Source organism: Schistocerca piceifrons, chromosome 7 (assembly GCF_021461385.2).
Source record: "Schistocerca piceifrons isolate TAMUIC-IGC-003096 chromosome 7, iqSchPice1.1, whole genome shotgun sequence".
Taxonomy (NCBI): Eukaryota; Metazoa; Arthropoda; class Insecta; order Orthoptera; family Acrididae; genus Schistocerca; species Schistocerca piceifrons.
The window spans coordinates 230,625,522-230,769,700 of NC_060144.1; the positions used below are offsets into that span (position 1 = coordinate 230,625,522).

General features: G+C 41.2%; 1 protein-coding gene across 1 annotated transcript; it reads left to right on the top strand.

Moving 5' to 3' along the window:
- Positions 1-26,124: 26,124 nt before the first annotated feature.
- On the top strand, positions 26,125-111,476 carry LOC124805576 (myrosinase 1-like). The gene is made up of 11 exons (XM_047266143.1): positions 26,125-26,260; positions 26,855-26,985; positions 29,523-29,657; positions 35,327-35,449; positions 35,534-35,714; positions 47,968-48,062; positions 48,219-48,366; positions 72,699-72,814; positions 90,490-90,624; positions 90,713-90,819; positions 111,350-111,476. The coding sequence occupies exons 1-11, from the start codon at positions 26,125-26,127 to the stop codon at positions 111,474-111,476; spliced, it is 1,434 nt and encodes a 477-aa protein (XP_047122099.1).
- The last annotated feature ends 32,703 nt before the right edge of the window (positions 111,477-144,179 follow it).

Sequence of the window (144,179 nt, forward strand, 5' to 3'; positions counted from 1 at the left end):
AGCAATTCAGAGATTTATACCTAACAAATTGACAAATGACGGAGCTGATCATCCTTGGTACATGAAACGGGTCAGCACACTGTTGCAGAAACAACGAAAAGAAGATGCCAGATTTAAGCGGACACAAAATCTCCAAGATTGTGCGATGTTTTACAGAAGCTCGAAATTCAGCCCAGACTTCAATACGAAATGCTTATAATACATTCCACAACGAAACTTTGTCTCGAAACCTGGTAGAAAATCCAAAGGGATTCTGGTCGTATGTGAAGTATGCTAGCGGCAAGACACAATCAGTGCCTTCTCCGCGCGATAGCAATAGAAATACCACAGATGACAGTGCCGCCAAAGCAGAGTTAGGCTTCCGAAATTCCTTCACCAATGAAGACGAACTAAATATTCCAGAATTCGAACGAAGAACAGTTGCCAGAATGAGTAACGTCGAAGTAGATATCCCGGGCCAGTGAAGCAACTTAAATGACTTAATAAAAGCAAGTCTTCCGGTCTACACTGTATACCAGTTAAGCTCGTTTCAGAGTATGCTGATACAATAGCTCCATACTTAACAAAAATAAACAACCGTTCGCTCGACGAATAATCTGTATACAAAGACTGGAAAGTTGCCCAGGTGACACCAATATTCAAGAAAGGTAGTAGGAATAATCGACTAAATTAGAGGCCCGTATCATTAACGTCGATATGCAGCAGGATTCTGAAACATGTATTGTTTTCGAACATTATGAATTACCTCGAACAAAACGGTCAAGACGGACTGAGAAAACATCGTTCTGGCGAACTCAGCTAGCTCTTTACTCACACGGAGTGTTGAGTGCTATTGACAAGGGATTTCCAATTGATGCCGTATTTCTGGACTTACAAAAGGCTTTTGACACTGTACCACACAAGGGAGTGAAATTACGTCGTTATAGAATATCGTCTCAGTTATGAGACTGGACTCGTGATTTCCTGTCAGAGAGAGCACAGTTTGTAGTAATTGACAGTAAGTCATGGTGTAAAGCAAATGTGATTTCTGGCGTTCCCCAATATAGTGTTCAGGCCCTTTGCTGTTCCTTATCTATATAAGCGATTTAGGAGACAATCTGAGCAGTCATCTTAGGTTGTAAGTAGATGATGCTGCCGTTTATCGATTGGTAAAGTCATCAGAAGATAAAAAAAAATTGCAAAACGATTTAGAAAAAATGTTTGTATGATGCAAAAATTGGCAATTGACCCTAAATGACGAAAAGTGTGAGATCATCCACAGGAGGCCTAAAAAATTCCGTTAAACTTACATTACACGGTAAATCAGTAAAATATAAAGGCCGTAAATTCAACTAAATATCTATGAATTACAAATGCGAACAATTTAAATTGGAAGGAACACATAGAAAATGTTGTGGGGAAGGCCAACCAAAGACTACGTTTTATTGGCAGGACACCTAGAAAATCTAACAGATCTAATATGAGACTGCCTACTCTACACTTGTCAGTCCTCTTTTAGAATACTGCTGCGCGATGTGGGAGCCTTACCAGATACGATTGACGGACTACATCGAGAAAGTTCAAAGAAAGGCAGCACATTTTGTACCATCGCGAAATAGGGGAGAGAGTGTAACTGAAATGATACAGGATTTAGGGTGGCCATAATTAAAAAAAAAAAAAAGAAAAAAGAAAAAAAAAAGCTTTCCTCGTTGCGCCAGCACCTTCTCACGAAGTTTCAATCACCAATTTTCTCCTCTGAATTCGAAACTATTTCAATGTTTGCGACCTACATAGGGAGAAACAATCATCAAAATAAAATAACAAAAATCAAAGCTCGCCGGAAGAGTTTGCTTTTTCCGCGCGTTGTACGAGATCGAAATAATAGAGAATTATTGTGAACGTGGTTCGATGAAGACTCTACCAGGCACTTATATGTGATTTGCAGAGTATCCATGCAGATGCAGAAATACCTCAATATGACACATTTCCAAACGAACCCGTTGCGACGCCTGGTATACTCCAAGCACTAAAAGCTAGACTACCATTCTATATCAAAGAGAAACTACTGCACATTCCCAAATATTGTTTGACAGTGCTGGTTTCCGTTGATGTGGTATATGAAGGTCAACGGTGATGGCGGTAAAACAGCAACCGCAATGTTTACATGAGTGATATGCAGGGCACACAAGTATGCTGGCTCGCCAGCAGCGTTCGGTCACGTAGTGCAACGGAATCCACAGACTGCTTCTGCAAACCAGTTTACTTACCAAAACGAGCAGACACATTGTAACATGAACGATAATCACAATATCACATACACGATATGCGGTAAACCAAACAACAGGCGCTGAAACAGTAATGGTAACAATAGGAACGGAGACAATTGGAAGTAAAATGTGAACAAAAACAACTATCAGCCTAGGCACAGCGAATAGAAAAACTCGGATACTAATTATGAAAATGTGTACCAAAACACCGGTCCACCATCACAATACAACAACAACAACAACAACTTCTACAACGCCGCGCGGAGTAGCCGCGCGGTCTCAGGCGTCTTGTCACGGTCTGCGCGGCTCCCCCCGTCTGAGGTTCGACTCCTCCCTCGGGCATGGGCGTGTGAGTGTGTCATCTTTAGCGTAAGTTAGTTTAGGTTGAAACACCACCTTCACCTGCACAGAGTACAACGTCGGTAAATTAATGACAGTCACCACTGAGCTCTAGTGAGCCCTGGGTCATGGCTGATGAAAGTATGGGGGAGAATCGGTATTGAATCATTGTTTAATACGCCCGCAAAGGAAGAACACAGAAACGATATTGTAAATAATTTTAAGCAACAACCACTATTTTTCATACGCTACAATCACGATGATAATTTATTCAGTGTCGTTCATTGGCCAATGAAATAGTTTCAGCTACAGCTGCTGGCATAGTGGGTGGTTTTCCAACCAGTATTGTCTTATTTACAGGAGCTGCTGTGAGTGTTATATCGCTCAACATTTATAAGAAAAGACAGAATTTGAATCAGAGCCTGAATTTCCTGTACTGAAATATCAAATTTCGACTGCCATAAGAAATGAGTCAATTAACGTTACGAAACAAGTTTTCGTAACCATTAAGTTAGGTAACGGAATAGTACAACGACCATTCCTCGTGGTCCAAAATCTAGTTGCTAATAGTTTTGTAGATTTAGATATGTTATGTGAGAAAGACAGTATTGCGGTGGATACAAAATCCAACAAATACAATAAGGTGACGAAACAAATACAGAGACACTAGTATGAGGTGAAGGGTGTAAATATTTAAGAACATTGATTAGTCATAAGTTAGAAGAAACAATGGCACTTACCGATAGTGAACGTAATGAGCTCTTTGAACTACTATCTAAGTATGTGCAGATTTTCAGAAAACGGCCGGGTGTCATTAAGACGTGTATTTACAAAACTGAAGTCAATCATTTGATGGTTTTCTTTAATAAATCTTACAATGTACCTTTCTCTCAGTGACCGACGATTTGGCGTGATATCAAACACATGTTCCAGCAGAAGATTACATCTCAAAGAAACTGATACAGGCACGCACTGTCCTGCTGGAATTGACGAAGTATGTCGGAATGCACAGTGGAAATGAATGGATGCTGGTAATCAGACAGGATGCTTACGTACGTGTCACCTGTCAAGAGTCGTATCTAGACGTATCAGGAGCCCCATATCACTCCCACTGTACACGCCCCACACCATTACAGACACGCATATTCAAATACAGAGATATGTAAACAGACAGAATACGGTGTAGCCATCGGCAGCCGCAGGATAGACGGCAATTGTCTGGCGCAACTGTTAGATCGGTTATTGTGGTGTCACCGCCAGACACCACAATTGCTAGGTGGTAGTTTAAATCGGCCGCGGTCCATGTAGTACATGTCGGACCCGCGTGTCGCCACTGTGATCGCAGACCTAGCGCCACCACCAAGGCAGGTCTCGTGATACGAGAGTGGACTCGACCCCAGTTGTACGAGAGCCTAGCTACCGACCAGTTGTACGCGAACCTAGCTATCGCCCAGTGGTACGAAGCCTTTCTCTCTCATTAGCCGAGAGACAGAATAGCCATCAGCTAAGTTAATGGCTACGAACTAGAAAGGAGCCATTTGTATCAGTGCCTATAGCTTACGAGTATTCAAGAGAAATAAAAGATAAGTACAAAGCATCTACATACTTTTCTTCTTATTCATTAATAAGTTCTCATGTTCCAGACTTCACGCCCGTATGCTTAATGCGTGCACTATCGGCTACAGCGTTAGTCAAGCTTTCTTTTGCAGCAATCCACTTCACAGTGTCGGTCCAGCTACCGATACTACATATTCCGGACAGAAAATTCCTGTGTTAGGACAGTGCAGCCTTCTTGCAACATTCAAGGGACAAACAAAACTTGTGTCATTTTACGTTCTTCGTTCTTCTTCTGCAGTGAACTTGTTTGGTCTAGATTTATTTAAGTTGTTTAACATGTCTATTGTAAATCAGGTCCTCTCAGTGAATCAGACTGTGCCTACAGACAGTGTTTCCCGGCTGTGTGACGAATTTGCAGTCATTTTTGCACCGGGCTTAGGTTGCGCTACAAACTATGAAGCACATTTAGAACTGAAGGTAAACGCGCAACCGAAATTTTTCACAGCGCGCAATGTTACTCACGCATTGCGTGATGCGGTCGCACGACCGTTAAAGGATCTAGCATCACAAGGTGTAAGTGAATGTGCGCAATGCCTCTTCCCTTTCAGCTCCGCTCAATCGCTTGCGCCGTACAGGTGTTCCGTTTCTCTGGACGACGGCATGCGAACGCGCCTTTCGCCAGTTGAAATCGGCGTTGCTTTCTAATACTTGCCTTACGCCATTCGATCCCCAGAAACCCCTTTTGTTGATGGTAGATGCATCGGATTTCGGGATCGGTGCTGTGCTTGCGCACAAAGTTGGCTCCCATGATCGCCCTATTGCCTTTGCGTCCAAATTGCTCTCGTCTGCGCAAAGAAATTATTCACAGATAGAGAAAGAAGCTTTGGCTCTCGTGTTTGGTGTTACTAAGTTCCATGATTTCTTGTATGGTCGTCACTTTACCATCATCACAGACCACAAACCTTTGACATCGCTTTTTCATCCGTCCAAGCCTGTACCTCCACGTACAGCGCAGAAATTCATTCGCTGGTCTATTTTCCTCTCGCAGTACCGCTACGATATCTTGTATCGGTCCACTGCTAAGCACGGAAACGCCGATGCGTTGTCCCGTTTGCCTGTTGCTGAGGATAAAGCATTCGATTCTTCCGAACTTGCTTGCATGTTCATTGATTCGGAAACCGATGAAGTGGTCGAATCGTTTCCGATTGATTTTCGTCGTGTCGCTACAGCCACAGCTGCTGACCCTGTCCTTGCTACTGTTTTACGTTTTGTTGCTACGCAATGGCCTTTTTCAAAGTCTCGGATCGAGGATCCGTTGGTTCGCCGATTTTTTGCTCACAAGGAGAGACTTTTTGTTCGACGTGGTGTTTTGTTGTTGCGTTCTGATAATGATCAGTCCAGAGTCGTGGTCCCACGTTCGTTACAGTCCTCTGTTTTACGGCTTCTTCACCAAGGACATTGGGGTATAGTGCGAACGAAACAACTTGCTCGTCAGCACTGTACTTGGTTCGGAATCGATGCTGCGATTACGAATATGTGTTCTTCGTGCCCGGCGTGTGCCGAACAACAATCCGCACCGCCGCGGAAAGTCTTTGCATGGCCCAAAGCCACTTCCCCTTGGCAACGCTTGCACATTGATTTTGCTGGTCCATTCTGGAATGCTCGATGGTTGGTTCTGGTCGACGCCTTCAGTAATTTTCCTTTTGTTGTCCGGATGTCTTCCACGACGTCCTCCGCCACCATCCAAGCGTTGTCTGCTATCTTTTGCATTGAAGGTCTTCCGCAGACTATTGTTTCCGACAATGGCCCACAATTCATGTCCGCAGAATTTCAGTCATTCTGCCAGGCCAATGGTATTCAACATCTGACATCCGCGCCGTTTTCGCCTCAGTCCAACGGTGCCGCTGAACGATTGGTCCGGACTTTCAAGTCACAGATGTTGAAATTGAAAGAGTCGCATTCTCGGGAGGACGCATTGTTGCTCTTTTTGTCTTCGTATCGCTCTCAGCCCCGAGATGGGCGTTTGCCGGCTGAGTTGCTCCACGGTCGTCCTCATCGCACCTTGATGTCTATGCTGCATCCGCCGCATCAGGTTCCTGTGCAGCGGCAGACTCCTGCTTTTGCTCCAGGCGACGTTGTATTTTATCGCAACTATCGAGGTTCACGGCGTTGGCTCGCAGGGCGCATTCTTCGCTGCCTCGGCCGCGCGATGTATTTGGTTTTGGGGGCCTCTGGTGAGGTGCGTCGGCATCTCAATCAGCTGCGCCTCTGTCGTCGCTCGGGTTCTGCCGCTCCCCGTCTGCTTTCAGCGACGGTGCCGTCCGGTCAGCGCCCTGGGGACCCATCTACTGGCTCGCCTCATCCCCAGGTGTTACCGACGATGCCTTCCATTTTGCCCATGGCGACGCGCCGCCGCCGCCGCAGCAGCAGCAGCAGCAGCAGCCGCCGCCGCCGCCGACCGCATTCGACGCTTCGTTGCAGCCGCCAAGCGCCTCCCAGGGTCACGCGCCGCCGATCGCTTCCCGTGACCAGCTGTCCTCCGCCATGGAACTCCCGACCGCTCCGGACCACATGACGTCATCGCGCGTCGGCTACCCCGACGCAATGGACGTCGACACTTCGGCCCCTCATGTTTCTTTCCGGGCGCATACACCACATGTTGACGTGCACCCTGGACTAGTTTTGCAGGCGTTTCCTAGCTCCCCTCGGACCGGATGGCCGGGTGCGGGTGGCACAGCCTCGCCTGTTGTTAGGCTCCCCACCTCATCGCATACGTCAACATGTGGTCCTCCCCACGGCGGGCGGAAGCCTTATTCCACGACCGTTCGCCGATTTGCGGGGGAGGAATGTGGTGTCACCGCCAGACACCACAATTGCTAGGTGGTAGTTTAAATCGGCCGCGGTCCATGTAGTACATGTCGGACCCGCGTGTCGCCACTGTGATCGCAGACCTAGCGCCACCACCAAGGCAGGTCTCGTGATACGAGAGTGGACTCGACCCCAGTTGTACGAGAGCCTAGCTACCGACCAGTTGTACGCGAACCTAGCTATCGCCCAGTGGTACGAAGCCTTTCTCTCTCATTAGCCGAGAGACAGAATAGCCATCAGCTAAGTTAATGGCTACGAACTAGAAAGGAGCCATTTGTATCAGTGCCTATAGCTTACGAGTATTCAAGAGAAATAAAAGATAAGTACAAAGCATCTACATACTTTTCTTCTTATTCATTAATAAGTTCTCATGTTCCAGACTTCACGCCCGTATGCTTAATGCGTGCACTATCGGCTACAGCGTTAGTCAAGCTTTCTTTTGCAGCAATCCACTTCACAGTGTCGGTCCAGCTACCGATACTACAGTTATTGCTGCTGCAGTGGCAGGTTATCACGTTTTAAGTGAGTTTGAACGTGGTGTTATAGTTGGCGCACGAGCGATGGAACAGCATCTCCGATGAAGTGCGGATTTTCCCGTATCATCATTTCACGAGTGTATCGTGAATATCAGGAATCTGGAGAAACATCAAATTTCCGACATCTCTGCGGCCGGAAAAAGATCCTGCAAGAACGGGAGCAACGATGACTTAAGAGAATCGTTCAACGTGACAGAAATGCAAACCTTCAGCAAATTTCAGCAGATTCCAATGCTGGGCTAACAACAACTGTCAGCATGCGAATCATTCAACAAAACATCATCGAAGTCCTACACGTGTACCCTTGAAGACTGCATGACACAAAGCTTTACTTACACCTCGCCTGGGCCTGTCGAAAGCGTCATTGGACTGTCGATGACAGGAAGCATGTTACTTGCTCGGACGAGTCTCGCTTCACGTTCTATCCAGCAGATGGATGTGTACGGCTATGGAGACAACCTCATTAATTTCTGGACGCTGCACGTCAGCAGGGACTGTTCAAGCTATTGGGAGCTCTGTAATGGTGTGGGGCGTGTACAGTTGGAGCGATATGGGGCTCCTGATACGTCTATATACGACTCTTGACAGGTGACACGTATGTAAGCATCCTGTCTTATTACCTGCATCCATTCATTTCCATTGTGCATTCCGACATACTTTGTCAATTCCAGCAGGACAGTGCGGCACCCAACACGTCCAGGATTGCTACAGAACTCCCTTCTGAGTTTAAACACTTCCACTGGCCACCAAACTTCCCAGACATGAACATTATTGAGCATTTGGGATGTCATACAACGAGTTGTCCATAATAGATCTCCACCCCCTCATACTCCTAAGGATTTATGGACTGCCTTGCAAGATTCATGATGTTCATTCCCTCCAACACTACTTCAGACGTTAGTCTAGTTCAGACCACGTCGTGTTGCGGCACTTCCGTCTGCTCGCGGGGTCCTACACGATATTGGGTAGATGTACCAGTTTCTTTGGCTCTTCAGTGTAGAATGTTCTAGATCTCGTTCCTGTACTACGTTTCTTGTTGCATCGAAGTCTGACGGAAACATTACGCTGGTGTCAAAGGCCGGAGCTATAAATGAGATTGTATTACAAGCGCACAAACTTTAAGGAAAAATTGCAAAAGCTTTTAGATGCTAAGTACTATACCAGCGTTTTGGTAAGTGGCAATCATTCCCGATTCCAAGAAATATAGAGCTTCTATATTAGGGTGGGGAAGGGGGGGGGGGCAAATATATCAATCTTGCGTTCTACCTTTCGGAAAGAACGTCAGTTCTGGTGTATTCATAAATGTTTCGGATCAGTGCTTGGAGATGAATTAGTAGAAAGTGTGAATCATTAGGTAGATGACATTCTGATCGCCACAAAGAGCTGGTAAGAACATCACTAAATACTTGAAATCCTTCTGTACAAATCTGCACAACCTGTTGTAACAGCAAACCTTAAAATATCTAAATTTTCGTGTAGTGAGATACGGTATCCAGGGCACATAATTAATTCTCAAGCCATACGTCATGATTCACGTAAGTTAGATGCTATTAAAAATTGTCATAGTCCAAGTATTAAAAAACAACCGGCGTTGTTTGTAGGACTCTGTTTTTTCTTCCAACTTTGCCTTCCACAACAAATACTAAACACTTAGTATCTACTAGCCTTACTTAAGAAAAATCATGTATGGATCTGGACGCAGGAGTGCCAGCAGGATCTTCAAAACATAAAACATCATTAGTAATTTTAAACATTTTGAACCATCCAGAATTAAGTCTAGATTTTTATATGACATGCGATGCGTCATGCAGTGGCATAGGATCTTGCCTATTTCAGGTGCTTAAGGACGGGGATCTGGAAAAGGTAAGGATCATTACAATCGCAAGCCGAGCCTTATGCGAATCTGAATGAACATATTTAAGATCTGATTTAGAAACCATTTCAATTGTCTCGGCTTTTAAAAACTTAAATCAATATGTATACGGTAAATACGTAAAAATCTATACTGATCACCAAGCACTGACATTTTTATTAACCTGTAAGTTAGTTCATCCCAGATTATAATGGTGGGCTTTGTCGTTGTAGAATTACTCGTTTGAGTTTGTTCATATTAAGGGAAAGGACGACATCATGGCTGACTCTTTGTCTCGACTTCCACAAGGTTTGAATAACAGCAACACTGACCTATGAAATTAGAACTAATATAGAATACTAGGCAGGATAAACAATATTACCAATACTACACTGATTTGTGTAAAACCACGGCAAATTTACAAAAGTCATGGACCTTGCTGAATAATCAACATAATCATCCACTGTCTAGCCGTTATAGACACATCAAGATATTTTATTGTATCGTACACGTCCAAATGGCTCTAACTGATGTGTGCGTATACCCAAGGACTCTGAACACAACTTAATGAGACACACACGGCATGTCTTGAGGCGGCGCCCATTAGCACAAAAGGGAAATTTACGGACATAATTCCAGCCATCCGAAGAACTGTCCAGATGGTTCATAGCACTCGGCTTCCCACCATCTGGCCGCTGCCTTCAGGCGACACACATACGCCATAGCGTGTATAGTCAGCTAAACAATAGGAGACAAAGGGACGGCCGCCTGAAGTCCAACTGGTTCGTCTAAAGTATAGTGACACAGATGCCCCTAACGGTTAGGTAACGCACCTGTGACGGCGAACTGTCACAGACTAAGCAGGCCCCCGACGCCACCAATAAGCCTCTCATTCTGCTAAGGAAAAAACTTTCATTCGGCGTCAACGTATGCATAATCAAGCGCGTATTAAAAAAAGGTAAACACATTTATTATGATAATAAATGTACAGTTTCCATGAAAGTCCATTTTCTTGTAGTTTTATGAGCAAAATTGGTATAGTTTTTACGTTCGACTGAAGGATACTATTTGCATTCCTTATTTTTTGACGTCCAACGAAGTGCACCACTACCGATCACAAGTGATCAGCAGAGACATTTCCAACAAGTGTAAAATCAGGAGAAAAACTGACTATTTTGCTGCGAAAATTACCGATCACCGCAGAATGTTTTCTTCATCTCGAAACCGTCACTGGAGTAAAGAAAAGCGAGAATATAAACCCCAAAGAAATGAATCTATATTAAGCAATTTCTTTCAGCTTGTTGAGCATATTACATGACCTGAGAGCGTCTCTCACTTTCAGAGGTTCAACTTATTTAAATTCTTATCATTCTAATTTTTTTGTTTTTATGGTTTTAATTTTAATAATTATGCTCCATTGTTCATTTGCTAGATTAAGTCTTCTTTCTTTTGTTATTCTTTTTTTAGGCTAGATTAGTTCCTACTTTGCTTGTCTGTAAATGAACTATCATGCACGTGTGTATTACAAACATTTCAGACAATCTTTCGCGCCATTGGCTCACATCTCGGAGAAAAATATTCTTTTTACGTTTGACAACAACGAGCTATTATTCCAAGGAATGAAGCTGTTTTGTACACTGTGAAAGGTCTCCTTTTACCAATGCGATTCTGTATCATACTGGAATTTATGAAACAAATCGTGAGACCCTGTCTCGCCCTTTGTAGATGACAGATTCAAATTTCGCTAATATCGCTGCAACGGAAAAAAAAGAAACGCCTATCAAGAATCAACCTGTGGCCCCCTAGCCATCTACTCCACACACCAGGCAGCACCTCATATGATTGCCTAAGTACTTAAATTGATAATGAGAGTCAATTTGGATGGGCAGTAATTTTTTTCTTTTATTTTTGCGGTAGTCGGGTTACACTCACCAGGCAGGTCAAATGGGAATCCATGAAAGGAAGACGATGTCCCTTTTGAGGAACACTATTGAGAACCAACATTTGCTGCTGACCACAGAGGGATTCTGCATCCCACACCATACATTTCGCATAAGAACTGAACTATTAAAAACTCGATCGCAGTGACTACGTTACAGTCTCCCTGCATAAAAAGCAGTCTTGACTCTACAGGCACACACAAGAGTCGCTGATAGTGCTACGCTTTTGGGTAGAAATGCTGTCTGTAATTTGAAATCAAGCCTATCCATCCTTCCATGCATTTGCATTGTATCTGGCAGAGACGTCTTTTAATGATTACAGCCACTGGTGAATCATATTCGTGCCAGTCTCATATCTCGCAACGATTCTCTTTTTCGAACCTGTCTGCTAAGGATCGCATTCAGCAAAAACTCCAGCGCTATTTTTAGACAGTCCTTCTGCATCTTGGTCGTGATAAAACTCGTTTCCACAGACCAGTATAAAGTGTCATCACCTGTACTGTAGCATGACCTATCATGACTTAGAGATCCGTGACAGCTGCTCCAAAATCGACATTAACACTTTTGAATCCTCTGGCTCTCACAGAAAGCTGAACATCGCATATCATAAATTGTGCATCTACCACAACACAGGCTGGCAGAAGTAAAGCACATGGGCGATGATTCTCATTGCTAAAAATGTGGAAGACATGGCAACACATAGAAACTGGAAGAGTCTGCGGTATTCAAATGGTTCAAATGGATCTGAGCACTATGGGACTCAACACCTGAGGTCATCAGTCGCCTAGAACTTAGAACTACTTAAACGTAACTAACCTAAGGACATCACACACATCCATGTCCGACGCAGGATTCGAACCTGCGACCGCAGCGGTCACGCTGTTCCAGACTGTAGCGCCTTTAACCGCTCGGCCACCCTGGCCGCCTCTGCGGTGCTCAAGAGCGCTTCCAACAGCTATTTGAAGATGATGACGTGCACAGATAATGTCATCTTCACCATCGACAGGTTAGCGGATATCTAGGAGGTCCATTTCGAAAAGCATTGTTCCTTCATTTGGCAGTCATAGACACGATTACAGAAGGTGCTGTTCACAACACGCATGGGGTACTACAAGCAAAGAGGTACTATCACATTAGTGGAGGAAAAATAAAAGCATACGGGGTGCATCGCAGCATATGAAAATAGGACCAGTCTGTAGCATTGAGGAACGCTACCAAACAACAGTTTGCAGGTGCTGACCTCTACATTTGATCCCATGCACCACAGTGACGAGTATCATATATCCGGCGTTCCACCAAGGCTCCCTCCATCTCAGCCGAATGGTGTCAGTCGGTCATCATGCGGTAATCATCTGCTAGTAGAGATGAGAAAGCCACCTCTGATATGGAACGATGTATTGTAATACACACCGCAGTTGATAGCGAGATCAATTTTACTAAGAAGACGTAGAGAGCTATATTTACCACACTCTGCAACCTGTGTAGAAACAAAATGAGCTGAGTTAACGCTGTAGGACTGTGTTCTGATCACTCGGTGGAAATGGGAACATCTTGCCGTAGCCCAGCTCGTGCGTGTCACTATTACATCAATAGACTTACAGTAGAATGTTGCCTCGACAAAAAAATATGTGATTGTTTCCCTTGTTCACATTGTTCCCATCTCAACGTTTTACAGTAATCCTCTCGTTGTCGTATACTCGTTCCAATGTACAAGAATTGTTCTGCACCAATCAGAAGACTTTGAGGTACTCCCTGAATTTCCCCACATTTCGGAGTAGTTTCCCGCAATTTCTACGTATTTTCCGTCATTTTATAGATTTTATGTCACTTCTATCCACGCGATCATGACATCATTTCTCGTTCTCTGTTCCAAAATTTCTTGTAAATATAGTACAGCTGCGAACACCTAGCGCAAATGTACTATTTCTTTGGCCGTGGGCGTAGTATAGCACTGTACTCAAACGCAACCAGTCATCTGCAACAGCATATTCTACAATTACAGTACATTTGCTCTGCTTTTTGTGTGTCTTTATCTTGCAAGCGACGTCGATCTCTGGCCACCTGCCCCAATGGACAAATACCTGTATATTTAATAGGATCGCCACATATACTCGATGCTGGCACATAGATGGTATTCGTTTTTGGTGTATCGGAAGAGAGAGATGCGGTAAAAATCTATCAGATGGAGTTGGCGGAGCCCTTAAATTTCGTAAGTTTTCTCTGTTGGATGATGTAGAACAACGATGATAGAATGTCTGGGTGATAGACGTGAATGGGCCCTGAGGGACACGGTTCTGCTACAGACTGCGGTAACTGTATGTAATTTTCCCGATAAGAAACACCAACGCAACTGCACATACTGTCTTTTATACTATGTCGTGTTGCAGGAGCTGGTTTCGTTTGGCGCTGAGCTTGCACATCGTACAATGGTGGCGGACCTATCGTAACATGTTCCCATTTCCACCGAGTGGTCAAAAGACAGTTTTATAGCTTTTCGAAATGGACCACCTAGACATCCGCTACCTTGTCGATGGGGCAGATGAGATTAACTGTACAGATCATCATCCTCAAGCGCTCTACAGTACCACAAACTATTCCAGTATTCAAATGTAGCTATGTCTTCTACATTTTTTTCAATGACAACCATCGTCTGTGTGTTTTATTTCTAGCAGCCTGTATCATGGTAGCTACACAGTTTAAGCCATGCAATGTTAAGCTTTGTGTGAGAGCCAGATGATCGAAACCTGTTAATGTCAGTGTATCAGCAGCTGACACGGATCATGGTAGGTCATCCTACAGTACAGGTGAGGAAACAACACTGGTCTGTGGAAGTGAGTTCGATCACAACCAAGATGCAGCAGAGGGACTTTCCAGAAAAATAACTCTGGAGTTTTTGCTATATGGGAACGCTAGCATATAGGTTCGTAATCGGGACTCGTTGAGACTGGCACGAATGTGATTCACCAATGGCTGTAATTATTAAAAGGTGTCTCTACATTATTAACCGCAAGCATGTGGTAGAATGGATAGATTGGATTCCAAATCGCAGACAGCATTTCTACCCAAAAGCGTAAAACTATCAGCGACTCTTGTGTGTGCCTGTAGACTCAAGACCGCTTTTTATGCAGGGTGACGGTAAAAAAGTCGCTACGATCGTGTTTTTAATAGCGCAGTTCTTACGCGAAATGGATCATGTGGGCTGTAGAATCCCTCTGCGGTCAGCAATGTCGGTTTTCAATAGTGTTCCTCAAAAGTAACATCGTCTTCCCTCCACGGACTCCCATTTGACCTACCAAGTGATTGTAATCCGACTACAGCAGAAAAAAGAAAAATATAATTCGGCATGCAAACTGCCTTTCATGATCAATTTACTTTGCGCATCAAATTGATATCAATGACTTACCGCCTGACGTGTGGAGAAAAAAAATGTTCAGATGTGTGTGAAATCTTATGGAACTTAACTGCTAAGGTCATCAGTCCCTAAGCTTACATACTACTTAACCTAAATTATATTAAGGACAAACACACACAACCATGCCCGAGGGAGGACTCGAACCTCCGCCGGAACCAGCCGCACACTCCATGACTGCTCAGGTGTGGAGAAGATGGCGATGGCTGTTGCTCGAAGGAATGATTCTCGAAAGGCGTTTCTTTTTTTTTTAGTTGTGACGATATCTTACAACGAAATTTCAATCTGCAATCTACACAGGGTGAGACAGGCTCTAACGATTTGTTTCATAAATGCTAGTATGATACAGCATCTCACAGGTAAAAGGGAACCTGTCATAGTGTATAAATCTGCTATGTTGCCTTGAATTACTGCTTGATGTTATCAAACTTAATAAAATTAATGTGTATTTTTGACGTCAATGTGACCGAGCGGTTCTAGGCGCTTCAGTCTGGAACCGAGCGACCGCTACGGTCTCGGGCATGTGTGACGTTCTAAGGTTAGCTAGGTTTAAGAAGTTCTAAATTCAAGGCGACTATTGACCTCAGATGCTAAGTCCCATAGTGCTCAGAGCCATTTGAACCACTTTTTTCCCGACATGTGAGCCAATGGTGCGAAAGTTTATCTGAAATGTTTGTAATACACACATGCATGGCAGGTTATTTACAGACACTGAAAGAGAGAGACGCTCTCAGGTCATGTAATTTGTTCAAGCTGAAAGATGTTGCTTAACAAAGATTTTTTTTTTTTTTTGGAGATTATATTCTCGCTTTTCCTTTACTCCAATGATGATTTTGAGAGAACGAAAACATCCTGCGGTGATCGGTAATTTTCGCAGCAAAATAGTCGAAGTTTTTTATCCTGATTATACACATGTTGGAAATGTCTCTGCTGATCGTTTGTGATCGGTGGTGGTGCACTTCGTTGGACGTCAAAAAATAAAGAGATGCAAATAGTATCCTGCAGTCGAGCGTAAAAACTATATCAACTTTGCTCATAAAGCTAAAAGAAATGGACTTTCATGGAAACTGTACGTTTATTATCGTCGTAAATGTATTTACCTTTTTTCAATACATGCTTGATTATAGATACATCGACGTGAAATAAAACTGTTTTCAAAAAATGGTTCAAATGGCTCTGAGCACTATGGAACTTAACTTCTGAGGTCATCATTCAGCTAGACATAGAACTATTTAAACCTGACTACCCTAAGGACATCACACACATCCATGCCCAAGGCAGGATTCGAACCTGCGACCCTAGTGGTCCCGCGGTTCCAGCTGTACCGCCTAGAACCGCTCGGGTCAGTGTTTTCCATCGCAGAACAAGAATCCTATTGGAGGCATTTGGGGCCTTCGTAGTCGCTACCACAGCTGCGCTCCCTAACCATTAGGGGCGGCCGTGTCACCACATTTTAGAGAGAGAAGTTGCACTTTAGGTGGCCATCCCTTTATCTCCTATTGTTTAGTTGACTATACATGCTGTACCGTTGGCGTAGGTGTGACGCCTTTAGGCGATGGCCAGATAGTGGAAAGCCGATTGCTGCTCTACCATTCTCCATATGGGCAGGCTCATGCCGGTCAATTTACCTTTTGTGCTAAGGAGTGCCATCTCAAGGCATGTCACATGTCGAGAGTGACCGCGGATGGACTGGTGAGGTCTGCAACCGTAAAGGAGTTGGCAGAAAAACAGCAAGGGGCGGACAGTGGCCTGCCTGTGCCGCGAGGCGTTCGGCGGAGTAGCTGGCCGTTTAAAGACGAATGTGTCTTCCCTGTAGATGGATGGATGGAGGGTGGCAGTGGGGGGGGGGGGGAGGCGTGAAGGGAAGTGAGAGGGCCCTGGTATTCGGAAGTTTGTGATTGTAGATTGAGGAGAACATACGTCCAATCTCCGCTCCCTCTGCAGTCTTTTAGGACATAGATTTTCCCCTGTACATATGCTGCATTATGGCCCGTTCATTACGAGTGCTGGGTTTTCCATGACAATTCCGAAGTGTTATTAGAACTGTTATCCTTTTTGTCCATCAGTTGTGCTAGTGTGTTTTGGCTTCCATTGCGTGGGCTACAGTGTGGCTTTTGAGCCGACATGTATAGGGAACTCTGATGTTCAACAGCAGTAGGTACTGTATGCTTACAGGTAATAGTTCTTCTCTGTGCAACGCCAGCATCTCATCAGTTGAACGTATTTCCCACCATTAATAATAAAGGTAGTATCTTACATCACTACCTTTATCCTGACAGCTTGTGGGTGTAGGGTAAAGTGTGAGCGTGTTTGTCACTAGTTTCGAGTGGTGTGGTAAGATTTTTTCCCTTCATTATAACACCAGTTGTATGGCATCGTCAGTTTTTGAGTTTTATTGCGATTTTCTGCCGTTATTGTGTAGCCCTATGCACATAGTTGTGTAATTAGGCCCGATATTTACGATTAATTACGTAATTAGTGTCGATCTTTGCTTCAATAAAGTACACTAACCTAACCTTCCTCTCCTGGATCTGGACAGTTTCCATATGTTGGGGTGTGCACTTGGGCTTTCCGTTCAGGAGGACAAGAGTTCGAGTCCCAGAAATGGCACTGCCATATTTAATTTCCCATTAATTCCAAGCACCTCTAATGGTTTAATTGTGTTAAGGGGGTGCACTTGGACTTTCCATTTAGTAAGACTGGGGTTCCAGTCCCAGAAAGGGCACCACCAGTTTAATTTCTCGCCAATTCCCGATTCAAAATTTCCCCCTATAGCATAGGTTAGCAAGTGGCGAGGGTGGAGAGGGGAAGGAGGTGTCTGGAGTCCAAGTCCAGGCTGAGAAATACACATGACGTCATTGGGGAGTAGGCAAGGTCTTGGTTTGGTGCGGGGGCAGGCGGTCGCGGGTGGGAGTGGGTAAAGGTTACTGACTGATCAATTTAATTAATTTGTATATCAGTCTGATTTCAAAATTGAGCTGATACCCCCATCTCCATACTACTAACATGTACTGTGAGTATTTAGAATAGATTTTTAATTTCATCATCTCATACTGAGATACTCTAACACTGAGTTCTGATCATGGTTTCTTCATTGACAGTAAAATTTTGTTATAGGTGTTGTATCTGAAGTGAAGACTTTAGGATTTATTACGCTTGAAGTATGTGAAGCGGTTATTTATGGATTCTTATAATGAGGTTATCTTGAGACGATAAAAACAGAGGGCAGCTAACTTTTTATGATTGTCACCCAGACATTAATTATTTATAATATGGAGTATGGAATATTAAAGTCAGGTATTGTTAGGGATTATGTATTGATTTTACCTTCAGGTAATGCCTTTATTGATTGTGGTTTGGTGTGTTTCTCTGATGGGTAGTATTTCTAATGGTTTGCAACAAGGTTTCATAAAACGATAATACAAGTCTATGAATTTACAGGAATATAAATACTTTGTTTCAAAATTATGCATTTTTTCTCTGTACATAGCTACATGAAGGACTGTACACGCTTAGTGTCATGTACTAGCGACGTTTTATACAAAAAAAAAATTCGGTAGAAATTGCTATTTAGTAAGAAGACTTGTGACATTGTTTGCCTATTAATATTTTCACAATGCATTGTACATGTACTGGTTACTATATTTTAATGTTTCTGTCCTCTCACACGTTAAAAGAGATTTCGATTGTGACTATTTTCTTTTAGATGTCACTACCGACACATCTGTATAAAATGTAATGTCGATGTTCTTAAGAAATGTTTTTTATTCTATGTCACGTGATTTGAGAGTTTCCCGTACGTAGTTTTAGATAACTCTCTCAGCTTCATTTTCTTTTACTGTACTGTAACAGAACATGTGTGCTCTGCAAGAGCAACACATTCATGGATTCACTTAGAGTTACTCTCTGCACTGTGAGAAAGTCCGACGTGTTATGAATGTTTTAATTACCATGACATGCCTCATCTGTTATCATTATTTTAGATTACTTGACAGATATTTGGTGGTAATGACAATGCATTGTCTTTTGTGGGTGGTCTGGATCTGAGTTTATTATGGACAACCACTGCATCCACTGAGTCTGCTCTTGGTCGCCTCACAAACTGTCATGATTCAAGGCTTTCACTTGATAACCTATGATAAAGTGCTAAAAGACACTTCAACACGTGCTAGGTACAGCTTCGTGTACGAGATCCACGAAAAGATAATGTTTCCACACACATTTGCTACGACTAAAAGACAATGTAATCACAGTCAGTGTCACAAGCTTTTGTGCGTATAACTACAGAAATAACAACCCTAAAATATCATTTTTCCGCAACTGATCACTTCGAATGCGCCTGGTTACCAATGTAAACAACATTTGCAACTTTCCTTGGAGTGCAGCTGGACACGAAATGTACAAAGCTTTTTGCAAAATAATTGATGTGCGACTGAGCACCACTACTTACAAAACAAAAGCAATTTTTCATGACTTCTTTACAGTGCGTAGATGCATGCCACGCACACATACACACACACACATACCAATATAGTATATTCCCTAATCTTCTCATGTTTATCTACGATGTATTGTAATACTTCCTAGATTACTACCGGTACTACTTTTGTGTAATATTATGTAGACGAATTTTTCAGTATAACTGTAGCTGTTGGAGAAAACAATTCCTTTATTTCCACATATATTTAGCAATAACTTAACACTACACACATGAATGAATTGTGTAGACATGAACAGCACAGAATAACTAACAAAAAATAAGTCAAAGAATACCTATATCACTGCATGTAAATTAACACTTCACGGAATGTTTATGAAGCACTGTATACTTGTAGGGATCGATTGTCAGAAATAGGGCACTACATAATCTTTCCCATATGCAAAAATGATCCTGCAAAATTCTGGCCAGAGAGGCCGTCGGATAGCGAAACAGGTCTATTGGGAGTTTGTTACTTGCATTTCTGTAATCTGTGCATGCTTTCGAAATCTTAAACGCTACACGAAATTGTTGAGTTGCTTATTATTCGCGCAGTCTTTGTTCAGAGTAGCTACGTCACTGGAAGATGCGCTTCTTTTGTCATCGCTGCTCGATAGCATGGAGCGTGGGAGTTCTGTCGTTAGAGGAGTAGTAAGATATGCGCCGAGCAGAGGACTCGTTGCAATGTAGACGTAAACATAATACATCTGTGTTTAAGTTAAAAGATTTGTGTCTGAATATTGTGAAACAAAGGAGAAAGATTCGATTACTGCTTTAGAATGAAATCAGACGTAATGTGATTAGAGAAGCATGTGAAGAGGAATGAAGGGAATATTTTTTTTATTTAGTTGCATCTCAGTCGCACGTAGTTGGGAATCATCGTTGACTGAGACATCCATATCAGGGACCTTCAGATTTTTCGTTCAGGATTGCGAAGTTTTCACTGTAAGGTATTCCTCATGTTTATTAATTATTTGTCTAACATTTGTGAGACAAAGAGTTTGATCAATGTTGCCCTTTGTCAGTGATAATGAGTGCTTCAACATGAATTTCAAACTAGTAACAATATATCAGATAACTTAAAAGCAGTTTCTTAAAGAAATATTTTACCCACTAGCATCGCCTACATCCTCGATCCAAGTAATTTTTATTTAAAAACTCTCTTTCTTAGTGGTATTTATAAAATAGTTGTTTTCTAGAGCATTGCACTAAGCTCTCAGCAACTGTAGTTAAAAATTTGCATCTGACGCACAGAGAGCAGCAAACATCGCGTTTCCAAGTGATTAAATTACGAGATAAGAAATTTTCGTTTCAGGATCAGGTTGGTACGAAAATTATCAACGCACAGGAACCATTTCATCAACAACATTGCAAGGGCAGATCATTAACGCACAGAGACCACTTTTGTGTTTAAATAGATTGATGGCAAATATTAAGATTTAATCTGTTTGCACCTTTTAAGGAAAATTTTAGAACAGATCCAAATTCATGTTGTTTTCTCGCTGGCAGATATATTTGGTTTCTCTCGCTCTTGTAAATGCACGAATTCACCCACAGTTACGCAACAGCTAAGTTACAACCAACCAACAAAGGCATTATGAGTTCAAAATCAGAAGGAAATAATTTTTAAAGGAAACTTTCAGTACCTTCGTTAACAATGGCACGGTGCCACTATGACACTGTGTCAAATGCTTGACAGAAATACAGGAATGTGATGGAGTCCATTTGTTGCCTTCATACACAGTTCTCAGTATCTTATGTTAAAAAAGGTCTACCTGAGTTTCGCACGAGCGCTGCTTCCTGAAACAGCGCTGATTTCTGGGCAGAAGCTTCTCCCTTCTTAAGACAATTTATCATTTTTGAACTGGGAATACGTTCAAGGTTTCTTGAACAAACCGGTTAACAATATTTATTTACTGCTTGGCCCATTTTTTTTTAATTCCAGACAATTGCACAAAGTTTTCTACAGAAGTTTCACAGAATTTAATTAAAAAAAAAAATGATCGTAGTAACGCTAGCTGAAACTGTATGAATGTATCAGATAATCTTCTTTTATTAATACAATAGCACACGTCAATTCATTTTAAACCGGAAAAAACAAAGCTCAGTGTTAAGGAAATCGTACAGTGTTCATACAATTTCACAATACATTCACAGTAATTCAGAATGAGATTTTCACTCTGCAGCGGAGTGTGCGCTGATATGAAACTTCCTGGCAGATTAAAACTGTGTGCCCGACCGAGACTCGAACTCGGGACCTTTGCCTTTCGCGGGCAAGTGCTCTACCATCTGAGCCACCGAAGCACGACTCACGCCCGGTACTCACAGCTTTACTTCTGCCAGTATCTCGTCTCCTACCTTCCAAACTTTACAGAAGCTCTCCTGCGAACCTTGCAGAACTAGCACTCCTGAAAGAAAGGATATAGCGGAGACATGGCTTAGCCACAGCCTGGGGGATGTTTCCAGAATGAGATTTTCACTCTGCAGCGGAGTGTGCGCTGATATGAAACTTCCTGGCAGATTAAAACTGTGTGCCCGACCGAGACTCGAACTCGGGACCTTTGCCTTTCGCGGCCAAGTGCTCTACCATCTGAGCCACCGAAGCACGACTCACGCCCGGTACTCACAGGTTTACTTCTGCCAGTATCTCGTCTCCTACCTTCCAAACTTTACAGAAGCTCTCCTGCGAACCTTGCAGAACTAGCACTCCTGAAAGAAAGGATATAGCGGAGACATGGCTTAGCCACAGCCTGGGGGATGTTTCCAGAATGAATCGGTAGCTCAGATGGTAGAGCACTTGCCCGCGAAAGGCAAAGGTCCCGAGTTCGAGTCTCGGTCGGCCACACAGTTTTAATCTGCCAGGAAGTTTCATTCACAGTAATTGTTCAAAAATGGTTCCACCGAGTTCAGTGCATTTATCAGCATGTGTATGAACAGGGATTTAGTTGCTCGTTTCAATTTCACAGGGTTGTTCTTAATTTCGTCTATTACATTCATAAAGCCAGCAAGTAATGCATTACGTGTGTTGACTTCACTCTCATAAACTATACCATTCATCCATCCCCATACACAAAAATCCATTGGTGGATGGCCACAGACGTGTAGCACCATGACCAATCCATTCGTGGGGAAAATGTATTTAAATGTGTAGTAATGGCGTTGGTGAAATGTGGAGTGCCGTCATGTTGAAAATACATTTGCAATCACGTAGCGAGTGGAACATCTTCGAGCAAGCGGGTCATTTCTTCTTGAAGAAATCGTAAGTACCTCTCGCCAGTTAGACGTCCTGGGAAAATGAATGGTCCAATAAAGTGTGTGTTAATTACACCACACCGCACATTTATGCTAAATCGCTGCTGAAAATTGCGTTGCACTGTTGCATGTGGGTTTGCTTCAGATCATATGTGCCCGTTATGTAAATTGTTTATACCTCTCGAATAAACTGTGCCTCATCAGTAAGGAAAATGTATTTGTGTAACTGTCGATTAGTATTTAACCAGTTGCACAACTCCAAGCGAAGGGCAGGATCTCCTGGATGTAAATGATGCATATTTCGTTTATGCTAAGGATACAGGTTAATGTACTTCAGTGTACGCCATACCTTAGATTTTGAAATGCCCAATCGTTGATACATCTTGTACTGGTACCCGAGCTGCGGTGAACAACGTCCACAATGTCGTCTTCACGTAACGAGAGTTAGTCCTGATTATGAACGCTAGGTGGACCACCTGTCTCCCATAACATTCGAAATACTCAACTAATGGTTCGTGCATTCGGAATCCTCCGAGTTGTATAACGTACGCGATAGTCGTTAACTGCAGCCGTAGTATTATCACCACATTTGCCATAAATAAACACCATATCGGCGTATTCCTCTGTCGTAAATTTGGAAGGCATCCCCATTTCATAAATAATCTACAACTACAAAAGTAACTATGTGCTTTCACTTAAATACACCGTTGTTATTATGTTCTTTCACTGAACAATACAGAAAACTGATTCGTTTCAGTGTTAGGAAACGACTGAAACAGTTCACTAATGATTGCCAACAATGATACGAACATTTCTATATTCTTAATGGAAAGTAAACAAATTTTACTTTTATAATAATCTTTGCTTCTCCGGATGTTCTGGAAAACCACTGCAGATAGACGACTGGGACATGTTTCATTAGATTCACCAGACCAATAACAACAAAATAAATGGAAATCGTGCTTTACTTTTGACTTCGTACAGTTTTGCGATGGCTTCATATTAGTGAAGTTGCTAAATTTGAGGCAAAACCTTTTATTAGCCGTAACTCTGTAACTAAAACTTTGCGAACCTATGTTTATAAGAACTTTTTCCTTTAGTGTTACTTGTAAAATAACATATTAAAATATTTTAATATCTTCATGAATAACCCTGTTGTTGTTGTGATCTTCAGGCCAGAGACTGGTTTGATGCAGCGCTCCATGCTACTCTATCCTGTGCAAGTTTCTTCATCTCGAGTACCTACTGCAGCCTATACCCTTCTGAATATGCTTAGTGTATTCATCTCTTGATTCCCTCTACGATTTTTACCCTGCGTGCTGCCCTCCAATACTAAATTAGTGATTCCTTGACGCCTCAGAATATGTCCTGCCATGCTATCCCTTCTTCTAGTCAAGTTTTGCCACCAATTTCTCTTCTCCCCAATTCTATTCGATACCTCCTCATTAGTCACGTGATCTACCCATTTAATCTTCAGCATTCTTCTGTAGCAAATAAGCCTGTGTATGTCCATAAAATTATTTTTGTTTTAATTGTCGTGCAAACTAACCTTTACCGATGACAAAATGGATACAACGGTTAAATACTATTATACGTACACCAATATCCGTTTGAGATGAGATATATCATCGCCGGGTGTAAGACTGGCTCATGTAACTACATAATGGCTTATGCAATTTGTCTCTTAGCACGCTATATGAAATTAAATTAATCCTACTGGAGCACTTAAACTGTGGAACGAGTGGCAGCCATGTAAAGGGTACCTGACTCTAATAATGTACAGATCTGAGCTTGAGCAATGTCTGTGACAACATACAAATTCAACTAAAGAGAAACAAAAATATCCGAGCAGATCATACAGTCTACGCGATCGAAGCAGCGAGCGCTCAAATAAACTTATTGTTATTTAAATTGAAGGTGGGAGGGGAGACAAAGGAAAGGGAACGAACTGAATCTACTGGATAGGGACTTCATGCGGAATAAGCGGCAACGAGCGAAAGTTTCGACAGGCCCGGGTCTCGAACCCGGGATCTCCTGATTACTGGACATTTGCGTTAACCACTGAACCATCCGTCCACAATGTTCATCAAAAATGTGCGTACTGTCTCGGCACACTCCCCGACCATCTCACATACGCACCAAGCTCCACCAATCTTCAGTCCCATTGGACATTCTGCATGCTCGCAAATTTTTTATTTCCGTTGGAGGTCGAACGTCAATACGCATCTCCACTGAAGGTTGTGCTGTCATTGCCCATCGAGATACATCAGTTGTATGAAAATGTGGTGTCTGTTCTTCCCAACATGTCTGAATGAACAGATACCAGATGAAATCCTCAGTTGTGATAGATACTCTGTAAACTGAAGGTGGGTGGGGGGAGAAATGAAACAATAGGAAAGGAACAAATGATCAGAAATCCGCGGCGACGAGTGCCGGCCAGAGTGGCCGTGCGGTTCTAGGCGCTACAGTCTGGAACCGAGCGACCGCTACGGTCGCAGATTCGAATCCTTCCTCGGGCATGGATGTGTGTGATGTCCGTAGGTTAGTTACGTTTAATTAGTTCTAAGTTCTACTCGAACCTGGGACATGTCCGAAACAACAGACACCACGCTTTGATACAATAATATGTACCTTTCTTATGTAATGTATATTGTGCGCCAATAGCAAATTCTCAGACATATCCAGTTGCAGCTCTGAATAGAGCACATCTAGTAGGCGAGAGTCGTATACCTAACTCAAAAGCGCAAAGCATCGAGTCATTTAGTATTTGCACTAAAGTGGCAAAATTTGGGTCAGACGACTAACGTGCCTTTGCCGTATTTCTGATGCTCTGTAATATCCTTGAAAGAGATTTGCTGACTTGGCTCCTCTGTTTGTTTCCCCAATTATTCCTCGAGTGTTTTGTACACCCTTTTGAAACAGATTCACCCGCGCCACATACCGTCGTATTCTGAAACATTCATACGATTAGAAATTCTAATTCGACTGTGCGTAGCGATCTCTTAGCAACTGCGGTATTTCATGCGTAAAATCTGCAAAAAGGCTAAGATAATTATACACAATGCTGGTACGACGAGAAATGTCATGCACTGCCTTCGAATTATCGCAACACTGCATCTATTTCGGTTGTGATTGGTTGGAGGAAATGCATTACTACAACAATTTTGTTACTCTCACTGTCTGTACTTAACAATAAATATTCCTTGGACGAGAAAACTGCTGCAAAAATACTGTATTTAGCTAAGCGATGAGTAACATATAGCGTTGCAGTCGTTGACAACTATCCTTTTCATCAGAACCAACGTTGCTAAACATCCGACTCAAGCGTTTACAGCAGTTTTCGAGTGGAACAGGCGAGAGTATCGAAACGCAATGGATTAGAAAGTCTCTACTGATACCATTGTATGAAACGCACATACTCACGAAGTTTGCCTCCTTAAACGTCAGATAATATCGTTGAGTAGCACTTGTACGATAGAACAGAGGCTATCCCTAATGAAATCTATTGATTAACTGATGATAACAGAAGATAATCTAACTTAATTTTTTTGAGGTTTTGTAAACATCTTACGAAACTACAGCGTAGCTACATTATATATATATGTAACTCTGGAACTGGTCACATAGAGGCATTGGACATTGCCAATCATGAGGTTGCTGATCGCCTTTGCGACTGTGTTGGCCGTTGCTTCGGCACAGACAGCAGCTGACAGATTCCCGGATGACTTCATGTTTGGAGCTGCGACAGCCGCTTATCAAATCGAAGGAGCCTGGAATGAAGATGGTGAGTTCAGAACGACTAACAGTATTCCTCAGCAAAGTAACGAAGAACAAAGAAACTGTGTGTTACAACACGTTCCATTATTATTTTTCTGTTGTGGATTCACAGCCTCGACGCAATTGTTGAATGTTAAAACAAATTTTAAGCATCTACCAAAGGCTGGAAATTTCCTTATACTGTATGACATTTATTGTATCGTATATTACATTACATTATTAGCCAGTTTTGGCCCGTACCTATTTTGAAATGCAGGTCCTGTCTAGTGCGACACTAGTATGCGTCTGTGTGTGTGTGTGTGTGTTAGTGTGTGTGTGGCTGAAGGAGGGGGCAGGAACGAGCTTCTCTTCTCATGTAGAAAAAAATAGTTTTGAAACTTGAAACATATGCGAGTATCCCGGACGCAAGTGCCTTTGAAAGTTGTCACACGCTGGAACTGACCAGCGAATGAAAGTAATACATGATGCAAGAAAGGTTACCTTGTGTAAAGAATTTGGCAGCCTACGCTGAATGCTTAAAATGACTTTACCATGTAAACGTTCAGTTAAACACGTCATCGTGTTGTGTTACATACTGTACTGTTCTGGCATATCTGTATAGGGAAGGGAGAGAACATTCAAGACTACCTTTTCCACAACCACCCAGAATATACAACAGGAGACACAGGGGACGTCGCTTGCGATTCTTACCACAAGTACAAGGAGGACGTGCAGATGCTGAAGGCCATCAATGTAAGTATACTTTCCAAAACAAAAAAACTATCTTCTGGATTTTCCGATCGCAATATAACGTCCTCCTTCATTTTGTCTTCTATTCACTTTGGACTACGAAAAACTGGTGATTTATTCACTCTCCTTATGTGTCGCAGAAAGTGCTCTGTAGTTGTAAAACAGGACAGTTTTTCTCGAAAACGGATTTCGGTTAATTTTCAGGTAAAGTTACTTTGAGTAAACATCTGACAGCGAAATAAGTGGTGAACCTCAATTATGCGAAAACTAGTTGAATCGAAGAAAGTCTAACATCAAGAGGGACTACAGTTGCGGAGTGATGTGTATTCTCTAGGTCTACAGGCGTCAGCGACGAGGTTATTATACTTGGGGGTAAATCCAGAAACGGTGAAGGATGCTGACGCAAAATTACCGTGTTCTTTCTAAAGAAACCATTGTAAAGCACTAATTGATAGATTTGGGAAGAAATGGAAAACGTAGTTGTGCTGAAAACGGTATTTGAATCCCGCTAATTGTACATACGAGTCAGAACTTCAGACAGTGTGTCACAATCCCTTTCTTCCGGAACTTCGTACTCATCTTCATAGGTGGTCGCATTAAGTCAACGAAAATGGAAGCACAGTACTTCCGCATTCCCCACTGTGTCGCGTGTGCGCTTCTGCCTTATAAGTAACAGTGATGAGGGCATGTAAAGTGTCTTAGTTTTTCCTGTTGCTAGGTCGATTATGATAAAGAAGAAATGATAAGCGAGTAGTTCCAATACTATCTGACAGCCTATTCCTACTCCATATTGCCGAGGGAGACTAGGAGCTTTAACGTTTCCGTGAAAATGTCGTGGGCCGTGAGCGTTCAAATGCCAGATACTTGAAAAGTTAGAAAAGAATGCTTAAACTCGAAACGAATTGCAGTGAACCATTGAAATTAGGAAGAACTTCGAGCACATATTGTCGCTGGAATATTTAGTGGAGGGGGGGGGGGGAGAAAATAATCTTCAAAATAACGAAGCAAACTGTTTTCGCGAAGAGATTATCTTATAATCAACAAATCTCAACGATTATTGTGAATAGGGCTTAAAAAAATGAGAACTGTTATTTATCGGGAACAGCGTAAAATGCCCATGTGCAAACATAGAAATGACAGCAGTGGAAATTCGAACTGCATATCTGATTTTCTGTGATTCATTTCATTCTTACAGTAACAAATCCATTATCATTTTGAAGCTGCCATCAAAGCCTATGTCTTCTACTGAGTGTCGTTCCCAGATGAAAACACAATGGAATTACAATTAGCGTTATTCACCATTATTTCCACGTTTGTTTAGTGGGTCAGCAAACTGGAAATGTAACTTACATCCATTACCTACCAAATAATGTGGTTGCCTTCAACATTTTCTTTTCTCCGTTTCATTCTTCCACATTATTTTGTGAAGCTCCACACAATCTGAAATTCTTATTGTGCTGTAAGTGGTTTTAACTTCGTCCGTTCTATTGACCTTCATTCACGTTCAGGATAGATATATTTCTTTTTCAGGTCGTGATTGTAATGTATTCCACATAAATTACTCCTCATCGAGAGCTTCTTTCATTCTGCAGAAGAACTGCTGTTGTAATTGTAAAAGATTGTGGGTATTAATTACTAATCCACGTCTGTATATTAAAAAAAAGAAGTAAAAGAAGTGTCATAAATGTTCGTCGTACAACCATATTTACAAATTACACTGTGACTGTAAAATGAGCCGTTCCAAATCATTACGAGTTATCGTGCAAAATGATTCACGGGACATGCATCTAACTAACTATTTTTGTCTTTGTATGTTTCTTCCACCTGTCACGCCTTCCTTTGTCGTTTTTTAGAGCCAAAACGTGACTTCCACACAGCACGACAAGCATAATCATTACTTTGTTCAATTTCATAGTAGCCTTCTTCTTCCTTAGTTCTCGTTCGCTAACAGCGATGCATTTGGTTGCGTTAGTCAAAATGGTACCTAGTTCTCTGCAAAAGTTCCTCCTGAACCTGTACCGAGTGATAACTTATTACGCATACAGTACCACCTAAGCTGCGTGCTCGTTCTTAATTTTGTAATGTTCACTTCCGTGTCCACTAACCGATTTGATAATTACAAGCCACCCTTCTTGTATATTGCTCAACCTCTCACATTTTTCGTTTTTATCGCCGTATATTTCTATATCACTGTTCGTAGTACATATAGCTTTCCACAATGACAAACAGTTTTGTGAGGTCATTTCATCGCATATTACCAGATATACAAAAATGAAAGCTGGATTTATCTTAAATATTCTGTTTCATTTTTTTGTGTTTGTAAGACAAAATGTTAAAATATTTTTCACGCCTCACCAAGTTCTGTGAATACAGTTTCTTGTATTACGAAGCTGCTTTCTCCAGTACTGGTTAAACTAGTAGTTACAATCTTAAATTGTTCTCATTCCGTAGTTTAGCATTAATATATAAACTAACGATGAAAGATCAGCTAGTAATCGACAAATTTTCTTTGAAGCTGTTAACACTTTGTGATTGAACAGGCGAACGTATACCGTTTTTCGATTTCCTGGTCACGTGTGTTGCCTACTGGGGATGTGGACGTTATCAACCAGCCTGGTATCGACTATTACAACAACCTCATCAACGAGCTGCTCGCCAACGGAATTCAGCCAATGGTACGTAATAAATAATATTTTCGACACAGTTTATGACGTAGAATAAACCTCTGTTGTGTATGCAAACACTTCCAAATACTATAACTGGTGCTTGGAAACGATGAAAATATGAATAAAAATGACAGCTTTTAAACAGCTATGACAAAATCTATAAGCCATTGCCGACAACTGAATTTTCCCTTCGCTCATACAGGTATTAAGGCTAAAATCCGTAATACTGTCAGATTATCTAGTTCACTATCTAATTGAGCTTAATGAAAATGAACCCCCATGTTTTTTGACACAGCCTAGGGGGACGATGCGGGGGACCCGCACCGCCGTACTAGGCAAGGTCCTATGGGAGGAGGTTTGCCATTGCCTTCCTCCGACCGTAAAGGGGATGAATGATGACGATGAAGACGACACAACATGTAACTCATTTCTTTTAAATAAAAAATTTGATTGTGACACTTTAGACGCTTCGGACCACACGTCAATAACAGCACATCCCACAAGAGTTAACTGGGTCACGGTCAAAATTTGGGGCGACTGTTCCCAAAAATACTCTCAGAAAGAAGTTACTTCTGCGCGTCTTTGACAGTACCAGGAAAATCACAAGAGTTTCAAATCATTTGGATGTATATTACCTTCCCAGCAAGTCAACAGTATACCTATATGAACAGAAAGTAATCAATCTTGGCAACCACAGAAGAAAACCGTATTGGCTAGTCCATTGGATTAGTGAGAGTGATATCAGAAATGTAGTTTCTGTTATTTCGTGGGGTAAAGTGGAATGACACTGATTTTCAGTACTTTGCCCAAGGAATCCAACTGAATGTAATTGCTGAATGGATTAGTCTCAAAACTAAACTATACAAAACAGCAAAGAAAAACGTGTACGCATTAGTTCCACTGGCAAACGGATGGTACAATTGGCAAACAAATGAGATGGAGTAAAACTGAAAGAAAATAATAGATTAAGCATCGTCGTCGACCAGCCGTGTACCGATATGACACCAAAATGAATTAAGGAGGCACTGGAAACGATTGAAATAATTGTTGCAGTCGATTTACGGAAACGCTGGGAAATTTAACCAAGTCTATCCTAATCCTCAATCCAATATCTTAATCAATGATCCTTTACTCATGGCGAGTGTTATTGTAGTGTTAATACGAGGTGCATTCAAGTTCTAAGGCCTCCGATTTTTTTTCTCCGGACTGGACAGAGTTAGAAACATGCGCGTTGTTTTAAAATGAGGCCACGTTCATTGTCAATACGTCCCAGAGATGGCAGCACCGTACGGCAGATGGAATTTTACCGCCAGCGGCGAGAATGAGAACTGTTTTAAATACTTAAAATGGCGACGTTTTCCTTACTTGAACAGCGTGCCATCATTCGTTTTATGAATTTGCGTGGTGTGAAACCAATTGAAATTCATCGACAGTTGAAGGAGACATGTGGTGATGGAGTTATGGATGTGTCGAAAGTGTGTTCATGGGTGCGACAGTTTAATGAAGGCAGAACATCGTGTGACAACAAACCAAAACAACCTCGGGCTCGCACAAGCCGGTCTGACGACATGATCGAGAAAGTGGGGAGAATTGCTTTGGGGGATCGCCGAATGACTGTTGAACAGATCGCCTCCAGAGTTGGCATTTCTGTGGGTTCTGTGCACACAATCCTGCATGACGACCTGAAAATGCGAAAAGTGTCATCCAGTTGGGTGCCACGAATGCTGACGGATGACCACATGGCTGCCTGTGTGGCATGTTGCCAAACAATGTTGACGTGCAACGACAGCATGAATGGGACTTTATTTTCGTCGGTTGTGACAATGGATGAGACGTGGACGCCATTTTTCAATCCAGAAACAAAGCGCCATTCAGCTCAATGGAAGCACACAGAGTCACCACCACCAAAAACATTTTGGGTAACCGCCAGTGCTGAAAAAATGATGGTGTCCATGTTATGGGACAGCGAGGGCGTAATCCTTACTCATTGCGTTCCAAAGGGCACTACGGTAACAGGTGCATCCTACGAAAATGTTTTGAAGAACGAATTCCTTCCTGCACTGCAACGAAAACGTCCGGGAAGAGCTGCACGTGTGCTGTTTCACCAAGACAATGCACCCGCACATTGAGCTAACCTTACGCAACAGTTTCTTCGTGATAACAACTTTTAAGTGATTCCTCATGCTCCCTACTCACCTGACCTGGCTCCTAGTGACTTTTGGCTTTTTCCAACAATAAAAGACACTCTCTGTGGCCGCACATTCACCAGCCGTGCTGCTATTGCCTCAGCGATTTTCCAGTGGTCAAAACAGACTCCTAAAGGAGCCTTCGCCACTGCCATGGAATCATGGCGTCAGCGTTGTGAAAAATGTGTACGTCTGCAGGACGATTATGTCGAGAAGTAACGCCAGTTTCATCGATTTCGGGTGAGTAGTTAATTAGAAAAAAAATCGGTGGCCTTAGAACTTCAATACACCTCGTACTACAAAAAATACTAGTAGTTAGGTAGAGGGGCAAGAGGTCAGCAGTAGTTTTGTAACAGCAGCAAACAGATTTCTTAATTGTAGAGTCTGACAAGGAGTTATAATTAATGTGCGGAAAATGATGTGATTATATAGCATTATACAATCTTATACGAATAAGAAATGGACAAATGTATAAGTGTAAATAAGTAACATAACATTTAATATTCCCAATAACTGTGACAGCTGTCTAATTCTTTGTAATTTACGAACCTACTGTATGGACATCCTCAGAATAAGAGAAAATGGCATCACGTGAAAATTAATTCGTATTTTGACTATGGTACTTTCATGTAATGTATCGTCAGTGACTGTTTCAGATGAGGAGTTTTGACGAAAATGTGTTTGTTTGGTGAAGGGTTTGTGTTTCAGAAGTCAATCAGAGAATAGCTAGGATAAAATATAGCTCTAAGACAAAGCGTCGTGCACAGCACGGAGCTTAAAGTTGCTTTCTAATCAACGAATCATTTCAGCTCTGCACTATGTACATACCCCATTGTAGAGACGAGACTGAACCAAAAAGAAGCACATAATCTGGTCAACAGGACATGTACACCTACAATTCTTCTCCGGTTCAAGTGAGCTATTTGTGGTACTAATTTTCTTGACCGGCTAAATTTGAACAGATACTTCAGTCCGTCTCTGTTAAGGGGGCGACAACCTATTTCTGTACCAGGTTTTCTCAACAGGCATTACCCTCGCTTCCCAGTTTTGGAACTTGTGCAACAAGTATACTAAAAGTATCAGAGAATGAGCCAAGGTTACGGATTTGAGGTACACCCCGTAGTGTTAACCACTGACCCTGAAACATATTACGCACTGAAATGACATTCTTACGTCGTACCTACCGAAAGTACGCAGACTGCAACGATGTTGGTTACTTTGGTTTGCTCTAGAAGGAGATGGAGTGGAACTGTAACATATAATATTTTAGTCCACTTAATTACAATTTATATGTGAACATCTACCTAACATGTATAATTCATTTCTATGGGAACGATCTGACTATTTACAATTGTCTCTGAACTGTAAAGCATCACTTGATACACTCACTTTTACAAGTCTCTTCACTGGAAGAATGACCGACCTAATGATTACGTAAAATTCATCCCATGACATTTAATACACAGATGGCATGTCTGAGACGACGTTGTCGTCTTGATCGTTGACTGCTGACTTGGCCGAGCCATAAGTAGACCATCGATTACGTCGTCCTAGCGAAGCCCTAACAGACCTACCTACGACTGTATTTCTCATGCTTCATGCGGCATCCAGCAAGTATACATTTCTGTGGTTGCCAACCTTGCTTTAGCACCCCACTCTTCAGACGACACCACACTTGTCAAACCAGATTCTGGTCCATAACGGGAGGTCCATCTGGGAAAAGGAAAGATCTAAGGTCATCCCCAGTCTAGCACAAGATTCAATACAATCATACTAATGGCATCCCAACGGAGCTGTATCGTAGATCTATTTGTGCACAACTAGTTTGAAAGCTGTCATTTCCAATGCACTGCTTGAATTGAATGTCAGCTCACGGGTGCCATGGTCAATAAATTCCTACCGACGTACTGTGATCCGTGCTAGGTACTCACCAGATAAATCCTAATGTAGGGTGCTCAGAAATCCTACTGAGTTAGACAGCACATAAATTTTTCGAACTCACGTATGTTTGTCAACTCAGTTGTGGTTGTAAGAAGCATAACTGGGAGACAGAGCATCTAACTCTTGCTCGTACTTCTATAATTACGTTTCCATTAGTTCCCATAAATGTGTTGCGAATGCTGCAAGAGTTTCTTTGATAAGACTGCGACCGATTTCCGTCTCTACCCTTTTTCTGCGTGACCAAGAGTTCTGCTCTCTCAATGTTGTTGCTTTCCTTTTTGTATCAGTCCCGCTGTTTTGATGTCCCGCAGTATAATATTAGGAATTCTCTTCTCGCAGTGTACCACATACATAATGGATGATGAAAGCTACAGAATGAAATGTGTCCGCACAATATTTGTCCACCATTCATTGCGCTGTTAACCTCCATTGATCGTTCTTGTTACCTGTCATCTCTGCACACAAGATTACGTTCTGCATCGATTACGAAGTTATATTTAGAAAAATTCCCTTGAATGTCATTACTAACCTCATGTTTCAAATCATTATATGCCCCTTTTTTATCGAAGTCAGCATCCTCATTGTTATTATAACGTCCGTTAAGAATCATCACAAATCTCTGAAACACAATTTAGGAAGAAACAGACATAAAAACCATCAACAAACTACAGCCTGAGTAACTTCTGCAGAATTCCCAACACTTCAGGCATAAAACTTCCTGGAAGATTAAAACTGTGTGCCCGACCGAGACTCGAACTCGGGACCTTTGCCTTTCGCGGGCAAGTGCTCTACCAACTGAGCTACCGAAGCACGACTGACGCACGGTACCCACAGCTTTACTTCTGCCAATACCTCGTCTCCTACCTTCCAAACTTTACAGAAGCTCTCCGGCGAACCTTGCGGTAGAGCACTTGCCCGCGAAAGGCAAAGGTCCCGAGTTCGAGTCTCGGTCGGGCACACAGTTTTATCTGCCAGGAAGTTTCATATCAGCGCACACTCCGCTGCAGAGTGAAAATATCATTCTGGAAACTTCAGGCATAATTACATGATTCTTATTGCTGCTGCTGTTGTTATTATTTTTGTTGTGGTCATCAGGACGAAAACTGGTCTGATGAATTCTAGTCTATCCTGTAAAAGCCTCTTCATCTCCGAATAATTATTTCAAACCACATCTGTTTGAACCTTCTTACTGTACTCATCTTACGATCTCCCTCTGCAGTTTCAAGTCTTCACACTGCCCTCCTGTAGTAAACTGACAAATCCTTAATGTCTCAGAATCTGTCCTATCAATCGATCCCTTCTGTTACTCAAGTTACGCTACAAATTTCTTTTCTCCCCAATTGTGCTCAGCGTCCACTCGTAATTTCCACCATCCACCCCTCCAATCTTCCGCATTCTTTTTCCTTATGATGTCATTCTCCTGAGTAGTCAATGACCTGAGATCTGAATAAGGTTACTATTTTACCTTCGGAATATTTTACCCAAAAGGATTCCATCATTATTTACTATACAGCATTTCACAAATTTCACACTGTAGTATGCCATCTACAGGTGACTATGTACCATTGGGATCTTCCTCAACCACTGCAGTACATCGGAGGCTGGCCCAACGAGTTGCTTGCAGACTACTTCGTTGAATACGCCAGGGTACTGTTTGAAAACTTCGGAGACAGGGTAAGTAAAATGTTTCAAAACGTTTATAGGCTAGCCTCACATTTACTTCGCCTAGGAGCATAATGGTGGTGTATGGTTCCTTAGGTGAAATGGTGGGTCACGTTCAACGAGCCAGCTACCTTCGTGCATGGCTACACAACTTTGGGAATGGCTCCTTCTCAGCCCGCCAAAGGAATTGGCGACTACCTGGCGGCACACACCATCATCAAAGCCCACGCTCGCGTCTGGCACCTGTATGATGAGCAGTTCAGAGCTTCGCAGAATGGTCAGTACCTGAAGACAATTGTAATATCGCCTGAGGCACTTAAACATTACATTATCTCATCAAATGCTGCCTATTAGTAGACATAAACATAAGTGGGTCACATCTTCATCTTTATGAGGGCTTCAACTTTGCTGTGGACAGTTTCAATGAGATCTGTGACTGTCAATGGTATTACAGTAACCTGTCCCCAACAGACAGAACCTGAGAAGGTAGTGGTGGTGGAAATTAGGTTAGTTCATGACAAAACTCTTCGTTGGCTAGCCCATTCCACGAATGTTATCGGCCACAAATCAGTCCCACACAGATGCTGCTTTATGACATGGTGCATTGTAATGCTGATACACTGATCGGCTATATTTCTCTACTGCTTGCAGAACACAATACAGTAAAACTTTTTCGTATCTCTCAGAGGCTGGCATTTTATTAAGTGATATTAATTGGACTGCACCAAAACTACAAAACATATTCCTGCACGCTAACGGTAGCCCCTCCATAGTTCACTTTTAGCACCACACATATTTATAATTAACTTTCTCCAGGTATTCACCAAACCCAATCTCTTCCATCGGATTGCCGCTGCTTACAGCGATTCATCACTCCAAATTACTTGCTTTCACAGAAATTTGTGGATTATTAGGAGCTACTTTGCCATTGCAGACCACGCTTTTTAACTCTCTCCACAGTGATGGTCCTAGATGGAGTGATGGTGGCAGTCAGGAGCGATTCCATCCGCTGATTTCTTTCCTTTTTTTTCAGTACATTTGCATTCCGTTCGTACCCGTTGAGCCATTTCAGAATTAGGAAGACGGTACGGCAGTGTATTGGAAGCCATGTTCTTGTCAAGTACAGCGATACGAACATAAGGACAATGGAACAACCAGTGTCCGATCAGAGAAAATCTCCGACTTGGCTGATAAACTGGCCAGGGGCCATTGTTTAGCATCCGCTGATTTCAGAAATGGTTCAAATGACTCTGAGCACTATGGGACTTAACATCTGAGGTTATCAGTCCCCTAGAACTTAGAACTACTTAAACCTAACTTACCCGACGCAGAATTCGAACGTGCGACCGGAGCGGTCACATGTTTCCAGACTGAAGCGAATAAAGCCGCTCGGCCACAGCGGCCCGCCTCCCCTGATTTCATACGACTTTTTTTACAACCATCCTTAGCAGCGACCAATCGTGCCTGTCCATCACTACATGAAGTCGGCATGGTCTTGGTTTAGCTATGGCTGTCCGTTCGCATTTCTACTTCACAATCACCTCCCCAACAGTAAACTTAACCATATTTAGAAGGGTTGAAACGATTTTCCATAGGTATGTTACTCAGGTGACATGTAATGGCTAGTCCAGTTTCTAAGTCACTGAACTTTCATGGCCCACTTATTCTGCTGTAACTTCCTCTCAACTGACAACATACTACACTACACTACACTTGTCCTAACGAGCAACCCTTGACTTGTGTGTGGGCAAAGTGAGCGGCGAGCGCTATTCCTGTAATACATGATTTCAGAATGAAAAGAGAACTGGCTCAAGTGGACTGGCCTATCGGATGCGATGCATCCATTGAGTGACTCACAACACGGCACTCCTCGTCTCCTTTTATACGCCGTGTCCACCTATCGAGACATCTAGTGGTCAGTTCTGAATTACATGAGAGTGTCCAGATTCTTTTGATCAGATAGTGGTAGGTAGATAAGTACACTGACAAGCCAGTACAGTACAATCACTGTTAACTGTGGTATTGAATGTTCATGATTACGTTGAGAAAGATGATGCAGCAAGGGAAGTGTATAAGCGAAGTAGAGACATTCAAGGAATCTTTGTAAGGAAGATAAAAATCGCACATGGGAATATACACTACCGGCCATTAAAATTGCTACTCCAAGAAGAAATGCAGTTGATAAACGGGTATTCATTGGACAAATATATTATACTAGAAATGACATGTGATTACATTTCCACGAAATTTCGGTCCATAGATCCTGAGAAATCAGTACCCAGAACAACCACCTCTGGCCGTAATAACGGCCTTGATGCGGCTGGACACTGAGTAAAACAGAGCTTGGATGGCGTGTACAGGTACAGCTACCCATGCAGCTTCAACACGATACCACAGTTCATCAAAATTAGTGACTGGCGTATTGTGACGAGCCAGTTGCTTGGCCACCATTGACCAGACGTTTTCAGCTGATGAGAGATGTGCAGAATGTGCTGGCCAGGGCAGCAGTCGTACATTTTCTGTATCGAGAAAAGCCCGTACAGGACCTGAAACATGCGGTCGTTCATTATTCTGCTGAAATGTAGGGATTCGCAGGAATCGAATGAAGGGTATAGCCACGGGTCGTAACATATCTGAAATGTAACGTCCACTGTTCATGGTGCCGTCAATGCGAACAAGAGGTGACCGAGACGTGTAACCAATGGCACCCCATACCATCACGCCGGGTGATACGCTAGTATGGCGATGACGAATACACGCATCCAATGTGCGTTCACCGCCATGTCGCCAAACACGGATGCGGCCATCATGATGCTGTGAACAGAACCTAGATTCATCCAATGAAATGACGTTATGCCATTCGTGCACCCAGGTTCGTCGTTGAGTACACCATCGCAGGCGCTCCTGTCTGTGATGCAGCGTCAAGGGTAACCGCAGCCATGGTCTCCGAGCTGATAGTCCATGCTGCTGCAAACGTCGTCGAACTGTTCGTGCAGATGGTTGACTCAGGGATCGAGACGTGGCTGCCCGATCCGTTACGGCCATGCGGATAAGATGCCTGTCATCTCGACTGCTACTGATACGAGGCCGTTGGGATCCAGCATGGCGTTCCTTATTACCCTTCTGAACCCACCGAGTCCATATTCTGCTAAAAGTCACTGGATCTCAACCAAAGCGAGCAGCAATGTTGCGATACGATACACTCCAATCGCGATAGGCTACAATCCGACCATTATCAAAGTCGGAAATGTGATGGTACGCATTTCTCCTCCTTACACGAGTCATCACAACAACGTTTCACCAGGCAACGTCGGTCAACTGCTGTTTGTGTATGAGAAATCGGTTGGAAACTTTCCTAATGTCATCACATTGTAGGTGTCGCCACTGGTGCCAACCTTGTGTGAATGCTCTGAAAAGCTAATTATTTACATATCAGAGCATCTTCTTCCTGTCGGTTAAATTTCGCGTCTGTAGCACGTCATCTTCGTGGTGTAGCAATTTTAATGGCCAGTGGTGGTCATTTGTGACGAAGGGAAGAGGGCTATGGCCGAGCATCTAGCAACATTCATCTTGGAACAGCTGTTTGCAACTGATGTCGTGAGGACGGGTATGGGACAAGGTGTTGAATGTGGATGCCTCGTCGCGCAATGTGAATGTTAGAAGATTACGTGTTGTGAAAATCTGGGCTGACGGCGATCTGTCGCAGGTCTAATGAAAGGGTACAATACTGGTGTAGGCACGAGTCTTTTGGGGCACACTGATGAACAGTGCACATCGTTCTTGATTGGTCTCTCAGTTAGACGACCCATATAAGGTCCCGTGCTTACACAAGACATCGTCGGTTAAGGATGCAGGTAGTACGGGATCATCGCTAATGAACATGGATCAGCTGGAAAGATTCAGCTGGTTGGATAAATCACATTTCTTGTCACAGCTGGTCGATGGACATTCCAGGTAAGCCATCATCCACGCAAACACTTGCTCGATACATGGACAATGCCATGAATTCAGGCTCTCGGGCATAGTTTTCTGTCATTATGGGGTAGGGGGTTCCATCGAGTACATGACAGTAAACTAAGTTACAGTGATACCAGTGGACTACGTGAACATTCTTGACGATCACCTGCAACTTTTCTTTTTCCGAATTCATGAAATGCAGTAACTGTGCTCCGTTGCGTTCCAAAGTTAAATAGACACGCTATTAAGCATATGGTTATAATGGATAGCCTCATCAAAGCCGTGCAAAACATAGAAGGAAGAGTCATACAAGAATGTACACTGCTTGACAGTTGTTAAAGAATACGCACGTGGTCCGTCGCCGGTAAAATTAGAGTCGTTTATAGTGAAGTGTTTCGTACTGACAACAGTGGTATCGTGGCACATGGCCTGCACACGAAAATGTTAAGTGTTGGGTACCCAGACTTATAGAATGGCTTTTCTTAGCAATAATATGAATATTTATATATGTGTTTGGAGAGAGAGAGAGAGAGAGAGAGAGAGAGAGAGAGAGAGAGAGAGAGAGACTGATTTTTTATTGAGATTTTTCTTTAAGTCGTAACTGGTACCTGAATTTTTTTTGCTGCCTCCTTGAATGATCAGCTTCTGAACCAGTTGGTGACGTATTACAATTTGGAGGAAGTTATTGTTCTTTAAGATTTAAAATACGACTCTGTTAGTTACTTGGCTGTATTGCGGATATCTTTGAGGCCAAGTTTTCGTAGCTTTTTATACATAAGGGACGACCGTTGTAAGTTAATAAGATCAAACAGCAATCTGCTTTTCGTGAGTAAAGGAGATTGCTTAGCACACAAACTTCCTTCAAACTACACGTCCTGCTGCATCAAAATTGATCAGTGGAGTTCGGTACCATACTATTGTACAAGAACATAATCCACTTACTGTAATTAAGAAATCATGAGAGGTTGTTACTTATTGAATGAAAATTATAGACGATGCATTTCTTTTCCGGTATTTAACTGAACTTGGTATACTTACAATTCTGTCGACTGAAAGACGGCGACGACAATGAAGTTCACCTCCTTTTCCATAAACAAAATATTTCTATTCTTCACTTCCAGAAAATTTGTATGCATAAATGTTTGGCAACTCTTACATATACTTTACTCGGTTTTATCACCAAAATATCAATTTTCATTAAATGTAATAATACGTTCTGAGCGACGGCCTAGCAACACACCCTCTTTCCACAAGATACAGATTAACAGTTCTCTTTTCGTTTTTTAATAAATCAATTGTCTTTTTCTTAGAGTCCATACTCAAAAATTCACAACTACTATCGTTGCATGGATTGCGGGCTAAAGAATTTGTTGCTGTCCAGCTGCGTTTCACTTCACTTCAAGTACTTTTTGAATCACATTTACATTTACGGTATTTACGTACATTACTGAGCTTCTCAGAATAAAATCAGATACAAATTAGTTTTAAAAAAAGTTGTGAGGCACACATATCATTACAGACTGTTCCATTATTGTTCGATCGTTCCCCTTATGTCAAGGAAATTTGTTGGGGTTTGGTCAGTGGCAAAGACATCCTGCTCCACTGTATCTCTATAGAAGCCCCTATTGCACTGAAGGTAAAACTAGTTGTATCGTGACAATCTTTTCACATTTTTCAGTCATGCCTCAGTGAAGTCTCATTTGACATGGAGATGGCAGCCAGCACTGGATGCATGCTGTTTTGCCCTCCGACCTGCTCACATTTAAATGGGTTGCCGGACAGTACTTTTAATCGATGGCATGTGTAAACTGCACTACTCGACGACAGGGATTGAATTGGCACCCCACTGTGAGCAATGATTGGAGGAACCAATTTTTCTGGTGTGAAGACTTAATTATGTTACTTTTAGTCCTTTGTAGCAACCTAGTGTTTGTGTGGCTTTCCTCACACAATTATAACCAAAATCTGGTATGAGGGGATAGAGCAACCACTTGACACGGTGAAGAAACCTATATGGACCAATATTTACGGTACGTTAACACTCCTACCACGCGAATATGGTGCCTCAGTTAGCTGCCAGAACGATGTGAGTTTGGCATTTATTGCCCTACTTTATCTAGACGAACCCATATCGTGAAGTTGTAGCAAACGTGTAGTGCAACTCATCACTACAGTCACCACTGAGTATAAACAACAGTGGCATTTGCTTTTGCTGTCAAGCATCCATCAGACAGAAAGTATATTGGTACAGTACGGCTACCCACCAACTGCTGGTTTCCATCACTAAATCTTAGAGTGTGTTGCAGCACATGAAGCCGTCTATACGGTGTTTCAGTTCGCTAGAAACAATGACGACGCATGTCATCAACAACTTAGTGCCCTCAGAAATCAACATCTGATGGCAATTTGCTTCGAATTAAGGCACTGACAGTATCTGCTAGACAAAGTAAGACGTGGAACAGATACTGACCGCCCAGTCTCGAAGATCGGACAACCACGGAATGGCGCTCGTAAATTTCACTGATGTAGGCATGTTAACCATTCTGCGCGCCACTAAGACGACATAGGAGTGTACGAAATATCACGCTGTCGACGTCATGCTAACATATTCCAACTGTCGTGGCAAAGGAGACATCTTTTTACAAACGAGAAAATATCTGTATCTAATTTTTAGTAAGTCTAAATATCAAACGAACAGCAAGAAGGTGTTATAATTAGTGCAAAAGGGCAGGATTTTTCACACTGGATTTAAGAAAGTGAAATCTACATTTAAAGAAAAAAAATGGCGATGAATATCATTTCTCCGTGAATAAAGTTCAGGTCAGTTAGGCGTATGCTCCACGGAGAATAACATGCATGGGCTTGATACTTTTTATGCTCGTAGTTACCTTAGTGTGCTCTCATTCCTCCATCTGTGTACTTTAAAAGTTTCTTTCTATACTGAAGCGACAAAGAAATTGGTATAGGCATGCGTATTCAAATACAGAGTTATGTAAGTACTCGGAATACGGCGCTGCGATCGGCAAGACAACAAGTGTCTGGCGCTGTTGTTAGATCGGTTACTGCTGCTACAATGACAAGTTATCAAGATTTAAGTGAGTTTGAACATGGTGTTATAGTCGACGCACGAACGGTGGGACACAGCATCTCCGATGTAACAATGAAGTACATTTCTGAGGTAGCGATAAAGTAGGGTTTTTCCCGCATGACCATTTCACGAGCGTACCGTGAATATCAGGAATCCAGTTAAACATCAAATCTCCGACATCGCTGCGGCCGAAAAAAGATCCTGCAAGAACGGGACCAACGACGACTGTAGAGAATCGTTCAACGTGACAGAAGTGCAACCCTTCCGTAAATTGCTGCAGATTTCAATGCCGCTTCATCAGTGTCAGTGCGCGAATATTCAAAGAAACAACGATATGGGCTTTCGGAGATGAAGGCCCACTCGCGTATCCTTGGTGACTGCACAACACAAAGCTTTACGCCTTGCCTGGGCCCTTCAACACCGACAACGGACTGTTGATGACTGGAAACCTGTTACATGGTCGGACGAATATCGTTTCAAATTGTATCAAGTGGATGGACGTGCACGGGTATGGAAACAACCTCATCAATCCTTGGACCTTGTTTGTCAGCAGGGTACTGTTCAAGTTCGTGGACGCTCTATATTGATGTAAAACGTGTGCAGTTGGAGTGATATGGGACCCCTGATACTTGTGACACGTACGTAACCATCCTGTCTGATCACCTGCATCCATTCATGTCCTTTGCGCATTCCGAGGGACCTGGGTTATTCCAGCAGGACAATGCGACCACCAACACATCCAGAATTGCTACAGAGTTTTTCCAGGAACAGGCTTCCGATTTTAAACACTTTCGCTGTCCATCATACTCCTCTGATATGAACATTATTGAGCATATCTGCGATGCCCCCTCGTACTCTTAAGAATTTATGGACAGCCCTGCAGGATTCATGTTGTCAGTTCCGTCAGCACTACTTCAGACATTAGTCGGGTCCATGACAAGTCGTGTAGCGCTACTTCTGTTTGCCCACGGGGGCCCTACATGGTTTTAGGCACCTGTACCAGTTTCTTTGGCTCCTGAGTGGAATATCGAGTATGGAATCATTCTCAAAGATATAATGAAATATCAAGTGACTTGGGAACACTGTTGCATCATATTCTAGTGTATTCGAACACTTGTACACAAAATAATGGTTCGTGAAAATGATAATAGAAGAAACAATTACAAGACAATTTTTATTGAACCTGGGTTATTTAAAAGTTTCACTGGGTAATCTTCAAGCTTATAATTTGTGTCAGATATCCGGGCTGTATTCGTAAAGTAATCATCCTCAGACAATAGCGTATTTTCTCCCCAGTTTGAACAGCTTGCTGGGCTAAACAATAAGCACAGGCCAGTCGGTACCTTATTTGATTTAACCCTGCTATTCCGTTCGGATCTGTATGACCCGAAATGGTTATAATTTTCGCTTCTTATTATTTAAATATCCAAATAACCTTGTGAAATTTTGTAACTTTATCTGAAAATGCAATGGCAGTATGTGGTTAAAAAAGTTTTAAAGCATTTTAAACCATCTGGTCATAAACCTCGAGAGTTGCACTCAAACTTTTCGGGTCAATGTGACCCGACGTTAATATGGTTACTCTAAATTCCAATACTTTCTGGTTGTCTCTTATTTTATAGTAGTTATGACTTTCATTGTTCATAAATACTCTCAACATTCAACAAGTCAACAAAGGCACTGCGTTTACAACAATGGAAGTGTCATTACGACTTGCTAACTGTTCGAATTATCCGTTTTCTCTACTCAGTTTGTATTCTCCATAATTTGTAATGAGTCTGAATTGTGTCATAATAGCGATTACATCAGTTACTGGCGTTGAGTTGGAAGAATCGATAAACATCTCAACAGACGAAAGGCAACTTTCCGAGTTCGAAGATTATGTCAGTAATGCATCAGAAAGTGCGTGGTCCGATGACATTGACGACAGGACTCAGCTTGTTCAAAGTACTGTACAGACTTCTGTTTTTAAAAACTGGAACCCGTAATGGCAGTTGCAACCACCAGCACAATACAGCCGTCTGCCTGCTTCGAACTTCGTCGGGAGTATCCCGGGAGTTATCAAGTATGTCAGCAGCAGAATACGTGACGTAAGAAGATCATTTGGAGTATTATTTTCTACAGCATATCACAATAAAATAATAGAGATGTCAAATACTAAGCAGCAACGCGTTATTGTGAACAATGGAAAAAGATTGATGATTATCTCTTTCACGCATACTTAGGACTCCTGTTCCTGTCTGGTGTGTATCCCTCACATGGGGAATCTACAAAAAGTTTGTGAAATAAGAATACTGGGTGGAATATACTCGTATTTTGAGCAACAATGTCCCTAGGAACATTCTGTAAAATATCGTTCGCCTTGCGAATTGATAGGAAATCCACGAGAGAGGAAAGACGACATACTGATGAACTCACCGCAATTTGAAGCATCTGGAAGAAGTGGTTAGAAGTTATTCCTACACAGTATAATCCAGGGGAAAATGTGAGCGTCGACGACCAGCTTGTAGCATTTAGAAGCCGCTGTCCATTCTAGCAGTACATCCCCTGCACACCGGCAAAATATCGGGTCAAGATGTTTACTCTGTGCAGCGACAAATCTTCACATATACTAAAAGCTAAAAGGAGAGTGGACTGCCACCAGAAAAAAAATCAGGGAATGAAAGAAGTTGCTGATCTTACCTGTGATTCGCGAGGTCACAATGTAACACGTGACAATTTTTTTACGTTGTACAATTTGGGACAGCTGCTCCTGAAAAGGAAACTGACAATGTTATAAACCATACGTAAAAACAAGCCAGAGACTCCACAAAATATGACCGACAAGGAGGTTCATATCTTCTCATTTTAATTCGCAAATGACGCTACGATGGTCAGTTATATCCTTAAGAGAAATAAGAATGCCGTGCTACTGAACACTCTCCACCGTATTGGGGAAATAAGTGCAGGGCTGATAAGAAGCCAAGAATGATTTTAGATTATAATTCAAAAAAAGGGGCTGTAGACAAGCTCGATCAGCTAACAGGTACATATACAGGGTGAGTCACCTAACATTACCGCTGGATATATTTCGTAAACCACATCAAATACTGACGAATCGATTCCACAGACCGAACGTGAGGAGAGGGACTAGTGTAATTGGTTACTACAAACCATAAAAGAATGCACGGAAGTATGTTTTTTAACACAAACGTACGTTTTTTTAAGTGGAACCCCGTTAGCTTTGTTAGCACATCTGAACATATAAATAAATACGTAATCAGTGCCGTTTGTTGCATTGTAAAATGTTAATTACATCCGGAGATATTGTAACCTAAAGTTGACGCTTGAGTACCACTCCTCCGCTGTTCGATCGTGTGTATCGGAGAGCACGGAATTACGTAGGGATCCAAATGGAACGGTAATGGACCTTAGGTACAGAAGAGACAGGAACAGCACATTACGTCCACATGCTAACACCTTTTTATTGGTCTTTTTCACTGACGCACATGAACATTACCATGAGGGATGAGGTACACGTACACACGTGGTTTCCGTTTTCAGTTACGGAGTGGAATAGAGTGTGTCCCGACATGTCAGGCCAATAGATGTTCAATGTGGTGGCCATCATTTGCTGCACACAATTGCAATCTCCGGCGTAAATAATGTCGTACACGCCGCAGTACATTTGCTGTAATGTCGCCGCAGGCTGCCACAATACGTTGTTTCATATCCTCTGGGGTTGTAGGCACATCACGGTACACATTCTCCTTTAACGTACCCCACAGAAAGAAGTCCAGAGCTGTAAGATCAGGAGAACGGGGCTGGCCAATTTATGCGTCCTCCACGTCCTATGAAGCGCCCGTCGAACATCCTGTCAAGGGTCAGCCTAGTGTGAATTGCGGAATGTGCAGGTGCGCCATCATGCTGATACCACATACGTCGACTCGTTTCCAGTGGGAAATTTTCGAGCAACGTTGGCAGATCATTCTGTAGAAACGCGATGTATGTTGCAGCTGTTTGGCCCTGCAATGAAGTCAGGACAATGTTTCATGCGTCAACTTTAGGTTACAATATCTCCGGATGTAATTAACATTTTACAATGAAACAAACGGCACTGATTACGTATTTGTTTATATGTTCAGATGTGCTAACAAAACTAACGGGGTTCCATTTAAAAAAGTAGGTTTGTGTTAAAAAACATACTTCCGTGCATTTTTGTATGGTTTGTATTAAACAATTACACTAGCCCCTCTCCTCACGTTCGGTCTGTGGAATCGGTTCCTCAGTATTTGATGTGGTTTACGAAATATATCCAGCGGTAACGTTAGGTGACTCACCCCGTATATGTAAAAGAAAATATAATGGATGGCCTATGACAGTTTTCTACAATATTCTTGCTGTTACTGCTTATAAAGCATATCTCTTGTGGACTTAGATTGACCCGTTGAGAATGGTCAGAAGCATCCAAGATCCTGAAGGAGTGGCATGTGTGGCTGAATAAATAACAACAAGAAACTCTACTAAAAGTGCACGCTGTACGTTCTGTCCTTCAGGCAGTGACAATAAAATGAACATGCTGTATGGAAATGGTAATAAACATTATGAAAAAATACACGTTGATTATGGCTCACAAATGTTCTAATAATGAGCATGAGTAGGATTTTTTCACCATTTTATTATGTCGTGTCATACTGATCTGAAAAGTATCTTTGTGTAGTAAAAGAACAGCAGGGTTAAAAATGTTCATCTTATCTTATGCGTATGTTGGATACTTTAGAACCAGGTAAAAGGTCCCCCAGTGGTTCTTCAGATACCTAGCAATCTGGAAACAGAAGGTAGTGCTCAGTAAATGTGGAAGAGCTCTGAACCTCACTGGAATTTCAGGCTCATGATTACATCTATTATTTCTTTTTGTACATGAAACAAGTTTCATTCCCATAGATGACAGTCGCACCGCAAATAATTTAACTAGTACTATAGTAAGTAGTTGATTATTTGGAATAGAACATGTTGGATTCAGTTTCAGTCAATGAATTCTAGTAAAAGTGAAATGTTAGTATGTACTTAGAGTTCTAAGTAAACAGAATGTTTTAAGTTCCTTTCGTTGTAAAATATAAATTTTTACGAAACATCTTGCATTATGTAGTGATGGGCAGAAATGTCAATCATAGAATAATGTCTTCTTCTAAAGTATGAACCGATAGGAAGTAAGTAATCTCTCTTGAGCTTACAAATGAAGCATAAATGTGCTGAGTAAATTATTTATCAAGACTCTTTTTTGAATTACCCCATAATACTTATACACAACAATATATTTTTTTTTTTTTTTGTAATTATGCCCTGAAACACACTGGGTGTCTTATTCGAGAACTCTGAATACATAAAAGTTATATTTGATACACTAGCTGTACTATTTTGTGCATCATGTCAATGACTATAGATTATGGTCTATAGTAATATAATCTGATAGTTATGTAAGTCATTGTCTCGATATGTTTTACAGGTAGCGTGGGAATTACGCTTAATATGGAAGGGCTTGAGCCAATGACGAACTCGACAGAGGATGTAGAAGCTAGTGAAAGAGCACGACAGTTTCAGGTGGGTACTGCAACTCTGCCGTCAAGCATTTGCCACATTTCAGTGTGTTGCTAGCCGCTTAGAGGGTGCAAAAGATGCTAATCACTTCACATACATGGCCTATAAACAAAATAATGATGTCTGTTAGGAAAGTTAATGTGTAATTTTATTCCGCAGCTGGGTCTCTACGGACACCCTATCTACACTCAGAGTGGTGATTATCCGGCAGTGGTGCGACAGCAAGTGGATGGCAACAGTGAGGCTGAAGGACGACCCCGATCAAGGCTGCCAACATTCACACAGGAAGAGGTCGAGTACATTAGGGGTAAGTATCGAAATACATAGCACTTGAAGAGAATAAATGTTATCCCGCACTGTCCAGAAATGATTCTCCAATAAATTGTTCTCACATGTTCTTCATCTTAGATCATTAGTACCAGCGACATTTTCTGAGTGAATAATGTCATATCCGAAAATGTACGGTAACAGCTGCTGCTTTCCGAAACTCTGGAACTTCTCAGAACTCATAGGCATCTTTGATACCAATATACTGAGTAGAACCACGCCCGAAGAGAATAACAATAGATTATTAGTTAAAACTTCCAACAATAATCAATTAAAGGAATTTGTTTCACAGTTTGAAGCTGTATGGTGAGAAAGTATTCTTAATAAATTTGAAGTGTCAAGTAAAAGTAAAGAGAAGGAATTTTAAAAAGTCTCCAAATAGCTTTCGGGAAAGTAGCCGTTCGACACCATCAATAGGTGCCAATAATTTGACAGGTGAAGACCTCGTGATCCTCAGGGCACAAATACTAATAGAGGGAGCTGAGCAGGGAAGTTAAAGACATCGGTATGTGGGGCATATGCAGTAATACAACACACAGGAACGGTAAACACTAGCGCCACTACAGTGAAGCTATCGATATTGAATATTTCTTAACAGCGGGAGAGCAAGTAGCAGGATTCCCAGCAGAATGATAACAGAATCGCCCATGTCTATTAAATTCCATCTCTATCGACTCTGTGCCTCTCGTTTTGTGCTGTGAGACGTGTCACTGTTTATTGTCCAGTTGGAATAACGTTTCTGTCTAAAGTTTTGTTTCGTAAAATCTTTTAATTTTTTATGTGAATAGTTGGTTAGTATTTAGTACAGTCTTCTAAAGAATCACGTACACATCGTTGCCCTTGTGCAGTGGCGCCGCCTGATGACCAAGACTGAAATCACCCTACTTGGGTGCTAAAGCGAACCGGCCCAGCCGTCCTGAGTTGTCGTTGACGCATCTTCTTTATTGGTCGACTTGTATCTGCTCCTTATTGGTGCTATGGATTTTTTATTTTGCACGTCTTATATATATTTGTCAGACCAGTTGTGTGATAACCGTCTTTCTTGTTTGCGTCTTTGCCCTGTCCTGCTGGCCTGCTTGGTTCTTGGTGCTCATACAATAGTATGACACAGTATTCTTGTCTTTCCTACTGAATGATGTGATTGAATGTGCGTGATAACATTTCGTGTGATTACGACCCTGATTTTTATTTGTTGATGGATCACTAGCGCACGCAACAAATGACAAGATACACACACAAGACCATCACACTCAGTAACTGCTAGCATTTTTTCAGGCCTGCGACTATATCCCTAATGAGTTATCAAAAGAATGGAAGCTAGTTGATTTGTCATTACTTACTAAGATAATAAGGGGGTTCTTACTCTTACAGTTATGGATCTGAGCTTTTGAGACGACAGGGAATTGTGTGACTGTAATTTTACTACAAATTTTGATCTTATTATTGAACATAATCTGGTATCACTGGTCCATACTATTATCGCTACTGACAAGTATTGAAGCAGCTAATTGCTCTCGTATTATCAGCCGATCAGGTTTCACACTATAGGGAGGCTGAAGGGAATTCATTACGACAGACCAGAGCACAACCCTTCCATTCATCGCCACGCTGAAGTACACCGCGATGCACAACGCGAAATGACGCTGCTACACAAATTAATGCACAAGCGCGACGGCACAGAGCTGTGAAGCTAACCATAGAGATGCTTGAGCACATAATTTTCAAGTACGCTCGTGAGACGAGCGAAAGAGGTGAAGTTTGGTTCGCGAACTGTATCTAGTACGATATACAGCATTTCACACGTTACCACCATCCAGACGGAGCGTCACGCACTGCGTCCTGTCCTCAGGTACTTTCTACCCGACACGCTACCGGCCGACCATACTGATCGTTGTTTGAACTGCCACGTTCCTATTGGGTGAACGCCAGCCTCCGCCCTCTGTACTCGTCAGAATCGATCTTTCCGAAGTGCCTCAAGCAATCCCTGTGTTTAACTTCTTTAGTTTCTCTTTTGAGAAGCGTACTGCATCTGCTGGCAATCCTTTTAAACGGCCCTTCACCTTTCTAACCCCATCACATTCACTCAGCATGCACTCATACGTACTGGAAAGATACAGGAAGACGAGGAAATGTGACACATTGAAACTTACTTGAAATTAAACTATTTAGTTACCTCCTATGATGTGTCAACAGAAGTGCCGACACAGTGTGGTTTGAGGAGACCGAAATGCACGCTATAAGCTCAGGCAGGATGGCGTGAGGTCTGAAACAGGATACGTAATGAATGCTATAAAGAAAAGTACGTAGCTTCTGGAATACTTAACTTTAATCCATCATTTGTATACATCGTTCTTGATGAGACATGCTTCATACGATAACTATCAGTTACTATGGCGCCATGCTAGGTCGTAGCCATTGACTTAGCTGAAGGTTATTCTAACTGTCTTCTCTGCAATAAACGAGGCTTCGTCAGTGTTGCATCGCTAGCTAAGTCATCCATACAACTGGGGCGAGTGCTAGTAAGTCTCTCTAGACCTGCCGTGTGGCGGCGCTCGGTCTGCAATCACTGATAGTGGCGACAGGCGGGTCAGACGTATACAAGCGGACCGCGGCCGATTTATAAGCTACCATCTAGCAAGTGTGGTGTCTGGCGGTGACACCACATCCTAAATGTCCTTTAGCTGTGTTATTCATGAAGAGTACTCACACTATCGCTTCACAGTGTGGAGACGCATTATTATGATTGGAACAGGTTAACAGTATGTCGATGAAACTGGCATGTAATTATATTTTTGGGAAGTGTGTAATTTTTATAATTCAGATAATACTGCTTCTTGTATATAATTGTTGTACGATCACACAGATTACTATATGAACGATATTCTGTCGTTACACTATAGATCTGATGACGGCAGCTAGTTACTATCAAAACTAGTCATGAAATAAACTTTTGAGATCAAGCGATCTTGGTTTCTAATATTATAAAAGACTGACTTCTTCAGTAAATATCAGTGAGTAATAGCGAACACTGTTCAAGAATCACAAGTGGAGGAGGTAGACTTGGAAAAGGCCGGGAGTTATGGCAATATTTCAATTAGATTACGTCGTAGTCAGACAGTGATTATTGATACAGATACTGGACAGTAAGATGTCACAGAGCAGATAATGACTCAGATCTCAATTTAGTAATGATGATGGGTAGACTGAAGTTTAAGAGATTAGTCAGGAAGAATTTACCTGTAAACAACAGAGATAAAGAAGTAGTAAGGAACGGAGAGATACGCTTGAGTTTCTCTAAGGCTTTAGATACTGGGATAAGGAAAAGCTCAGTAGGCAGTTCAGTTGAAGAGGAATGGATATCCCTGAAAATGGCAATCATAAGAGTTGGAAGGAAGAACACAGGTATAAGGAAGGCAACAGCGAAGAAGCATGTAAACCAAAAGAAATACTTCAGCTGATCGACGAAAGAAAGAAGTACGGAAATCTATAGGGAAATCCAGGAATAAGAAAATATAAATTAGCGAAGTAATTAGGAAGTGCAGAGGGGTTAAGGTGGAATGGCTGCCTGAAAAACGTGAAGAGAAAGAAGTGATGGTCGGAAGGACTGACTGGCATATAGAAAAGTCAGAACAATATTTTCTGAAATTAAAAGCAAAGATGGCAACATTAAGAGCGCCAAGGGAATTCCGCTTAAATGCAAAATGGAGGGGGGGGGGGGGGAGGAAGCGGATAGTTGGAAGGACTAGGTTGAAGCCCTCTGTGAGGGGTAGGACTTATCTTATATGGTAATAGACGAAGAAGCGGTAGTCGATAGGGATGAGATCGAAGATCCAGTACTATAATCAGAGTTTAAAAGAACTTTGGACGACTTAAGATTAAATAAGGAAAACGGGATACGTAACAGTCCACCTCAATTTCTAAAATCATTTGGGCAAATGGCAACAAAACGACTATTCACGTTGACGTGTAGACTGTACGAGACTGGTGATATACCACAAGACCTTCGGAAAAGCATCATCCACACAATTCCGTAGACAGCAAAAACCGAGAAGTGCGAGAAATATGGCACAGCCAGTTTAACAGCTCATGTATTTAATTTACTGGCATGAATAATATACAGCAAAATCCGCAGTTGAGGATGTTTTAGATGACGATCGGTTTGACTGTAAAAAGCACCTCAATGGCAGTTCTGACGTTGAAGCTGTAGTGGAAGACCTTTCATAGGATTTGTCCTTCTAGGAAAATCGTTCTACAGTGTAAAATGCTTCAAGGTGTTCGAAATTCTGGAAAAAATGCAGATAAGCTATAGGAAAACCAGATAATGTAAAATACGTACGAGGACCAAGAAGGAGCAATAACACTGGAAAACCAACAACGATGTGCTCGGATTAAAAACGGCGTAAGACAGGGATGTTGTCTTAATTTTGAAGAGTGTGTTGAAATTTAAATGATTTCAGTAATACGATTCGCTGATGAATCATGAGTGAAAGTGAAAAATATTCCATGATCTATTGAATGGAACGAACCGTCTAATAAGTACAAAGTATTGAGAGTAAATCGAAGAAAGGCGAAGCTAATGAGAGGAAGCAGAAATGAGAACAGTGAGAAACGTAAGATTAGAGTTGGGGTTCACAAAGTAGATGAGGTAAAGGAGTTCTTGTGACAGGCAGCAAAATAACCCATGGTGGTCGGAGCAAGGAGGACATTAAACGTCGACTAGCACTGGAAAAAAAGGTATTCCTGGTGATGAGAATTCTATTAGTATCACACATAGGCCTTAATTTGAGGGTTTCTGAGAATGTACGTTTCGAGTACAGCATTTTATGGTAGTTACACATGGATTGCGGGAAAACCGGAGCAGGAGAGAGTCGAAGTATCTAAGATGCGCTGTTGTAAATGAATGTTGAAAATTCGGTAACTGATAAGGTAAGGCTTGAGGACGTTCTTCGCAGAGTCGGCGAGGATAGGAAATTATGGAAAACACTTACAGAAACAAGGGGCGGGATGACAGATTACCTGTTCAGACATCAGGGTAAACTGTCGTGGTACTGGTGGGTGATGTAGAGGGTAAAAGGCGTAAAGGAAGACAGAGATTAGAATACAAACAGCAAAGGCGTAGATTGCAAGTGCTACCCTGGATCGAAGAAGTGAAGAAGTTGGCACAGAAGAGGAATCTTGGCGGGTGGCATCAAACCAGTCAGAAGACCGATGACACAAAAAAAACGATCTTGATAATTCAGTCTCAACGGTTTCCTTAATAATTCTATGCCAATAGCTGGAACTGCATTTTACAATCTCTGTTCTGTTGTATTCCATAGGAATACCGTGTCATGGAAATATTCATCAACAGGACATTTTTTTCGGCTGTTGTTAGCGCCGAAGCACCCCAGTCCTCCGCTATCCTGATGGTCCGAGTAATATATGACGTAGCACAACTGCAAGGGGTACTGTAGACACCCGCATTACGCAAACCAAGATCGTCGCTTAGAGATTTTAAAATGGGCCCTAATGATGGGTGGCGGTCGAAAAACACAACCCACACTATGTTTCTGCAGGATATGACCAATCCTGTTGGGAATAGTAGCTACGTAAGACAAAATTGCCATATGTTTTGCTACCACCTCGTTCATTTCGTCACCCATTCGACTGACTGTTGACTGTGAGAGCAGTCTACGACCGTTCTGGCGAAAGGTGACTTCTAGATGAGACAATTCAACTTTCAGCGTCGGAGACAATGTCGGTCTTGTTGCTGTTGTGGTCTTCAGTCTAGAGACTGGTTTGATGCAGCTCTCCAAGCTAATCTATCACGGGCAAGTTTCTCCATCTCCAAGTAAGTACTGCTTAGTGTATTCATCTCTTGGTCTCCCTGTACGATTTTTACCCTCCACGGTACCCTGCAATACTAACTTGGTGAAACCCTGATGCCCCAGAACATGTCCTAACAACCAATCCCTTCTTCTAGTCAAGTTGTGCCACAAATTCCTCATTTCCCCAATTCTGTTCAGTACCTCCTCATTACCTGTGTGTTCTACCCATCTAATATTCAGCATTCTTCTGTAGCACCACATTTCTAAAGCTTCCATTCTATTCTTGCTTAAACTATTTATCGTACATGTTTCACATCCATACATGGCTGTACTCCATACAAATACTTTTAGAAAAGACTTCCTGACACTTAAATCTATACTCGATGTTAATAAATTTCTCTTCTTCAGAATGTCGGCCTTATGACCCAAGAGACAAAGTTTCACATCACGATGATCTGGGTGATGTCAAATATCATGCTGAAGTTCAAAATTTCCACACTGTCTTATTGCATTTGTGCCTTGAAAAGGAGAGTGTGTGCATCAGACGAAATGTCGGCTTTTTTTCGATTATGACGCCGGTGAGCGTTCCAGTAAGTTGTCCGAATATTTCTCACGCCGGAAGAATCCTCTACAAGGAGGAAATGTATTGTCGCTTGAGGAAGAATTGGCTGTACTAGACTGATATTGCAAGGTGTTCTTCAGTTATGTTACCTTATCGCGACCTCAATGTTGATCCAAAGTTGTGCATAACACTAATCATCCCGGGGCTAATAGCATCAAGCAACGCGTTCGGTCAGGTCCTGTTCGTAATACGATCCATTATGCTGGCCGAGAGTCTGTCTCTCTCTGTCTCACCGAAGTAGTTGCTTTAAAAAAAAGGAACTACTTCGGTGAGAAAACTGCGGCATTTTCCATGGATTATCTGGACTTTGTTTCTTGGTCCTAGTGTGACTGGGAATTCCGTTCTGTAAGTGCCTGGCATTGGTCTACGATTGAACGTTTCCATGTCTCGGAGTTTAATAGATCTTGACGTACTGTAATCAGCCTCACAGAAAACGCTTTGGACGAATCATCTTTATCTGTACCAGAGAGAGGTGTAAAAATTAGCAACGGTAGCTAATCGTTTACCAGAAGCTTTTTAAACAATCTCCTCAGGCTCCAATGGAGGGTAAAAGAGAAGTATGTCATTTGTTGACAAGATCACGTTCGTCCATGAGTATTATAGCAACACCTGAGAGGGCTTCCTTTTGTTCACTGACGGTGGTCCTGATATTATCTTGCCCTCGAACGAGAGCCATTCTACAGTGGCACTGAACAAGACGGGTTACGGTCAGGTGACGCAGTGTTTACTCTCTAATCCAGTGAATCGCCGGCTTGTGCAGACCCAACAAAAAAGGAGGAAGACTAACAGCCTCCTAAAGAAAAGATCCTTGTCGCGAGACACTATCCGAAGTCTTCACTGTTATTGTGCTTTTCCCCGCCAGACCATGCACCCGCGTGAGGATCAAGGCGCCACTGGTTATTTTCAGCTCTATTCTCAGTTACACTGGTACTGCAATATACCGTGTTGCAAAACACCTTGTTAATCTATTGAGTCCTCTTAGTAGCGCAGTGTGTGCATTACATCAAGAACTCGGCGGGCTTCTTCGGTCGATTAGACGAATTGCTTGTGAATGAAGCTGATGTTTTCATATGTTTCGATGTGGATCTCTTTTCACTCCGGTTCCTTTGTTTGATTCCTTACAGCTAACTGAGGTAAAATGCCGTGTGGCTAGGGCCTCCCGTTGGGTAGACGGTTCGCCTGGTGCAAGTCTTTCGAGTTGACACCACTTCAGCAACTTGCGTGTCGATCGGGATGAAATGATGATGATAAGGGCAACACAATACCCGGTCCCTGAGCGGAGGAAATCTCCGACCCAGCCGGGGATCGAGCCCGGGCCGTTAGGCATGACATTCCGGCGCGCTGGCCACTCAGCTACCAGGGGCTGACAGCTACCTGAGGTTACGTTTGGTGTTGAATTAACGATCCTACATCGACATGTGTTGCCTTCCACTTACCTTTAGGGGTTTGGTGCCTCGGTCTACAAAAACGCAACCCTTACTGCATCGCTTTGTTGTGAGTCTGTCTGTCGTCTTGTCTGTCCGACTCTTAAAAACCCTTTTTTCTCAGGAACGAGCAGCCGCATGAAGTTCACATTTATGTCCCACATTAAGATCGATGGCTCCCTGGCGGAGGAAAAAATTTAAGCATTTAAGTCAATCAACACATACGGCCATTTATGTCACAAAATTTGATACTCGATAACTCACCCATCAAACTCTATAAGGTACTTCCCGTTGACCTAGAATTATGAAATTTTTCGAGAAGCAATGCACCACAGTACAAAAAATGAAAAATCGCATAACTGTTAATTTGTAAGTATATAACAGAAAAAATATTTTTGTCGGTTTTTTAATCCGTATGTGTTTGTTTGTCCATCTGTTGGGACCCTTCTTTCTCTGGAACAATTTTATGTGTCAAAAAAATGGTCCAAATGGCTCTGAGCACTATGGGACTTAACATCTTAGGTCATCAGTCCCCTAGACTTAGAACTACTTAAACCTAAGGACATCACACACATCCTTGCCCGAGGCAGGATCTGAACCTGCGACCGTAGCGGTCGCGCGGTTCCAGACTGAAGCGCCTTTAACCACGTGGCCACACCGGCCGGCTTATGCGTCAAACTCAGGTTTACGTCAGTTACTAAGGTTAATGGTCCCTTGGCGATTTAAAAATTGTATGCTTCTAAGTCAGTGCAATCAAAATTCTCACACATTTTAATGCTCGAAAACTTACTCCTCAAAATCTGTTGCGTATTTCTCGTTGACCTAGAATCATAAAATTACACATTAAGCTGTGATCCACATTACAAGTAAAGGAAAAAATCCGAAATTGTTAATTTCTAATCACATAACACGAAAAAAAATTTGCCATGGTTTATGTCTGTTTGTTTTTTCGTCAGTTAAGATCATTTTACTCTGGAACGGATTGGCGTATCAAGTTCATATTTATGTCTCGTGTTAAGGTATTGGCCTCTTCGTGCTGTGATAATTGTAAACTTCTAAATCAGTTCAGTCAAATGATGCAGCCCTTTATGCCATGTATTTTGATAGTCCAAAACTCACTCATCAAAGCCCGTATGGTACTTTCCGTTGATCTAGAATTAAGAAATTTGGCAAGAAGCAAGATTTCGCAGTACATGTCAAGAAAAGCTCTAAAATTGTTAATTTTTAATTATATCACACGAAAAAAAACATTTTTGTTGTCATTTGTTATTCGACCTCAGACCGGAAATTGCAATATTCTCAGAAGTCTGGGTATCCGTGGGACCGCTATCTTGCCAATATCATATCATGAATATTCTGAATTCTCTGAATGGATAAACTGCCCCTACAAATAACTAAGTTTGTACGGAACTCTCAGTGCACCTGCCCAATTTTTGTTCATTGACCAGTGCTATGAACAGACAATTAGAGATGCAATGGGGAGCACTTTGTCTCCTATTATTACCAATGTAAGAAAATCGAGGAACGTGCTCTTAAGCCGACAGCACTAACACCTGTGCGTTTTCTAAAATACGTGGGCAATATTTTAGTTGTCTGGTATCATGGAACTGCGATTTTACACTACGTTTGGGAGCATCTGAATTTAATCCACACGAAATTCACTTGGCGATGGAGATGGATGTCTTGGTAATGAGGAATGCTGACGTTATCTTGGGTCGTGCTGTACACAGGAAGCCAACTCACACTTTTCTATCTTCAGGCTGGATGTTGTCACCAGCTGCTTCAGCGTAAGGGGGTACTTGGTACCTTGATCCACACGGCCCTCTTCATCTCAGTTTCTAAAAGCCATATGAGATACACTATCTCTAAGTCACCTTTCACCATAATGGTTATTGTGACAGATCAGGAGCACTTTGTACTATCGGCCAATCGTGAATTGGCAGAACGAAAACAATAACGAGGAGACAACAACGCGGAGGCATTTTTGGTTCTGTTGTGTGCTGTCCTTAGGTTAGTTAGGTTTAAGTAGTTCTAAGTTGTAGGGGACTGATGACAATAGATGTTAAGTCCCATAGTGCTCAGAGCCATTTTTGAACCATTTTTGCTTCACACACAGACTTTCCTACAGGACTGGCCATATTCTGCTGGCACCAGATGTTAATTGTGTTTTGACCACCATCTAAGTTTAGGGACCTTTTATGATCTCGTGATCTTACTTTGCATAAGGCGGGCATCTACCACATCCGTTGCAGTTGTGGTATAACGTACACTGGTCAGACCTTCATGACAATGTAAGAATGGTGTATTGAACATAAGCGCCACACACACTTATAATACTCGATTACGTCTTCTGTTGCAGAAGCAACAGGGGGACAGAAATAAATGCTACTTGCTCACCCGTTGGGGACTAATAGCGACTGTTGATAACATCCGACGTGTGACATCTTCGATTGTGTGGTGGCGTTAGTGTGCCCACATACCGAGGTTTCAAAATTCCTTTTCCAACTCATTCTTGTTCCATCTGTGCCTTGAAAATGACAGGGAAGAAATTCAACTTCCACTTTAAAAAAATTTGAGCATTATGTTCTTGCAGTCTATCAACTTCCAGGGTGATATAAAATTTTTTGGAGTGTATCACCATAATCGTAATAATGGCCTCATATTTCCAACATTATCGTTCTTCTTGGGAAATTAGGCATGTATCCCATACATATTTTTTTCTAATTTCAGTCATTGTTCAAAATAACTTTAGTAGCAGTTAGCCTCATTGAGGAAGATAAACTCTACACCTACATTTACGCACACACGCCGCAAGCTACCGTACGTTGCGTGGCGGTGGGTACCCTGTTCCACTGCTAATTATTTCCTTTTCTGTGCCACTCGCAAATAGAAGGAAGGAAAAACGACTCTCTGTGTGCCTCTGTATGAGCCCTAATTTCTGGTAGCTTATCTTCGTGGTCCTTAGGAGAAATGTATTTAGCTGGAATAGTTCTGTAATCAGCTTGGAACGCCGGTTCTCTAAATTTTTTCAACACTTCTCCTCGATAAGAACTCGTCGGCCCTCCAGAGATTCCCATGTGTTGTTCGAACCTAACAGTAACAACTCTAGCAGCCCGCACCCGAGCTGCTTCTATGTCTTTGGTTAGTCCGACCAGGTACGGGTCCAAAACATTCGAACAATACTCAAGAATAGATCGGACTAGCGTCCTGTATGCGGTCTCCTTTATAATGTACCACAGTTTCCCAAAAGTATTCTAATAAACCAAACCCGAACATTCGCATTTGTGTTCCATTCCATATCGCTTTGCAGCGATACGCCCAGATATTTAAACGAAATGACTTGTGTCCGAAAATTATGATTTTATTTTTCCTATTCATCCTCATCAACTCAGATTTTTCCACATTTTTGAGCTAGCTGCCATTCATCACACGAACTGCAAATTTTGTCTAAGCCATCTTACACAATCCTACAGTCACTCAACTTCCAATCCTTCCCGAACACCACAGAATCATCAGCAGATAACCGAAGATTGTTGCCCACCGTGTCTGCCAGAACTTTTACGTATATAGAAAATAATATGGAAATGCCGTGTGCCTAGGGCCTCCCGCCGGGTACGCGGATCGCCTGGTGCAAGTCTTTCGAGTTGACGCCACTTCGGCGACTTATGTGTCGAAGTGGATGAGATGATGATGATGATGACAACACAACACCCAGTCCCTGAGCAGAGAAAATCTCCGACCCAGCCGGGAATCGAACCCGGGACCGCTGGTACGATATGCCGTCGCGCTGACCACTCAGCAACTGGGGGCGGGCGTAGAAAATAATAGAGATTCTATCACGGGTCCGTGTGGTACTCCTGACGGTAACCAGGAATTATGGATGTATAATATGCTTATGTACGGAGAGTGAATTTCTACAGGAGCTGGATTTTCAAGACCGCCGGTGCGTGATAAAATATGTCGTCCTGAGACGGGGGGATATATGTCAGTATAAGGATAAACTCTCTGAAGAAAATGTAACTGTGTAACTGATCATAGATAAATTTTTCGATTATTAGGATTGAAAATCAAATAGTTTATAAATAAGAGGCAATCGGTGACTCTCTGCCATTATTTGACTAATAGACAGAGAGAAAAGTTTTGTATACAGGACAATTTTGCTAAATGGGTATAAACTGTTGGGAGCGGTCCATAAACGACAAAAGTATAAAAGGTCACATGAAAGTATGACCGCGAGTGCATTAGAATGGAGGTACGTACACTTGAAGATGGATTTTTTTGACAGTGTAGGTTTCCATGATTGATAACACACATGAGAAGGCACCAGGCATGTGGGAATACTTCGTCTGAACAAATGTTTTCGCTCCAAGTTCAGTAGAGCAGTGATATTCTCCATGATGGCGACGCGCTAACAGATGAGCACTAAGGGGCATCTGTTGCTAATTCACTCTGGCGTGAACGTGTGTCGTATAGTGCTGCGTTGCGAGGCGACGGGCAGTCATAACAAGCGTGGCATTAAGCAGACGGCTTTGCGGAAATTATCCGCGTCGACTGCCACTATCCTTATCACTTACAGCGCGTTTAGGCCTTTTTAGCCAGAGGCTTGCCTTTATGGTGATGTTTGGTCGCTGGTTCGTCGCACAGGCCAGAACGGCGCGGGGATTTCTGTCATCCATCCTGTTCACAGGGGCGGGGCTTAGATGAGATTCTATTCCATATGCTGAAGTAATACATACACAAACATCCTTAGCAATCGTAATAAATGAATTATTCATATCAGCGAAATTTCCAGAATATTTAAAATAGCCAAGGCTTTTACCTCTGCTACAGACAGATAACGCAGAAGACGTAGGTACTGTTCAAAAATGATAACCTCAGTTACGAAAAACAGAGCAATGAGTTACTTGAATAAATACAAGCTCTTAAACGTAATGGTTTCGAAAATCGTAGAAGTACTCAATCAGCAGTAATAGCATTCACAAAAGTGGTATTTCATCCTGCTGACAAAGATGAGTTTGTCGCAGGAACAGTTTTAGATGTTTCAGAGGCATTTGATATTGTTGACCATAGGATTCTACTATAGAAGTTAGAAGGAATTAAGGGGCGTTGATAGGATAGTGTGGGTATGTGGATCCGTGCCGGACGTGGGTGGATATGTAAACGATGAAGACAGGCAACTTCATGTTGAAACCTTTTATCAACAATTGTAAACAAATTTAGAGCAGTGTGTTCGCAACAGGCAGACAGCAGGTCGTGGACAGTGACCCTCGGACCCAGGCGCGGTCCGCGGACGCGCAGACACAGGCGTTTTTCGAGAAGGGAAGCGAACGGCTTTATGTTCCCACTGCTCTGTGGCTGTCGATGCTGGCTACATCGGGACGGCAGACCAATGACGGGTACTGAAAGATAGGAAGGCTTGGACAAGCAGGACTGCTCCGGGTGTTGAACATAGGTCTCTCACTTCGGGAAGCGGCTCTGCCGAATTGGCTGTACCTCACTGATCATCTCAAGCCAATTGGCCGTGGCAAAGCGGCTTGCTGCCGGGATTCCAGGCAGTCACGAAGTTCACGTTCTGGAAACGGCCGTGGTGTCTGCGTCATTAGTACAACGCTGGCTGGCACATACACGACGTCATATTACTACATAACTCTTCGATGTGCTTTCCTGGGGGATTTCAATACCTCTGCGTCGTTTCAAAAGCCCTCGCGCTTAAGACCATGCTGTCGTGTGCCCACAAGGATTTTTCATTGCCATCGTCATCATCGACAGGCCACTGATGTGTCGTCATTTAGAAAGAGGTCGAATTGACACTGAGCCAACAGTGAAGGGTTGTTGTTTCGACAGGCGTCCGGTTGCTGCTGCTGGTTATGCCTTTTGAATGTGACGGAGTAATATATAGTTGTATTTCCTGCCCGTTGGACTGTAGTGTAAGCATCTAGCTACAACAGAGGCACTGGTGTATCAATCACTGTTACAACATTTTTACATTCACCTGCATAAATTCCCAGTAAACAGTTCTTGTGTAACATTTCCCCTTCATGTCTTCCTACCATTTTTATATTATATTATGGACACTGTTTCACTCTTACAATGCTCAAGCACAGAGTTCGTTCCTTTTCGCACAACTCTACGTCACTGACTGAGACTGAATGACTTCTTCGTTGTTGCCGACACAAGTACTGCGGACTTGTTGGTTGAAGGAACGTAAATGTGGGATACGGGCAACTCTTCGTTTGAGATGGTAGCGCATCATTACTTCAATATGACACAGGCAGCAGACGTGGATGTTCCTACAGTGGCAATCTCCAGTCCAATATTTTTTAACATGGTCGAGCAGGTGTTGCGGCGTCACATGACCATTTAGTACAGCTATCATCTGATCCAGTGAAGCAAGAAATGTGGAGTAGAGGGTGGAACTTAGTTTTTGTTTCGTTAGGATCTCGAAGGGTGGGTCTGGCTGATAGATTAAAGAGTAGTTGATGTTTAGGGCTGTGGTTCCAGTGACAGTGACAGCTAACCGGAAAGAAGATCTTGAAGTGTCACATGTACCAGTTTGTCAGCAGCCCTTTTCCCTGCAGCTCTGTTCGCTATATGCCGTATAAATAACTTTTCTTGCAGCTGGTGCAAATAACAACAGGTTTTGGTGCTGACAACAGGAAGTGTGCAGCTATCTTTTTGAAGAGTTCGGCCTTACTTCAGAGTGCTTCTGAAATATACCACTAAGTTGTTCACCGTAATATCTAGGGGGATCCACTTTTCTTTAACGATGAACTAAGCCTTTCTGAATGTCGATGAAGGAATGATCATCCCGCAAATTTTCATTGCACGTTACATATGATCAAGTACCTTCTGCGGAATTCAAGCGAGCTGCACTTTTAACAACTGTTTGCTACTCCAGTTCTCTAAGTTTGCGGCTGTATGCAAAACATCAGAGAAGACTAAGACGTATTTCCCTGGTTTAAAAGTAAATGGGGCAACCAATTAGTCGTACTATCCTCAACAACGGGGGCAGACGCGGTAGAAGTAGACCCTTATTCTCTTTCTCCCTTTAACCCATATATTTCCCCACGCAATGATGCATAACAAGATTGAGCTTTCGCTACCTCACCCGGAATACGCTGAATCGTCTCTTGCGTTGTCACTCCTGGATCGACAGACATTTTCCTTACCACTACCACCGCATGCGATAAGTAACCCTAAACGGAAAAGAAACGAAAGGTAGAAAAACAACCACACAGTCTAAAAAGGAAGTCTACAGTTACTTGAATTCCTCCATCCTCAATGTATTTTTGTCTGAGAAGAAAGTTACTCCAAAAGCTATGCAATGTAAAATGCTAACACCTTCTTTTATTTCTGTGCTCAACATCTCACTTGTTATAGAGGGATGCTGACTCAATTTTGGACGCTAGGAAAAGAGAAGTTGTTGTGTGAGAAATCTGTAACAAAACATCGATGCTATGGTAATGACATCAGTTGGTAGTGTGTGTAGTTCTACAGTATAAAGCCATGTGTGAGAGGAGTGGGTGGGAATGAAAAATGAATGAATAGTGTAGTACAAGCATTTTACATTATTAAATAACTCCACTGTAAAACAGCATTGTACACAAGGGATACACAGACTGAGGTAGCGGTGTTGTAAACAGACTGTGCTTGTATTCGGGAGGTTGGAGGCTCCGACATGCATCCGGCCATTCTGGTTCAGGTTTTCTGTGATTTGCGAAAATTAGACAAATGCCAGGGCGGCATCTCCTATAAGCGAACAATCGACTAACTTGTCACACCAGTCTGTAAGTATGCATACGTTATTTGTTGTTCTTAAATTGCAGTAACAATACACTTACAATATGCTAGAAAACGAGATCTATGGATGAATAAAACTATTATTACTACAAGACATTAACACACCTCTGTGAAGGCAGGAATAAAAAACAGTTTTGAGAGGAAGGTAAGTTTCGGTACGTCATGTGTCAGTTACAAGAGAGTGTGGGTGGCGACAATGACGTTGCCTTGTATTTTCTCTGACCACTAGTTGTCAAGGAAAAATTCAACAAATGTTTACACGGAAACAATTTAAAAAGCGCATGTTTGCAGAAGTGGTAACAGTTGAAAAAGAACAGATTTTATATTATCGTGGGAATCAAGCAAATTACATAGAGAGGACTTCTCAAAATCTTGACTAAGATTGCTTTGGAGTCGGTTGCGCTGCACATCTATTCGCCCAAATCAACACAACAACTTTCCACCTTTCATCATTAAGAACATAAACAATCTCAACAAACAGTGCTTTACATCTACACGCTAACAATTATTGAACTATATGTAAAATAACGTAAATTATTTACAAACTACGCCGTAGACATACTTTATTCAACGTGTAAACGTCACTACAGGTATTCGGATTTAAGTTACGAAACGTTCTATATGCCTGCCGTCATTGGCGATAATGTGGTGCACACGAATAGCGAAATTCTGCGTGACCCGCTAAAGCGTCAGAATATCGATGGTGTCGATGACCTCCTGAATTGCTGGTTTCAGCTCAGAGATGATATTGGGGTTATTGCTGTACACCTCGGTTTTGACATAGACTCACTAAAAGGAGTCGCATTTTTTGAGATCTGAAGAATATGGTGGTCAATAGAGGCCAATGTCTCTGGTTATCCCAGAGCCAGAATGCGGTCCCCAGGGTGCTATATCAGGACTTCAAACACTCTCCTGCTTCGATGGGGTCTAGCTCCATCTTGCATGAACCACATCTTGCGACAGTGTCACTTTGGATAAGGGGTATGAAAACGTCTTCCAAAACCTTCACGTACCGTTCGGTAGTCACCGTGCCATCAAGGAATGTCGCACCGATTATTCTGCGACTGGACATTACTCACCACAGTCACCCGTTGATGGTGAAGAGACTTCTCGATCACGAAATCCGGATTCTCAGTCCCCAAAATACGCCACTTTTGCTTATTGATGAACGCATGCAAATGAAAGTGGGCTTGTTCGATAAACCAGACCATGCATGCGTATTAATTCCAATCATGCCCTCCCTCGGTGCAGTTTGAATGTCCTAACGCAAACCGTTCAGAAGTTATGGCGATTGTATTTCATATAGTTCAACAGTTGTCACCCTGTAAGTAGAAGGTCTTTCTCCGATGTTAAACATTGTTACAGCAGCGTTGTAGACACACACGCTGCTTTAAAGAAGTAAGAACAATGGCCGTCCAGAAATCGAAGTGATGCGATTAAAAAAAAAAAAATAATAATAATAATGAATTTAAAAATATCTGGTAATACAAACTATTAGAAATCTGTTCTGCACATCACATTCCTTAATCTTGGTATAGCACGTAACTATTAACCATTGCAATAGTTGTGTTCTGTAGCACTCTGTGCATGTCCTTTACCCGTACAAAGTGTTAATTTCATCCACTTCTATTTGGTGTTAATTTACCGCGTAGTGAACTACAAGCTACGATCTCCGCTTCGACCTCAAGCACCTACTATAATCTTTAACACGTCATTGGTTCCTTCGTAATGTACCTTTTAACGAAATCGTCACAATTTCGTTAAAGAAGAATAATAAATTTTATCTTTTGCTTTTAAGTTAATTTTCTTTCGTGCGAACTTTGTTGTAGAACCACTCTGTTATTTTCGTGTGGTAATAAAAATTTTTACTTTCTTAAGAATTACGTACATTTAAAGAAAAAAAATATTTACGTGAACTCATATGAACTGGTTAAGAATATTAGGTTAAGAATTGAGTCCTTTAAATCATTCGGCCTTGGCATACACTTTCCAGATGCAGTGGGTTTTTTTTGTTAAATATTTTTACTGAATTTTATCCCGGCACTAGCCATAGAACACAAGATTATCTCTATCAGCAGAAAATGTTTTAATTATTGCCAAGCCGACATTTATCACTGATCAAACCTACTTCACTATGCATTTGAGTTATTTTAAAGAACCAAACTGTTTAAATTTCAATGTTAACTAACATTAACTATCCGCCTACGAATGCACAAACGTATAATTAATTCAAATTTTATCAGCCACAGGATCACTGAAAAAGAAGAACAATTTCTTAATTCACTATTGATTTTTATGCATCTATTCCCGATTTACGGGTTTGATAATTTTTTAAACATGCCGCCGCTGCTATTGTTGGTCGCGGCACAGCCCAGCAACACCGCTAAAAAATGCTGAAAAATTCTTAAAGAAATTTTATAGATGACGTGGGCAAGCTAATTTACATAAATAATTCACACATTTGATAAATTCTGATATATTTAGATCAAACAGTAGTACAACTCACATTAATTCGTAACGCATTGTCTAATGGCGGCTAAGTCCAGACCGAGACAAAAGAAGTCTACACATTCGTAAAAAACTCTTTCACAGTGTCCTACCGCAATGACTTCTGAACAGAGAAGACCAAAGAATACATAATGCATTGTGCTTAAATAGTATTGCTGACTACTAACATTTCTTTGCAAATTGACGCTATTATTCTCTTCTGGCAACATTTTATATCTCTGCTATCGCAAATACTGACACATTTTACAATCACATAATAAATACAGAAAAATTCCTATCCTAAATACAGAGAAATATTACAACAAAAAATATAAGGAGAATAACAAATGTCTTTTACACCACATTCAGTAATATTTTTGTTCAATAATTTCGATATATACAACTTGCTCAGAGCGGCGTATATGGTACAAATAAACTCTTGTTCTTTAATAACGTGAGTTTGCCAGGGAACGTTACATTGCCCCCTGGCAGCATTTGGCAAAGAGTTTTTAGACTTTGACACAATGGTGCCAGTAATGTTCTTTACACTTGTATATTTTACGGAATGGCTCTTTTATTTAGTCCCAGAGTTATATAAGTTCATGGCTCCCCCATTTGGGCGTAGGCAAACAGGAAACCTGGGCAAAACTGTGCCGGAGCCCAGCCATCCCAGTTGGTTCATGGTCAATATTGTCTCTTTAGCAGTTATTCATTTGAATTAAATTAGCAGTTCGTCACAAACGGTTACACAATTAAACAATATCACAGTCACATACAGTTCAACGGAAGTTTTTGTGCGTGACACTATTATTCTTGTGATACACTACAAGGTCACTTATCCTACATAGTAAATGTTCAGTGTTTATCGAAATGAAGTCATTGAATTGTTATTCAGTTTATGTGAACATAAAAAAAATCAATAATGCTGTATTTGGCGAGCGGTGCGGAGTGATTGTTGAGCGGCGCTCGGCGCGGCGCGCTGACTCCTTGTAGGTCACCGCCCCCGGCGTTGACAGCTACGGCGCGGAGGGGCGTGGCTGTCTGTCTGGTCTGCTACGGGCTGCTGCGGCCGCTGCATAGCTGATGTAGCCGGATGCGCGTTGGATATCAGCTCGCCCGTGCGACGTCTTCTTGCAGTGCTCCAGGAAACATGGAACAAGTTCAGAAACAGTGTACTATCCTTATAGGCATTTTTCCTGCTGTGGGAAAGAACGCACACAGTTAGTGGCAGTTATTTCTCAGTAGGCCTTCACTAGTCTGGTTTGCACAATGTTTCGTTGTCACAGTAATACATTTTATGGGCACACAATATTTTTCACCATATCATGACTTGTCATTAGTCACACGCAAGTTTTCACCTTAGGACAAAATGTATCTCTGTAGTCAATGCGCTTTCCTAGCGTCCCTTGACACACAAAGAGTTAAAGTTTGACACTAATTTGATCCACCGTCCGTTATCGGTTCACTGTTCGTGTCGTGCTAGTTCCTTGTCCACATTTGCTTTTGATTGATCACATTGTACGTCAGGATAATAGAGATTCTGACCTAGATAATGATTGTCTAAATGTAGTATCCACTGATTCCTACACCTTATGTTAATAGCGTTACAATTAGGTACAGGTACCTCTTCAGATCTGAGCTTGGACAATTCTATTCTCCTACCAGCATTCATCAAACTTAATTTTTCCCGAGAAAGGTCGATTATTGCGTCCCTTTCTCTCAAAAAATCTACCCCCAAAATGCAGGCTACTTTTAAACCCTTTACTACCAGGAATGAGCACGCTATGGCTTCATCCCCTATATACATCTCTACCCGCACTTGGAGTTTAATTATTTGTCGCTGTGCACTTATGGCTCCAGTGACTTTACAATTATTCACGGGAAAAGTCAGCATACGCCTTTCCTTCCCCAGTACTTTGAATAAGTCCATACTCATAACACTGACAGTAGCACCTGTATCTACGACCGCTTGCACATCAGTATTGTTAATTTTGATCTCTATTATCGCTTGTACTTTGTCTTTGAGCTCCTTTATGCACGTGGATGGTTCAGTTATTAATTCATCTCCCATCTGTACCCCGTCATTATACCTAAGGATACAGATGTTGTTCGGTGTTTTGTTCTGTGTCGGGCTGCTCTCACTCCAAACCTCAGCCGACGATGGAGAGCGTATCTCGGCTGCATCTAGTTTGTTGAATTATTGCTAGTGGATGGGTGTGGCTGCTCTGTGTCACTGACCTCCACTATGTGCACGTTGTGTTGCGTCGGCCGCCACGGTTGCGCAATTGGCGCATTTTGTGGTGGCGGTCGGTTATTGTCATATCTATCACTGTTTTGCCGGTCCGGACTGGGCCTCTGGTTCTGCGGCCAAGTTCGGTTTGCATCATTATAAGTATTAGTGTTGCACGGCCCCCTGGCATTTTTCCATCTATTATTGCTTGGTGGGCCTGTCTCATACCGGTCATCGAACCTCCTTTTCCGGTCATTATTCACCGGCGGACTATTGCCGTTCCGGTCTCTACCTCTATTTCCGTTTTGTGCATAATCTTGTCTCCTATTATTACCTCCGCCGTTTCCATTACTTGGTGGAGGCGTGTTATTTCTACCATTTCTATAACCGTTTCCGTTACTTCTAGCCTGTTCAGTAGCTGCCTTAACGTCCTCCTGAAATCAGGTCAATTGAGTCCAGAACAGACAAGAAATGTTCCATATCATTTTCAGGCACGTGTATAAGTTTTTCCTTTACATGTATCGGCAAGTATGATTTCAAAAGTCTGATCAAATCCCGGGATGAAATCTGTTCGTCCCAGTAACGGGTCTTATTAATGTACTTCTCGAAATATTTTCGCAAATTGCCTAGTCGTGGAGAATACGGCTCTGGATTATATACCTCCTTCCGTAATCTCTCCTGAATACATGTTGACCAATATTTGGCCAAGAATGCCTTCTCAAATTGCTCATATGTATCGCAACTATCAGCTGCTTCGGTTGCCCATAATGCAGCATCTCCTTGTATGTAAGACATAACGAACTGTATTTTCTGGGTATGACTCCAAACGCTAGGCATAATGTTTCTAAATCCCTTGATAAACACTACAGGGTGAACAGATTTCTTCTCCGTTGTAAAGATCTGAAACTGTCGGTTCCTAATCAAGCTTTCTTCAATCACTACTTTGGAATGACATTTATTTGTTTCGCTTACATTGGTTGCCTGTTCTGTCTCGCAGTCGCAATTTTTTACTGCAGTATTTATATGCCTATCATTGTTGGACCTGGCTGGCGTGACATACGCCTGTGCCTCGTCATGCCGCAAGCTAAGCTCCATTTCGGCAAGACGACGGTCCACACTCCGCTGCCACAGCGGAATGTCTTTGTGCACTATCTTTTCTAGATCCTGCACATCCGCACTTGAGCCCACATCTCTGGCCTCAATTGCGGCGTGCACTTTCTGATCTATTTCTTTTATGACTTCATTTTCTACTTTGTGCACTTGTTCGATCACTTTATTCTCAATTACTTGAGTTGTGTCAATTTCTAGTTGTTCGACCCTATTAGTCAGGACACTGATTTCCTCTACGATATTGGCGTTAGCCACTTGAACACTATCTACTCTTTCGCTTAATTCTTGCACCGTTTTGGGTATGGTTTCATATTTTTGTTTCAAACTAACAATCTCACTTTGCATAACTTCTAAAGTTTGCATCAACTGCAAGTCCCACTCATGCAGGCGTCGGTCACGCTCTGCTTGTTTAGCATCACGTTCTCTATCGCGCTCTGCTTGTTTGGCATCACGTTCTTTATCGCGCTCTGCTTGCATACATGCAAATTCAGCTACCAATCTCTGGTCACGCTCTGCTTGTTCAGCATCACGTTCTCTATCGCGCTCTGCTTGTTTAGCATCACGTTCTCTATCACGCTCTGCTTGCACACGTACAAATTCAGCTTGGAAATTGAGCATGCGCTCGAACATAACTCTTAATGATTGCACTTCTGACACCTCACCACTCTCTGGTCCGTGTCCAGTGCTTGCGGATGGCACAGTATTTCCGCTATCAACAGAATCACTGGGTGGCAATGGCAACGTTTCTTGTCCTTCTGCCCCCAGATTCTCACATTGTACTTCCTGAACTACGTCACTAACATTACTTTGTGTCCCACTTTCCAACTCGGTATCACTACTTACTGACTGTTGCTCATTATCCATGTTGATATCTTTCTGACTACGCAATCTAACCATAGTAAACAAAAGAAATAAAATCTGAACTAAATATCCTAACACTCAGGTTTCACTGACATAATCACACAAGAAATGGACATTAACTAATACACACTTACTATATACTACAATGACTAACTACCTAAATGTCCTGTTATTTTAAAACAAAGTACTAACAACAAGCACACCACTAATGATCCGAGAACACTGCACTGAGGCTACTTTACTACCCACAGGACAACTACACTGTAGCTTTACCTTTTGGTGATCTATCTTGGGTGCAGCTGCCCCCTGATATTGTGGTAGGTAATTAATTTTTCGAAATATTGAGCTCTCTTCTTCAGCTTGCCTATGGGTACATAGTGTTCTCATGCAAAAAAATCATACACAGGTATTACCACGCAATATTGGTTATGCAATACATACAATACATAGAAAAATTATTAAATGTTCTGCAACAAAGTTCGACTATATTAATTCCCTAGTTATCTCACGGGTATTTAGTGGCCACTGCATATTCGTGCCCCACGTTGGGCGCCAATTTAACAAAATCGTCACAATTTCGTTAAAGAAGAATAATAAATTTTATCTTTTGCTTTTAAGTTAATTTTCTTTCGTGCGAACTTTGTTGTAGAACCACTCTGTTATTTTCGTGTGGTAATAAAAATTTTTACTTTCTTAAGAATTACGTACATTTAAAGAAAAAATAATATTTACGTGAACTCATATGAACTGGTTAAGAATATTAGGTTGAGGATTGAGTCCTTTAAATCATTCGGCCTTGGCATACACTTTCCAGATGCAGTGGGTTTTTTTTGTTAAATATTTTTACTGAATTTTATCCCGGCACTAGCCATAGAACACAAGATTATCTCTATCAGCAGAAAATGTTTTAATTATTGCCAAGCCGACATTTATCACTGATCAAACCTACTTCACTATGCATTTGAGTTATTTTAAAGAACCAAACTGTTTAAATTTCAATGTTAACTAACATTAACTATCCGCCTACGAATGCACAAACGTATAATTAATTCAAATTTTATCAGCCACAGGATCACTGAAAAAGAAGAACAATTTCTTAATTCACTATTGATTTTTATGCATCTATTCCCGATTTACGGGTTTGATAATTTTTTAAACATGCCGCCGCTGCTATTGTTGGTCGCGGCACAGCCCAGCAACACCGCTAAAAAATGCTGAAAAATTCTTAAAGAAATTTTATAGATGACGTGAGCAAGCTAATTTACATAAATAATTCACACATTTGATAAATACTGATATATTTAGATCAAACAGTAGTACAACTCACATTAATTCGTAACGCATCGTCTAATGGCGGCTAAGTCCAGACCGAGACAAAAGAGGTCTACACATTCGTAAAAAACTCTTTCACAGTGTCCTACCGCAATGACTTCTGAACAGAGAAGACCAAAGAATGCATAATGCATTGTGCTTAAATAGTATTGCTGACAATTAACATTTCTTTGCAAATTGACGATATTATTCTCTTCTGGCAACATTTTATATCTCTGCTATCGCAAATACTGACACATTTTACAATCACATAATAAATACAGAAAAATTCCTATCCTAAATACAGAGAAATATTACAACAAAAAATATAAGGAGAATAACAAATGTCTTTTACACCACATTCAGTAATATTTTTGTTCAATAATTTCGATATATACAACTTGCTCAGAGCGGCGTATATGGTACAAATAAACTCTTGTTCTTTAATAACGTGAGTTTGCCAGGGAACGTTACAACCTGTCTTTATAATACACGTAAATTATTATTCATATTCGGTTTCCACAGCGCCGTTGCTGCGGCATGGAAGAATGCGTTGCGTGAGAGAAAGTCAGACAAAACTGCAGAACTTTATTGTTAATGTTAGAGCTGTCGTTTCAGTTTATCAGGAAACTGAAATAGACAAATTATACCTTGTTACAGGTTCAGCGGACTTCTTTTCAATAAACCACTACAACACGACTTTCGTGACGCCAGGACTCACGGGCGATTCACCTTCCAAACTGCGTGACATGGCTGTAATTAGATCAGAGGATCAGGTAAGTTTAGTGGAAAAACGTTTGAGGCAGGCAAGTGTTCATAAATTGGTGAGGAGTGAGATGTTCACCTCGAAGGTAAAATAGATCGAATGTTTGATAATCAGATATTTCACTGGAAAATTGTCATAGCAGAAATCATCGAGCTTGAACTCGTGCTGTCCTATAACTCTTCACTTTTAAGAACACAGTATGTTGCCGAAAACAAGGTCTTCCAATAGGAAATGGGTTAGCTGGAACGTAGCCTGATATATTTATTAATGACGTGAAAAAATTTTTTTAAAAAAAATTCTCAAACCGTAAACATCACGTAATTTACTATAAAAGTTATGTAGGTGGTATGTTGGTTGTGTCAAAAGGTAGCGCAAACTATATCGATGCCTTTGCACGACAGCTGTCTCGTATTAACACCAAAAATTTATCTTACCACTGAAACAAAGGAAAATAACTCTATTAACTATTTGGACCTAACGATAACTTAAACTAATAATACACGTAAGTCAAAAATTATAGGGAGACGTAAGTGCACTTATAATATTATTCATGCTAAGTCCTATCGCTCACTGTGCCATATAGGAGAACTTTTTGCTCTCTATGATACACCGACTTATTTGTTTGCCTTTAGACGGCCAAAAAATACCAAAAGATATAGCCGTGGAAAACGAGTACACATTCGTCTTTGTCTTGAGACCGTACAATAAGATAAAAAATAGGACCATAATCATTCAAGAGCACAAGAGGCATTAAAAGCAACAAAAATTTGCCCCGATGAGATACCATGGAGAAAAGCGTTTCAACAGCTGGAGAAACAGCTTCAAAACATAACCATCAGATGCGCCTTTCAAATAAGCCTTCTTTTTAGGTACAAGATGGGCAACAAATCCAATTTTGAATTAGAAAGACAGTTAGGTTTTTCAATATCAGATTTAGGCGAAATGGAAATCCTCAGAACAGAACTGCATCTGGACGTAGATAACAATATGAGTGTTTTACATACTGCGGCAAAGGGGGGCCTATGGAACACTCTGGAAGAACTAAAGGTCCCGTACTAAAATTCTAAATTAACAAATCGAATATTCACCGGACGCTGTTTGTCACTTCAGGACAGGCTACTGCAGTTCTTGCAACTCCTAATGTTCTGAAACTTAACCCACTCAAATAGTAAATATATCTTTATAAAGATGGAGTGAAAGGTTTCTTTAATTCGTTCGTGTAGTTGGGAAAAAGGAAAAACCAAGATCTGCCAACAAGTCTTCTGTTGCCTAAAGTTTCTGAATGCCAGAAACATTAATAATGTCGGACTTCTTTAAACTTTTTTTCTCAGAATCTCAGTGTCTCGGTGCTCCGAGGACTTTGAGAGCTATGTCCTTTTGAAAATAGAGCTATGTACTTTTGAAAAAAGAGCTATGTACTTTTGAAAAAAGAGCGCAAGAAATGGTTCAAATGGCTCTGAGCACTATGCGACCTAACTTCTGAGGTCATCAGTCGCCTACAACTTAGAACTAATTAAACCTAACTAACCTACGGACATCACGCACATCCATGCCCGAGGCAGGATTCGAACCTGCGACCGTAGCAGTCGCGCGGTTCCGGACTGAGCGCCTAGAACCGCTAGACCACCGCGGCCGGCCTCGGCTTCAGACTGTAGAGCCTAGAACCGCACGGACACTCCGGCCGGCAGAGCGCAAGATTCTCCACAGATTCCATTACTAGAACTTTTATCTGCAACCAACACCAACGGCGCTACAGTTTTTCAAATTTTGTGAAAAATGGCGAAATACGTAGTTTCTGAGTACTCCTATTTCCGTTTCTGTTTATAAAGTAGAAATGTATTACATACTACGTTTGAGATTGGAAATGAACATTTCAGTTTCTGATAACAATTACTTCATCTGCAACGGGGTGAATCCTAGGAACGGTGAGACAGCTTCTTCCAGTTTGTAACATCGCCAACCATTTCCTCAATAATTTCCATAAAATATACTTCACTTTCGTCATTTAAAATACTCTTGTACGTTTTCGCGGTAAACTAGACAGTAGTTATTGCCAATGGACGCAAATTTCAAATCTGCTTTACTACAGGACCACGCTCCGCCTCATCTCAACTTACATGAGCACGCAACAACGTGAAGAACTCACTCAGGTGCTGAATCTTGCCGCGTTGTGACCCTCGGACCATCAGGAGGTTTCCAGTTTGCTATCCAATTTTTGACTTGCTGGTAATTCCGTAAAGAATTATATTTCTCAACATCTTCTGTGGGTGCCAAGATTCAGTTCGCTCTTTGTGGCAAACTTAGTCAATAGCTGTTACTGCAAGACGTCAAGTATGTGGTAACTGCTGACTGCTCCACCTTACAATGGGATAAAAAATTGTCCTCCAGCTGTTATTAATTCTTCGCTCGTAGAGTCTGCTTTCTTCAACGTGCCATGTGCAGAGTTTAGGTGTTATTTTCCTCCATAATATTCCAAAACACTTTTTCCTAAAAGAAAGCAGAGGATGTTCTATACATCCACTAACAGCGTGATTGGACAAAATCTGTTCTTCCGAATTGGTCTACAAGTAGGTAAATATTGCCTCCATCCCTTCATCTATTTCTGTTGCAGGTAGGTACCCTAGTTGAGTGACCTCAATACGGTAGTTTGTAGGGTTGGGAGAGAGCGCTAGACCTTGGGGTATGGAGTATTTTTAACATTTGGAAGACGAATGGCGACTTTTAAGTAGCCATAAAAATTCTAGTTCCGATCCACTTACCAGATTAATTGTGACTTTTAAATCATTTTCATGACAGAAAGAACTTGACTACACATATTTTTCTTTCCATGGAAACTAGGGACGCCTCTCCCCGCAACCCGCACCGCAACCCCCTCCGCCTCCGCTGACACCGCCGCCCCCTAACCCCATGAGTATGGGTGTCCTTCCCTTCTTTCTCGCAAGTAGTTGAACTACGTTGAAATACACTTCTGTAGCAAAATATGTGATACAACCCACCTGCAGCTACCAAGTCATTCACGTTTTGAATTTAATCCTCCTCTTGTTGCCAAGTTCGTGCGGTAGCGTTCTCGCTACCCCCGCCCGGGTTCCCGGGTTCGATTCCCGGCGGGGTCAGGGATTTTCTCTGCCTCGTGATGCCTGGGTGTTGTGTTATGTCCTTAGGTTAGTTAGGTTTAAGTAGTTCTAAGTTCTAGGGGACTGATGACCATTGCTGTAAAGTCCCATAGTGCTCAGAGCCATTTGAACAATTTTTTTGTTGTTGCCAAGTTCATCACCAAGTCGTTTAGCTTATTTTGGTATTGTAGATGGAAGCTGCAATGTCATTCCTTTCTTAACAAAATTTCACTTGGCATACGGCAATTTAAATTACTTGGTTAAAAAGTCATCAGGCTTTTCTTTTGCAAATAAGATGCACTGGTCTTTAAACTTCTGTTTTCTCTGCCACCGACGTGACACGCCTGTTGGTTCCTTAGGATGCCGAATGCTAGATGATGTAATTCCCCCATGAACGTACTTTTTATAGCATAATTCATACTTTGTCACTTTACTAATCCTTTTCAGTAGCATGTGTAAGCAAATTCCTTGCTGCGTTTAACACTATTATCCATTAGTGTTCTCAGTCCTTTCTTTATCATAACAGATTCATCACTCATCATATTTTTTTAACTAATAAACGTGAATTATCGGTATACGGACTCACTTTCAGCATCACAGTATCACTAAAATATACCAAATGTAATCAATTACATTAATCCACGAACCTTATTATTTTGTGCCAATAGCTCTGAGTGCGATGTAAAAATTAGAGAAAATTGCGCTATGCGCGCCAAGGAATAATGCAATGTTGTCCGCTAAATAAAAGTTCCTACACACTTTGTGTTATTACTGATCATTAAGGTCATTGTTTGGTGGATCATTTATGACACCCGTAAGCACTCTTATACGCAAACAAGAAAAAAAAAAAAAAAAAGGAATTCACGCGATCCCTACCTGGCTGTGTTACTATGTAGGTACTGACAGTAATCTGCGCGATGCTATATATACTGTCTGTGCACAAGAGTCCAGTTGCAGTGTACAACACAACGTACAATATACTTCACTATATAAACAGAAAGTGAAATAAAAGTGCTATAGACTTGGTATTTTTACGATTCTGCACAAAATTTTAAAAATTATAATTTTGTGAAGAACTGTAAAGCCACTGGTATTGGATGTAGAGAAACAGTTGTAGCAATCAAATTTGTTTAGAATTTTGTGCACTTTTAAAAAGGAAATAGGCACTGAAGCCCTAGGTGCTCATGAGTCTGAGTTTTCTCGAAACAACTATAAAAAAGTTAGACATTTTCAAAATTTTTGGACAATAGGAACTTCAACCAACATGAATTTTAATCGTAAAAATGTCCATGGGGTCTTGCCACTGTAGATGTTGATTTTATCCTTTGACTACGCCTGTTTTGGGAAACTGTTTTATGTTTGTTCTGAAGAAGGTTTTGATACCCACGCTGAAATCTAGGTAAACACCAGGTAGTTTGCGCAATCGAGGCGGATTCTTCATATTTATTTCGATACTTACGGTTGCTGACGCGCTGCAATGCTGAAAGTTCTTAATAGAAATTTTGTTGACAAAACTTGATTTTCAATACTTTGCTGCTTAGTCTCATGAATTATTGACCTAGCTTTGAAGGCTGCAAATCTGAACTCATATCCTTATTTAGGTTTTTAATTATCTTTGGACTTTTGAATTCCAATTAGATATGAAACCGTCCACAAATTCCGGTAAAACATAAGGAGTAAAAATTAAGATTCCTGTAAGGAAAGTATTGACTGGTACACGGCTGGGCTCGGTGTAATGCTCGCTCATTGCAGAGTTCGACCACTTCGATGCAAGGTTTGTAAAATTAATTAATGGCTGTTCGCAAGCTTGCTCGCAGGCTTATCAGACTCCAAATTTCTCCACAACAAACGATTTTTCTGAAATCTTAAACGAAGATATGAGAAATAATAAAGGGGCTCGAGGAATCTCGTTTAGCCTCACCATGTGTTCGGACAGAAATTTGTTAATCAATCCTCCGCCATAATATTAAAAAAATTTCCGACAGTGACAATGGCATCGATAACGCTAAATCCAGTTACATTTGTGTCTCTACCACAAAATCAGAATAAATGATAATGGTATTACGAGATTATTGTCGATAAAGAATAGAAACTGTAGGACGTAGTATGGAAATCAAATTCGCAGAGTGCAACAGATTGCTACCGAACAAACAATGTTACTCCATTTAATAAAATGGCGCACTGCTAGTATGCATACTTGATTTACAACCCAAGTGTAACGTAATAAAAAATATCATATTTCGCCCCTCCCCCCATACCCAACCAAATGCGATCAGAACTTTTTGAGGTATGAAATGCTTCAGTCTCCATTCCGTGAATTTAACAATCGGCTGAAGGCCACATAAACAATCATTGTCTTAAGAGTTTGCAGTCGATAGTAATATTAATTAGTGTTTCTGTTCATATTTTTCTCCTACTCGCAATACTCTTACTCATAAATGTGGACATCCATTCCTTTTATACCACTCCGAGGATGATCGTAATGACGGGAACCGGATATAGGGCAGAATAAACTAATTTGTGAACAAACACTGTTTTGGTTTTCACGTTCAAAGAAACAAGAAAAATATGATAGCACATTTGCCATTAATCACGGCTTCGGCCGTCTTCAGATGTACCATTCTCTTTCTTACTTTCATCTGTTGGCATACTGTCTTGTTAACAAGTTTTGAAATATAAAAAGAGGTTGTTGCGTTGAAACATTGTAGGACGGCAGAGAAAGACATGGGTTATGAACTAGAATAGAACTGGTCTCAATCCCTGAAGCATATGATTATGATGACATATTGTCATTTCATTCTATGTAATTAAGAAAGTTATCATTTTTCGATAGGCAATTGTCTCAACTTTGGTAGCAGCCTTTCATCACTGGATTTCGTCGACGTCTACGTAACAATGAACTGCCCTCAGTCAGCTACAGTGTACCTAATTAAAAATGTAGAAGTACATTAAATTATGTTAAATCGTTCCATCCACACGTATAGCCTAGTGTTCGTGTTCTACCTTTTCTGTTGTCTTCTCGCACTTTTTTGTTGTGAAGTTTAGTAACTATTTCCTTGTTATTACCTTAAACTTTTCTGTTAGCCCAGTATTGCTTAATTTTCCCGCTCAGCTCTGTTTTGCATTCTTCGGTGCACTTCTTGATCTTACTGTGGTTATCTTTTGTATGAGATATTACAAATGGTCTGGTTTGTACAGTTAAGTGGTAGTCCCATCTGTTGTTTATTATATCTTACCTATTAAAAAATTCTACAACACCTCTCCCTATTGCACAAAAAGTTCTGAAATTTCCAGCTGCATCAAGTGAATTACACCAGCTTTCGATGACTCACGCTTTGCGCATTCACAAGTGATATGACTGCTATTGTGTTCCTGGTACGCCCTTACATACACTAACTGCCATCTGGTGCCTGCAGCGTCGCCATATATAGGATAACGCTTGCTCGGCATTCGATGTGCCCGTTTTGACTGTGCTATCGCTGGGTGTCAAGTCGCACTGATCTGCTGGCCAACGTCGCTATTTAGCGTGTTTTGAGTGATTTTTATTTCGATGACTTTTTCAAATACAGGGACCCAGGTGCGCAAGGTTTCGCCAGATTTTACCCAGTGGCTGTTTTCTAAATGGTGCTTAACTAAAGCGGATTTCTCGAGGTCGCATAGGCGAAACAAACTCTCTTGCTCCTTCCTGTGCTGTAGACCCCAGGTGCTGTGAGACCTTTTGTTTCTTTAACTGGTCTCAATAATTGACGGGTTTTTGCCAGCGGCCTGAAGAGCCATTTGATCTTGTGCCATCTCACCAGCTGCTTATCTTGCCCGATACGTAGTCAGAGACAGGCAAAAAACCAGTTTCTTTTCGTACTCTTCCTTGTTGTCTCATTCAGGTTCTTGCTTGAAGTAACTTCGTTTACTTGTTGAGAGTTACAGGAGTATTTGCTCAAGACCTTGGGTAGGTTGCTCAGCCCGTGGGGCAGGTTATCAGCCTCTGATACCATTTTTACATAACGCACCAATGTTTGCAAAATTCACGAAAAATTCCACGAAAATCCTATCGCGGCTCGCACTAGCAACGTCTCGTTCGGTGTAATTAAAGAAGCCGTCGAAATAAAAATCTCCGATAGCACCGAAAATAGATACCGTGGTCTACAGCTCTGCGCGGTGTGTGATCCAGAAATCGCGTGCTCAAAACGGGCGCATCAAACGTCGAGTCGACGTGTACACATATAAGGTGATGCCGCGAACACCAGTGACGTCAAAGCCGGCATTTGGAGTATGTATGGGTGTGCCAGCGGCCACCTGGCAGTCGTGTCGAGGAGTACTTTGTGCAATTTTAATCACTTGGCGCTACTGGAAACCCAAGAACCATTTTTTCAGTTTTACAGCCACGAGTCTCTGCATTTTTATATCTTTCTCTGTTGGTGTGATCCACAAGGATCCAGTGACGTTACGTTTTCGGCTACTTTGAAGGTACTCTAGGACGGTCTATGATTGTCCATTCTCCACAGATGACCATAGAAAGCTATGCGTCTTCTTTTGACGGCATCGGTGATTTTTTTTCCTTGGTGCCCATAGAGTTCACAATTAGGTTTATATATTTGTCTCCCGTCTGATAGGATCCTACGTCGCACTATCTTTCGAAGATGTTTTCTTTCTTGTAACTCTAGGATTCTTGGTGAAGTGTTCCTGGTTAAGGACAGGCACTCTCCTGCATAGAAGATAGGTCTGACTACTGTGATATTCTGTCTTAGCTCGATATTCATTGGTAGATGTTTTTTTGGTATATATCACATTAAGCCCTGTAGATTTGCACCAGTGGTCTATGGGTAGCGTCACTGATTAATAATCAAAACGTCCTCAGTCCTGGGTTCGGATCCCACCATGTATTTAATTTGGATTAATAATCAGCACTGGCGGCCAAAGACTTCCGGAATTAGAAGTCACCCTCGTTCTGCCAATGACCTTGTCAAAAAGGGTGAAGGAGCGGACACAGGTTTAGGGCACTCCCTTGCCCTAGGAGTGGGAAACTGCCCCTAAAGGCGGAAGACTCAACAGTTATCAACGGCATGAGGATGCAGAAGGCAAAGGAAACCACTGCATTAAAGACACGTAACGTGTACCGACAGGAGATGTGGTCTGTAATTGAAGATGTGTCATGATGATCTCTCCACTGGCAAATGATTCCGGAAAAGTCCACGATTCGGATCTCCGGGAGGAGAGTGCCAAGGGAGGGGGGAGGGGGGGTGACCGTGAGAAAAAGATTAATCAGCGAAGGGATAATGTTCTATGGATAGGGGTGCAATGGCAAAAGCTTGAACGTAGTAGGGAAACTATAAAATCTGAAAAGGGAAATGGAAGGGCTGAATCTAGTTATAGTAGGGGTCAGTGAAGTGAAATGGCAAGAAGACAGGATTTCTGGTCACATGAGTATAGAGTAATATCAACAGCAGCAGAAAGTGATATAACGAGAGTAGGATTCGTTATGAACAGGACGGTAGGACAGAGAGTATGTTATTATAAACAGTTCAGTGATATAGTTGTTCTTATCAGTTTCGACATCAAACCAAGACCGACAACGATAGCTCAGGTATACAGCGTGTTCAAAAAGGCACGGCCAAATTTTCAGGAAACATTCCTCACACACAAATAAAGAAAACATGTTATGTGGACATGTGTCCGGAAACGCTTAATTTCCATGTTAGAGCTTATTTTAGTTTCGTCAGTATGTACTGTCCTTCCTCGATTCACCGCCAGTTGGCCCAATTGGAGGAAGGTAATGTTGACTTCGGTGCTTGTGTTGATATGCGACTCATTGTTCTGCAGTACTAGTATCACGCACATCATTACGTAGCATCAACAGGTTAGTGTTCATCACGAACGTGGTTTTGCAGTCAGTGCAGTGTTTACAAATGCGGAGTTGGCAGATGCCCATTTGATGTATGGATTAGCACGGGGCAATAGCCGTGGCGCGGTACGTTTGTATCGAGACAAATTTCCAGAACGAAGGTGTCCCAACAGGAAGACGTTCGAAGCAATTGATCGGCGTCTTAGGGAGCACAGAACATTCCAGTCTATGACTCGCGACTGGGGAAGACCTAGAACGACGAGGACACCTGCGATGGACGAGGCAATTCTTCGTGCAGTTGACGATAACCCTAATGTCAGCGTCAGAGAAGTTGCTGCTGTACAAGGTAACATTGACCACGTCACTATATGGAGAGTGCTACCGGAGAACCAGTTGTTTCCGTACCACGTACAGCGTGTGCAGGCACTATCAGCAGCTGATGGGCCTCCACGGCTACACTTCTGCGAATGGTTCATCCAACAAAGTGTCAATTCTCATTTCAGTGCAAATGTTCTCTTTACGGATGAGGCTTCATTCCAACGTGATCAAATTGTAAATTTTCACACTCAACATGTGTGGGCTGACAAGGATCCGCACGCAATTGTGCAATCACGTCATCAACACAGATTTTCTGTGAACGTTTGGGCAGGCATTGTTGGTGATGTCTTGATTGGGCCCCATGTTCTTCCACCTACGCTCAATGGAGCACGTTATCATGATTTCATACGGGCTACTGTACTTGTGCTGCTAGAACATGTGCATTTACAAGTACGATACAACGTGTGGTTCATGCACGATGGTGCTCCTGCATATTTCAGTCGAAGTGTTCGTACGCTTCTCAACAACAGATTCGGTGACCGATGGATTGGTTGAAGCGGACCAACTCCATAGCCTCCACGCTCTCCTGACGTCAACCCTTTTGACTTTCATTTATGGGGGCATTTGAAAGCTCTTGTCTACGCAACCCCGGTACCAAATGTAGAGACTCTTCGTGCTCGTATTGTGGACGGCTGTGATACATACAATACGCCATTCTCCAGGGCTGCATCAGCGCATCAGTGATTCCATGCGACGGAGGGTGGATGCATGTATCCTCGCTAACGGAGGACATTTTGAACATTTCCTGTAACAAAGTGTTTGAAGTCTTGATGGTACGTTCTGTTGCTGTGTGTTTCCATTCCATGATTAATGTGATTTGAAGAGAAGTAATAAAATGAGCTCTAACATGGAAAGTAAGCGTTTCCGGACAGACGTCCACATAACATTTTTTTTTTCATTTGTGTGTAAGGAATGTTTCCTGAAAGTTTGGCCGTACCTTTTTCTAACACCCTGTATATGCCGGCATCGCAAGCTGAAGATGAAAAGGTAGAGAAAATATGAGGATATTGAAAGGATAATACGGGACGTAAAGGGAGACCAAAGTCTAATAGTTACGGAAGGCTGGAATGCAGTAGTAGGGGAAGTAGTAGAAGAAAATTTTACAGGAGAATATGGACTAGGGACAAGGAATGAGACAGGAGAGAGAATAGCTGAGCTCTATAACAAGTTTCCACTAGGCTAGTAAAAGCGAAAACTCTGTTCAAGAATCAGAAGAGGTAGAGGCATACTTGGAAAAGGCCCGGTGATACAAGAAGATTTCAGTTAGATTACAAATACATCAAGGTCAGACAGAGACTCCGAAATCAGATACTGGATTGTAAGGCTTACCCACGAACCGATGCAGAGTTAGGTCACAATTTTGTGGCGATGAAGAGAAGACTGAAGTTTAAGATATTAGTCAGGAAGAATCAATAAGCAAAGAAGTGCGATACGGAGGTACTAAGGAATGACGAGACACACTTGAAGTTTTCTAGGGCTTTATATGCAGCGATGAGGAACTGCTCAGTAGGCAGTATAGTTGAATTCATGGCGGGCCGCATCAAACCAGTGAGAAGACTGATGACAAAAAAAAAACTGTCTAGTTTGAACATTCCTTTGATTGAGATCTACCAATTTACTGAGGTCCATTCGCCAAGATAACTGACGCTCTTAGTCCCCTGATGTGCATCTAGTAATGCTTTTATATTGGCAACGAATTTAGTTTTTCTGACGTTAATCAATAGACCTGTTTTCTCTGCTGTGAAAGGCTGTGCATGTCAGATCTTTGCATGTCATTTACCAGTAAGGGCAGGTCATCAGCAAGAGGTAGGAATTGGATCCTCATGGCTGACTCAGTGTTTGCTGTTAGAAATCTGGTCCGTTTATAACACGACCGGCAGTGATGCTACAATCAACGTTAAAGCTCAATCTCTCCACTCCAAGAAGTTAATGATGTATTCACTTTTGCTGGTAGCTTCTAGGAAGCTAACATTGACGGGTTAGAGTCAGAACAGATATTAGCAAATCACGGATTGCACAGGCTGTTACCGAAATTATAACTCATTTCAAGTGATTTAACCATATTCAGTTTGAGTAACATTCCGCGTGCCACCATGCGACATTAATCGCTTCAAACTGAAAGCTAAAGATCGTCACAAGGCGGCGTGGATAATTGTACTGAAGCTGTTATTCTAAAAACGCTCGTCTGACGCGAGCGCCTTTAGCAAGCGGATTCGACCAGTGACGACTCACACACACGTTGAGTATTGAACTGAGACTCAGCAGTACCTCGAGCGCACCCAAAGCAACAACAGCGACTATGTCACAACGTATTGCCAGGGCGATGGTTACTCTAAAACGTTGCACCGAGCTAAGCCAGAGGAAGAGTTCACACAGAATAACGCGGCTGGCAAATAGACAGTTGGCGGGGTACGTCTGGGGAGGGCAGTAGTGCTGGGGGGAAATGACGAGCGCTCGACGGGAAGTCCCATTCTAAATTGAAGAATACAAAGTACATTTTTGTAATATATATTACGTGGAACCCTCGATGCCCGCACTTGCGTGATGACCATTAAAAAATGTCTACTGTCACCTCTGCTTACATTAGTATCTACAAATAATTCCACTAAAAATGCAACAAAGACAGGAATTTAATTTCGCAAGGTTTGTTAGCCAATTGTAATTTACACAGCAACATTTTGAGTAGCGAATTTTGAGTACAACCTGCATTTCTCTTTCTTACATATTAAAATTTGCTTATTTTAGCGAAACACAGTGCATTTTACACAATGTCAGCATACTAACATGTTGTGCAGTGATTTATTGATTTTATTAAGTCAGGAACTTAGGAAGAGTAAGGTGTATAGTTTATAAAAGGACCGTCCTCAGTATAAAAATAAACGCGTAATGACTTCATTTACGTTGTTCCAAAACCCACACCATATCTCGTTTCACCAGCAATCGATGGCCCTTAAAGATTACATTATTTTATCGAAGAAGTCTGTGGTTAATGTAATAACATGTTAGATAATGAAGTTTTGCGTGACCACGCGGCAAAATATACTCCTCTTTGCATGCTATCACATGTCAAAACCTCATTTCGATCTCACAAATCGTTTTTGAAATGTGGGGAATGTTGTAGATATTTCATTCTGGTTTTAACTCTGAAATTTGCGACCGCGAATGAGTGTGCTGCAATTAAGTTTCTCAAGATTGGCGACATTTACAGGTCTACAACCAACACTGACGAAAAATACAATCTGTTAGCTAAATTTAATATGCAGCAATATTTTATGTAAAATGCACCAAACGCAAAAACATTGCGGGTCCTATTTTTCCTTGCAAACCTTTTCGAATTTTGCGTAGTGTCATAGGTTAAGCGTAAATATTACAATAACTATGACTATTAACGAAATGATGGACACATCATCATGAAACTGACATACAAAGTTAAAAGCAACACGAACATGATTTTTTTAAAGAATAGTTTCTGTAAAATCGCATGAGAAAGACTACAAGGCATGCGTCTCGATTCTGTCATCTCAACGTGCCGCAGACCAACCGAAAGCTGGCAAACTATTTCGGCCTCACCTTCTGAACAAAGGAATGATCTCGCCTAGCACTTCAGACGAAAATTGTTCACTGCGTCCTAGTCTCTTAATATTGGAAAGGGAGTGGTTCTATTCATGTATTCCAACAGCTTATTTGTTGCTGTATTGATGCATGATCTTGAGGTTTAGTTTTTGTTCAGTGAAGCACCACGATGCTCTGAAACATGCTTGATGTTCCCTTAACTCATTGTCTTACTGTCTTGTTTCATTTCGTTCCAGAATGTTGGAAAATATTTTATAACTGCAAGGAGCAATATTTCACTCCAGTTACCGGAGTCTGTTTCCTTCCATTTTAGGATTAAGTACCTCAGTCGGTAAAAACAGACACCTTTTAGGATGACTTTGTTGATCATTTTTCTGTTCATATGTCCGACAGTTGAGAACCCATTTTCGTTGGAACAGGTAGATGCAATAAGTTGAAATTTATGCTACATACTAAACTCTACCGTCTGTTGGTGCTGTACAAAAATAAAGCTTCTAAATCAATGCAATCAATAACTATGGCCATTTGTGACATATGTTTTCATACTCCCTAATTATCTCATCAAAAACTGCTGGGTACTACACGTTGACCTAAAATATTTGAGAAAAAGCTGGGTATCACAGTATAAGTAAATGAAAAATTTCGAAAATGTTTTTGTGATGATATCAAGCGAAAAAAATTGTTTTTTTTTATTTGTTAAGCGCCCTAATAATTAAAATATTCTCGAAAGTCTTGGAATTCCCAGGATCGATATCTCCGTGGAATCGACATCGATAACACCATAAACCCCGACAGTCTCGATTCCCAGGATGCCTGAACTATCTACACACATAACTTAGTTAGTATAGAACCCTAAATGCGAGAGACATAGTCGCACTTGGCCAATTTTTTGAGAATTTGCTGGATAGCAGCTGAGGTACAGTCATTTGCGAATTTCTCACTACACTTTATGTTCATTGTTACTGTGTGTTTATGCCACTATGTCTGTTTTCTCCAACTTGTTTCCACATTTCTGCCACTGTCCATACTTCTACAGAAACTTTGTTCTTGTTTGTGAGGGGATTTACCATCTCTTTGACTTCCTTGTATGTCAGAGGAAGAATGTGCTCGGTGTTGGAATTGGTGGATTCTCTAACAACTCTGTTTTATATTCAAAGTATCTTGCACTCTTTATATACTTCATTGAAGACTTTCATATATGTACTTTATATAATGACAAGGCTGCTTGGTTTATGTTTTTTTTAATTTACCAGGATGATATCGAGTGTATGTTCATCATCAGCAGTTATTTAGAAGATTTATAAAAATAATACATAATCAAAGCTATATGCATTTTCAAACACACAGAAAATACGCAAGTAGTCTTTTCATTGCATATGCAAATAAAATATGATTAATAGAATTCCGTTTTTAATATTTATATTCGCATTTTTCTATTTTGAGAATTCATTGTTTTAGGTAAGAAACTGAATTTAAACTTGCAATTATATATCTGTTGGGGTAAAACGTAACTGTTTCTGCTGTTATTATTATCGTCTGTAAGACAGCTTACAAACTGTTTAATTTTGTCTATATGATCCTATTATAATAAGTATATCTCACAAACAGGTTAATCTAAAAATAAATTCACCCATCTTCTAGATGATGTACACATATATTTAGGCCCACTGACCACTGATTCAATCTCTTCATCCTTTTATATTATAATATACGACCACGCATTGGCAACGTAGATCGATTTGTGTGCCTCTGATGCTTTAAAGTTGTATTTACCTCTCATTTAATTCCATAGCCACTGTGAATGTTAATATTCCATATCCATGTAGCCTTCTGATTTTCCAATAATTAGCAGTGATCTAACATCATTTCATATTTAACGAACATGCAATAAAAAATAAAGACTGCCCAAAATATAATATGGATTAATAACATAGATACAGGAAATTCAGGAGCTGCACAAATCATATTACCGAATAGTGTACGAAATTTTCTCGATGGTGCTACTATATAAGCGAAATGTATATTAAAAATGGCTCTGAGCACTATGGGACTTAACATCTATGGTCATCAGTCCCCTAGAACTTAGAACTACTTAAACCTAACTAACCTAAGGACAGCACACAACACCCAGCCATCACGAGGCAGAGAAAATCCCTGACCCCGCCGGGAATCGAACCCGGGAACCCGGGCGTGGGAAGCGAGAACGCTACCGCACGACCACGAGATGCGGGCGAAATGTATATTAAGATAGTTATATTTAGGGACTTGTAAAATCTGGCTATTTTCGCAAATAAACCTATTCCTTGTCTCTGACTGGTTAACTATTAATGAATTACTCGAATGTACTTCATTACCATGAATGCAATAGTGGTGTCCATAGTCAATTGAAGAAATGTTTGTAAATCTGTGTAAGTTTTACAAAAGGTGAATTACTGACGAATTAGTAGAAGAAGTGATTTACAAAAGCGAAACCCTCCTGTTGGCAAGTTTTAAATGAGTAATATAAGTAACTGGTATGGAAAGCTTCAGTATTTGCCCCTGAATACTAATTATTTTTGTTGGCTTTTATTGCCTTGTAAATATGAAATAATTTTATACTCTAAGTTACGAACTTCGAAACAAACAAGTATATAATATAAATTCGTCACAACATCGTAATATCCATTGCACAAAATGAAGTACATAAAAGAATTACCTAACTCTCGTAATTATTGTAAATGTCATTTAACAACAACATCACTTTACGGATTAATTTAAATGACTTTTCATCAAAAGATTACGCTATGTACTCAGTGAAACTAACAACTACATCATTCAAATATTGTGTCCAGTGTGCCTTAAGTACCAGGATGAACAATTTCACAGAGAAAACAGAGACTAATGTAGGAGATATAACACAGCCAGTATCATCTAAAAGTAACATGAAGACACTAATATGTAACCAATGAATTGTACAAAATTTTTAAATGTTGCCTTTGTACATAAGAAAGATATATAATAACAAACTCAGCAAAAATTTTTGCATGAAGGCTAGGAATATTTATGAAGATTACAGATACAAGAACAAAAAAAAAAAAAATTAACGAGGAAAGAAAAGAAGTCAGTCATGTTATTGGTGGAGCACAAGAGATGGACAGATGTGTTTCCTTGAAAATGATAGCTCCAATTACGTTCATATTTGCACACACCAATATCTTACACATTTTGTTATGTGCTCCAATAAGAATGGGGAGCGATGGGGATGGAAAAAATTGGAATATACCAAAATTCACTTCCAGAATGAGATTTTCACTCTGCAGCGGAGTGTGCGCTGATATGAAACTTCCTGGCAGATTAAAACTGTGTACCCGACCGAGACTCGAACTCGGGACCTTTGCCTTTCGCGGGCAAGTGCTCTACCAGAGCACTTGCCCGCGAAAGGCAAAGGTCCCGAGTTCGAGTCTCGGTCGGGCACACAGTTTTAATCTGCCAGGAAGTTTCAAAAATTCACTTGTGTGCAGAATTAAAGAAAATACCGCTGTTTCCCCATCCTTGTCTAAATCTCGATATAACTATACAAACTGTCTACCAGATGTCTGTACAATCGCGTTCTGCATGGAAGATGGCATTCCAGTCAACGGATAACCAAGACAACAATGACGTCAGGACTCCTATGAAAATAGGTAGATTTTGCTGGGTAGCTCCACATCCACAATCTCTGTGTACACAGGCACAGACGATACAGTATGGCACAGAGAGTATACTTACCTGACTCTCTGCGGTTGAAGGCCATAGGGAGAATGGAAGCAGAGCAATAGCAAACTGATTTGGTTAATATGGCTCTAAGCAGTCTGGGACTTAACATCTGCGGTCATCAGTCCGCTACACTTAGAACTACTTAAACCTAACTAACCTAAGGACATCACACACACCCATGCCCGAGGCAAAATTCGAACCTGCGACCATAGCAGCAGCGCGGTTCCGGACTGAAGCGCCTAGAACCGCTCTTCCACAGCAACCGGCCAACTGATTTGGCCCAGTGGCTTAATATGGATCGTTCTGTTGTTTCTCGGATTTGGCGACAGTTTATAGACACCGAAACTATAATCTGACGATCAGGGCAGGGCCGATCACGTGTGTCAGTCAGGACGGGTGCGTGAAGCAGGCACCTGTGGCACAGGCACATACGTGGCAACACTGTTGGTATCCCCATGGTTCATCTGGACGGTCAGTTGCTCAACAGTTGCACCTCTATTCACACATACATATTTCCGCACCATAGTTAACCCATGTCATCTATGGCCCATGGTGCACCACAGTTGCCGATGTGCTGGTTTTGGACAGCGTCCTTTTGCCATGCATGATATACCTTAACCACAGTGGGACGTGAACAGTTTATAGACTTAGCCGTTTCGGAAACGCTTGCAACCTTGCCCTGAAGGCCATTTATCATGCCCGCCTGGTCTTCGGTTGATAATGGCTTTCTTTCCACATTACGACAACGATTGCACTGTTTTCCGCCTCCCCCGACACGCTTTATAGACCCTAGTGCTGCCATTTGCCTTCTAGGAATCGTTATTGCACGTTGATGTCGAACATATGCAGTTGTCACATTAGTGTGACTGGACCTTGTACTTTCAAAGAAAAGACAGGAATGATTGTATGTAAGTAACTAGGCAATGTCAAGTTGTAACTAATCAAGAGATAAAGCTTACAACAAGCTTGTTATTATATCTGCGCGTCCATTTTGAAGAAGCAGGTGGTGACAGAAGTAATGTCTGTAATATGTCTCTCTCCTTTCAGCAATTACCTTGGGGATTTCGGAGTCAGCTAAACTGGATTGCCAACGAATACCCAGGATATCAAATCATGATAACAGAGAACGGTCTCTACAATAACGGAGGAAGGAACGACACTGATCGCATCGCTTACTTTCATGTAAGTAGAAATTGCTACAGTAATATAGCAGAGAGTTTCGTCTTCAGAAATTCATTTCTCTACCTATAGTGTGCTGCATTATTTCTAGGCATACCTTGGAGCTGTACTGGAGGCGATACACATTGACGGTGTTCCGATTATCGGATACACAGCTTATGGTCTCATGGACAACCTGGAATTTAACATGGGATTCACGTGAGTAATTACAATATTTTTATGTGCTAAAAGAAAGAACATAGACTATACGTGGTCTGTGAGTAGGGTCTGGGTTTAGTAATCTAAATGTTTTCGTGCCCTGGTTCAAAACTCGTCATTGCTTCAGTATTGATTAATGATCAGCATTGGTGGCTGAAGCTTTCCGGCATAAGAAGCCATCCTCATTCAGCGCACGGCCTTATCAAAAAGGGCGGAACAGCGGACAGAGGTTCAGAGCACTCTCTTATCCTTGGGGTGGGAAACTGCCCCTAAAGGCGGAAAAATCATCAAGGGTCAACGGCATGAGGATGCAGAGGACAATGGAAACCATTTTATTGAAGAAACATAACGTGTATACACAGGGCATGTGACCTGTAACTGAAAATATGTCATGACGATTTCTCCATTGGCAAAAGATTCCGGAATAGTTCCCTATTCGGATCTCTCGGAGGACACTGCCAAGGTAAAGGTGACCATGAGAAAAAGATCGAATAACCAACGAAGGCTAACGCTTTACTAGTCGGGAATGGAATGTCAGAAGCCTTAACATGACAGCGAACTGTGTTTGGTCTAAGGTTATACTTTCTAATTGTAATTTAATTGCTGTTGTAATAAAGTTGGCTGCACCAAGAATTGATGAGACACCGGCTAAGTGAAATGAAAAAATGTCCAGATCTACAGATGCACCTCCATGTGCGATAGCTGACAGAAAATCTGAAAAGAGAAATGCAGAGGCTCAATTTAGATGCAGTAGGGGTCAGTGAAGTGAAATGGAAAGAAGACAAGGATTTCTGGTGAGACGATTATAGGGTAATATCAACAGTAACAGAAAATGGTATAACGGGAGTAGGATTCGTTATGAGTAGGTAGGAGAGTACAGAGAATAGCTCAGTATGCTCTACAGTTGAAGAAGAGTGAACATCTCTAATATGGGCAGCCACAGAAGTTGGAAAGAAAAACGTACGAACAAAGAAGTTTACTGCAGAGACCCTTGGGTAACAGAAGAAATACTTCAGTTGATCGACGAAAGAAGGAAGTACAAAAAAAATGTTCACGGAAATTCAGGATTACAGAAATACAAGTCGCTGAGGAATGAAATAAATAGGAAGTGCAGGGAAGCTAAGACGAAATCGCTGCATGAAAAATGGAATACATCGAAAAAAAATGATAGTGGGAAGCATGTACTCAGCATATAGGAAAGCCAAATCAACCTTCCGTTAAATTATAACAGAGCAAAGGTGGTAACATTAAGAGTGCAATGGGAATTACACGGTTAAATGCAGAAGAGAGTGCGGATGGATGGAAAGCGTACATTAAAGGCTTCTACGAGGGGGAGGATTTGTCTGATGTATTTTATTGTACTGTGTTAAAGCCTGGACCTAGAAAAGACGTAGCCCTCCATGGTTCACAACCCACAACAGGGCAGAGCAGTCCACCTACCCCACCGCCGCTCTACACCGTATCCAGAGTTATTGTGCGGTTTGGCCCCAGTGGAAGCCCCTCCCCTTTCTCCCTTATGTGTACGTGGAAACGGTGTTGGCGCAGCAATCGCTGACACAGTGTAGCTGAGGCGGAATAGGGGGAACCAGCCCGCATTCGCCGAGGTAGATGGAAAACCGACTTAAAAACCATCCACAGGCTGTCCGATACACCGAATCTCGACACTAACCCGCCGGACGGATTCATGCCGGGGACCGGCACGCCTTCTCGACGGGCAAGCAGCGCTTTAGACAACGCGGCCAGTCGGACGGTCCTTTATCTGATGTGATAGAAGAAGAAACAGGAGACCCAATATTAGAATTTAACAGAGCTTTGGAGGGCTTGAGGTCAAACAACACAGAAGGAGTAGATAACATTCCATCAGAATTTCTAAAATCATTGGGGGAGGTGGCAACAAAACGACTATTAAAGTTGGTCTGTATTATGTATGAGTCTGACGACATACCACCTGACTTTTGAAAAAATATTATCCACAAAATTCCGATGACTGCAAGAGCTGACAAAAGCGAGAATTATCGTACAATCAGCTTCACAATTCATGCATCAACGTTGATGACAAGAATAATATACAGAAGAATGGAAAAGAAAATCGAGGATGTGTTAGATAACGATCAGCTTGGCTTTAGGAAAGGTAAACGCAGCAATTCAGCGGTTGACAATGGAAATAAGACAAAAGAATAATCGACACAGTGATAGGTTTTTTCGACGTGTAAAATGCGTTCAACAATGAAAATGGTGCAAATGTTCGAAATTCTACGAAAAGTAGGGGTAAGCCACAAGCAGAGTCGGATAATATACAATATGTATAAGAGGCAAGAGGGATTAATAAGAGTGGACGACCAAGAACGATTTTCTTGGATTAAAATGGTGTAAGACGAGAATGTAGTCTTTCAACCCTGCTGTTCAATCTGCATATGAAAGAAGCAATTATTAAAATAAAAGAGATATTGAGGAGTGGGATTAAAATGCAAGGTGAAAGGATATCAGTGATACGATTCCCTAATGACATTTCTATCCTGAGTGCAAGTGAAGAAAGATTACATCTACATCTACATATATACTCCGAAATCCACCGTACGGTGCGTGGCGGAGGGTACCTCGTACCACAACTAGCATCTTCTCTCCCTGTTCCACTTCCAAACAGAACGTGGGAAAAATGACTGCTTATATGTCTCTGTACGAGCCCAAATCTGTCTTGTCTCATCTTTGTGGTCCTTCCGCGAAATATAAGTTGGCGGCAGTAAAATTGTACTGCACTCAGCCTCAAATGCTGGTTCCCTAAATTTCCTCAGTAGCGATCCACGAAAAGAACGCCTCCTTTCCTCTAGAGACTCCCACTCGAGTTCCTGAAGCATTTCCGTGACACTCGCATGATGATCAAACCTACCAGTAACAAATCTAGCAGCCCGCCTCTAATTTGCTTCCATGTCCTCCCTCAATCCGATCTGATATGAATCCCAAACCCTCGAGCAGTACTCAAGAATAGGTCGTATTAGTGTTTTATAAGCGGTCTCCTTTACAGATGAACCACATCTTCCCAAAACTCTACCAATGAACCGAAGACGACTATCCGCCTTCCCCACAACTGCCATTACATGCTTAGCCCACTTCATATCGCTCTGCAATGTTACGCCAAAATATTTAATATATTAGATGATCTGCTGAATGGAAAGAGCTGTCTAGTGAATACAGAATACGGATTGCGAATAAGTCGAGGAAAGTAATGAAAAGCAGCAGAAATGATAACAGTGATAAACGTAATTTTAGCATTAATGGTCACGAAGTAGATGAAGTAAAGGATTTCTGCTATCTAGGCGGCAAAATAACCAGTGATGGACGGAGCAAGGACATCAAAAGCAGACTAGCTTTGGCAAAAAGGGCCTTCTGGTCAAGAGAATTCTACTAGTATAAAATGTAGGCCTTATTTGAGGAAGATATTTCTAAGAATGTACGTCTGGAGCACAGTATTGTATAGTAGTGAAACATGGTCTGTGGGAAAATTGGAACAGAGGAGAATCGAAGGATTTGAGATTTGGTGGTCTTGACGAATGTTGAAAATTAGGTGGACTGATAAGGTAAGGAACGAGGAGGTTCTGCGCAGAATAGGAGAGAAATGCAACATGTGGAACACTGACAAGAAGAAGGGACAGGATGATAGGACATCTGTTAGGGAATGACTTCCATGATAGTAGTGGGGCTGTAGAGGAGAAAAACCATGGAGGAAGATAGAGATTGGAATACATCCATCAAATTGAGGACATAGGTTTGAAGTGCTTCTCTGTGATGAAGGGGTTGGCACAGGAGATGAATTCGTTTCGGGCCACATTGAACCAGTCAGAAGACTGATGGTCCAAAAAAAAAAAAAAAAAAAAAAAAAAGAAAACAGAAAAATTGAAGCATATTTACTGATCAATAAAGTACTGCAGCTTCCTGTGAGCTCAGTACAACATAGCATAAAGTCGGCTATTCCATCATTTCTTATGAAAAATGTCACTTCGTTAGTGGGAGATGATAGAAGATTGGGAACAGAATCAAACGAAGTGAAAAAGAGTGACCTGCTCAACATGACTGATAGTATTGGCATGTGTTGGTGTATTGACTAATTTAGCATCCAATATCATAACGTTTACGCCACTACAATGTGAATAAAATATCTTCCGTGGATTATGCGAAAGTCATTCGGGTGTTAGGATGGGTTATAGTAATATAATAAGACGACTATTAAACCGACATTTTGACCATGTGAACAGTGCTCATCCTCTATTGGAGAAGATTTTTCTTCCGGACGGGGACTGCTACCAAAAAGACCGAGACGTTCGTTGTATGAATGACCTAATTTTTGAAAACTGGTCGTCCGAACAGCCAAAAGGGTTTTATTCGAATTGACACCAGACATGTAAGTGTACCTGATTGCAGAAACAAGGTCGATATTTGGAACATCTGTGATATACAGGGTGATTCCGAGATGACGTTCCAAACTTTTAGGGATGTTGGCGAACCGTAAACTTGTCTGTCTCAGCTCAGGGACCGTGGTCTTTAAAGGACAAAATCAAAGGTAATAAGCAAAAGTAGTTTTTATATCTCTGACAGTGGAAAATATATGCAGGTGCTGTTATTGCTAAGATTGTGAGTTAGGCAATCCCGTCGAGCACTTAGATATTGGGATAATAACTCGACTAATCTAATGCAGATGGCGTGCAGTGTACTGACATGAGCAGTTCTGCTATACGTTGTCTGTAAACTATACAGTGTCTGTAGCGTAGTACTTGTAGTCTGTGTATAAAAGTTGTACTAATGTCTATTAACTCTAACCATGTGGAGTTGTACCCAATGACGAACTTTGGAAAAATTATTTTTGTATATGGCTATCGAACGGAAGCAGCAGGAAAGCGGAAATGTGCATGACCAACTATGCGCTTAGAAGACATCCCGCTCATACCCTATTTGCAGTACTGTTCCCACCATTAAGTTAAAGTCAGCAATTGGCACCACTGTTCAACGACCGCGGAAGACGACGGGCAACACGGAGTTAGAAAATGCAGTGCCTGTTCGAGTGGATGAGGCGCCTCCACCGAACTGTCGCTAATTGCACAGGAAATGACTGTAGAGAAGTGTGAGGTGAGTATTACCGGAAACACAGCTATACCCCAGCATCCACAGAAAGTGCGTACTTTGACACCTTGCAACTTCGGATGTCGTGTCATGTTCAGCCAATAGCTCACGCACTGCTTTACAGTTGATTCTCACGTTCCGTGATATGTGTTCTTCATTGATGAAACCTATTTTAACGGAGATGGAATGCAAAAGTCAGTTGTCATATTTGAGCCGATGAGAGCCCCTGCGCTAGAGTCGTGAAAAAGCAACACAGACCGAACGGGGTAGCGCAGAGGTTAGCACACTAGACTCGCATTCGGGAGGACGACGATTCAAATGCGCGTTCGGCCATCCTGATTTACGTTTTCTGTGATTTACCTAAATCTTTTAAAACAAATTGAGGGTTGTTTCCTTCGAAAGGGGACAGCCCCTTTCCTTCTCCATCCTTCCCTAATCAGAGATTCTTGTTTCATCACTAACGACCTTATTGTCGACGGGACGTTGAATTCTAATGTCCTCTTCCTCCTCCTCCTACATTAACAGAGATCATCAGCCATCGTGTGTTCAGGAGTTGTCAATGATTACATAAGAGAAACGTTTCCCCTTCCTCCCCGCTCAAATGCTCCAGTGAGTAGAGAGTTTATCAGTGTCATACCATCGAGGTTCCAGGAACATATCTTACTTGCTATGGGTCAATGGATGTGGTCTCCATATGATGGAGCCCCACTTCACTTTGGACTGAAGAAGACCATTGATCACACCGGCCGGAGTGGCCGAGGGGTTCTAGGCGCTACAGTCTGGAACCGCGCGACCGCTACGGTCGCAGGTTCGAATCCTGCCTCGGGCATGCATGTGTGTGATGTCCTTCGGTTAGTTAGGTTTAAGTAGTTCTAAGGTCTAGGGGACTGATGACCTCAGAAGTTAAGTCCCATAGTGCTCAGAGCCATTTGAACCATTTTTGAACACCTTTGATCGACATTCCCTGGAAAGTGGAGAGGCCGAGGAAGTCCTGTTTCGTGGCCAGCACGTTAACCTGATCTCAGTGAAACGGATTTCTTCTTATGAACCAATGTGGAAATTCTTGGCTACGAGAGGCCTATAGTGACCAAAAAGGATCTCCTAACAAGAATTCTCGCTTCCTGTGACACTATTCACACTACATAGGGAATATTAGAACTGGTACAACAGAACTTGCGTAACGATTCCATGATTACACTGACGCTGCGGGATGCCACTTCGAACACCTGTTATAAATGTAGCAGCTTGTGAAACTTGTACAGGTAAATGATTTTCAGTACCTCCAACATCAATTGACGTGTGCTGTTACTAGTCGAAGACGGAATGTTCACTGCGGGTATTGGGGATTTCTGAGCAGAAATTCTGTATGTCATGATCAGTGATCGGAAGGCCGGGCCTTTAGTTTGAGCGCTACGCGGTTTTATGGGGGAACCTGAGTAGATTTTCGCGAATACTTGTCTAATCGGCCTTTTCGAGAATGGAGTGCCTTACCTCTCGTTGGTACATTCACCCATCTTCCATGATAGTATGTAACATATTCAAGCAATCAACCTGTGGATTATACCTGATGGCTTGTGACATTTCGTAATTGCTTATACGTTTTTTAAAACATACTTTGGATGTCTCTATTTATTTACTTATGTTCTGTAACATTTCTCCTATCCTCTAATCAGAACAATCTCATATACACACTGGTGAGTCAAAACATTACGACCACCTGCTTCCTAGCAAGTTATTTCATCTTTGGCAAACAACAGAGCAGCGATTCTGTGTGGTATGACTTCGACAAGGCGTTACTATGTGGCACACGATGCCTAGCGAACCCCTATATTGTTAAAGAACTAAATTAATCTTTGTCCTCTCTCATTCCTTTTCCCAAGCCCATTTTCTCCTGTCAGCTTTTCTTCTACCCCTTCCCCTACAACTGCATTCCAGTCCCCCATGACTGTTACATTTTCATTTCGCTTTGCGTATTGTATTACCCTTTCAAAATCCTGATATACTTTCTCTGTCTTTTCATGTTCATCTTGCGGCGTCAGCATGTATACCTGAACTACCGTTGTCGGTGTTGGTTTACTGTCGATTCTAACAAGATCAAACCTACCCCAGAACTGTTCACAGTAATAGACTATCTTCCGTAGCTTCCTAGTCCCATTATAACTATATTTGCTACTGTTCTTATCACCGTATACTGATCTGACCACAAATCCTTGCCTTCTTTCCATTTCTCTTCACTGACCCTTACTATAACTAGATTGAAGCTTTGCATTTACCTTCCAAATTTTCTAGCTTCCCTACGAAATTCAAGCTTCTAACATTCCACACGCTGACTCGTAGAACGTTATCCTTCAGTGGATGCTGATTATGAAAGAAAAATTAAGCGGTGGCGGATTTGTGAACCGGGACTCAGAACGTTTTGATTACGAATCAAAGAAGCTACCCCTAGACCACGGGTACTATCGTCGTCTTTAGTGTTATAAAATATTTTTTCCTAAGAATTTTATTTTTATTATTTATTGTTCATTTTTTTATGGTAAGCTACGAAATAGTGCAAATTAATCCTTTTCATGTTGCTTTTTATGTCACTGAACATGTTTATTTTTATTTATGGGTCGTTATATGAAATATCCTTTTCCCAGAGTGATCAGAGACTGTTTAATCCCTTGGTGATCGTTATCTTATTTCCATAATTTATATACATTCCAGACTCTGCACAGAATAAGAAATTTACTGACTACTCTGCTACTATTGTTGATACCGTATAAACTACTAGGTTTGTCATATGTGTGTTTGAGATTAGTTACGAAAGATCGCACTTTTTATTTGTTTTAAATGTTTCAAAAATCTGATGATGCTGAGTGCATCAACTAACTAAACTATTAGAATCCTATCTGATTCTCCAGCACAGCTTGTCGGTCGGGCGGTATATTTAATTCTTTGTGCTCAAATATTTTCTCATAACAATACCACCGCCACCTACCTGAAAGGCGCCTAGTTTACGTGTGGGTTGAATTGAAACGTGGCCTTAGAAAAAGTGTGAAAAATGAAACGTCCCCTTAGAAAAATTAAGAATGACTGTGCTAGTAAACTTCTACGTTATTTGATACAAAGACAGCTGAGTAAAAGTGAACGTACTCAGACAGTTCTCTCTTTCCTTATTCTGATCATCACTAAACTGATACACAATATATTGAGCGCAACACAATCTGACTTTCAAAAATCCCTACAAAAGAATGGCCCTGACTAATAATAACCTATACCTTTCATGAATCAATTACCCCACAAAAATCTTCGTTACTCGAACTACTGCAATACAGCGAGCGCCAATACTGCCAGCAAAACAAAAGATTCTAACTAAAGAAGGCACTAAATACGGATAGGCATAGTTAGCAAATGAAAGACTGTGATAGAGAACAAACAATGTATTTACCTTAATAATGTTCAAAAGTCATCATATATATATCAATTCATGACATCCATCTTTACAAATTTCCTTTTTCTGGCGGGCTCCTTTTTCTGGAAGGCACACATCCAGATCGTCTGCTTATAGCGACCTCTCAAAACTCTGGCATGTCTCTCTCCACGTGCACCACTGCTGGTGGCTCACCTCCAACTGCACAACGCTACGGGCTGTTCACATCCAACTGCCCAACACTACACAAGCGAATATTCCAACAATGAGTCCAACCAGCCACAGACTCCACACAGCACAGTCAGAGATCTTCATACAGAGCGCTACGTGGCGTTACCAACATAAGAACCTAAACTGCCTACTTACAGTATTCCCTCGTCCAACTTCTGGTGATCATTCGTGAAATGTCTCATAGAATTTTCGACGTTATTTGTGATGTGATTTACGTACATTGTGAAGGGTAATGGTCCTGTATCACTTTCCTGCAGCTTCCTAGAAGTTACTTTTATGTCTGAAGCCTTCTGTCCGTTCGGAACGACATTTTGTGTTCTCTTTTCCTGGAAACACTTCAACCCAATCATACTGTTGGTCCGCTATTCCGCACGCCCGTATTTTGCTCACCAGGTGGCAGTATAGAAATGTATCCAAAGGATTCTTGGAGTCAAGGAATACGGCTACCACCTGGGCGCTGTAGCTACTGCTTTCTGGGTCTCGTGAACTGACAGTCAACTGGGGTTTACGCGAAAGCTGTTTCCAGAAACCGTGATGGTACCTATAGACGAGATTTCTGGCCTCCAGAAATGTCACAGTGCCAACGGTGTTGCCGCAGTAGCAACACCGGTTCCCGTCAAGTCACAGAAGTTACGCAGTGTTAGGCTTGGGTAGCACTTGGATGGGTGACCGTTCACGTCCGCCGAGCGCTGTAGGCAAGCGGGCTGCACTCATCCCTTATCGGGCCAATTGAAGAGCTACTAGACTGAGAAGAAGTAGCGGCTGCGGTTACAAAAGCTGACAACGATTTGGAGAGCGGTGTGCTGGCATTATAGCCGTATCCAGTGACGTCTTTGGCTGTGGGTGAAACGGCGATCGGTGGCGACTTTTGGGCCTTAGGAGGTCTATTCGGACGGAATTTAGAAATGCCACAGTACGTGAGCATCAAAACAAGACATGCTTGTAGTTTTGTGTGTACGACGACCCGTCTTGGACCTGTGGTTTCTTCCAACCATCAGCAACACTCCGTTCCTACAAAGACCTACTGTACACTGCTGTTAGAAGAGGGGCAAGTTCTTTTGCACACTCGGTGCAGCATCGTATACGTTCCCTTCATGAACGATACGTCCAAATAACGGTTGTTGATAAACTGCAATATGAGATATAATTTACATGATTTTCTCGTCTTAGTCGCTACACGCGATGCATTTGGGAGGAATTAATGCCTTGTCCCATTCCTCTAGAATCGTTCGCTCTTAGAATTTCAGAAGGAAGCTCTCCGTGATAGAGTACACCTCTCTTGAAGCGTCTGCCACTACGGTTTACAGACGTGAGACGTTCACGTGACATAAAGTATTGCTATTTGTTGCATCTCCAGTGTATATTCTATTAACCAATCCTCTTGAGGATCGTAGACGTACGAGCGGTACTCTACAACCGATGGAACAACTGCTATGCAAATGGCTTCTTTCCTGGTGCAACGCATTTCCATATGATGTGTCCAATTAATTCCAGCATGACGTTTGGTTTTCCTACAACTAGTTTTAGATTGTCTTCCACTTTTCGTGCTGTGCTCAGTAATTTACCTTCAGTGGCAGAATCTAATAGCGATGGCTCTCTACGTCTATTTGTGCGCAGTACGTTAAATTTATTCAAATTCAGGGGAACTATTAGTAGCTGCTTCAATGATCAGTGCTCCGGAAGTCATTTTGCATTTCGCTAGAGTTATCTGGTATTGCAACCTATCTACAGACAGCAGCTACGTCGCCAATCAGCCTCTGGGAGCTTCTGATCTTATCCGCTAGGCCCTTTACTCGTACTCTGTAACGGCCCTATAACACGCATTCGTAAAAGAGATATTTTCCACTCTTCGAACGTTCATCATAGGATTCATTCGTTCCCGAAAATCTCTGTGCCTTGTCGTGTGTGTGGGGCAATAACAGCTTCACGCAACATTGAGGGTGTGGTTCTGCATGTGATGACTAGATTTTCCGTGTGTTGTCTGTTACAGTCTGCAGTAGTCGGCGTACAACTATCCCATCAACACGTCGTTGCCTACCACACACAGTCCACTCTGGAGGCGCTGCTTCCTCCTCTTATCGAGCTGTTCGCGGTTTGCCCTTGTCTCCGTGGCACTTGAAAAGCTATAGACGGCCAACTCTAAGAGATGAAGAGTTCCGTGCGTCACGTTCCCATTAATTAGATATTATCAAATCGATGATATCTAACTTCTTGTCCAAACTTCTCTCGTCTGTTTCCAGTCCTGAAAACATCTCAACCACATGATATGCTCATCTCTTCCACTCCCTCCTAGAAAGCAAGTAACTCTATATCTGTTTCTCATGATGGCCCTTTACTATGTAGTCTACAACCCGGATCAACAGGGTATACAAAAGTAAAGAAAACGACCAGATGACTACTCAATCCATCAAAACGACTGTTTGAACTTAGGTTTATTTAAATGACGATAGAATAATACAGAACTTATTTGAACTCAATATGTTAAATCATTAGGTATAGCTTGTTTGTAACAGTACTACGACTCATTTATCGGCATTTGTGTCACATTAGGTTATCTTGTGTCATGTCCGCCCCAGTAGCTGAGTGGTCAGCGTGACGGATTGCCGTCCTATGTGCCCGGGTTCGATTCCCGGCTGGGTCGGAGATTTTCTCCGCTCAGGGACTGGGTGTTGTGTTGTGTTCATCATCATTTCACCCCCATCCGGCGTGCAGGTCGCCCAATGCGGCGCCGAATGTAATAAGACCTGCGATATGGCGGCCGGACCTGCCCCGCGAGGGGCCTCCCGGCCAATGACGCCAAACGCTCATTTCATTTCCATATTGTGTCATTTTCTTATGCGAACTGCATCATAGAAATTTACCGTCGAATTGTGTTTCGATTAGTCACTCGGTTGTTCACATAATCGAAAAGTAAACAACACAGTGGAGACACAGATAATGAACGTCGTCAACGGTGCACACACCCCTACAATACTAAACACGATTGTGCATCCACTGACAATACTGAGAGTGTCAAATGGCAAGAAGAGGGTGCAGTAACTCATTGAAGTTGCAAATAGTTATCTGTTGAGTTCTACGGCAGCTGAAGTAATCCATGGTTCAGAGATAAACCTCTTTCAGCTGTATATGATGTTTTATGTTTACTGGAGTATGACCAGATTCGTGATATCAAATCACATTTTCAGGAGAACATGCGTCAGTAAAACATTAAACAGTCTATCTCAAAAGTATTACCATTACTATATCCTAGTGCTCAGGCCGTATTGCAATATAGCCAGAGCTGACTGTTGCCTAGCCTGGCAGACGATAGTAGGAAACGAACACCATGAAACTTCCTGGCAAATTAAAACTGTGTGCCGGACGGAGATTCGAGCTCGGGACATTTGCCTTTCGCGGGCAAGTTGGTAGAGCACTTTCCAGCGAAAGGCAAAGCTCCCGAGTTCGAGTCTCGGTCTGGCACACAGTTTTAATCTGCCAGGAAGTTTCATATCAGCGCACACTCCGCTACAGAGTGAAAATCTCATTCTGAAAAGAACACCATGTTTGACGATGTACTATATTCCTACGCAGGTCACGTGTCCGTAAATGAGCGAGGTCTCCAACCTTCCGAACGACTGCTACTGACGCCGCACAGTCACCAAGCTATGGTCACCAGGAAGCCATTTACCGAACATCTTAATCTCTCTGAAATATTTATGTTGGACTGGGGCCCAACTGATCATTTAATTTTCATAGTTTAGACTTTCCTCCCGAGTGGTCATTTAAGTTACTTCATTTGGACTTTGCATTCTACATAATTATATACCCCTGTTAGTTGAGACTTGGCAGTTAAACGATCATTTAACTCTCCTAATTTGGACTTGTATTAAAAGTGCTCGCTTGACTGTATAATTTGGAGTTTGCATTTATGTGATAATTTGGGACGTTGTGTAACTCACACTTCGGTTCTTCATGTGAGCAAACTGTATACACTGTTTGTTAGTTTTGATAGGACTGCCATTGCTAATTACGTAGCTACCTGTAGAAACAGTGGAAATTTAAGGAGTGCAATCCACTACTCATTAACAACCATCACAAACCCGTCAAGAAGCAAATATTTGGATATACCTCAAAGGAGTTTGTGAGTACCATCATCTACCTATAAATTTGCTTGTACGACTTACTTCAGTGACATAATAATTATTTCTGCTCATTTTTCCAAACGTCAAAATAGATGGCAGTCATTTTCGAGCTTTCACCAGTGAATTAATTTGCTGTAGCAACAGATTTCAATTGCTTCCGTATATTCCCCACCAATTGTAGAACTATTTCCTTTCCACCTTCCAACCTACCCCGTCGTCCGACAGAGTGGTAACCTGTCGGACCTCTAGCATTCCTCAGCTGCAGCTGGTAGATGAAGGGGCGATGTTTACCCATAAGTTTTAACCACACATCCTGAAGTTGCTTGCAACTAACATTTGTGTAAATGGACAATCAGTCTCGCATAAATATTCGTGGAATCGTTAGTGATGTAGTTACACAGGCATCTATCTAAGAGATACTTTCAAAATAACTTAAACGTTGAAAGCCAATATTAATTGAAGATATACCAAATCTATCAGAATAACGGCAAACGTTACTCGGATTTTTGATTTATCTATGAAAATTCTGGCTCATAACACTTAAACATGGAACTGACCCCACTGATATCACAATTCATTAGCCACTATGACTTAAAAGCTATTTTGAACTGTGCCACATAACCAGGGTCATAAACCACACCATTTTTTGTATTTTATGTTGGAGGGGGGCAACGGCCTAGCCGCAGTGGATACACCGGTTCCCGTCAGATAACCGAAGTTATGCGCTGATGGGCGTGGCCGGCACTTGGAAGGGTGACCACCCGGGCCGCCAAGCGCTGTTGCCATTTTTAGGGGGTGCACTCAGCCTCGTGATTCAAATTGAGGTGCTACACGACCGAATAGTAGCGGCTCCGGTCAAAGAAAACCATCGTACCAACCGGGAGAGCATTATGCTGATCACACGCCCTACCTATCCGCATCCTCAGCTGAGTATGACACGGCGTTTGGATGGTCCCGATGGGTCACTTGTGGCCTGATGACGGAGTTTGTTTTATGTTGGTGGGAAATAAAAATATGGATGAAACAGCCAACCCCATGTACCCGCCATGTTCAGTCTGAATAAATAGTATGATTTCTTTAAAGAACAAGATACCTGAACTGTTGTGAAAAATGACACCATATTTTAAAAAAAGAAACTTGCTGTATTGTTCAAATGTTCGTATGTGTGTGCATTCCTAAGGAACCAAACTGCTGAGGTCATCGCTCCCTAAACTTATACACTACTTAATCTAACATATGCTAAGAACAACACACACACTCATGCTCGATGGACGACTCGAATCTCCGGCGGGAGGGGCAGCGCAGTCCGTGGTATTTGCCTATATTGTAGTATTTCCGAAATACATAATTTTTAACAGAGTTGCGAAACCTGAAGCTATTTTCCACTCTCTCTCTCTCACTTCCTCGCTTTCTCTCCCTTCCTACATCAATCCCTTCAGCCGCCTCCCCCCCCCCCACCTCCAAAAAAAAAAGTCTCTCTCTCATGCAGCTCTTGTTAACACCTACACTCCAGTGTTCGTACCGCGATTGAAGTAAGGCACAATGGACGTTCAAATTACATATTACCACATCTCAGCTACTGAATGAAACATCTTACGCTTACCAAATATGACAATGTTACTTCCTCACACACACTTAACTGTCAATATTGATATTTGAAATTTGACTGTGAACGCTTAGATTAAGTGCCCCAATGGTATTTCCATGCGTAAATTGTTATAAAGCCTGTAATTTCACAAAATGCTTGTTGGTGTCAATTTTATGATGGGCATGCAAGCAGTTATAGCTGACACATACGATCAACCATTCCGGATTACTGTCAGCTCCTGGTAGAATGTAATTAATTTATAACTTATGGCATGATTTTGTAATCTCATATTAATTTCCAAAATGCCAATTCCTGTCTGAATTGTATCCAGCAAGCTAAGTAACAAGGTAACATTTCATCCCAGGCCTGAATGAGAATGCCTGAATATGCACCATATCAGAGGAAAGAAGGTAATGCATCATATAAATGGGTCTTAAATCTACATGCATTGATGTTCCACTGGTATTCAACAAACCTACAACACGTCTTTCGACACTTCAGCACAACACATCGTTTAAAAATATTGCACTTTTGACGATGTGGTGAATATTGGCATTTCGATCGTAGGCAACTTGAGACAATGTTACACATGGAATAAAGATCAGACTATGAGCACCTGACTTTTTATAAGATTTTAGATAATGCATCATATTACCAAGCATGAATTTAGGGAGGAAGAATGTAATGCGTCATGTTCTGGCCTAGAAAATTATAGTCAATGATATTGGCGGGCTAGGATTGCTTCTTATTAGATTTTATTTTCGCCTCCTAAAGGTTAAGAACAAAAAACTGGGCAACTGTGGACAGGACTTATGGTGTGAGGGTTTCATACTAAATTATGAGTAATAATAATAACAAAACAACTTCGTGTGGCTCAATGGCTTCTTGCGAGTCTTTCTATTGGTCTCCTCTTTGGCGACTTGCGTGTTATTAATCTACCGCAGTTATCTAGCTAAGGTAAGGGGACGTGCAGTGTAACGTCGAATCTGAACCAAGTGTTGTTTGTGGTAACTCATCACATCGTTCAGAAATGAAGGCTAAGTTAAAACTCAAACTGAAAAATTCGTAGTCCTACTACGACCAGATCACGCGACCCCTCGTTTTCCTGCCACACGCTTCACTCCTAGACTATCAGGATTGACATGTAGATCGATAGGTTTTGCAAGTGACTTTGTGGGTATAAAGCAATGCGGCATATATAGCCATATATTTGACTGCATTTACTTAGAATCTTAAATTATTTACGTGACTAATTAACCATAGACTTCAGTACTTGATATAAATTTCAAAATGATACCCTTGCTGCTTTTGATGTTACCCTATATTCGTCCTACCGGAAATGCTTATACTCTTATCACTTCACTAATCCCCACTTTATCTAAATAGGGTCTTTGCATTTGTCTTTCCAGACGTCCTAGATACGCAACCACGTTCAGACTTCCAAGTCCCGACTTTAGAAACTTTTCCATTTCTCAGGTACACCTCCCACTGGTCAGTCGTCTTCCGGAGATACGAATGGAGGACTACGGAATCTTTCGCCAATGGAGAAACCATCACGATAATTGTGCATCTTCATTGGTTTCGCAGCGTAAAGACTGTTCCATAAAATTTCGAGAGTGCAGTCGCGTAAATTTAGCTTCTTCTTCTAATATTTCGGCTGAATACCGTCCAGCCATCTTCATAGTGAGCCGAGGTGACTAACGCTCCAGCACTTGTTCCGTCCTTTTGATCTCGAGGACCGAACCACTGCGTATGCGGCCAAAAATTAAAATTATGCTGAGTGACATTTCATACCAGAAGATCAGTAAAGACTCCAACCAGGTGGTAAGGAAGACTGCTTTGCTTTTGAACGCCTCTCCCCTTCCATCAGAAGTTGTACGAAGATTGCAACCAGTTGGTACCGTTCCTCCAAGGCTTTATGAACTTCCAAAGATCTGCAAGAATGGTGGTCCTCTACGTCCGATAGTGAGTAACATCGGATCTTCAACCTATGATTGTGCCAAACACTTAGTGCCGTTATTAAGGCATCTGGTGGGAAAATGCGCTCATCACATATATAATTCTGTGGACTTCATTGATTAACTGAAATATCTCAAACTGGACAATTCTGATATGTTAGTCGGTTTCGATGTAGTGTCGTTGTTCACAAAGGTTCCTCTTTCGGAATCATTGTCTGTCAGTGGAAATACTTTCGATAAAAATAATTCAGTTTTATTTAGACATGTTTTGACTCGACATACTTATTATTCAATTACAAGTTTTATGAACAGACTGACGTTGTCGCCATGGCTAGTCCTTTGTCGCCCTTGGTGGCCAACATTTTTATGAAAGACTTCAAGGAGAAAGCGTTGGAATCTGCTAGCTTGAAACCCTCAGTGTTTTGGAGGTACGCTGATGACACGTTTGTAGTGCGGCCCCATGGTGAAGACAGGCTAAAAGAATTTTTAAATCATCTGAATTCTATACATAGACAAATTCAGTTCACGATGGAAATCGGAAAAGGTGGATGCCTTCCATTTTTGAACGTGTTGGTACTTGGCACTTTCGGATATGCAGTGTACCGAAAACGGACCCATACGGATTTATATTTGCGTGCAAATAGCTGCCACCGTCTTCCGCAGACGATGTGTACACTCAGAATTCTAGTACACAGAGCACACGTCATTGCTGCAGAGAGCAGTCTGGAGGACGAGCTTCTACACCTAAGAAGAGTTTTTGAAGCCAACGGGTACTGTCCACAGCAGATACGTAAGTAACTACAAATGAAATCAGTAGTGGACACAAGAAAAGCGAAAGAAGACTCTGAAAGTTTTAAATCCATGGCTTTTCTGCCATATGTGTGAAGCCTTTCCGCAAAAATAGGACGGATGCTCAGGAAACACAAAGTGAAAGTGGTTTTTCACCCTCCACCAAAGACTGCAGCACCGCTGTGTTCCATTAAAGATGATTTGGTGTTTTGGAAGCCTGGGGTTTATAAGATCCCCAGTGAGTGCGGCCGTTCGTACATCGGACAGATGACACGTACAGTCCAGGAGAGATGCACAGAACACCGCAGGTACACCCGTCTCATACAACGTAATAAATCTGCACTGGCGGAGCACTGTATTGACACTGCGCACTCTATGGTGTACGATAATGTCGAAATTTTAGACTCGACTTCATCTTTATGAGACTCAGTAGTGAAAGAAGCAATTGAAATTCGGTTGGCGACGAATTTAATTAATAACGATAGCGGCTTCAGCTTGGACAAATCGTGGAACACGGCAATTCCTGTATTTAAATCACAAAGATGTCGCGACGGTGCAGCTCTCCGTGACACATCGATATCACCTTGTGGATTGACTGCGCAGCCATAGATTTAATGTCCATGCATTTGTTACACCTCGTTGCCGCCTATCAACGTCTCTGGCGCCTTGTGTATCTTTGGCTGCATGCGCAGTAGTGCGGTTCAAAATGGTTCAAATTGCTCTGAGCACTATGGGCCTTAACATCTATGGTCATCAGTCTCCTAGAACTTAGAACTACTTAAACCTAACTAACCTAAGGACATCACACACATCCATGCCCGAGGCAGGATTCGAACCTGCGACCGTAGCAGTCGCGCGGCTCCGGACTGAGCGCCTAGAACCGCTAGACCACCGCGGCCGGCAGTAGTGTGGTCTGCGGGTTTGTAAGGACAGAGCATGTGCTGGAGCTTTAGTCACCTAACCTCACTCCGAAGATGGCTAGACGGTATTCAGCCGAAATGTTAAAAGAAGAGGCTGAATTTATGCGGCTGGAAAGCCGAAATTTTATGGAACAATCAAAAAATGGCTCTGAGCACTATGGGACTTAACGTCTGAGGTGATCAGTCCCCTAGAACTAAGAACTACTTAAACCTAGCTAACCTAAGGACGTCACACACACCCATGCCCGAGGCAGGATTCGAACCTGCCACCGTAGCGGTCGTGTGGTTCCAGACTGAAGCGTCTAGAACCGCTCGGCCACTCCGACAGGCATGGAACAATCACGATAATTTTTCATTCACAAGCCACGTGTCTTGTGAATAAAAAAAGAGTGTATTTAGAGCAGTGGTTTGCATTGCCTTTTGCATCCTCATGAGGACAAGAGTTTGCCCAGAAACTCTGTGCGCCCTTCCACCTTGTCTGACAAGGAATGTGAGTATATCCTTATATGTGGAGTCTTTGGATGCCATTTCTGACGGTTTTAATCAGAATTAAACTTTGCCTGGATTCTAATCCAGAATCAAGGGTAATTAGGTTACAAGTGAAGACGGTACGCCTACACCAGGTGATTGTTTGAGAAAGATTGACTCTGTTAAGTTTTGATAGTACTTCAACTGCAGACGGTCCACAAGAAGGGCATTTCAAAACCAGTCACCATAAGAATTACGGTGTCACGCTATTAAAAAAGCATAGTGTGTTCACGAAATGAGTTGTACCTCCATAACAGTAAATGCGAAATCTTACTAGAATAAGTCACCATAAGAATAAACCAAAACTGTTCTACAGCGATAACAAACGAGCGTTCCCCTATTTATATTTTTTCCGAAGTGCCCCGTTACCATACAAGCAAACTTATCAAAGACAATAACTTCGTCTTGTTAGGCAGGAAAAAGAAATTAAACTGAGTCAACTTACTCCAAAGAGAAAGCATTAATTTACTGAAGAAAAGTAAAATGTTAATTCAAATAGCACATTACGTAAATGAAGGGGTCACCTGAAGGAAGTCCTAAGTCTTAATTTACAAAGAATTATACTGATAACTTTACCTGTTGTGTTTTAGAATGCACCAAAAGCCGGTAACAAGTAGTCTTGTGTATGCAGCTAGGAAACGGTATATTATTCACCTGTAGGAACTATGCAATTTTGTAAACTGTTCTGTCTCGGCGTATTGATATTTATGTTTTGGAATTGAACCGAAGATAATGCATGCAATACCACAAAACATTCTCTTGTGCCAAGCGGGGTAGCCATGCGGTCAAGGTACCTTGCGAAGGTTCGCGCAGTTCCCCCACCCCCGTCGTCCTCTTGTGAGTTATCCGTTTCTTTTACCTGACTTTGGTTAATAACGAAAGCTCGAAATCTGAATAAATTTCTTGTGAATACCATGGCATCTTGATGTGCGCTGACGGAAAATGAGTTTGGTGTTAAACAAAGAGCAAATTTTGTATCTCAACTTGCTTCCTACGTTTTTTAGTCGCCTTGTTAATTGCTACTGACGTGTCTCCAGCATATTCCCCTAGCTCTGAAGCATTGTGGCTGACATACACTGCGTGGAGTGTCGGAGGGAAGGGGCATAATTTTATTTCGCCATTTCACAGTGTCTGTAATATGATCAAAGTTATTGTTGCAGTGCAGCTGGAAGTAAGTACAAGCTGGGTGCCTGTCACATTCTTGTACAGTCTAATCTTGCTGTCTATCTACAATTAACTAGTCGTTGCTGATGTGGTTCTTAACTCAACCAGTTCTTCTAACATATTCTTTGGGCATGCACTACCTGTCTGATGGTTCTGTCTCTTGGCATACTGCAGTATCTCTACCAAAATGAACATGACATTTAACGGTTCAAGGATTTAGGCACGATAACAAATTCATACTGCGAAACACCTAGTAATAAATGTTACCACTTAAACTCTGATGCACGCAACCTAGATATTACATTCAGAAAAATTTCTGTTTGCAGTCTGCATGACAGAGTGGGATTCAGTGCGAAACTATATACACTCGTGTAAAACTATTTAACAAGATTTTGGCATTAGTAACGTAAGAAATTTTAAACTCAACTTGTTACTAGACTGAAGTTTGAACACTCGTTATTAGTTTAGTGTTTGGATGTGCCTAGTGTTTGAATGTGTGAAATACGAAACACTATCCCGAGGTTGATAACCATCCCTACACTATTCCTAGATAGTTTTCAATCAGTAAAACATACTTAGTTTAGATAGCTTCTGGTCTGTGTCGTTGTACTCATACTCTCATGCAATGTTAGTGATAGAACATATTAGGTATGCATCTATGGATCGTGACATTTGTTTAAGTGAACACTTTCTTGTTTACTATGCAGACGTAAGACTGGGCTGTACGAGGTGGATTTTAGCAGCCCAAACCGGACAAGGACGCCCAAGGCATCGGCCTTCTTCATGGCAGAAGTCTTTAGCAGCAAGCAGCTGCCAGACCCGTACAACCTGTAGGAGGTTCCGCGCTCTAAAAGCGAGACTGATAAGCCATTATATCAACGGACTGTTCAATATGATCTCTTGTCAAATACAGTACTGTTATATGAAGTAATAAATGGATTGTCAGCAACTATTGAACATATATATTTCCAAGCACTGTCTATGTAAATAAATTTCTGCAAATGAGCAGTTGTACCTTACAATTTCGGACATGGCTGTCTCTCAGCAACCATATCTACGTTATAACGGAGAAATAACACAGTTAACGGTCTGAGGTTCTTCATTACAAGGTATACATACCAAACGCTGGAACACTTTTAATTTTAAATTTTTGACTGGAGCATGTATGCTCGTAATTTTGACTATTGCCACTCGCAATCTAACTTCACAGTTGTTAAAATTTCATTGAGATGAAGACATCGTTAGAGGTGGCTAAACCTACGTTAATGTATTAAACATTATTTGCAACCTGTTGGCTGTGTTGTTTCTCCGCTGAGCTGTACTTTGATTTCTTTCTTCCTACCACTTTGCTAGGTGCGGCATGGAGTATCAAGAGCTGACAAAAGCTGCACTCCACTTGAAGCACAAAATTGGGAAAAAGAGAAAAAATGTTTAATCAGTTGCAGAGTGGTTGCGTGCAGAAAATGTGTATACACAGTTTAATTTGCACTTATTTTTTTCACATTCTTAGAAAAATCGTAATCTATAAAAAAATATGGGAACACGGCGAAGAACGCATACTTGAGTACAAATGCAGATGTTAGCCAAGCCTACCGGTTTTCCTGTTCTATTTGACCACGAACGGCAGCTGCGCAACGTCCTCAATACGTTGCATGTATCTGTCGGGGTCCAACTAGTGTTTTGTATAGTGCTGCGACTGCATTATGTTGCAGCAAACTGAATCCGGACGTGGACAAACTATCTGTGCTCGTATGGTAGGTGTTTCCGTAAGCAAGGTAGACTGAAGATTTATTTCCCATACAAGAGGCCCAGGAAAACGTCGTCCGCTATATCACAACGCGATCGAAAATGTGTATTGAGTGATCGTGATAGGCAGTCTTTGAAGAGGATTGTGAAGAAAAATCAGAGAAGACTGCTGTGTAAGACACGGCAGAACTGAATATCGCACACGCGAACCTAGAAAGCACCATAACAACGCAAAGGGCCCTTCATAAGAAAGGAATTGCAGGGCGCGCTCGAATTCCAAAACCACTCATCACTTATACTAGTGCCCATAAGAGGAAAATGTGGTGCCGAAGCAATAAAACGTGGACTATGGAGCAATAGAAGAAAGTCACTTGGTCTGATGAGTCTTGTCTGACACTGTTTCCAACCTCTAACCAAGATTAGGTGCCAAAAGTGAAACATAGGACGTGTTCGTGAGGATTTCGGCAGACATATAGTCGTGTTCCATGGGATCCGTGCGTACTTACCAAGATTGCATTAGTGACAAGGATTACGTTACCATTTTAGCTGATTCGGTTAATTCCACAGTACAATGCTAGTTCCCAATCGCTGATGGTTCCAAGACAACAGGGCTTCTTTTCACACAGCTTTCATCATCCACAACTGGTTTTGTGAGAAAGACAATGAATTGTCGCATCCACCCTAGGTACGATGATGGCAAACTCTCAATAATATTGAGCCTGTAGGTCTACTTTCGTGAGAAGGATATGTGATCGTTATCCGCTTCCATCATCGTTACCTGATCTGGCCACTATGTTGCAGGACGAATGGTATAAATTACCCTTGAAATCTTACAGTACCTATTTTCATCCATTCCGAGACCGTATTGACCATAGTAATGTGTTTTGTTTTTGATATTTCCACTCTGTGCGCTTTGGCTCGTGTAGGAAATGTCCGACAGGGGTCGAGAGGTAACTGGCTGAAAATATGATAATTGCAGAAAAATTCGTTTTATGACCAGAACATAATCCATAAAACACGTGATTAAATAGACCTAAGTTTATTGCATTAACATTACCAAAGCATGTAGTAAAATTTTAGTACATTGTTACAAATATTAGAACATCTAATACACTGCTGATTTTGACACTTGACGCGTAATACCTCTGTCCACAAAAATCTCAAAGCTCTAACAGGAACATATGGGTGTCTTATATTTATTGGTCAGAAACAAGCTTCAACGCACCAACTACCAAGAAGGCGTACCAATTCGCCATCTTCACCACAACCCGCTTACATGAAAAGCATAGGCTACCAGGTCTCCGCCAGCTGTGAACTTTACCACGTCTCTCACAGAAGTGAGAAAGATTCCTGGACAGATGCTACATTCTGCTAGGTAGCGGTTAAGAGCGCCAATCTGTCACATGAGCAATAACCCAATCTCGCTACTTTTGAGACTGCTTTTTAACATATGCTTATATTAACGTCTGGTTTCTCTGCTGAGCCAGACTCATGACTCTAATCAGCTACCATTTCTCTCTTCCAGCAGTTAATTTTAACTGTTAGTGAATTACTCAGAGTAGCTCTTTCATCTGATTTTGTGAGACAGTATTTGGTACGTAGTGACTGCTAGTTTACTACTGGAAGGATTGATAAATGTCCTTGCTGCACTCGGAAACCTACCGACATGGAAATGATGGCTTTTAGAACGGCCATTTCTAGGAATGTACGTTACCTTTGGTCTGAATTTGGCACTGTTGATAGCTGGTGTCATGGCCCAGCACAGCAAAAAGAACAAAATACGCAGAAACTATCAGGTTACCTTCCATTCAGAAAGCGGTTGCACTCAGTGACTGTTACATTGACTTATAAATTATAGATTACAGCAGTCAGTCGTCCTTTTTAAATTTTATTATGCAGATCTAGATTTCGTCTAGAAGCTAGCCATTCTCAATGTTAAGAATACAAGAAGTAGATAGTCAGATGATGTGACAAAAAGTTGGAAGTAATGGCTTAACTCATATGGTTTGTATATTAAATACCACTACTATATTCGCTCAAAGCATGTAAGTCCCTGTTGATCAGGATTCACCCACTGTTCAAAGCTACTGATTGCGGAAGGCAGGCTGTATGGAGAACACATCGGTTGGTTACATGGGGCCATCTTCATGAACTATGTACATAAAATTTTAGGGAAGTAAACCACTTTAAATTTGCATGAGAATCAGATATAATGAAACATAAGTAAAAATCTTTATTTATTTCTTTATTGTTATTTAACTCCCCAAATGGGGCGGGCTGGCAGCAGCGCAATGCGCCGCTCTTCATCCAAGAGAGTTACAGGAAAAACATAGTCAAATCAGAAAAGAGCACATATCCTAGAATGGTATAAAGTGATAAATAAACAAGAACAGAAGTAGATGAGTGTAAATGGTAGATTTAAAAACAACAGATGAAAGCTACACACACATGCAGAGAATGAACACCGTGAGTCGACATGAAAACAAAGAAAACCACACAGTGGGAACATAAACGAAAGATGCTGGCGACACTGTTGGTGCTGGTAGAACGTAGCACGGCACACGGCACTGAAGAAGCACTGACACCACAACGAAAAACGTTAAAAATCACTACACTGAAGGGGACCTACCACTGGGTGAAGGGAGGAGGCAGGAAGAAAAGGGAGGGGGAGAGACAGTAGGGGGAAACCAGGAAGGGGTTGGAGTGGGGTAATGGAGGGGAGAAGGAAAGGAGCCAGAAACCTGGTGGGGGGGGGTTGAAAAGGAGAAAAAATATGTTCAGCGGGGAAAAAGGAGGAAGAAAGGAAGGAGGAGAGGGAAGGAGAGAAGGAGCCCTGAGGAGGGATTAGATTTGGTAGGAGGTATAGATGGAAGGCACGAGGACATCATCCAGGAGGGGGAGTTGGCAGAAGCCACCTTGAGTGAAGGTATGGGGTGTGTGGAGATGGAGACCAGCTGGGACACTGAGGTACAGGCACGGCAACTCGCTAGGGTGGGAGAGGTTGGGGAAACAAGAGGATGGGGGGAATCCAGTTTGTGGGACATATACAGGATCCATATTCGTTCAAGGAGCAGGAGGACATGGGGGAATGGAATCAGATTATAAAGGATCCACGTGGGGGATGGGAGATGGATGCGATAAGCAGGACGGAGTGCATGATGCTCAAGGATTTAGAGGGATTTGAAGTAGGTGGGTGGGTGAGGAAATCCAAGTGGGGTGGTCATAACATAGGATGGGGCAGCTGAGGGATTAATAGGCATGTAGGGTAGAGGAAGGGCCTAATCCCCATGTTCGACCAGAGAAGAGTTTGAGGAGACAGAGACGGTTAGTGCCTTGGCTTGGACTGTGAGGAGATGGGGGATCAGGAAAGGTGTCAGTCGACGGTGATGCCAAGTACTTGAAGGTGGGAGTGAGGGCAATGGGGCATCCATAGATGGTAAGGTAGAAATCTAGGAGTCGGAAGGAGGGGGTGCTGTGGCCTATGATGATTGTCTGGGTCTTGGAGGGATTGATCTTAAGGAGCCATTGGTTGCACCAGGCAGTGAAGAGGTCAAGGTGGGACTGGAGGAGGCTCTGGGAACGTTGGAGGGAGGGGGCAAGAGCAAGGAATTGCATATTGCAGAAGACAGACAGGCGGTGGGGGCCACGGCATGTCCACTGTGTATAAGAGGTAGAGGAGAGAGGAAAGTACAGAGCCTTGGGATACGCCTGCAGAGGGGTAGAAGGTGTAAGAGTTGGAGTTGTGGATGGTTACATAGGAGGGGCGGTGAAAGAGGAAGGAGGCTATCAGGCGAACATAGTTGATGGGGAGGACATAAGTCTGGAGTTTGAAGAAGTGGCCAGTATGCCATACTCAGTCATAGGCGCGTTCAAAGTCAAGGGACACAAAGATGGCGGAGCAACGGGAATTGAGGTAGGTGGAAAGGAGGTGTGTCAGATGGAGGAGGACAGTCGGAAACCTCATTGGGTCAAGGGAAGGAGGCAGTGTTGGTGGAGGTGGTGGTGAGGATGGACTCCAGGACCTTGTTGAAGACTGATGTGAGACTAATAGGGCGATAGGAGGAGGTATCAGAAGGGGGTTTAGCAGGCTTGGGAAACGTAAGGATCTGCGAAGTCTTCCACAGATATTAAAATTCTTTACATTGTAGTCTGACATATTTCACATTTGGCAGCAAGTAATAAAATTTCTAGGTTCACTCCTTGTGAGTCCATTATTATTACTAAAATGTCTGAATTACATCAGATGGGTAAAACTTTTTAAATTCTTTAAAATTTCATAAGACACAAGAAGACACGTGCTGTATACTCCTATTAGTTGATATGGTTTCAATATTTTTATCCTTATATTATATCTCCCTTTATTAAAACATAATAAATATACTGTTCATCATACTTACTAAATAATTTTATTCAGATGCATGTTTGGTGCAATTTGCCTATTCTGTTATAGATATAGACGGTAAATGCAAAACAACCAATATACTGAATTGCTGTTATTAATACTGTATATGCATCTGAGCTAACGTATCATGAAAGTAGTACTGTTGGCTCAGAATTAGAATCATTGTACTCATACAGTAATATGCAAATGGCTGCTACATATTGGCAAGATGGCTGGTGCTACCTCATTCCCCCTGGGTCAAACCCTACACTGTTTCCCTACACTGTTTCTTCTAACAATTCCCAGATCCGTGATTTTTTCGTAACAACCTGATCATTAATGAGGTTGCTGTCGGTATTTTTGTGATGTCAGAAGATCTCAAGCTCTTTTAAGATGTCAAGGAACCTGCCCTTTTCGATCTTATGCAGCAACCTCACATTGGATGCCAATGTCGGCACCTTATGTTTTGTTGTAGCTAAATGTGCAGCCGTATTCGATTTCTCCATTGTGTCTTTTCTTCCCAATGTAACGTGTTACCAAAACCTGATTTCCAGCTTCCTTCCTGTTTGGCCAACGTAACAGGCCCTACGGTCTGGACAATCAATTTTATAAACTCCAGAAGCATGAAATATATTTTTACGTGTACAGAGTGTTGCAAAATACATCCTAAGCGTTTTTGGTACCAAAAGACACTATCACATTGTACTTTATAAGGATAGTTGTAGTCCTAGTGCTCATGTTTCCGTAGTTAGGTAAGCTGACAAACTTAGTATGTTCTTTAGAAGCCGTATTTTTATTGGAAAGCATCGTCCTATTTTTGTATTTATTATGTTCTTATATATAGTACTTAAAAATTCATGTGGATAGTTATTTACTTTTGCAACGTGCTTTATTGTTGCCATTTCTTCATTGTGTTCGTCTTTTGACTACATAATTTTAACCATCTGATTGACAGCAAAATTGAAAAACGCCTTTTTGTGTTGAACTGGGTGGTCTGAAGCAAAATCCTCAATGACATTGATACATGTCTCTTTACGAAATTCACAGTGACATTGGTACACGTCTCTTTACGAAATATACCAAATGTGTGCCTGCCATTTTCATTTCGAATTGATGGATCTAGAAAGTTAATAAAATTATTTATATCAGTCTCACAAGTAAATTTAATTGTTTGATGCAAATTATAAAAATTGGCTAATATGGTGTTGATGTTATAATCGTTACCCTGTATTAGCAGCAGTGTGTCATCTATGTACCTAAACTAGTACACAATTTTGTCCCCTAACAAAGCATTTTCTTTGAAGAGTCTGTTTTCTAGATAATTAATAAATATGTCTGCAAGCATTCCCGATATTGAGCTCCCCATAATAAGACCATCTTGTTGTTGGGAATAAATGCTCCCATTAAATTCAAGGCAGTTGAACTTCAAACTTATGCTAAGTAGCCCAATGAATTCATCTACTTCCCTCGCAGAAAGCTTGTTTTGTTCCATTAAATTACGCTGAATGATTTGCACAGTTTTGTCAATAGGTATATTTGTGTTTAAGTTGACGATATATAGAGAAACAAATTTCATTTCATCTGTCATTTGTGTTTTTCTAATTTTATCGGTAAGTTCGAGACTATTTTTGTTGGAAAATTGTTTATAGAGTTTATAATGAGTTTTAAGAAACCGCAAGCTTCTGCCACCTACCTTATAGAAAGGACTACTGATACCATCTACCACTGGGTGTATCGGATAGCCTTGTTTGTATACCTTTATTTGAGCTCTAAGCATGGGTGCCATAGTGTTCATAACTTTCGGCCTCGATGCCTCCCTTGTTGATATTCTCTCACTGCAAGTTTTTAAGTGATCTAGGAATCTCTTCTGATCTAGAAATCCCTTCTATACATCCTTCTCGAGTTTCTTAATGTTATTATCTTCAAGTAATTTTTAAAATTTTAGCAATATAAGCTTCTTTAGAAACGATCACAGTTGTTCCCACTTTAGCTGCCTTAGTTACTATGGCGTCATTTTCCGAAAGCTTGAAATTCATATTTTCATCGACTCTCTTCCCAATTATAGAATTGGGGATAGGTTTATTAACCCCATTAGTAATAATCTTGTTAATCGCTAGACAAATCTTATCCTCATCAAGTTTTGGTATTTTCAGTGAGTCAATCGCATACTTAGCGTGGACTAGCGTGTCTTTTATAGCGTTACCATCCACTTTCTTATTTATATTATACTTCATACCCTTACTAAGCATGTCAGTTTCACTCTGATCAAAAACAAAATTCGTTATATTCAACTCTCTTTGGAAGAAGTTAAAATTTGACACACATTCGTTATTACTTGCTGTTACCCTGTTTTCTAAACTCAGAATTTAATGATGATGTCTTTGCTGTACTATATATCCACTGTGTTCCTCAAACCATGTAGCACTGAATCGAAAGTTACAGGTGAAAGTAATCTAGAGAGTTCATAATGTAATCTTATAAACTATCACAGATCACTTGTTTTTCACAAACAGAGCCTTGATCTCACTTTTCATAACTACTTCACATTTCCTCCTACATCTTGCCATTTGGCTGTTTGTATTCTTGTTATTGAACTGTGGATGTACATACCTCGGCGTGAGCTTCTTAGAAATGCACATTTTGTTAAATGCTGTATGCAGGATGGTGACTGCCCACTTTATCTTGAGCTTCTTCTACCTGTAAAACACAGTGCTGGCCCAACTAGAAAAAGAATGCAGAAACTAGTTACCTAACTTCTGTAACGTATCTTAATAGTTAGACAGTAGAGCACTGTACCATTACAATAGGGATGTCTTTAGGTGTAGTAGTCCTCCTTTGAATATTGATACTTTATTTTGATGTTACTTAGGCCATGTAATATAATACCTTACACATGCAACATTTTACAAAATAATTTAGTAATTGTGTGTTTTACGAAAACCTAGGCATTTTACAATGACGCTTTTCCTTTTCTTCACACGATTACTGCAGTTGGATGTGAGGGGTTCAGAAGCAAAGGGGTATAAGAATTCTTCTAGTTTTGAGAAAACTGAAGTCAAGATTCACAAAGTTTCAGAATTCCCTTGATATTCAAAACTGGAGCCTCTAACTATTTTTATATTAGACATAAAAATACTTTCTATCGTTATGTGTTCGCACATTGGAATAAAAGTTTAATGTAAATGATCAGATTTAAATCAGAAATCGTAAATGTCTGTATTACTTCTACCATATTGCTTCCGGAATACTGTGAGTCGAGACAAATGTGATTCATGTTTTCAGTACAATGCTTTATTACTGGTTTTATCAATTCAATATCAATTCATTTATCATATAGTATCTCTTTACAGCTATAAGAAAACATTTGTGTAATGCTACATGAACCTAATGCCTATTGTGGCTTCCAATAGCGCAACTAAATAAAAAAGAGTACTGTTAATGCATTACCCCAATATTGAAAATATTTTGCGCCACCTGTGTCACACCCCTCTTCTCATGTATCATAAAAAGTTTATGTAGGTAATATACAGCATAAAAATCAATATAACCCTGCCAGAACGTAACTGTCTCGTGACTTCTTGTAACTGGTTTTCTGTTCGTTCACCACTGAGCAGTACAGAGTGCGAGATCACTTCTATAGCTTTGTCAAAACTATTTTACACGTCTTAACGTGCTCTTGATGCACTTATCCAATTTTTGTGGGAAATTTCACATGTATTCCTTCGCTTCCAATCCCCTTCTATGTGCATGGGTGTTTAGTTTCTCGTGGTTCTGTGCTGAAGGAAGCTCTTGCTACAGGTTACAATATGAATTTCTCCAGCAAGTACATTCTCGAATATCTTTCCAGAAGTGATCGAATTTTGCATGTCTCGATACATCAGTTCCAGTGAGGCATTCCTTGAAAACTGTGTTTAGTAATCCTACCAAAATTGCTGGCTATGAATTTAGTCCCTGTAGATCTGTAACCTTGATGTTAGTACACACTTTAGACAAAAGTCTATTATCTTTGACATCAACCAGTCTCATATTAAATATTCTATGTTATTTGTGGTTGTACGCACTTGTTAGACCTTGCACCACATCAATCCATCTGGAAGAACCTTATTCAGTGAAACTTTAAAACATATTATTTTATTGAATTACTGTCCATTGAGGCTTTAAAAGTAGGTAATGATTCACATTGATTAATCTTACATCTTTGCATTAGCTGGTTAAGTGAGTGACTTGAAATTCGTTACCTAAGAAATATGTTTAATAATTCAGGAAGGTGCTTTTCCTTGTGTATATTATTCTGCTTCTTCGATGCCAGTTCCATTTTTTACTTTAGAGCAATGACCCAAGGATACTTGGAGTCTATGTAAAACACTGTTAAGAAACGTTTGAAATTATATAGAACTTTGGATATGAATCAGATCAACTAAATCGGCCTGACGAAAGTCGTGAATTTCTTTCGTTAAACTATGCTCCTCAGACTAGTTCTGAGTGCCTGTCAATGCACTCCTTCAGGTACCTTAACCTCCATGCTGATTACAATGAAGTCAGCAACGAGAGCAAAACTTTGTCAAAATGAGAAATCAGCAGTAAAATTTTTCTTTCTTTATTACAGAGAGGAAGGTAAAAACCGACCAAACAAACAAAAATAGTCGAGATTTACATTTTACTACATCAACATTACAACGTTTCGACATTTAATTCTTTGCTGATGCACGATAAATCAGAAATTATACATATGCAATATTTATAAAAATCCATTCGAATGTTCTCTAGCTTTTGAAATGCGATATGCAAGATCATGATCATCGCTATAATCATTAACAACATCAGTTGTGGGCACTATAACTGATATAGCACAGAAAAAAATCACAATGAAATGTATTTAAAATTGCAATGTTACTTCATATTCAATGTTTACAAACTGTGTTCCATTATTAATTTTGACTGAGAGGAACTTGTGCTGGACACTTGTTCTCTCTCTCTCTTTACAGAAGGCATAGTATGTGATATCTACAACTCATTTAGTACTATATGATACAAATCGTAGGTGTGATTACAAATAGGTGACTCTCTACACACATTTTAGCCTGCACATATTTTTTCAGGTTTTTATGAAAATCTAAATATATACAAAAATGTAGATCAATTTCTCCCTTTAATGGCTAAAGCAAATGTAAAGAAATTGTGGAGACATAACTTTTAGATAATCTTACAAAAGAAGTTTAAGTTGCCTAAACATACATGGCTTGTGTGACAAACATTTTAGTTCATCAGCTTATACCTATGTAGACATTTGTACGCAATGGTCAGCAATAAACGTGAGAAACCTCGGAAATATAAGACTATTGTATTAAAACTGATGTTATGACTGAGTTGTACTCCAATGAAAAGAGTTATCATATGCTTGCAATTGATTAATTCTACATAAATAACGTTTTTTAGAGAAGAATTAGCATATGATTGCAAAACTCAGCATGTCTCATACTCTGGTGCTTTAACCACGATTCATTGCAATTCTATCCACTAAGTTCACAGTTGTACATGAAACATAAACGTGACGTCTGCTGGGCACACGAGTTTCAACACAGCAGCTACCAAAGTGGTATACTAATCCATGTTCTGCAGTACTCCAAGTCTACATGAAAAGTCAAATCCACCAAGTCTCCATTTGCTGAGAAATTTATCAGTCTCTCAGGAAAGTGAGAGAGAATTCCAGCAGGTGCGACATTCTACTAGGCCAACTCTTCTTAAGAAATGCTATCCAATCACAGGTTAAAACTCCCACTCTGTCTGACATCGTCACCACTTTTTAACACTTACTTGCTTTAAATTAGTAATTTTAATTACTAATGAGTCGCTCTATGTGGCACTACCATGCGATTTTATGAAATAGGTTGGCTACGTAGCGATTGCTAGGAACTTACTGGAACGAACCATAGGTGTTTTTGCTGCTCGTAGAAACTCAAGCACACAAATAGTATAAACTTTAAGGTGGTTATTTCTGAGATTGTCAGGGTCTTTCGTCAGAAAATGCATCCAGTGGCAGCCCACCTAACTTGCCCAGCCCTCCACAGAGAATCCAATGGACGGAAGCCAAGTGCCTACCTTCTTAATGCATTTCTGAAATTAGACAAGACTACTGTACTGTCACAGCATGCTAAGTAATTAAACGCATTAGCAAGTTTACTATAGAGATTCTGCGGAAATCCATGTGACTAGTGCCCGAAGGGGTGTTATGATATCATCAGTAATGTCGTCATCCTTATCTGTGATGTCATCATCCTTCTCAATGATGTCACTGTCCTTAGACATCAACCGTGAGATCATCAGTTACTTTGAATTCAAGATGTAATCATTGAAATCATCATCCTTATCAGTGGGAAGCTAGCAAATTACAGTTCAGTATTAAAAATTCAAAGATTGGGGAAAATACAATTACATTTGTGGAAAGTTTAAAACCCCCTTCTCTTCCCAGCCTACCTCCAAACCTTCACAGTGCAGTACTATTTACATCTAGCCAATCATAGTGGAACGATCCAAGATGGCGGATGTATGGCATTTGTGTCAATCGAAAATACAATACCATCAATTTTTCTCATGGAAACAGATTGATTGCGGGCTTTGCACCACCTCCATTTCCTCTTTCTTTCCAACCAGTCAGACGGTTGTATTAGTATATGGTGTCAGATTTATAGTAAACCTCAACTTCAAAGTCGCTTTATTTCCTTGAAAGTCAAAAATATCCATTATTTCCAACAGAAAAGTGGTGACTATTCACAGTATTTATGCTCAGACCAATTGTGTACTATATACCACGTTCCCACCTATTTCCAAGCAACCAGAGTTAAAAATAGTGCCAGATGTGATGAAAAAAAAATCTCATGTAGGCTGCACCTTACGTCTCACATATCTGTTTTGGCCATGTTACCACCTATATCTCATTATTAAATAACCTCTGTGAAGAGAAAGGTTCCTGTAGATTTAATAAGATCGCAAATTTGAAATGAGAATATGTTTAAAGAAAAACTGCATGAAACACATTAATATTGTTTAAACGCCAAGAACCCATTTAACTTTAGGAAACTTCCAAAGCAAACCTCTATATGAGAAGTTTCCCAATCCTGTTAAAATTCTGATAATAAAATCCTTTGATAGTGGAAAACAGTAAAATACTTTGAAGCTAATTTGATAAGTAATGACACAATATACTGTAAGTCTGCTTACCATTAACAGTAAAACCCAGATAAATTTGCACTTAAACATTAATGAATGGAAATAGGACCCTAAGTGGCATGTAAACAAACACTGCGAACTCTGACAGCTGTCAGATTCAATGTTCTCTCTAATACGCTAACTAGAAGCAAATGCTAATAAGTTACTTCTTTGTAATTGGTCGGTGTAAGTAACTTCAGTAGCGGATGCCTCAACTTACACGTCTGGACATGTTTCACAGTACAACACATAAATTCTCCTGTCTAAATTCTGTATACACTCCTGGAAATTGAAATAAGAACACCGTGAATTCATTGTCCCAGGAAGGGGAAACTTTATTGACACATTCCTGGGGTCAGATACATCACATGATCACACTGACAGAACCACAGGCACATAGACACAGGCAACAGAGCATGCACAATGTCGGCACTAGTACAGTGTATATCCACCTTTCGCAGCAATGCAGGCTGCTATTCTCCCATGGAGACGATCGTAGAGATGCTGGATGTAGTGCTGTGGAACGGCTTGCCATGCCATTTCCACCTGGCGCCTCAGTTGGACCAGCGTTCGTGCTGGACGTGCAGACCACGTGAGACGACGCTTCATCCTGTCCCAAACATGCTCAATGGGGGACAGATCCGGAGATCTTGCTGGTCAGGATAGTTGGCTTACACCTTCTAGAGCACGTTGGGTGGCACGGGATACATGCGGACGTGCATTGTCCTGTTGGAACAGCAAGTTCCCTTGTCGGTCTAGGAATGTTAGAACGATGGGTTCGATGACGGTTTGGATGTACCGTGCACTATTCAGTGTCCCCTCGACGATCACCAGTGGTGTACGGCCAGTGTAGGAGATCGCTCCCCACACCATGATGCCGGGTGTTGGCCCTGTGTGCCTCGGTCGTATGCAGTCCTGATTGTGGCGCTCACCTGCACGGCGCCAAACACGCATACGACCATCATTGGCACCACGGCAGAAGCGACTCTCATCGCTGAAGACGACACGTCTCCATTCGTCCCTCCATTCACGCCTGTCGCGACACCACTGGAGGCGGGCTGCACGATGTTGGGGCGTGAGCGGAAGACGGCCTAACGGTGTGCGGGACCGTAGCCCAGCTTCATGGAGACGGTTGCGAATGGTCCTCGCCGATACCCCAGGAGCAACAGTGTCCCTAATTTGCTGGGAAGTGGCGGTGCGGTCCCCTACGGCACTGCGTAGGATCCTACGGTCTTGGCGTGCATCCGTGCGTCGCTGCGGTCCGGTCCCAGGTCGACGGGCACGTGCACCTTCCGCCGACCACTGGCGACAACATCGATGTACTGTGGAGACCTCACGCCCCACGTGTTGAGCAATTCGGCGGTACGTCCACCCGGCCTCCCGCATGCCCACTATACGCCCTCGCTCAAAGTCCGTCAACTGCACATACGGTTCACGTCCACGCTGTCGAGGCATGCTACCAGTGCTAAAGACTGCGATGGAGCTCCGTATGCCACGGCAAACTGGCTGACACTGACGGCGGCGGTGCACAAATGCTGCGCAGCTAGCGCCATTCGACGGCCAACACCGCGGTTCCTGGTGTGTCCGCTGTGCCGTGCGTGTGATCATTGCTTGTACAGCCCTCTCGCAGTGTCCGGAGCAAGTATGGTGGGTCTGACACACCGGTGTCAATGTGTTCTTTTTTCCATTTCCAGGAGTGTATATGCATTGAAGCACACCCTTCCAAAAGAAACGTACAACACATGCAACGACTAATACAAATACACTGAGAATCAAAAACAAGTAAATGATGGCAATAACAAGTGGTGGACTAGTATACCTGTTGTCTAGGGGTAGCATCTTTGGTTCATAACCAAAACGTTTTCGGACCCGCGTTCGATCCCCACCACTGCCTAAATTTTGATAAATAATAAGCATTGGCGGCCGAAGACTTCCGACATAAGAAGTCAGCCTCATTCTGCCAACGGCTTTGTCAAAGAGAGCGGAGGAGCGGATAGAGGTTCAGGGCACTCTCTTGTCCTAGGGGTGGGAAATTGCCCCTAAAGGCGGAAGAATCAGCAGTAATCAACGACATGAGGATGCAGAAGGCAATGGAAACCACTGCATTAAAGACACGTAACGTGTATCCACAGGACATGTGGCCTGTAATTGAAGAAGTATCACGATGATCTCTCCATTGGCAAATGATTCTGGAATAGTCCCCCATTCGGATCTCCAGGAGGAACTGTCAAGGGGGAGGTTACCACGAGAAAAAGATTGAATAACCAACGAAAGGATAACGTTCTACTAGTCGGGGCGTGGAATGTCAGAAGCTTGAACGTGGTAGGGAAACTGGAAAATCTGAAAAGGGAAATGCAAAGGCTCAATCTTGATATAGTATGGGTCAGTGAAGTGAAGTGGAAGCAAGACAAGGATTTCTGGTCAGATGAGTATCGGTTAATATCAACAGCAGCAGAAAAAGGTATAACAGGTGTAGGATTCGTTGTAAATAGTGTAAAGACTCCTTTCTTACTAGGCTAATTACTGTTTATCTCTACAGGGCCTTTATACTGAAATTTTTCCCCACACCACCTAGTATTGTCTTTCTATGTGTGTGAATAACTGTATGTTCACTGTTGTGGGTAAATACATACAGCGTACACAGGGCGGTGTGTGAAACTGGTAGCGATTACACGCTTCAGCTGTTGTAGAAATCTGCTCCAGATGCTGCAGATACCGTGTTGAGCTGAAAGTGGTAACCAAAGTACGGAGAAATATTCTTCGGGGCTCTGTTGCATAGCAATCAGATTGCTTTCAGTTCTGAGAAATGTCCAGTTACTATTGTGGATTTGAATGATCCATGAAGTGACTTCTTTTCCGAAGAAAACATCGAACTATTTCACTAGAACTGAACGCTCCCGTCGGAACTGTTCTCAAGCTGGTGTTTATTAGTAAATCACAATAGCAGTATATCGCTGGGTGTATAATAAGACGTACCTTCTTGAAAAGAACAATATTTTATTGTTCTATTAACTGATTTCCTTCCATATACACTTATATTTTACAATGTGAATCGAAAACTCTCAATGGCGTCGATTTTTTACATCACAAGAATGGCTCTCCCCTCCTAAAATTACTCTTAACAAGAACAAAAAAAAAAAAAAACTCTATATTCTAAGAATAATTATGTGAGCGCTGACCGCCACAGAGTAATAAACAATATCTTTGTTTCTCTCTCGCACTGTCATATCAAGTGCATGATACATCATATATGCCCCTCTTGTGGACGAACGTTTTAGGGCAAAAACAAACACGAGCGTTCACACAACACTATATCGGTGATTGTTTATGATGCTGTATTAATGTCCACTAGAGTATTAATGTCCACTGTATTTCTTATGGTATTTTGGTGTTAGTGAATGACTATCTAAATGTAAATGATAGATTTGCGTGCCTATACTGCTGACAAAGCCTGTTCTGAATTCCTGATGCAGCTTATATGAATAGCTTACATGCTTGCTTTTATTCATTTGTCGAGGATGGCGTGAGATGTGATCAGAAACCTTTTTCATCATCACTCAAAGCTTCTGTCACTCGCCTTGGGATGTCTCAAACGGATAATCTAGCCATTCGGCCAAGCCCCACAAAGGAAAACCAAGGAAAACCTCGGGGTAGATTTACCATCCTCGTATTTCTCATTTGCAAAGAAAATTAATTGAATTACAATGGAAAATAAAAAAAATATTTACAATATTGATTTTTTTGAATGAATTTAAATACTGTTCACGAAAGAAACACAACACTGTTAATCTTCTGTGTCTTGAGGTGAACCGTCGACGCGTTGGTTTACGTCCATCTGTGATTCCCTTCTATCTGTCATCTCTGGGTAACTGATTGAATTCTATTCCCATTTCACCGTCTCCTCCTGGGTATTATGGTTTTCCGCATATGGTTAACATGAAAATAAGAGTCAGTGTAAGTTCCGTGGAAAAGGTATTTGATCTATGCTGAGCTGAAATAGAATCTAATCCAAAGTTCTTTCTACTTCTCTGTCCTGAATTCGAAATATTCGGAAGTCGTAAGGTGTTCATCACTTCCATCAACAACCCTAGAATGCACTGTACACAAATCCAACTGGTGCTGCCGTGTCAACTTATGCTCGTCATCTTTCAGATGGACTTTAACACTTGTTGATGTGCTTATAACTGAAAGGCATTCGCTCAGTTGGTAACTTCGCGAGCAACAATTGACATAACATAATTTACATACACAGGTATGTTACAACAATAGTACAATTATAAAGACAATGTTCATCACAAAAGATTGAAACAAAGTAATAGGCGTCTTTTTAAAACTGAGAACGGGTTACCCCTTCCGAACAGCATGACTTCAGCTCAGTGAGTAAAAAAGCAAATACAAACATACACTGACATTATTAAATTGACATAAGAAAAAATATCTTGCCATAGACCAGATTCATTTGAGTCACTAACCCATGGTCATTATGCATTGTGAAACCTGATTGAAGTTACTATCAACTAAATAAAAAAATATTTTAAAAGAAATCATTCATACTATAGCTAAATTCTCTGCATACTGAAAAGAAAACTTATCTTCATCGTGGAAAACAAATACATAATGTCTGCATATCTCTTGTACATTATGCCTGAAAAGAAAAACTAACTACTAAATTGCAAAAAGAAAGAAACTATCGTAAGTATGATTCATAGGTTTAATGAAAATTCTCTAATCAATATTACTTGATAAGAATAGTATTTTCAATCTTCAGAATCTTCAGTCATCATCAAATTGCTTTAACAAGTGATGAGGATACATTCCTTTCACCTTTCCATTCTTCACCTCCTTCAAAACATACGTTCCTGGATGGGGTATTTTGGTAATCACAAATGGTCCTTGATACAATAATTGCCATTTTGTGTTCTTCCTCTGTTTAAGTGAAGCCTTAGGATGAGTTTTTACTAAAACTTGGTCTTCCACTTTATATGTTTTTATTTTCCCAAGTCGATTGTCAAAATATATTTTCCTTTTTCTTGCCTTGTCCATTATATTGAGTAAGGATTGTCGTACTTTATGTTGTAGGTCTATTTTGTTAATAGCTACTTTAGGAATTGGTCGAATCCAGTCATTCTGTTCCTGTTTTCCAAACATCAGTTCGTATGGGGTGTATTCTGTCGTGGTATGTGGCATATTGTTTACAATTTCCTGAAAATCGTGTAGATAATCGATCCATTTGGGTTGCTGGTTGCGGCAATATGTTCTCATGAACCGGTTTAATTCACGAAAAATTCGTTCCACGGGATTCGCCGAAGGGTGGTACACTGATGTTAGAATTTGTTTTATACCACAACTGGCTAATGGTTGCCTCCAACGAAATCCAGTGAACATTGACCCATTGTCAGAATGAATAGCCTCTGGTTTGCCTACCTTGACTATATAATCCTTGACCAGCTTCTTGGCTATGGATGCAGCAGTAGCTGATTTTAATGGATAATGTTTGACATACTTAGTGAATATATCAAGAAAAGCTACAATATATTTGCATCCTCCCCTTGATGATGGTAGAGGACCACTGACGTCGACCGAAATGATTGACAGCGGTGTAGTGGGTATAATGGGATGTAGGAAACCTTTCACACTAAAATTTCCTGGTTTGGCTAGCTGACAAATTTTACATTTCCTTAACTGTCTGTGCACTTTCCTGCGAATGTTTGGGAAGTAGCAATATGCTTGAATCTTCCGAGCACACTTTAATACTCCAAAAGTCCCCAAGTGATGTGCGTGTGCAAAATTAAGTCATTATCATTCTTCTCGGGAATACACACATTCCAATTATCTGAATCAAGATGCCCTTTGAAAAATAAGACGTCGTCCTCAACTTTGTACAGTCTCTTCAGATCATTGTTTCCAGGCTTTGCTAAAGTTTCCTTTATTGAATGCCAACGAGGTTCTTCATTCTGTAGTTTTTCCATGTTCTTACACATGTCAAGAAAATGTTTCCTATATATTCTATCAGTTGTTATAAGAACATTAAATTCGGACGGATTGTCCGTGATGTTGATAGTTGACATATCTCCATCTGGCATTCTAGACAGTGCATCAGCAATGAAATTATCATGTCCGCTTAGGTATTTAATTTCAAATTGAAACTCTTGGAGTGAGTGCGTCCATCCTGCTAATCTTGGATGTAATAATTTACATGTTTTCAAAAGACTTAACGCTTTGTGGTCACAGTATACTGTTGTCTTCGCTCCATATAAGTAATAGCAAAATTTCTTAAATGACCAGACTACGGCCAATGCTTCCCTTTCGTTAGTCGTATATGTTCTTTCACAAGCAGTTAAGAGTCGGCTAGCAAAAGCTATTGGACAGAGAGTTGATTTTCAATCTATCATCTTTACTTGGAAGAGGCATGAACCTATTCCAATTTCCGAAGCATCTGCCATTAAAGTGAATTCTTGGCTCATATCTGGATGATATAATATTTTTGAATTGACTAAGGCATGTTTTATTGCTTCAAATGCATTCTGACATTGTTGCGTCCACACCCACGGAGTATTTTTGCGCAACAAGCTGTACAACGATTCTGCATTAATAGAGTGGTCGTTAATGAAACGCCTGAAAAAAGAGACAACTCCGAGGAAGCCCTTTAACTGTTGTTGGAACTGCAAAGTTTTTGATTGCCTTTAGTTTCTCGGAGTCCGGTAAGATGCCTTTTCCATTTATAAGATGACCCAAAAATTTGATTTCATCTCGAGCAAAATGGGACTTTTGCAGATTTGCGGTTATGCCTGCTTCCTTGAAACGTTCTAACACTCTTCTCAATAAATCAACGTGCTCCTTCAATGTGGTCGTAGCTATGAGCATGTCGTCCACAAACAAAGTTAAATTGCTTCGAAGCGCCGGTCCCAATGCATAATCTAGAGGATTTATAAAAACTCCTGAGCTCACGTTTAGCCCGAAAGGTAAAACCTTAAATTGATAGCTTCTACCTGCATGTACAAATGTGGTGTACTTTTTTGATAGTTCGTCTAGAGCCACCTGCCAAAATGAACTTCTCAGATCAATATTTGTTAAGTATTTCATCCCCTCGAACTTTTTAATTAGCTCATCGACATTTTCCGGATGATTTCGCACGGGTACGATAATCTTATTTATCTGCCGTGCGTCTAGCACGAGCCGAACTTTTCCTCCCTTTTTCGAGACAACATGAAGCGGACCACAGTAGGGACTCGTCGACGGTTCGATCAGATCCCATTCAAGCATCTGGTGGATTTCCGCATCAACTGCCTTTCGTTGGTGCCACGGTACTGGATAAAAAATACGGCAGAAAACTTGGTGTGGTATCACATCTAAATGGCATGTATCCCTTGATTACACCAGGTCTTTCTTGAAAGACTTCATGATATTCCTGTAGAAGATCATATAATTGCTTTCTTTGGTGTTGTTGCAAATATTCAGGTTCTTGCACCTTTTAAAATACCATATCTTCAGGGTTTAAAACTGGTTGCAAGTAATTAATTTGGTAATATCGTACAGGTTTGCTATGTATCCACATTATTTGCAGCTTTCGTCCCTGACAATACTTTCCATGAGTACTATATTCCCTGAGAAGATTCAGTTGATGTTTCTGATCCATTATTATAAAACTGGCACGGCCTAGAGAAAAATCAATAAGCCAATTTCTCTCTCTAAATTCATCTATACCAAGGATACAGTCCTCAACCAATTTTTCTATTACAAGGAACGTGCAATTTATAGCTACATTTCCTATATCTAACTGGAGTTGAGTCTGCACTTTAACCTGAGAAGACTTATGACCAGTAGGACCTACAATTCTACCACATTGAACAGGAAAAATTGGTGGATTTGCTTTCTGAAGTATTCTTTGAAATAACTTCTCAGAAACGACATTTACTGCTGCTCCTGTATCTAAAGTAACTGGCACAGTAATGCCTTCAATTGCCGCCTGAATTTTCGCAACAGGTTCAGTGATATGTTCCTCTTGACAAGGCATCATATCCTGCTGAAGTTCTTCTATTAATAATCTGCCATCATTGTACCGAAAAAAATTGACGCTTGAATTTTCGCCCCTGAAAACTTCCTCGACTACACCGTCGGGGCTTCTGACAGTCGAGTTTAGTTTGACGATTGTCCATTATTAGTAGATGTCTGCTCCGTTACGTCGGTTATTATTGGTGGTTGATTTCTCCATTCATTTGCATTATCATTTGGTACCCAACCTGAAGTTTGTGGTTGGTTGTGATATTCTTGGGTTGGTTGCTGATATCGGCGTTTTTGCTGATAATTCCCTTCTTGATAGTATCCTTTCCTCTTCTTATTATTCTTCCTCCATTTTCGTTTATATGTTTGTTCACATTGTTGGTCATGATTACACTGGTCGGGATTTTCGTTGCCAAATTTCACGTTTTTCTGGAAATAATTCACCTGTGGGTTTGATGAATTGTGTGCAAAAGGTTTGTTTCCATACTGTTTGTTGTTACTATTGTATTTGTTAGGTTGGTAACTTGGTTGGTTATAGCGCACACGTGATTCTTGGAATAGAATGTCTATTAAATCCAATGTGGCTAGAAAATCTTCCACATGTTGTTCAGGCACAAGTAGAAGATTTTCCTTAACTTCAAGTGGAAGTTTTCCCTTTAATATTCGAATGATATCCTGCGTTGGGATTAGTTCATTCCAGTATTTGCTTTTATATATATACTTCTCGAAATACTTTCTTAAAGATCCATTTTTGAAAGAAAAAGGTTGTGGGTCAAAAACTTCCTTACGTAGTCCTTCTTGTACTCCCTTATTCCAGTATTTGTGCAAGAAAGCGCGTTCAAATTGGCCATAATTTTGACACTAATCGGATGCTTCTGACGCCCACATCGATCCATCTCCATGTATGAATCCTGCAACGTACATAATTTTTTGTTGCTCAGTCCACATTCGCGGCAATATCCCTTTAAATTGCTTGATAAATACCACGGGATTGATCGACTTTCTTTCGGGAATAAATATCTGGAATTGACGATATTTCAGCATTTTTTCTGCATTCATAGTCACAGGTGTATTCAGGTGGCTATTTCCCGGTGAATGATAATCTCGATAATTTCTTTCTGGTTGATTACGTAAATATGCACCAATACATGGATATTGTTGCATGGATTCGGTTTCACTGGTTTGATCAGGAATAATGTCTGCTTTTGATAAACTGCAAGTAGTATGTGCCCCTCTAGTATTAAGCAAGAAATTCATCTCCTATATTCTCCTTAATCTCTTTAACTTCTGCTTTAAGTTGTTCTTGTGCAGCTTCGTTGTTAACTTGCACGTTAGAAACCGTGTCTTTCAAGGTTTTGTCAACATAATTTCGCATTGTCTCGGTTTGCTCCTTCGCCCAATCTTCAGTGTCCTTAGAGAATGCGATCTTATGTTCATTGAACAGTTTCTCTATGTGTTTCTCGCCTTCAAGTCTGAGAGTGTCTATCCTCCGAGTAAGCTCAGTGACAGCTTGCTCGTTATTGTGCTTAACTGTATTCACGTCTTGCGTAATAGTGTTCTGTACATGAATAACTTCTTGCACTTGATGATTTAGTGTATATTGACGACATAAGATGTCTTTGTATTTGTTTGTTAATTCCTGATACTGTTGTTCTTGTGTAACTATGAGTTGTGCCTGACTGGCAATCAAGTGACTCCGCTTTGTTTCCAAACTCTGGAATTTTTCAGTAAGCTTATCATTTATTTCTTTTAGTTTATTAGATTGCTCCTGAGCCAAATTAAATTGCCCACTCTCCACTACTTGGAATCTACGATTCATGTCATTTGCAAAAGTGGATTGCGTAGTTTCCAATGCCTGGAATCTACGATTCATGTCGTTTGCAAATGTGGATTGTGCCGTTGCAAGATTCGATTGCGTGGTTTCCAATGCCTGAAATCTACGATTCATGTCATTTGCAAAAGTGGATTGCTGGTTTCCATTGCTTTAATCCCTTGTGTTATGACAGTCAAACTTGACATCAGCTGGGGTAACAAATCGGTATTCTCAGCAATTGGTGATTGCACTGGGCTTAATGAGGATTGTACCGTCACAATTTTCGGTACAGTCATTTAGTTTTCGCACGTGTCTGTGTCAGAGATGAAATTCATGTTGTTTGTTGGTTGCTGCATATTTCTCTGGACTTATTTCGACGTATGAATGTCGAAACTAGCAACCGTTTGGGTCGACGGCGTGAGCGCATTAATTACTGCTGGTTGCTCAGCCGTAATCGACATATCGCTAACTACAGCGGTATTAAATTCTGTGGCACTAGTTGACGATGCATTCACACTATTTAATTCATTTTGTGGCATTGTGATGCGTGCTTGCTTGTTGGCTTTGAACATAGATGTAGTTATCACCATGTAAATGAGCAATTGACAGTTTCTCCTCTAAATAAGTCCTACAAAAGTGACTATTAAACCTTTACACACGCAAAAAACGCTAATGTCCTAATGCTGTTAATGTACACTTAACAATGTGACACAAACACAGTACATAGATAACACATAAAATATTGTCATGCTATATCTACTGAAATACTGGAATTCTAGTAAAAGTAATATAGCAACATTTTTTATACTTAGAAAATTAATACATGAAAGGCCACTAAAATGCATAAATGCTCAAGAAAGCTAGGATTTCAAATGTTCTGGCCTTCTTGAAGTTTCAGCTCGGCTGCTAGGACGGCGCACTTGTTCTCTTCACAAGATACTCCCACACGTTCAGTTAGCATGAAACATACAAAGGACCATAATGTAGTTACTCTATAAAACTAGACATATATACACACAATGAAACATTAATTACTAAATTACTAACATAGTGATATTGCAGGTTCACTATGAGTGTTGTATCACGCTCGTGTCCTGTCTAACGGTAGACATCTATAAAGACTCCTTTCTTATTAGGCTAATTACTGTTTATATCTGCAGGGCCTTTATACTGAAGTTTTTCCCCACACCACCTAGTATTGTCTTTCTATGTGTGTGAATAACAGTACGTTCACTGTTGTGGGTAAATACATACAGTGTACACAGGGCGGTGTGTGAAACTGGTAGCGATTACACGCTTCAGCTGTTGTAGAAATCTGCTCCAGATGCTGCAGATACCGTGTTGAGCTGAAAGTGGTAACCAAAGTACGGAGAAATATTCTTCGGGGCTCTGTTGCACAGCAATCAGATTGCTTTCAGTTCTGAGAAATGTCCAGTTACTATTGTGGATTTGAATGATCCATGAAGTGACTTCTTTTCCGAAGAAAACATCGAACTATTTCACTAGAACTGAACGCTCCCGTCGGAACTATTCTCAAGCTGGTGTTTATTAGTAAATCACAATAGCAGTATATCGCTGGGTGTATAATAAGACGTACCTTCTTGAAATGAACAATATTTTATTGTTCTATTAACTTATTTCCTTCCATATACACTTATATTTTACAATGTGAATCGAAAACTCGCAATGGCGTCGATTTTTTATATCTCAAGAATGGCTCTCTCCTCCTAAAATTACTCTTAACAAGAACAAAAAAAAACTCTGTATCCTAGGAATAATTATGTGAGGGCTGACCGCCACAGAGTAATAAACAATATCTTTGTCTCTCTCTCGCATTGTCACAGCAAGTTACGCTGCATGACACATCATAATAGGAAGGTAGGGCAGAGGGTGTGTTACTGTGATCTAGGCGCTTCAGGATGGAACCGCGTGACCGCTCCGGTCGCAGGTTCGAATCCTGCCTCGGGCATGGATGTGTGATGTCCTTAGGTTAGTTAGGTTTAAGTAGTTCTAAGTTCTAGTGGACTGATGACCACAGATGTTCACTCCCATAGTGCTCAGAGCCATTTGAACCATTTTTTTGTGTTACTGTGAACAGTTCAGTGACCAGGTTGTTCTGTTCAGAATCGACAGCAGACCAACACCGACAACGATTGTTCAGGTATGCATGCCGACGTCGCAAGTTGAAGATGAACAGATAGAGAAAGTGTACGAGGATATTGAAACGGTAATGCAGTATGTAAAGGGGGACGAAAATCTAATAGTCATGGGCGACTGGAATGCAGGTGTAGGGGAATGAGTAGAAGAAAAGGTTACAGGAGAATATGGGCATCGGACAAGGAATGAAAGAGGAGAAAGACTAATTGAGTTCTGTAACAAGTTTCAGCTGGTAATAGCGAATACCCTGTTCAAGAATCACAAGAGGAGGAGGTATACTTGGGAAAGGCCGGGAGATACAGGAAGATTTCAATTAGATTACATCATGGTCAGACAGAGATTCCGAAATCAGATACTGGATTGTAAGGCGTACCCAGGAGCAGATATAGACTCAGATCACAATATAGTAGTGATGAAGAGTAGGCTGAAGATCAAGACATTGGTCTGGAAGAATCAATACGCAAAGAAGTGGGATACGGAAGTACTAAGGAATGACGAGATACGTTTGAAGTTCTCTAACGCTATTGATACAGCAATAAGGAATAGCGCAGTAGGCAGTACAGTTGAAGAGGAATGGACATCTCTAAAAAGGGCCATCACAGAAATTGGGAAGGAAAACATAGGTACGAAAAAGATAATTGCGAAGAAACCATTGGTAACAGAAGAAATACGTCAGTTGATTGGTGAAAGGAGGAAGTACAAACATGTTCCGGGAAAATCAGGAATACAGAAATACAAGTCGCTGAGGAATGAAATAAATAGGAAGTGTAGGGAAGCTAAGACGAAATGGCTGCAGGAAAAATGTGAAGACATCGAAAAAGATATGATTGTCGGAAGAACAAACTCAGCATACAGGAAAGTCAAAACAACCTTTGGTGACATTAAAAGCAACGGTGGTAACATTAAGAACGCAACGGGAATTCCAACGGCCTTAATTTGAGGAAGAAATTTCTGAGGATGTACGTCTGGAGTACAGCATTGTATGGTAGTGAAACATGGACTGTGGGAAAACCGGAACAGAAGAGAATCGAAGCGTTTGAGATGTGGTGCTATAGACGAATGTTGAAAATTTGGTGGACTGATAAGGTAAGGAATGAGGAGCTTCTACGCAGAATCGGAGAGGAAAGGAATGTATGGAAAACACTGATAATGAGAAGGGACAGGATGATAGGACATCTCCTAAGACATGAGGGAATGACTTCCATGGTACTAGAGGGAGCTGTAGAGGGCAAAAACTGTAGAGGAAGACAGAGATTGGAATACGTCAAGCAAATAATTGAGGACGTAGGTTGCAAGTGCTACTCTGAGATGAAGAGGTTAGCACAGGAAAGGAATTCGTGGCGGGCCGCATAAAACCAGCCAGTAGACCGATGACAAAAAAAAAAAAAAAAAAAAGAAAGTCGTGGACTCAACAGGTGGACAGTGTTTACAATATACTACTATTATTTACAGAGAGAAACATTAAGAGATAGTCTATTACAAAGCAGAAGTAAATTAAATTGGTTACAATTGTGTTTCTCGAAGAGAGGAATGGTTTTGAGTCTTACCTGTTCTGGGTCGGTGTGATGTGGCGACGGTAGTAGAAGCCGTTTGAAGTTGCTAATATGAAACCTGTAAGATCATCCAGTTGTGTCCCTGGCGTTAATACATCCTCTTTTTTTTCTTATATCCTTTTTCCACTGGCGGTGGTAATACGATGTGTAGCAGCCATTTGTCAGAGGCTGGAACACAGTAACTGTTTATGCAGCACCTGAAGGACGTATTAGTTCAACTGCAACATTCACACACGATAGTTTGGCCCAGTCCAAGTGAAGTGTTTAAATTAACAATCCGTTTGCTATAATTTGCCGGTCCTAAGTTAGTTAATATTCATACGTCGTACATTGTAGTCAAGAAAGTGAGCAACATTAAATTCACAGTTTATGTAATGCAGCTCAGTTCTAAACGAACGACAATACTGTCTGTTCATGAGTGCACTATCACTGCCACAAGCATCATTCTGGAAAAACCATCAGCGTTTGCTTAATACAATGGCCGTTTAGAATATCTATCATAAAGTCCAGTTTCAAACCGGACCAACACACGAAAGTCCAATATTAATTTCGCATTAAACGCACACCATTACTACACACAGTACTTGCTTTCGTACCGCCACGCTCATGCGACATCTGCCACTGTCTGCAGCACTGTTCGACCCAACAACTATCGATACCTCTCTCGCTCCTCAGCTCTTACAACCCTTCTGCCTACTGCATACTGTTTCACAGAATACAATTAAGAAAACTATCTGAAAGATCATCAGAAATAAAGTCCAAGTCCTTACTTAAGGAACTTGTGTAGAAAATAGCACAGTAAACGTAGTCACACACACTTATGTTGTACACTACATAACCAACTGAAAAATATTCTACGTCATCAGAAATTGATCTATGAAGTACAAAGTAGTACATGAAAGGAAGAAAAGTATATCTATTTGTTAGTCATGGCATCACACTTCTCAACTTTTTCTTCAAAAGAAAACTTTTTTCACACATTATTTAAAATATTCGTCTTACATTCTTTAAAGTATTTACATATACTCGTATTTCACAAGTCCTTACTTTTTAACTATAAAATCTATTTAAGATGCATAACTAAATTTTACATCAGGAAAAGGTGGTACACACCTATAGTTGCAATCTACAATTTACATTCTATACAATAAAATCAAGTTGCTATGGATCAGCAATTTTTTCAATCAAGGAAAGCTGGTAACCACCTCAAGTGACAATCTAAAATTAATATTATTTACAATGACACTGAATTACAGTGGTTGACTAAATGTTTCAATCAGAAAAATGTGTACTCACGTAAAATTACCATTTACATCCGTTTATGTTTCTACAGGATTTTATTTTATTTACAATCATTATGTATACAACCACATAGGGTAGTGACCCAGTCAATATGCTGGATAAGTCACCAAGTATCAACCTATTATCGTCTTGTGCGGACAAAGGAAGTTTCTGTTACCCAACAGTACAAACTAGATGATTTTTGGATTAAATGATGTCCAGCACATTCGATTTTTCGTTGTCGTTTCATGCAAAACGCAGTTACAATCACGTAATCAATACGTTCTTTTGTCTATGAACGTTTCACAACTCTTATTCTCTACATTATATGTTGTGTATCAGCTTCCACAGCATACATTTTTGCTCTCAGTCTCATGATGTCATTAATTACTCTCCTGACAATTCACCATTCATCAGACCAACTTTCTTTTTTGTCTACATTGGGGATGCCATAAATGTTGTTCTAAGGGTATGCTGATATATCTAATCACTAGAGCACATCTTTTCATTTATATCATAATATTTGATATTCTTACATGATATATTTGGCTATCTGTATAGGTGAACCATATGATAATTTTTGGATGATTTTTTTCAGCTTATAGTAATTAAAAAATCTACAAGTAATAGTTTCAACATATCTAGACTCGCCGTTTCCATGGCTAGATGCTTGTCGATAACAATGTTGAATTTGCTCATTTCAGTACCAAATAGATTTTCTTTGAATACGATGCTGCACTACAAAATATGTGTGCGAGCAGAGCTAGAACTCAATGTCTCCCTTCCAACACGTTACCATTTTAAAGCCATGCGTTTCCCACATATATCCACAGTTTTAATGAAAACACCATAGTTCATCAAGAACTTTTTTCCGATTACATCTTTGCACTCATATGCGTTTCAGCGTTGATGTTAATACCTATATACTGTATCACTCAACCTAACTAACGGAATGACAATATACGTTGAGTTTAGCGGAGAAGAACTTTTTTCTTAAGGTACTGCTTTAAGTTTCTATATTGAACCACATAATCTTTTTTTATTGTAGAAGATAGAATAGAATTTCTTTGGAATACCTGACATGCTGATGCAACGTGGAACAGATTTCTTCACACATAAAAGTAGATCATAGTGGAGACCATGTATATTTTCAAGGAACTACAGATTAACTTAGTTCGCGACTGAATAATTGAGTACGTTCATTCATTAAAACTCTTAACAGACATATATGAAAACTCAGATTAATGTAGGTGGTGCATCATGGCCCCGTGCACAGCCTGTTACCACCAAGATATATAAGAGTCATCTTTATATTGATCATAATCAGCCATGTACCTATTGTCTGCAACTGCATGTCTATGTGAGTATAAAAATATCACTTCCGATGACACGCTCAACGTATTACCGTTGCTCAATATGTATAATAAGTTGCAGATTTTCTTTAGTGGTTTTCAGCAACAGGTCCCACGCCCAGCCAGATGAGGTCACATAGTAGGCAAAACCTAGTTCGTTAATACAATGTGTACCGATGTATACATACACATTAGCTAGAAGCAAAACATCGCTTTTTAAGTATATGCTAATGATACAAAACGTTATGACCACTGCACACCGCGACGGTGGATGCAACATCATGGCGTTGTGGGCACGTGACGCGGTAGCAGAGCTACCTAAGTGGAGCAGACACGAACTAGATATCATCCTAGAGACGATATGGGATGCAAATGGGGAAATCCCTTGAGATAATCGACGAAGGTCAGATTATTCTTAAGCAGTGCCTGTGAACGAGCATTTCGAGATTTCGAGAAAGGCGAAGCTGGTCGAATGTTCACGTGCTACTGTCGTGAGCATCTACAGATAGAGGTAGGGCAGTGGAACTAACACTAGACGCTAAAAGTTCGGACGTCCACGACTCTTCACACCACATGGGTTTCGGAGGTCTTTCTGCTCTGTAATGTAGGATAGTGCTAATCTTTGGATTCTCTGCGGAAAGACCGCAATGCTGGTACACGACAAACGCTTCTGAGGGCACAGTTCGTAGTACATTTTTGAACACAGAGCTCCACAGTAGACCACCCTTACATGTTCACATGTTGACCCAACGACATAGTTAATTATGATTCCAGAGGGCGTGATACCGATGGTTCGAGGGTCAATACAAACGTGTCGGCTCTTCGGGTGAATCACATTTTTGCGACATTAGGCCGATGGTCGTCTCCACAAACGCCATCATCGAGGCGAACGGCCTCTGGAAACGTGATCCCGCCACGGACGCAGGCCGATGGGAACAGTATTATGTATGCTACAGGATACATTCTCCTGTGCTTGCGTGGTACCTGTGGTAGTAACCGAAGTCACGCTGACAGCTGTAAACTACCTGCATCCCTTCATGCTTGATGTATTCTCCGACGATGACGTAATCTTTCAGCAGAATAATTGTCAGTGTCTCGGAGCCAGAAGCACGCTTATACAGTAGTTTGAGGTGCAATATAGTGATCTCACGTTGATGACTCGGGAACCAAATTTGTGTCACGTAAATCCTGTGGAACCTATCTAGGCTGCTGTCGTGCCTCATCATTGCGTACGCAAATCAGCGGCCCATTATTTGCGCGAATTACGTGGCATACGTACCTCCAAAAACTTCCCTACAAACTTTTCGATCCTTGGCACGCAGAATAAGTGATGTATTTCATTCGAAAGACGGACAAAGAAGGTGTTAAGCAAGTGGTCATTATGTTTTGGCTCATCAGTGTATCTGTGAGTATTCTCCACAGGTGTTGCAGCCAAGTAAGCTTTATACTTTACATGTAGTATGTTAACCCCCTTCTTTGATCGATAGCTCATTGCTCAGAAAGCTTTAGAAGGCCTCATTCGGTTTCTCCATCGAAACGTTTTCAGCAGTTACGTGCTCGTAGGAAAAGACAGCTTTCTTGTTGATTCAGCTGAACTGCTTGTTGTTGGGGAAACGTTCACTTGTTATCTTTAACTCTTGGGGCTTAAATATGAGACGAATTATTCCAAGGGACCTAGAAGTTGAAGACATCTATAAAGTGAAGTTTTATGTCGCTACACTATCTCATAGAGATTTAGCGATTGTTTTGTATTTTTCCATACATTCTGCAATCATAGAAACGTGGCTTGAATTCATCTTACCTGTTTCTTTCAGTTGTTTGTAGATGTTCATGATTATAAAATGTGCGTTCTAATTTGTTATACAGTGAAACACAACAGGCACTGTAAACTTAGATGTATAAAATACGCGGCACCACCAAATATGCCTGTAAAATGGCAGTGCCACATCTGTATTCGTAAAGTGACTTTTTCAGCTGTCACAAACTTCTGCCGTTAGAAATACTTTTTCCTCCTCGGTGCTAATAATCATGGGCTTGTTGTGCAACAGGTAGTTTTCTTTCGCTCAGCAATCTTATACAGATGTTTGGTAACAACGAATTCTGTCTGAATCTCAGTACAACTGAAACTCTGAATATTCAAATATGTAGCTGCAGTGCATTTAGAAAGCTGTAATATACTGTCTATGAGCATGAATTGCGTTGTCAACATCTAGCTGCGGCAGGCCTTCGATGCGTGCATAATTAAAATTTGTAATTTCATTTTTTTGTTATATCACTCGAATTTAATGATACATGTGTCTGCTATTGGCATCATACATCTGCTCTGAATAGTGAGCAGTCAAGTAAACACGCTGGCAACTTCTGTTTAGTATGGGAAAGCCACAAACAGAGTTCACACACTACAAGGAGCTATTACAAGCGATGATGTTGCCTCATGTTAATCTCGAAAGGTGTTTAATGTAGCAGAAATGGCAATTTTATGTGTTTGAAACAGGCAGCAATAAGAAATTCACATTCCTCTCATGGTTAAAATGTCTCGACACATGCAGTTGAACCAACTGACATTTTTTCTTCTAGTTTTATTTTTTCTGCACCTTCTATAACCATCCACTCTTGCTCAGTTTACTGTATGATACACACAACAGCTAATGTATGTATTGTTTTTCTCAAGTATTACCACGTGATTCAGTTCACTGGGTGTTGAAATCGTAGCAAAAATTGAATTTCCTTACATTCGGTTTGTATTTCGATTCTAATTGGGCCTTGTTAATTACAGGATATAATTCTGCTACATTGAACCATTGTTCTTTGACTTGATGTCTATGACTGCATTTTTTTCTGTTATTACTTTATGGAGTTTTATGTCTACTCCTGCATGAAATTCTCTGTTTACGTCAAAGTCAAAGCAAAATTTCATGATTTTTTTCAAAGCCCACCAGGAATCGCGAACTCTCTAAATTTCCAGCTGTTTTAAAAGTCGCTCCCTGACATCAGATGGGTGACATTCAATCATGTCATCAGTTGGCAAAAGTGACATGTTCTTTGTGTTCATATACATTTCCTTAGTCTCACCTGACTTAACTAACCAGTTTAGCTACAGCACTTTGAGAATAGCTGGAAACAAATGACAAGAAATTCTCTAGGGACATGAGTGACGATTACGTCCCTACATGTTCGAACTTTAAAAGCCGAATCCTTTCAGGCCAGTTTTAGACCGTTATCACTGTTCGTAACACGCTTTTTAGGTGGCTCGCCCATCATTTTACAATGCAAACGCGTTTTTCATCATACACGTTTCAGTGATAATTCAGTACATATATTGGGAACACGAAATAATGTGATTTAGAAGAAACTGGCTTTATTAATTATTGTTTAGTTGTTGCATCGAGATAACCGTAATGGCGACTAAACGGATCTCGCCCAAGCCAGCATGAAGCAAAGTTCACTGACACTTCCAAATGATGTTGTGTTATATATATATATATATATATATATATATATGGTATTAGCTTTAGCAAAAGTCAAAAGTACAATGTAATGTCCCTATTTGATGGTAATTATTATTATTATTATTACCATGAATGACTTAGACATCTGCATGCGTCTGTACAGATAGAGACTAGTAGGAAAACAAGTAAGGCACTAACACCAGAAGGAAGAAAGACAAAAAAATATATTTGACAGACATATTTCCTTTTCATAGTTTTCAGCTCAGAGTGATTAGTATTTCAAGTTCATGCATTATATGAGTGTCCTCCTTATAATAAAATACCTGATGATCGAACAAATCATTACAAATGTCCATGTAAAATAATTCACAAAAAATTTAGTCTCTCTTCACAGCCCCTTTTATTGCAGCACGAATGCGCGAAAATGATTATATTTACTTCCTGAAATCAACTGTAGATACCTTTCACTAAATTAAAGTATCCATGGATCACAAATATTTATCAGAATAGATGGATTACAAGATTTTCATCGTTACCAATGTTAAATTTCTTCACCTAAAGGTCTATAACAACATATTGCACTCACGGGCTTAATTGA

Bases quoted from the DNA above. Each gene is read 5' to 3' on its own strand.
- LOC124805576 (XM_047266143.1), top strand. From the start codon at position 26,125: ATGAGGTTGCTGATCGCCTTTGCGACTGTGTTGGCCGTTGCTTCGGCA. The intron at 72,815-90,489 runs GTAAGTTTAGTG...CTCTCCTTTCAG, and splicing joins TAATTAGATCAGAGGATCAG to CAATTACCTTGGGGATTTCG. The intron at 90,820-111,349 runs GTGAGTAATTAC...TTTACTATGCAG, and splicing joins GAATTTAACATGGGATTCAC to ACGTAAGACTGGGCTGTACG.